Below are 121,896 nucleotides of genomic sequence, written 5' to 3'. Positions count from 1 at the left end.
ATATTTAAATCAACATGTCTAGTGATTCCAATGGAACCCAGTAAAGCTTAATTGTTCACCTCACCTTGTCCATCTATAAAACGAATTAAGCATAACCATTTCAGAAGGACAACAGCTTAATTAACAGGGTCACCATTTGAGATTATTTTAACCAGTGACAGAGTCTATCAAAATGTAACAAATTCTTTTACTGAGCGTTTTATAATCATTTTCAGGGTTATTAAATACAGTGAGCTTCCTCACATGATCCAGAAGACCCGATACAACTTTGTTTTAGCAAATAAAGATCCCCCACACCTCAAACCTGTACAACAACCCTACTGATCGAACAGCAGTGGAAGTATGCTCTCACTACTTTAAATAACTTCCAGCTCTAATCCATTCTTTTTAACACCTTCTCCAAATATCAGTAGAGTGCATAAATTTTATTTTTACAAGGGCCTCAAGTACCTGACTCCAGCAGCTGTGAATGTCAAAAAAGCTGGGGTTACTGCCATTGCTCGTGCTGAAAAAATCCATGCCAACTGCCTGAAGATTGACAATTGTTCTGTGAGACGTCTGTTGACATTTTGCTGAAGGAAAATACTGTTCCGGTATAAATTTCAGTCTCTTTACTGGTGGACAAGGGTCATTTTGAGAATTTCGTTGTCTTTTACCTCTAGGAATTGCAAATAAAGTTTGTACAGGTGAGTTACAAAGAGCATTTACAGTTCCTGACATTTGTATTCCCTTGTACTGCCTTAAATTTGAAGCTGAACTTTGAACAGGTGAGTTACAAAGAGCACTTACAGTTTCAGACATTTGTATTCCTTCGTATTGCCTTAAATTTGAAGCTCTCTGAAACCCAGGAAGTTTTGGAACAGCCTCACTATGCAACTGCTCATAGATCCTGTCAAATTCTTTGTCATACCGCGTACTGGACCTCACAGAATCACTTAAATGACGCTTCATTAACTTTTTCTCTTCAAGGTTCTTTGAACTTGAAAGAGGTCTTGTCAATGTCAAAGGCTTTTGGATTTCTTTGGGACACAAACTGTAGTAGAGCTCTTCAAAGGCATCTTCACATTTCTGGTGCATCTTTGAAGGACTCTGCTTCACAAACAATGAGGAAAATGAGTGTTTGCACTGGAAAGAAATTGGTCCTTCAGAAATTCTTTTTTCAGGATTTATGAGCAAAGTATTTGATGCTTTTGCAGGAGAACAGTTTGTGACAGGTGTAATAGTGTTACTACTGCCATAGGAACTCCAAGTAGATGAGCACAACTCTGAGGTATCACCATAAGGAAAGTAAATATTTCGAGTTTTACTCTCTTTCACCAGATGAAGCGCTGCTGATCCGGAACTGGCAGATGTTATAAAACAGTATTCTGAGGAACATTTGTAAGCCAATTTTTTACTTTCTTTGCATTTTGAATTCTTTAGTGAGACAGCAGTCTGTATCTCATCTTCAGCTAGAAAAGCCCCTCCCATTGTAGCTACATCAGGAGCACCAGTCACTTTAGAGACTTCATGGCCTTTTGCGGATACCAAATGACATCCGAAACTTGAGTCAGTGTAGTCCATTTTGATTTCATCTGTATCAATGTAAGAATAAGGTACCAGACCAGAAAAATTATCAGTGGAACACTTGCCATCCCGAAGTTCTTTGTTCTCATTTCCTAAAGTCTGATCCTGGATGTCTTCATTTCTACAGCCGCCTATGCCGAGTAGTGCTTGCCTCTGTTTAAGAGGTCTGAACCCTCTTATTTTGTCTACAGTGACATTGAGCTTTGGTCTTCTAGAACACCATCTTTTATGTCTTGAGTATCCAAACATGTATTTTAACAATCTTCTCCGAGACTCCCTTTTTATAAGCCTCGTGAGTATCCTTACCATCGCTGGATACAAGTCCGCAAGAGTTACATTGCTGAAGGAGCATTCATCATCTGCAAACTGGTAATCTCCTAAGGTACTATCACAGCAAGTTTTACTTAGTTCCGGAGAAAGTTGATGCCTGGGTATGGTTATTGTATCCAGTGAATTGGAAACATCAGAAAATGGTAACTGCAGAGGTCTGGATGAAGAACATTCATTGGACAACTCTCCTTTCTCTCTGTAAACAGCGGCTTGGTTGCCTATTCAAAAAACCAAATGAATCACAGAACAAAACCAGAAGAAGAAAAAAAATCCCAAACTTATTAGGGCACTCCCAGTAATGTATTACATGACTTAGAAACAATTACATGTGGTACAGATAGTTTTACTGTAATAGTGTATTCATTAAGCTTTTTTGCCAGGTTAAAAAATCTGTATATTATTATATGTATATATGTGTACATCTACATAGATGTATAAATGTGTATATATACATTTAAAAATGTACACTGTTATCATACAACCCATTAAGAAAAAATGAAAAATGGTTTTCCTAACCATGTTGAATTAACATACTATAGAAGAACAGAAATTATGTGTGCTGGAAAAAAGTATTTTAAAATGGCTTAATACACAGATATAAAATATTTTCACTGTAGGGGCAGACTGCATTGCTCTTTGATTTCTGACCAGGACAAACAGCCTTATCCTGCAGGTTTTGTTGCTCTGTTTCTTTATTAGCTGAAAGCTTTGTACTTGGCTAGTACCAATGCAGATTTGCTTGCCATAAAGCACAATGAAGGTAATTCTTTTTGTAGTTGTTAGACTTGAAATATTTATATCAAAATTCTATTTTAGGTTTGCATCAAGTCTTGAGAGTTTCTGAAGAAAGCAAACTTACTAGTGAAGTACCACTTTCAGTAGTACCAGTGAGCAGCAGACCCAAAGCTATTCATTACATTTCTTGAATTTAAAATAATTAAGCATAAATTTTTTGGTTCTGCTTGAGCTTAATGTTGCTGAATTTTTTAACTATGCATTTTCTTCCTGGGGCTATTTAAGAAAAGCTGGTTTTATGAATACATGGGGTTTTTTCCTGTGTTTCAAATACATTTTGCCATATGCAAAACCACATCATCAAGAATCCAGCATGTTGAACTTGTCTCTTGGATAAATAATGCCTCTGTCTTTTCAATAAATTAAGTATTTATTTCTAATGAATTTTAATAAAACCACATTTTGTAACTATCATAGTTGACCAACACCCAAAAGATTCAGCTGTACCAATCAGTTCTTGTGCTGGTGAAGCTAAATGAAGGCCTTCCAACAAACCTTGAGGTGCTATCTGAAAAACAAAGAAAAAAAAGATGACATAATCTAATAGCTTGAATTTTTTGCACATTAAAGGTAACATCAAAACCTTATTTGTGACTCCTACTCTCTTCTCACTATGCTAGGTCCTGTACAGAGTTATGGTCTTAATGGGCTTAGTAAATTTCAGACAAGGAGGAAAACGTCTAGTCTATGACTTCAGTAAGAATTCTTAGGAGTTACTAGTTTATGGAAAGCTATTTATCATCTTTGCAACATTTTACATATTTTACATTTTAACCCCTTTCCCAAATCTGAGAATTCAAACCTGAATCAGAATATCTGGATGATCAACATATCTCTGGCAACTCCAGCAGTAAACAGAAGCTGTACCATTTAACACGACCCTTTGCCCCCCCCATCCCTCTAACCCCCCAAACCAAAATAAAGCTAAAACTCCTTTTTTTCTCTACAAACCTCAAATTTACACTTTTCTGAAAATTTACTAAAGTGAAGACTGATTCACACATCAGGGTTCAAAGAACACAAAGTATAAAAGTAAAAAAGAAAATTAAAAAAATTGGGTAAAGTCTGCTCTGTTTCTTACAAATCATTGCTGTCACGAGATCTGAGATACTGTGTTTATTTACACAGACAGCAAGCAGGAGAGAAACAATGATGGAACAGTAGAGAAGTTGTATTAGAATTCACTGTGGTGCACAAGGAGTTCTTATTTTATTCTAATTAGCTAATAACTTGGAACAGAAGTATGTTACCGTCATCCACTTGGGAATTTTTCTAGCACAGTCCACTTGTACTATCATATCCACTTGAACTTTTGCTTTTTCTTGAATACTTCTGTCACCTACGTACAGATTCTTAGAGGGGAGGAAAAAGAATTTTAATTAAAACACATAGGATTTATTGACATTGGCAAACCCCAATGTTATTACTTAGATTTGTTTCAAACTAGTATTATTCCGATGAGGTTATCCAACCAGCATAAAATGTATATATTAAAAATAAGTTTATGTTAAAAAATATCCCAGGAAGGAACTGTATGTGAAGACATATAAAGGAGATAACTAGCTAGTTTACTGATGCACGGGAAAGCACACACTGCCTCAGAAGATCCACTGATAAAAACAAAACAAAACAAAAACAAAAAAAAAAGAAAAAAGGAAAAGGTCCTAGCGTTTGGTTACAAAGCACTAGTAATTACAGCTGCAAATCTTTATATGCATTATTAACATCCTATGAATTCATATACAAATTAAGGTCTACTCTGTAACACACCTCTGTGTAACATCTAAAAGCATTTGGTTACAAATGGCAAACATTCTTCACTAGCGGAACTCTTGCTTTGTGAAGCATTTTATGTTAGCCCTGACGTGTCAGAGATGTGACAACGCTTAGCACTATGCTAAACAAGTAAGCAAAGTAAATAAAATTTTTGGTAATTGTACTGGAGCAAGCAGACCACAAGATGAGAATGGCTGCATGCACAAAGTGTGTTCTCTTTTAACTGCTCTGGGCAGCCCTGATACCCATAGTCTGGTTTGGGAAACAACAGCAGAAGATTCTAGTCTGCTTTTGTTATAGTAGCCATTATTTCAGATTAAGTTGTGGGTTTTTTTAAACAAATCATGTTACTTGTTTATGCCAGACTCTCAGGTGAATGATCACATTTTTGTTTCGTGATTAATCCAACTTTTTTTTCCCCATACATATAATAGCCTTTTTTAGGGTTACCTGTTCTTTGCAATATGCTGTATGGCTTTCTGTTAGGACATAATATCACTTCATATTGGTCTTTATGACGTAACTTATTGAACATCTCATTTGCTATACTTACTAAAAATGTGAATTAAGATACAGACTACATAGTCTTCTGCTGACTGCGCCAACTCGTCAGGCATGTGTAAGCTACTGAAATAGTTCAACCATTTCTACTGAATTGTTTCATTACATTAGACACCAGAAATTTTTACCTGGAAGTGGACGTCTCCAAACTTTCCTCTTACTGAAACTTTACCAGCATCACTTGCTTCATCTACAATTTGAAGATGAATACTAAATACCAAAACATAAATGTTTTTAAACACACACTATATAATTTATTGACTAAACTGGTTTCATTTCAGAAAACTCTTTTCTACACTAAAACTTTTTATGCATACTACATTTCCATTTCAAGTCTAATTGTAAAACATGGTTTCTAGTTCATAAATTACTTGAGGGAAACAAAGAAGAGTAAAGATAACTTGTTAGTTAGCCTAAATCTTGAAGCAATGGTTACAATTTCAGAGTGTGAAATATTTTCAAAGCACTGCTCATTAAAGTATCATGTCCACTTATTTCCCACATTCCCAAATATCCCAACAAAGATAGTAAAGCCCTTCTATCACACTTCCTTTTCATAGTTTCTTATTGTCAAGACTGCCTTAGAAGTGCAAAGATGAGAAATAAGACAGACTTGAGAATATTTTTTAATGTAGCAAGTCCAAATCTTCCAACTCAAAATTTAGGTATTCATTGGTTATTTTTGTGAATGAAACACAACAAAACATTTTTTTTTGCTAGATGTAGCCAGACCTTCCAATTCATCATTAGCTAAAGCCTCAGTCTTTTACAATCGTGAAACACGTGACTGCATTGTAACCCCTGGTTTCTGAATTTCCCTGGCTGTTCTATCTTTGTCCCATGACTGCGTTCACTGCAGGGAGGGAAAGAGGAAAGGCGAATAACCCTGAAAAGGAATACAAATGAAAGAAAAAAAATATTGGTTATGATACCTACCACATCACTGCCTCTTCATGCTATTCTTAAATTACTAAAACCAGAATGAAAATCTTTTCCAGCTAATCCCTTTTTTGTTCCCTGTCAGTGCAATCATCACCTAGAGCTCTGTGGACAGCTGCTGCCATAGAGCTAGGATAACAAAACGCCACCTCTGTGGGAGATAACACTATTTTGCATCTTCTGGTGAAAGCGTGGAGCAATCAGAGGGTTGGCTTTGACAGATTACCTGATGCCAGTATAATTATTTTATCAGAACGGAAACCCATAACTGTCAGATTACCCAAATTTCCTCCCACATGATTAATGTAATACAAAGTTATGGTCATTTTACCCACAAGAAAACAGTTACTAAGCATTAATTAATAGTGGAGGAAGCACTAAGAATATTGATGTTTTGTTTTGGAAAAGTTTCAGCCTCCAATTTGTTGGAACAGTCAAAACTCTTGCCATACAGTCTTCTTTCTCCAGTAGATCAGGAACAAAACTAGCAGGATGCTCCCTAAATGGTCACAGACTAAACCGCTACAGAAATGGGAAGATCTTAAAATAAAGCTAACTCCAGCGTCCAGGAATGGTCGACTCAATCACACCAATTACAAATTAGAAAACAGCTCAGATCACAGAATGAATTGACCTGTACACAAGCTGAATACTCTTCTAAGTGTGAAACCTAATAAAAGTGCAATTTTAATATGTCTTCAGTAAATTGCCAATCATACCTCAAATCACTGGAACATTAGTTATTAGCAGAGGACCACGGCACAGCAGAGAATGGAAAAAAGTGAAGTATCTTCTCCAGGGAATCTTAGAGTGTTTTTACGGGCCAAAAGGGAAATTTGGGAACACCTCTGTTCCTCAAGTACAGAAGAGAAAGGAAAAACTAAACCCGCCACCTTTCCCTCTGAAAAATTTGACCTATAACACAGGAGTTGATTTCACTGGAGATGCACTCAATACACTATCATTACCTAAAAGATGTATCTGCCTTGGAGACAGCTATGCATATGAAGCATCTAGTTTATAGCAGAATATTTAAACACCAGTTAACCATATTTTTCTGCAATTGTGCTTTTAATCATTAAATGCTGATTACCACCTAGCCATAGTTGAATTTGTGCCAAATAGTAAGGTTTTATATGCACAAGAATCAAGAGACCATAATACAAATTTCAAATATTTAAAAAAACTGCCATTCAAAGATTGTAATTAATACAATCAAATAACTATTTGGCAATACAAGGTCAAAACCACCCAAAACTTTGCAGACAGACCACAAGGCTGATGCTGAAAGTATTTACAAACTCTAGTGAAGACTTAACTGTTGCAGCTGAATGCAATATCTGTTTACCAGACCATTACAAATTAATGTATATATTGTAATTATTAATAAAGCTTCTGTTGCCATTTACACCAAAGTCTTGATGTCACTGTTCCTTTGCCAACAAAAGGTAACTGAACGTATTCCACATTGACTTTCCAATTTATCAGGGATTCAGAACTAAGATTTTTAAAGAGGAACGTGGATATTGATTTCATAATACTACCAGCAGCTCAGTCTCTTGTTATTCCTATTCTCTACTTTCTGAAAAGGGTAAGTAACATGTATTAAAATTATTTTTACTGTATTAAAAAATTACAAAAAAGTTATTTGCAATCTTCTTCAAAAGTTAAAAAATACATAGCTACAAAGTAAATCAAAACCCCCACCTATGTCAGATGTATCCACACGAGAGTTCTCAGGAGATTCCTTAAAAGCAAATGAAAGCAGTTTTGAGACCTGTTAGTGTAAGCTATATTAACTCATCTGTAGAATTTTCTGCTTTCACTACTTGCTCAATTTTTTGGGGGTGATGGTGAAAGAAACCCAGCTGTATTCCCCAAACTATGTCCAGATGCCACCATCTTTACTAACAAATCTGTACATAAATTTGTCTTGATTCACATCTCAATGGGGAAAACGAATTTCCTTCTAGCCCATCTATATTTAGACAGATAATGCAAGGAGAAGGTATTATACAAGAGCAAAAACCAGCTGACATGAATTCTAATCACCAGATCTTTATCAGTATGTACTGACAGCAGGACTTTCTCTGTGTTCCAGTGTATACGGAAAGTTTCACTGAACACTTCAAACAATTCTTAATTACCTACCTCAATCCACAGATAATATTTCAAATATGGTTTTTGCTCTATTTCTAGAAGTCTTGACAGTTGAATAGAAAGCTCATTTATATGGATAAGGAGCCTTTTCTAAATGTTTACATCTAACATCATGTTCTTCAGAATTTCTTTTAAAAAAAGTCTAAATATATTTTGTCTGGTTCCATCATAAAATTAGCGTATCGTGGGTTAAAATGACACCAACAAAATGAAACAATTCTAACTACCATCTATGCAGAACAAATAATTGGGAGTGACCAGTGAGATTGCCCCTATCACTCTTCAAATGCTGAGTATTTTCTGCTTAAAAAGATAAGTCGAAAGAACTTATTCTAGATAACCAAAGATTTTACAAGTAATAATTAAAAAAGCTAGACACACATACTGCCTAACTAAAAAGGCCCTCAGTGGTTTAAAGCCTATATCCAACTGCTCTCTCTCCCTTTAAATAAACTTCGAAGAACAGAATTCAGCTGAAATCTATGGCCGACACAATTGCTATTATTTGTTACCCGAAATAACATAATGGGAGGGAGGATATGTAATTATATGAAACATACATAAACAAAATGAATGGGGACATAGTAAAAATTAAAAAAGCACTTGCATGATTCTACCATCACCAAGATGTATTAGACCACCACATAGAGAAGTCGAGAATTTGAATTCATCACCACCTCAAAGCACAGAACCCATCGGGGAGGTAACAATCTGGGGAAGTATACCAGATGATCACCATTAACCAGATGAAGATTTTAATTTTACATGTACATGCATCTGGCAAGTAAAGACACACCTTTCCTAAAATAATGCAACTACATGTAGGGCACTACATGAGGGGAAATACAACACAACTGTTTAGTAAGATGTAAAGTTTGGTGAATGGCAGTGACAGAACTGCAGCAAAACACTTTAAGCCCTCAATTTTTTTCAGAAGCACTTATTTAAGGAGAATAAAGTCCCTTGATTCAGCAATTAGCAGGTCTTTAAAATCTAACTTTATAGCTACGGTACAGGACAACCTGCTCACAATTAATGTAGGTTTTTACTATATAAATACATTTTCCCAAAGAGGCTTTATGAAGATATATGCAGTGTGGTGCCCATACCTGATGTACTGTTGAACGCTCTTGTTCAAAATCACTGCTCTGTTGCTTTGACATTTCTTACCATGCATGGGAAGAAAAAAAATGATTCAATTTCAACTTGACAGGTCACAGATCAATGCTTTACCTGAAGTCAATAATTCTTCATTTGTATATATACTTAGTTATTTTGCAAAATTTTTAACAGAAACATTTAACAAACGGAGAACGTACATAGGACTAATACAAAGAATAGACAAGTGACAGAACAACATTCTAGACATAAAGCAGGCTAATTCTCATGTCTGTCTATCATATTACAGATTTTCTTCTTAACCCATGAAGCATCACAGAAAATTTTCCCCTTTATCAGGTGGTATCACTTCTAGGAAAGGAAGACAACTGCAAACTTGTGCATTTTTCTTGGCACAGTAGAGCCCCAAACTTCTATTGCATGTTTTCAAAAATTTTTGGCAAAAGGGCCTTCCAAAACTGCTGTGCCTGTCTTGGTGCACAGACAGACACACCTACAATCTTTGTGGGTTGTTTTTACCTCCCATTTATTTCCTAAGAAGCAGAAGAAATCTAAAACATAAGAATTGTCTAATTTAGCAGAGATCTCCCCTTTTTACACTTCAATCTATATTTTGTACTTCATTAACGATCACAACTCAGATTTAAGTAAAACCCAAAAAGTATTAGACCCACACAGAAGTAGCTATCTGCAAACCTGACTTCCACATAAACTTATTTCACAATTAGCTTCTAAACCAGATACTGTTGCTATTAAAATTACTCACTGAAAAGTATTTTGATATTACTGAAAAAGTTACATCTCTAACCATTGCCTTATTAGATTTTAAAAAAGGTGTTTACAAGCTACAATGTCTCAAGTCTGTATACAGTGAATATGATTATGATGCATATAGAAGTTATTGCTTAAATCTATTGTTTATACTGCATAAACTACAGAAATTTAATCTTTCCCAAAATAGACCTGTATCTCCAAACATATGACTTTGCTGATACTAAAGGTGTAGTGGGATTTCTCACAATTGGATGCACGTGATAGACTTAAATAATAAAAATAATACAAGTACTTTAGCAGATATATTTACCCCACTCCAGACTGTCTGTTTAATGCAGAATTTGTTGTCCTTGCTTTCTTCTGCATTTCTTTTTCCAGATAAATTGATGTCAAACATCACAAGCACCTTCTTACTTTTGGTTAAATGGTGAGAAAACTTCTCATACCTAACTCAGGCACACAGGTATTATTCACTCCTGTAAACTCTTCTGGTTATTTAATAGTGTCAAGCATACATCTAAAGATTTCCAGTTTTCTTAAGGCTTAAAGCATATAACAAGGAACCTACAGATGCTATCTATTCCTTCTTCCATTTTAAAGCAGGAACCTAACTTTCCTCTGGAAGTCTAACCCATTCTTAAGAGCAACTCCATAACCTCTGAGAAACGTATTTCAGGACTTCCTTATGTTTACACTTGGAAAGCTTTGCTAAATTTTAACTTAGATGCCCTTGTGTTCTTTTTTGCTTTTCCTCTCCATTAAGTCCCATCACCAGTGGCTCTAGGAATTATTTTTCTTTTTCTGACTCACTCCAGCTAGTCAAGTTACCATATTACAAATACAAAACAAAGTACTCCACCGCGACTTTTAACATGGTTGAACACTGCGGAAAACCTGTTTTGTGTGCTTTACATATGAGGTACAATCTTCTATTGCAGTGTGCACTATTTCACGACAGAGTGATGCTCTTGGTTGGCTCAACCAGCCTTCAAAATTGCCTCTTCCTACATTTGATTATCCCTACATAAGTCTATTACTTTGCACTTCTCTGCATGAAATTACACAAAGTTTTCTTTGAGTTTTAGCCCCAGTTTGTCAGACCATCTTTCACAGCGGTCATTCCTACTTGGTATCATCTACGAGTTAATAAAGGTATCCCCTCTTCCACCATTTACTTAAAGAAAATACAAACTACTAATTTGCTCAGGACAAGTCCTGGAAAAAATCCCTCACGTTTCCCTTTAGTTTGGACACAGACCATTAACAACTATTCTAGTGAGTACATGAAAGAGTTTGACATAAAGCCAGGACATCTTCTATTCGTCAAGAGTATTTCGACAGGATAATTTATAGCACTTATTTTTTTAAACACTTTACCTGCATTCCTTCGACCTTCTCTATTACACTGCAATTAGAAATAGGTACAAAAAAAAAACTAAAGTCAGAAGAATCTTAGAATAGTAATGTTACTTTAACCAATGCCTTTATTTACCTTCGTATACACATCTCATAACTAGGCACTTCCAAAATAACTATTCAGTTTCCTTCAGGTTTCCTGTGGCCTGACCAGAAAAGCCAAATACTTGGTAAAACTTGTAGCCATGCTGATGCTACTAAAATCGCTACAAGAACATAAGCTGTAGCTACCTTAGCCCACCTAAGAGGCTAAGACAAAAGAATTGCTCTTACAGTCCTCAACGGATTTAGTCTGTAAAGTCGTGCAGCAATGCTCAGTAGATGACGCACAAGTTATTACCAGGAGTGGAAAGAAAAGGGAAATGCAGTCCCTTTTCTGCCTCCATTAAATCCACTCTTGTTCCAAGTCTGCAATTCACTCCTCATCCCCCTCAGTCTGCAGGGTTAGGAACAGCTTCTGTGTTAACTACTAAGGCACACTACACAGCTTAGCTTTTTAGGCAGATACTCAGAATGAAGCTGCAAGGTGCCTTTTGACAGTTACGTTAAGAAACACTGAGATTTTGGTAAAATTCACTGTTGAGTTCTTATGGGGGAGTTCAAGAAACAGAAAAATAAGCAATTGCGTGTTTAATGTAAATCCTCAGAATAAAAAGACACAAATCATACACCGATAACAGTAATGGTTTTAGCATGACAGACAATCAAGTGCTGAGACTGCAAAGATACTTTAATTACTCTAGCATTTTATCACAGAAAAAAAATCTGAGTAACAGTAAGATCTTTGGAATTGAAAAGCTGATCATCTGAAGCAAGACAAATTAATTCAATGCACAATAACTTCAGTGACAACATTCTGATGAGAGCCAAAAGTATGTGTCCCCATCAGAGAGCATTTTAAAAAAATAATTCTGGGTTTACCAGTGGTGCTAACTGTTGGTAAATATCTGACAGTCTTGACCAATCTATCCTAAAACCCTGTTTTAAAGCAGACATTGGACATTTACCTCACTGAGTAACACCTCTTGCAAATACTATATGGCACAGCAAGATCAGAAAGTTTTCCTATATATACGTATAAAAAAAAGAATATTTCTACATTTTGACTGTAAAGTAGGACTATACTGTTAAGATACCTCAAGTACTTTCTCCCTCCATTCTTTAACCTCCTTGGTTGACACATTCTCCCAATTTTTTGGTCCTAGAAATAAGAGGAGATATCAATATAAACACAGCTACACAGCTTTTCGTATAACACTATCAACACCAAGTTATCATTCCAACAAACATAAACATTTAGGAAGAACGTATTACATAGTAACAAAACATTATCAAATCTGAACAGCGTCCAATATAATTGCTGAAACAAAAGTTTATAGGAAAGTAACCCAAAAGAATATTGTAATTTCAAGTTAATTAAGAAGTCAGGTAAAAAACCAAACCAAAACAAAAATCACATGCTGAGTCTAACAACACTGAGCTAAAATCCAAGCAGTATTATAGCCCCAGATGCTACAAAGAGGGGGAAAAAGCAAATTATTTTACTTTTTAAATTTTATTTAATGCAGGCAGACAACATGGTATCTGAGGTTAGATAAAGCCATAATTAAGGCTTTAGAGGACGGAGATCCATATTCCTTATGCACTGAATAGAGGTTACTACACAAAAAGCATAACCAAGCCTTTACAAATCGAAGACTTTTACAGTGCTATATGCATGCTTCCTCCCTCTGTCAATGAACAATATAAAAAATGCAAGTTGTTAGTCTGTAAAAGCCTTTAAAAAGTAAATCATATTTGGTGCGATTACATTGGGCTTGACACTGTAAATTCACTTAATGTGAATGTCCACTAAATTCTACTATACAAGAGTTGATACAGCAATTTGTGTATCGTAATCCTCACTTCAGTGATAATAAAACCCTGTTGAACATTTAATTTCCCAGTAAAGCCACGAAGATACTAATATTTGGATGACTTATAAGAATAATAATCAAAATAGAGAAGACTGAGGGGGGGAAAAAAGGAATGGAGATACTAGCAGGAAGGTGATATGCATGAATGGATTGTGTAGTTTCACCCCCACTTATTCTGAAGGTAAATTTCTGTTATGTCAAGTGTGAACTGGGTGGGTAGCCTCTTCAACTTTTCATTGAATGTTCCCATGTGGTTAGTGTAAATCTGTACCACGTTGTGCCATGTCATCTTTTTCCAGCGTTTCATTATAACTGGCAATCCATTACAGAGTTGATAATGCTTACAGAGAGCTTCTTGTGAAGAAAGAAGAAAAAAAACCAAAAAAAACCCAACAACACTGCAGAAAAACAAACCAAACAAAAAAAAGCCCACTCTGTTTTTCTAAAATACATTGCTCGGTAGTTTAGTGGGACTTGTGACTTAGTATCTTGGTGGCTTTACTGGGAAATGAAATGTTCAACTGGGTTTTATTATCACTGAAGTGAGGATAACAGTTGTTATCTTCATCTTCGCTAATAACTCTTTCCTGTTGTCTAAAACAGAGCACGCAATGGACTAAAATGGCACATATAAATAAACTCGCCAGGTATTATATGCATGTATCAAAGTGTACAAATGAAATGCCATACCTAAGTGGCCAAAACGTAGTATCTGTTGCAATTAAGTGTCATAGCTGCCAACAGTTGCACACAGCACGTAAGTATTGAAGCTTTAAGAAGTTCTTACCATCAGGTGTATCATAAGTGAGAGTTTCCATGGAAACAAGTAAATCATCTTCAAAAGGGTGATTATACTAAACAAAAAGGACCATTAAAAATTAGAATAAATGATGAAAGCCATGTTTTTAACATGCATTTTAAATATTGGTTTTAGACGATTTTGTTTTGACCAAAACATGAATTATCAGTACGCTGTTTTATTGGCTGGAAGTCTGCAATCTGGGAATATTAATTCCTAGAGGAAATACACACATTTTAGGCATGTATGAGAGTCATTCAATTTCAAGGCACGAGCCAGTCACTGACAAAAATGGGGCTTCAGAGCCTCCAAACATCATGAAGTCCCTCGAGCTTCTTCTAAACTTCCTCTGTAGTAACTGGAAAGAGCCACTTAGCATAGACCTAAGCTCATGCCATGTAAAACCACCCATCTAACGCTAGATGGGAAAAACATTCTAGAGCCAGACTTAGCCTTATGCCAGCAACTAGACATTAGCACAAACATTTCGCTGAACAGTAACGCTGACATCCCTGAATAAATCCATACACATCTGGATGGGGGTGCATGCTTCCCACATTTTTAACACAAAACTGCTTTAAAGTAAGGAGGATTAGTGGAGGGAGCCCCTCACTTATTTCTGTGGTTTCATTGAAAGTACTTCCTCTAATGCTAGCTACTTTATGTTAAGGGCACTACAATGGCAACTTGGATTTATAATTAAGTCATTTATTCAATACTGGCAATCCCAGATCTAAGTTTTATGGACACATAAAAGAAGCTAACTCTTATAGCTTACTCATGCCAAGGCACAGGAGCACATGGCTCAGCACAAACTGCAAAGCTCCACGAGGCCCTGGGTGACAGCTGCTTCTGGTAGCCAGGAATAGTAAGAGCTTGTTAACACCACACGTAATTAACTAAGAAGAGAATTCCCTGTCAGTTAATGCAAATTAGTGTACAGAAAGAGAACAGAACCTGTCGGGACTGACAGCAGGAGAGAGGCGGTGAGGAGGAAGGGACGAGCAGAGCAGTACCGCTGCCAAAGGCGAGGCATGCAGAGGGCCGTGCGGCCTAGCGACCTTCCAGAGGTGGTCAGCGGGGCGCACAAAGGCGGCCAGACCACGCCATGCGCCACTTTGGCTAGAGAAAGCGTCAAGCTGGCCGCGCTCCTGAGGCAGCAGCACGGCGGCGGCCGGCAGCCCCCGCAGGCGACATGAGCTCCCCCGGCCCCCACCGCAGGACGGCGACGAGAGCCCCTGCCCAAGAACCGGGCCCTCACCCGCTCCAAGATGCTGTTGATGGAGGCCAGGAAGCGGGCATTGCTCTGCCGCAGATACCGGTCTACGTCGAAGTCCATGGCGCACGGAAGTCCCTCAGCCGCGTCGCGGAACTGACACATGCCTCCCACCCCCCTCCCCTGCCGTCTCCGCTCCGCTGCTCGAATTGGGCATTTACCATGTCAGTTCAGAAGCACAGCCTATCCAAATACTCAGTGGGAAGTTTTCTTATTTTGATTGGCTGTATCGTACTGCAAGCTCCCACCCTCCCTCAGTCAAACGGCATCCAGTCCTCCCATTGGGTACGGGGTCGGGGTTAGATGCGGCGCAAAGCCGCTACTTCACCTAGCAACAACGGCCCGCCGCGAGCTCCCATTGGCTGCGGGGGCAGGGCGGCGCAGCCCGGCAAGCCGCGGTCCTGAGGGGGCTGGCGGCTGCCGCGGTGCCGGTGTTGCTTCCCGGCCGCCCGCTCCTGGCGCAGGGCTGTGTCGGGCCGGGCGCTGAGCGGGACCGCTGCAGGAGCCAACGTGGCGGCCCAGCGGATAGCCGCTGTGAAGGGTGCCGGGCGCAGGGGAGCACCCCTTGGCCCGCAGGGTGCCGGCCTGGCGGCGGCAGAAATCTAATATTTAAAAAATAGTATGAGCCGCTTGAGGTAAAGTAGATGCCAGCTTCTGCTAGGGCTCCTTGGGGCTAGGGCTCCCTTCCTTGGGGCCACGGCTCTCTGGGGTACAACTCCCTGGGCCCACAGGCCCTGCCACGCCAGCCAGGCAGCAGAGTAGGCCACACAAAGCTCTATGGAGTGTAAGCTGCCTGTTGGGTTTAACAGGAATAGTCAGAGGAATAAGGGGTGGAGAATGTGATGTGAAATGGCTGCCATGAGTCATGCCCTGTCCAGTCTCTGGCCCTGCAGGCCTGGGGCCACTGAGGAGGAGGGCTGGAGCTGGCACCCCAAAGGCATTGCCTGCCCACCAGCACTGACATTTGGGGTGTCATCTCATTCAAATATTCTTCAAGCAACCATTCCTTAAAAGATTTTTCAAAAAATATCCCCTCAGCACGCCAAGTTCCCTGGTGTGCTCCCATTGCTCCCGTTACAATTGGCATCCTGACACTGTGAAGATGTAGATGCATTTTTCACAATAGCTTCTTGACTAAAGCCAATTTGTGTTTATTTACTTGCTGTTTGTTATTCAGTTGTAATAAATCTTACATTTTAAATGGCAGAACTAAAGAAAAAATACATTGTTTCATCTATTGCTAAGCATTCTTACTATTACATGGTTGTGAAGTTTCCCCAGCTGACAAGTTCTCCCTTAAGGCTTTACCACGTTTCTGGCAAGTCTTAACCCTTTTTCTAATTCTGTGTTAAGGCCTTACCCTTTTTCAGGGTACAATTTTTCTGCCACCACCACATGAACCCTTGTGTTCAGCAGTTAAATCATGTCTGTGGTGAGCAGGCCAGGCACAAGAGTGGGGAAGGGTTGATTACAGCCAGCAGGAAAAGGAAAGGTGTGGTAGTTCAAAGCTGATGAACTAGATCCCACTCCTATGTTTGTCACTGTCCTGCTGGGATGAATGCAAGACAAATCATCTAAAAATCACAGTCTCACTGATGATCACCTAAATGTGTCTTCTTTATTTCCTTGATATCCATCTGGGAGTGGATTTGCACGAGCTCTCAACACTTCCTCTTCCTGTTCACTTTGATGGTAGCTATGCTTTGAATATATAAAAGCTTATGTAAACGTCTTAAGATTTTTCTAAAATGTGTAAATAGCCTGAATAAATCATTCTGTGTATCTCAGACTGAGCTGACAAAATTGATGGGCATTCAGTAGTTTGAACCACATGTCTATCTTTCTTGTCCCATGGGTAAAAGAGGAATACTGCTACTACTTTTACTCCCCTGAATACTGGAAAAATAAATTCTGTGATACTTGCAACATGGTCAAGTATTGGGATAGGTCAGAATAGTAGTAGGAAGTTTATTAGTAGACAAGTAACTATATATATGTTCCGGGCAAGCTTTACATGATGTGTAGTAAATAAGACCTGAAGCCCCACGCTTAAAGAAGGATGAAAGAAGTACTGGGTAACTATTCCGTTCTTTCAACAAAGCGCTATTCCCATGGAAACAAATGCATCATAAAGTTGCTTGTGGGGGAAAAAAAAGCATCATGAAGTCTCTGTTTTTTTCACTCTAGGGTTTAGGGTCATCATGGCCTTCATTGTGGGGTTTTGTGATCTTCTTGCAGTGCTTTGATAATTAAAGACTGAAATACAGTGCACACGTAGGAGGAGATTAATTACTTTACTCTGAGATTTCCTAGTTTAGGAGTCACTCACTTTACAACTGTAATGTCTTCTAATTCCTTAGTATGTAATTTTGTACTAGAAATAACAGTAGCCCCAGACTTTATTTATATTTGATGTAATCAGTAACCTAGGAAAATAAGGGTATATTTCTGTTCAGTTTTATTGGTAGCAGATCAGCCTTTCAGCCAATCGATCCAGTAGTTACTTTTGGCTGTTCTGATTTCATGCTACCCTTCTTTAGAGTGACAGGAGCACTCAATTGCAAAGAATTTCTTTTACCACCCCTGTGAGAAAATGAGAGTGGCATTCAGCAGCTGAGTGTGAAAACTATTCTATAGAGGTAGTAAGTGGTCTATTTGATAAGGTGGAACCAAAAATTTCAAACTCCATGACCTTAGGAATCACTAAGTCAGCAAAGGTTTGCTGATGCTTTCGCCCAGAGGGTACATTTATGCAGACTGCAAAGCAAGGCAGTGCATCAAACTGTAGACAACCAAAAGAAAGGAAACAAGGAAGAGCTATAACATTAAAACCTTGATGTTAAGGTCATGTAGGAAACAGCAGCTATTACTTGTCTTATGTGACCAGGATGGCCTATCTTTTCCTAGCACTCCTCTGTACTTCTTTTTGTGCCTGCTGCTTGCCATCCTTTGCTTAATTATTGAGATTGTAAATTAACAGGGATTACCCGTTTGTCTTGTGTTTATGCGGCACCTAAGCGTAATGAAGACTTTGTCTCAAGTTCTGCTCGAATAAGGATACTTGACAAATCATTAAAGCTATTTCTGAAGTCAGGAATAAGCTGACTGCTGGGAGAAGTAGCTTGCAGTCCTCATTAGGGTGGGGGTGACTGGGGTGTAAAGGTATAATTGTGCTATGTGCCATGGGGAAGCATGGGTCCTGCAGTCAGTACCCAGCCAGACATCTGAGGCTTTGGTCTTAGATGGGTTCTCACTCTTGCTCTGCCACTGGGCAAGGGCACACTGATGTCAGCAGGAAATTTCCTGTGGTATGAAGACAGCCAGCATCTTTTTAATCTTATGATTAAGTGAACCATGAACCTTGTGCCATTTTTTTGCTATAAAAGAGAATATTGATAATTAATATGATGCAGAAACACAGACATTTCAAGAAGAAAACTTCTCTGGTGCCTGTGTAGTGCTAAAAGCTCATCCTCTGTTCTGTCCAAGCTCCACATCTTCTGCGATTCTATGGAGTAGGTCTGTGGAGAAATGTTTGACAGAAGAATTAACCTCAACTTCTTCTCTGATTAGTTTGGCTTATAGAAGAATAATATGTAGGACTGAGTTTTGTGTGCTGTTGCTTACCCTGTGGTATACTACCATATGTAATTATTTTATTCATGGTGTTTATTCATATTTGGAGAGGGCTGTGTCCTCTCTAGCTCATCAGTTAGCCCAGCCTCAGGCTGTATTTTATCCCTTTAATCTTTTTATCACTTTTTTTATAAATCAAAACATCTGTGTACTAAGTGATCATTTTTACTATTCTGCTCTAAACTCTCTCCAGTCAGTCAGTATGTTTGAGTATGTAGGCATCTGGAATAGTAAATCATTTTCTGAAAGCAACCTCTGAAGAGCCATATAAAAAGCGATTTACACATCTATTCTCTGTAAATGTTGATCTTCAGATACAGCCAAAACATCACATTGACTATTGAAATGACAAACTCGTCTCTCTTCAGTGTATTTCTTCTGGATTGCATGCTGCTCTCACTCTTTGTACAGGGGAGTATAAAAGCATAAAATAACTGCTCTTTTCCAGAAACCCTTGCACAGCTCAGCTTGTGTCAAGTCAGTGAATATCATTAGAGATTCAGAGGCTGAAAAAACACTGAGAAGTGTGGAGGGCCGAGTAGCGGTAGGCATGCAGAAGAGCTGGCTGCCTGTGGAAAAGGGAGCACGAGCATCCCAGAAAACCACAGTGAATTAGTTAGTCAGCAGAGGCCAGGTGCTGCAGCAGTTACTGTGTACCAGCACCTCTGCGAGGAGCCCTGCCTTACTTATGCTAGAGGTGGGACAGAAAGCAGTATTTCACTCTTCCTTACTCATAGCTCTATCCAAAGTCACAAATTGGTTTTTTCACATAAGGCAGTCCCCGCATGAGTGTCTGTTAAACAGGCAACTGTTTCCAAACCTTATCATAATTAAACACACCCAACCACTCCATAACTCTGCTTATATAAAACATAGAAGAAAACAAAACAAAAAAAACCCCAACCACAGTTGGCCATCAGGAAGCCATCAAAAATCTTGCCCATCAAGCCAAATACTCTGCTGAGCTCCCAAACACTGTGTTGGGCTGAGTAACGTTCTGCAGCTCCCTGCTTCTGAACGCTTTGCGCAGGACTGCTGGAAGGGAATCGGAGCAGGCTGTAAGGCTGCGCATGCTGGTTCTCTCAAGGCTGTTTACTGCCCTCAGCTGTTCAATAGCATATTTAATTTTGTGAGGGAGTAATTTAATCAGTTCCAGTCTAATCAGTCCTCTGCCAGAATGGGACTTTGTTATTTTCATTTCTTTCCTGGTGTACTGGGTCTGGCCAGGATGGAGCTACCTTTGTTCAGAGCAGCCCTGTGATGCTCTTTCAGGTTTGTGGCTAAACCAGTGCTGGTGAGGCATTAATTATGTGGCTATTGCTGAACAGTGTCTGCAAACATGAGGCTTCCTCTCTTTTCCCACTCTGCCACACACACAGACACACATGCACACGCGCACACACACCCACCCACCCCACCCCCATCATGAGTATGTTGGGGCTGTGCAAGAAGTTGGGAGGGGACACAGCAGGACAGCTGGCCCCAACTGACCAAAGGGATATTCCATGCCATATAATGTCATGCTCAACAGCAAAAAGTGGGGTAGAAGAAGAAGAAAGCAAGGAGAAAACTCAGTTTCTTTTCTTCCATGCTGGCCATTGCTCAGAGACCTCTGCTTGTGGGAGGCAGTGAGTCACTGCCTTTGCATCACTTGGTTTTCATCATGTCGTGTCGTGTTCGTCCGTCATGTGTCCTGCCCCCCCTTCCTCTCACCTACTCAACTTTCTTTATCTTGATTCATGAGTTTTCTTGCATTTGCTTTTCTTGTTCTCTTCCCTGTCCCACTGGGGTGCACGTGGGTCCTTAGCTGCTGGCAGGGCTCAACCCACAGCACGTGGTTATTTTTGAAGCCTTCTGATCACTGAAATGTGTCTGACTGTAGCTCATTTATAAAGGCAGGTCCCAAGTTCAATGACCGTGTCTGTAAGTAGAGGAATAAGCAATTACTAGGACAGCCGTTACCTTGAAGTGGTCAATCCTCTTTTCCATCACATGCGGAAATGGAGAAGTGAGAACAGAAGTTGCTTTTTCTCATTGAGGGCTTAGGGCATAAAGCTCAAGAACCAGACCTAGTAGTACTACCATTAAAGCAAAGAATGAGAATTTCCTTGAAGAGTGAGCGATTCCTGCTCCTTTCAGTACTCACCACTTCCCCCAGCTGTCAGCATCAGCTGAAACTGTCTGGATTGACTTTTGCTGCAAACCCTTTACTCTCTCTGGCATTTTATAGAAGTCGCTCCTACCTAGATTGGCAAGGAACTGAGTGTCACCACCGATGTGCTGAACGAATGCCACGACTCAACAGCCACATTGTGCCTCTTGCATAGATGTCAAACTGTTTCACAAGACAAAATAAGAATTACTAACCTTGCCTGATAGCTAGAAAAGCCAAGGCACAGAGCTAAGTGATTTGCCCAAGGTTACGCCCATGCTGTTGGCCGATCCGTGAATAGGCTGTAGGCACATCCTGAATTCTAGTCTAGCATCGCTCTGCTTGACAGTATTAACATCTGAATAATCGTAGCCTGTTCCCCTGGGTGCTTTCACACATGTCAGTATGGAAGGCTCAGTATGCTAGTCCTGAGGAGTGCATGACTGCCTGTTGTGTCCCTTTTGGTCTTCCTTGGGGGGAAAAGAAGCCAGCATTCTGTGTGACCCCATCCGTTCCTGCCAGCTTGCACAAAGGTATGATTGCAGTTGGATACATTGGGGATGATATCAAAGCGTATTCGTCTGTAGCAGAGGCCACTAAAAGATGTGCTGTAATCAGCACTGCTACCTAACCTCTGTCCTGCATGAGCAGATTAAATTGTTTTAAAATGTTTGAACACAGCACTCATTGTGATCAATGCCATTCTGTTGATCAGATCAGCAGGAGTGAAAAAGAAAACCACATTTACTCAACAACAAATATTGGCAGTGCTTCTGAAACAGGCCAAGGGCTTATTGAAAAGAATATTGATTGAGCCAAGAAAACATCAAGCAGTTATAAAAGTTTAATCATATTCTCATTCAAGCCTGCCTTCAGTGCCAGGAATTGAAATTCTCCCATCTCCTGAGGATGGAAGATACATTTCCATAACACTCTGTAACTTCCAACACTTTGCATCTGTACCGAATGGTGGAATTATTCATTGCAAATGGTTTAGCTGAGATACATAGCCCTTTCTACTGCGAGCATACAAATTATGCATAAACAAGCTGTGGGTTTTTTTGGACATTTCTCATTTGCAATTGTTTAACGAAGCAGGCTGGGCAAACCAGAGTTAGCCTACAAGGTATTTTTGAAGTGGTCAGAATAAATATTTGGTCTGCGTGATTCAACAACATATGCCTGGTCACTCAAACCATATGAAATTACCACGATTCCTCAGCTAGAAAAGATTAGTTTTAATAAAAGGATGATGTGTCTGTGTCCTTTTTAGAAAATTGCTCATAGACTTTTGTGGATGCCTGAGAGAACTACAGTATGCAGAGAGTGAAAGGCCATTTTCAGAATGGTGTATTTTGGCACGAGTGCTGTGGGGGTGTCCGGTTCTAGAAGCTGTATGTGTTTTAAGAGCACAGAAGTCAGTGCTTGCCAGGAGATAAAAGGAAATGTTTTTTTCTGGGCTGCAGTTGTGAAGATTCACACCTTTCTAAGCTAGATGCACTGCTGTGGAGAACAAAAAGAAACTAGAGCTATGCTTGAGCTATTTCCTCTCCTCTTTCAACCCTCTGCTGCTCTTACACCTGTGGCAAGCTTTATGGGAGTCAGGTGTTGCTGGGTCTCTGCAAAGGGAGATGGAGATGTAGCAGAGGCAGCAGTATCTCAGCTGGCTTCTACATAGCTGGGACTGTAGCATGAACAGGGGCGGTTGGGTTGCACAGGGCATGGACACCCCCTGTGCACACCCGGGAGACCTCACACACTCTGCTGTATTCTCCAGGCTTGTTGGATAGCAGGTACCTGGCTAAATCAGAGTTGTGTGGCATGAATTCCCTTGTGTCTTCCCCTGTTGCAAAGGTCATGGCTACAAACAGGATCAGTGGATGGCATCGCTTTACAGACGTGTCTTCTTGATTGTCTCAGACCTCAGACTTCCAATCACTGTGGACCACAAAGTGAGGATTTAAACCCATCTGCACTAGCCAGCTTCAGTTTTCTTTGGCTGGCTTATTAGTTCTGAGGTGCAAAGGACATTTGCATTGGTGTGTGGAGTTCTGTACTTCTGACCTTCCTCTTTCTTGCCCCCCTCCCTTCAGTTGCCTTCTTCTGTGGGATTTTTTTCAAGGAATTGGGAAGAAATTCAGTACATGAAGAAGGCTTTAAAATTAAGATAGGGTCTGTGTGAAATTGGCTGAAGGATTGGGTTGCAGAAAAAAAAAATATCAAAGGGGATGGATAAAGACTTGGTAGCAAGTGCACGGGTAGAAAATAAAAAAACCTGTGATGAATGAAGGTAGCTTGGGAGAAGGTTAACACAAATAGGAGCAGGGCCAAGAAGAACAGAGAAAGCCTTGAAAACTTCCTTGAACCACTAACACATGCACAGAGTGTGGATGCTTGGAGGCCCTTTTCTGAAGGCAGTGAGGAGGAACTACATCTCCATACTTGAAAAAAACCAAACCCCAGAAGATTTAGACCAATTCATTTCCTGATTTATCTGGGAAGAAAACAGGTCAAAGTGGCAAGTCCAGAGGACGGGGCTCTCTGCAGAGCCGTTGTGTCCTGGGGCACCTTGCCTACATCCGCTTGTCCAATCTGGCATCTAACGCTCATGGATTCATAGTAGAGTACGCCTAGCTCCAGCTGTACACCTTCCACACCAGCCAGGACAGCCTAATGACCCCTGTGCTTAAAAATGCCTGATCTGAGGGCACGCTCCCAGTCTACACTGTTATACCCTGGTCCTTCACGCATCCTCCAGCACCCCCAGCTACCTGTGCTTGTTGCCTGACTCTGAGCTGTATGTGTGTTCATCATGCTGCTTTGACAAGCTGAATCCTGTGCTTCTCATCACTTAACCCAATATTTACAACATCACGCGTCACCGTGCTCAGTTAAACTAAAAGATTCAGTTTGCTTTCTGGCACAATGCACCCAAATAGTTTAGAAAGAAAAAGAAAGTATTGCTTTGCATGTTTTTTCTGCCTTACTCTTATGATCCATGAGGTTAACATTTATTTGCTTAGACATTTACCGGTGTTTATAGAAGGTCTGGTAAGATGAACACAAGACCTATGCTGTGAGGTGGGGGGTGAGATCATCTCAACAAGGAGCTGGGAGCTGGGAGGGAGCAAAGGAGCTGCTAGTCAAGAGGTTGTAGTCTCTTGCTTGTATCTTTTAAAGGCAATACCATACACAACAGCATGTGGAAAAACAAAAGCTATCAGGAATCATTTACGGATATAGATTAGGATTACTTTTAGAGTGGAAATTAGAACTGGATTTATATAGCTCACTGTATCTGGTCACCATACTACTACAGAGGTTATAGTAAGATTGTCAACAAAACCTCCTTTAAGAAAAATCTGTGTTTGTTCAAGCTTCTCTCTCTCTGCACTCTTTTTGGTATCACAGAAACATGTGGAGATAGATCTGTAGCCAAATACTAATCCCATAAACCCCACAAACACTAACTAACACCATCTGTGGCAGTTTTTACTGCAAATTACTACAACATGTGAAATGCTTCTCTCAGTCTGATAAGCAGAGCCTTGTCATGGGAATAGTGTCACAAGTCCTCCTTGCACCATGACACTCATTTCCAGATGTCTTTGTTTTAGATATATGGGAAAAGATGCTTTATTTTATCTCTCCAGTAAACAGGACAGTTCATCTTCTCAGTGTGCCTCGAATGTCAATGCAAAGCAGAAATGAAAGAAATCAAAATAAGCAGCAGGGGTAGCATATCTGTGAGTAAACCATTTTCTCCAGCACAAAAGCTACTCCCCAGATGCCAGAAAGCCTTTTTTATCTGTCCTCTCCTGCTTGTTCTCAAGGTCTGACTCCCTCTCCCTTGAGCTTCCCCTTGAGCTTCCAGTAGTACTTTTGGCAAGTAGGAGAAAGTGGGAAGAATTGAGGGGGGGCGGGTGGGTGGGTGGATAAGGAAACCCACCTCAGCCACAAGCAGACGAAAACAGTGGGAGCAGGAAAAAAAGACATGGACAAACAGCCCATCATACTGCGTTCATATCTTATTTGCTTGCTTGTCACATAAAATATTCCCTCCTGGCAGCTGCGGGCTGTTTTGCCGCAGACATACTTTGCCATCACCACTTTCAGGAGATAGTGGGGATGGGGCTAGAAGGGTTTTGCTCTGAGGATTTCCCTTCCATCTGAAACAACAATACAGGTTTATTTGTTGAACTCTTTCCCCCTAACTTTTGTACCTGCAGAACAGTCATTTCTTATGTGTCCACCATCACTTTGGGCTGTCTTAAAGTCGCTGGGCAGCACTTTGCTGGGAATAGCTTCTTGCCTGTTGGGCACGTTTGGCTTCTCTTCAGAGACATGGCAGCGTTTAGTACTTTTCTAGGCAGGAGGCAGAGAAGGTGACAGCAGAATGCATCCTCTATCTGAGCAGGCACAAATGTGCTTTCAACAGTCAAACCCACCAGGAAGCACCAGGTTAAGATTTATAAATCCCTAGAAGCATTTGCTAACCCTGGCAGCCAGAATGCATCGTTTTGGAGTTTCCCATTTTGGGGAGCAGCACGACACCTTTATTTTCCTTGATTATTCCTATCAGCTTCGTTAGGTGCTAGGTCTGATGTGCTGACCTACCACTACAAGAGCTTCCTCTTTCTCCTGACTAAGGAAAGTCAGCTCCTACCCTGGGTGCTTGGGAACCTCACCAGCTTAGATACTTAGAAGAAAACTGACCGATAATTAAAAAGCTTCAAATTTTTGTGTGTTTTCCCTGTGCACTTTGAAGTTCTAGGAAAAAGCCTAAATTTTCTTGGAAAATTGAAAAAATATTCTGCTTGGAGGTAGTTCTTATCAGAAGTTACAGTTTGTGTTTTACGAGCTGTTTGATGTTCACTGTTTATGGAATGTTATTGGAAGTCATTACGTTACTTGGAAGATGACTAAATTATTATGATCTTACCAGAAGTTGATTGCTAGCTGACATTACCATTAGAGCTGAGCTGGTGAACAGGATATCAAAGGGAACACTGACCTAATTAAAAAATAAATGAGGGCAAGGGAATAAAGATCCTCTTTTGATATAAGCACCATTAGTGTAATAAAGGAACAATAAAAACCCAATAAAAACGTGCTTAATTGCAAATGTTCAACTTTTTCTTCTAAGTGTTAGAAGCTCTTTAAATGTGAGCTGTGTTTTAAATCTCAGGGGATTTGGAATCCTCCATGATAGAAGCAGTTTGTCAAATATTTGTAATTTAAATAAAAAGAAGAGAAAAAGTGCAAACTGTTCCCATATTGTCCAGGACCATTAGAGCGATGTGCCAGAGGTATGCTGCCAGTGTAAAAAAACACGTAATTTTTATTGCTTTGGGGACAGGGATGGAAGGAACATGTGAATGAATGCTAAGAATGAAAAGCTGTGCCTGAAGCCTGATGGGAGTTTAGTTTCTTTTGATACACTCAAAACTGTGTCAACCCTTTCCATGAATATTTCATTGATTTTTAAAAGGAAAATGATCATGGCTGTAATACATTACTCTTTTATTATTATTATTATTTTTAAGTGTTTTCAAAATACTTCATTCATTCCCTGCACCCTTCTGCATTAGTCTACAGAAATACTGTGCTGCAGAAAGGGTTAATAAGAGTCTGAATAAATCAAGAATTTGATATATTCTTTAGATGTTAAGAATGAATGAATTATGTTCTAGTTTTCAATCAGTGGAATCATTGACATGTATAGGACCACAACTGGTCTGTAAGTCCACATGTGTACTTTGAGTTTTCTAGGAAAGGTGGAGTTTAAAAGACCTGTAATTGCTATGCATATTCAAAAAGCCAGGAGACTAGATGTCTCATGGGACAGGATAGTGGAATACCAACCTTTTTCTCTTCAGATCGGTTGCTCAAACTCAGTTGTGAGAAACAGTGCTCAAGCACCGTTGCCATTCAGAGGGTGTTTAGCGATGTGAGGAAGAAATGGCTGCGTTTCCTAAAATAGTTTCCCACAGCATGCAGAATTCCGCATGCCAGCACAGCCGTTGGTACCTTGCTAACTTGGACAGCTAATGAAAATAGTCTAGAGAGGAACATCAAAAAGTACATTTGTTTTGCTGGGCTGTTGAACATCCTCTGTGAAGAAACAGAAGATGTCTTGTGTGGTTAATTCCCTTGGGATTTGAGAAATCAGGTGAACAGCAGTAACATCCCAGCACTATCCTTGGGGAGAAAAAACTGCTAGGGCAGAGGATCATTATTTCAAATTCCTTGTTTGTAAATTGCCAATCTGATTCTTTCTGAATGTTAGGCAAGCTCAGAAGGCAATTTTGGTTTGTACCGTTGTGCAAGAGATAGGCATATACGGGGCAGCGTGTATGAATGACCTCTGTGGGATCTTCCTTCGATAGTGCATCCATGGAGAAATTTTGCATTTCCATTAGGGCAGCAAGGAAAGCGAAATCTCAGACAGTCCCAGATGAAACGCTTTATACTATCTATGGTGAACCCTTGCTTTATTCTCCAGTGACATGACAACTTCTGACCTTAAGGTTAGGAAAGGAGGTCCTGTCAGCTGGTACGTTTAGGGAACCTTCTTCTTCTGCAGCCCAACTGGGACACAGAGCAGGAGACAAAGCTCTAACTTGGATCACCTTGGAAAGTGACATCCTATGCTTAGGTCTGCGCCGATTTTTGCCTTACAGCAGCCACGTCAGAGCAAGTTCATCCATCAAAGGTAACAACTGTCAAAACCAGTTGTTCTAAAAAGCTTTCCTGTATCACTGCTTCGTTTTTACTTCTGCCTCCTCTGCAGTAGAACTGCAAAAGGATTGAAGACGGCTTGCTACGCGGTTGTTGCTGCGCTTACTCTAATGGAATACTGGCTTTTGAGTTACTAAGCCATCAGACACTACTGGCTCCAGTTTGAATGTCTAGTTGCTTTTAGTAAGGCCTGAACTTCTTGTCTCATTTAAAGCTGCGCAGTTTACAAAACCCATAGGTTAACCCGTGTCCCATGCAGAATACTGGAGAGAGACTGGGAGGGTGGATAGTGGGGGGAGTCACAGAACACCCAAAGAGACCACAGGGAAAGAGAAGCAGGGGAAGGAACCTGAAGAGGGAGAGATCAGCCCCATGGTGTGACAAGGTCTGGCCCTAAGGGACATGCTCTAGAGGAAAGTCCAAATGTCCAAGTATAGAAAAGAGGAAAAGGAGATGAGACAAAGGCTATGCAGGGGCACGTCCATGTTGTGGCTGTTCTGTGCCTCAGATGATACTTGACAACTCAGCTGCTTCTGCGAGTGCTCAACAAAACCGTAAACTGGTTAGTAATGTAGAAACGCCAGTGATGCAGACAGTTTGGGTAAGGACCAGAAAAAAGTGCCTGTTCCAGCCTATCATTATGGTTATTATTTCAGACAGAGCTCTTGCAACCTAAAGTCAGCTACAGTTTGCCATGTTAAAGCTGTATACTTAAGCTGTTTGCCTCAGCTTTCCGATAAGGACAGGTCAAAAAGTACAATTTAAAACTACATACATTTCCGCTTTTTTAAAATATTCTACCGTATTTAGCAGAAGTTATAAAAATGGTGTTTAAAAATCCCTCCCTGATACCTTCAGCAATTTCTGTAATCCTGCAAGACTTCCAGAAATCTTTCCATACAGAAAATCTTTACCAAGTAAATGGACATATGTCCTTGCACACAGGGGACTCGAGCTTTGAATATTTAGTTGAATATTTAGCTGTAATGGTCTATATGGTACAGCTAATCCTACATAAGGGCAAAAATTAAATGCAGCTATGAGATCTATTCCACACCGTGGCAAGCTATCCTCCTACTTTGTCAGGGATGCACGACTGTAGCACAAGGTTTAATCATGCCTGTTGATGCTTAAGCAATTTCATATCTACAAGAAAAGGCAGTTTGCTTGTGGCTTTGAATTCCCAGATTCTCAAAAGAAAAAGTGCCTATTTATTTTCTAAGCACATTGAGCTACCAGAAAAGGAGATAATTTTAGAACAATTAAGAATTGTTTGAAAAAGGGGACTGTCAAACTGATTACCTTTAGCTATTTAGATGCAATAAAAAGAACATAAAATCATAAGGATTTCTTAACAGTAAAAGAGCTTATATTAGAAGAGAAATTAGCAATTGCCCTGTTGATTGGCAAAGCTGACCCAGCTGCACAGAGTGAGTTTGAAGCCTGTGATTCTTTCCAAGGTGAATACAGTGACAAAATGATGAGGCATTCTCAATACACATCTATCTTAATTAAAGCCTACCTCCCTGTGACGATGATACAGGCAGCCCAGCTTCTCCAGACACTCCCAGCTGGCATCAATCTTGTTGACAAAGACACTTCTTGAGAGCATGTGCTGTTGATGTTTTTTCTCTCCCATCCGGGGCTTTGAAGCAGAAGCATTCCTGTGGGCTTCAGGAGCCCTGAGGAACAGTGGCTCAGCACTGCCCATTAACCACTTAAGTGTTTGCTAAGGGGGTACCTAAGGTGACCTGACACCGGGCTTGCTTTTCCTAGCTAATGCTTGCAATTAGCATTCCAATAGTCAGGGCAATTTACCTTCACTTACCTCCACCTCGCTGAGCTGCAGCTTCAGGCTGTTTCAGAGCAAGACTTTGGGGTGTCACCCTTGACAAGTTTTCCATGTGCCACCTTATTCCACTGATATGCTTGATGAGCAGCTGACAAATTTAGGAGACCGATAGAAAACTGTGGCCATAATGCATTTATCTCAAGCAGTTGTGTGTCAAATTGTGCTTCAGTAGTTACAGGCAATTTATGTTAATCCACTTACAAAAATACTAGATAGAATCTCAGGAACAGTTCCAAACACATGTGGAGTTACTGTAGGTAAATATTTTTGGCAATGATGTGCCAAAGCATTTACATTAAACCAGCAGAGATACTTGCTTCTTAATTGCACAGGTTTCTGTTAAATGATTTTAAAGTGTGGAAAATGAGCGTGTCAGCTATGCCATTAAAATTTAGTCTGATGAAAAATGTCAAACAACTTCCTTATGTACATAATTTTTTAATACAACACTCCTCCTTAGTTGGCAATTCAGTTCATATAATTACAGTTACACAGAAAAATTAGATAAATTTGGAGAAATACTCTTTTTAAAATCCCTTTATTAAGGAAAAAAAAAAGAAGAATCTGTATGTAGATAGTAGTAATTTGACAAAGACCGTAACTTGACTAGTTTAAAAGCAGAATCCAAAACACAGCCGTTTCCTTACACCCAAGTTGCTTAGACTGGACCGTTTTGTTTTAAATCTTGTAAAGTCAGTTCTGAAGGACACCACCCCCACAGGATCTAAATACAAAAGTGTTAGATTAAGAAAAGTAACTTTTTGAAGTCTGGCTGTGAGAAAACTGATACTGACAATGACATCTTAATGTGTCAATGATGAATAAATACAAGAACTTAAAATCTGAACCACCAGCAATCTCATACATCATTCTCTCTTTTTTTTTTTTTAAAGAGTATATAAGAGATTCAAATGTCAGAACTATAATGTCAGAACTGTTTATAATGTCAAGTGATGCATGTTGCATACTCTTAGTATATTCCATTGATCAAACCAGAAGCTGGGATAATAATTGCAGATGATGGAGCACATTTCATGTGCAAATGGACGTAGATTTGAAGTGAATTTGCAAGAAAAACATTTTCATATTGAAATGTTAATAATTGTTCCGTTAAACCTGCACTGATCCATGCACACTTTATTTTGCATAATGCTGATGCTTCTAACAATAATAAATATTAGTGTGATGCCTGCAGGGCACTGTCAGCCAAGGAGGATTTATTCTCAGGATATAATGTAGTAATTTGATAAAACTTGTTGCAGACTTGAGAGAGAATCAATCCCAAGAGAACCAGAGAGAACTGTAATTTTCCCCTTGCAGACAGTTCACAGCAGTTCCGTTTCAGCTCATATAATTATCCTTGCTCTTTATAAACTAAGGTTGAGCTGGTTTTAGCCTGGTTTCCTAAGAAAATGAGGCATAAGTGCTTGTGCTATCTGCAGATGCCTTCCCTGCCCTCCTAACAGCTACCACCTTCAGAGACAATTGAAACGCAGTTTGAAAGAAGGTAGAAGTTTCAAAGAGACTAAAGTGCTAAAAAGCTTTCGCCCAGGTATCTGGGCAGGGCGAAGATACCTAAATTACTACTCTCTGACAGGGAAAGACAGAAGAATTCAGCTGTTAAACAGGCTGTTTGGCAGAAGCCAGCAGTTGCATCAGCAGAGATGAATTGTGATACTTCTTACCTTTTGCCTCACGCAGCTGTGGCAAAAAGCCCAGTGAAAATGAATTGGTTTGAAAAGGAGGGCATGTGAGTCAAAGGACACAAAACAGAGTGCTTACAAAATGATTTGGGTTTCGCTATTCTTTGAACTTCTAATTTTACCCTACAAAGATAACAAAATTTCATTCCGGTGCTTCTATATAAAAGGTTAATTTGAAAGAACAGCAGCTGAACCCTGCCAAAACCATCAAACCATCACGTTATTTTAATTTATGCATGTAATAAAGTCAAGAGCGGTAGACAGATTGTTAAAGAGGATGCACATCTCAGGAATATTAAGCTGGCTGAGGTGTTTCCCAGAGAACTTACTCCAATTTTGAGTACTGATTAGAGCAAATGTTAGGTTAATGGAAACCAGGCTTCATTCTTAATTGATCTGGATAGAACCCAGCCCTACCTAGAAGTTTATGTTCACACTTTAAATAGCAGGTCAAAGAGCCTGTGCTTAAAAGAAGACATTTATTAACTCCATGTTTTCTCTAAAGATTGCATTTTGTGATATTTCCATTATTTTATTGATTAGTCTGAACAGTGTTCATAGAGACCAAGGAAGTTATATGTAATGCATCAAAGTAGCTTTTCTGTTATATATAAGCAAAGGGTTGTGTTCTGTGGCTGCCACAGTTATTACTGAGGGAAAGAATACAGAAAAAAAAAAAAAAAAAAGAGATAGGGAGTCAAGAGTGAAAATTGTTACTCCTGGAGCAGGTTGCTCGATATTGCCCAGGCAGGCTTTGATGACATCGAGCTTTCTGAAAATATCAACTATTATCTTCCTTGAACTGATGCCACAGATGCCACATCTGTCGCTGGATCCTTCAGACGCTGTGCCTCCTGCCGTTCTGTATGACTTTGAGTACGTTGGAAAGGTCAAAATTCTTTGTAATCAATTCCATTAGGCCCTCATCTCCTTCCACGCCATTGATAAATTCTTCTAAAGTCAGTTCCCCTGAAAGGAAGCCAGATACTCCTTAGGAACCCAGAAACCCAGCACTCCCTCTCAAGCCAACGCGAGGCCAGCCGTGCCCGATGGACCCCCTCTGGAAGGTTTCTGTTCTCTGCTGACAGGCAGATGCAGGAAGAGTATTTGCTAATTTTTTTTCCCCACTTTGCATCAGATCCTGGAACTCAGAGTCACCTTTTTTCTGTTAAAATGGTTCAAACACAACTGTCACTGGTCTAAGGCAACTGTGAGTACTCAGTACCTGTGGCGACATAAATGTATGAAGAATGTATCAAGGCTGAATTTAGATGTATGGACCTCACTCAGCTAACTTAAATTTATCTTATAACTGGTTTTAACAGAGATTAGGGTGTGATTTGCTGAGGATTACTAGGCATACTCCCCGTGTTGACTACTTGGATTATTTAGGGCCATAATAAGATGGACAAAAAAGTCACTTGAGTGGTTTGATCAGATAAATTCTTCCAAGCAACTGAAATGGTCATTTAGAATGTGATTTTTTGGGCTCAGGTCAAAATCAGGTAATACCTTGGAAGTTGCAGGACGACTATAAAATCTCTTTTATTGAGGAGCAGGAATGCCTGCTAGTGTTCTTCTTTTCCTGCTCCCTTCCCTGTTAGCGAAGGTGAAGGCCAGTTCTAGTTGTGTGCCTGCTCGCATTGTGCACGGGGACGTACCCAGTTCTCCAGTTAGGAGTTATTCTAGTGATAACACAGGGGTGTACCCAATTCTTCAGTTAGGAGCTATTCCAGTGATACACGGGGGTGTACCCAATTCTCCAGTTAGGAGTTATTCCAGTGATACATGGGGGTGTACCCAATTCTCCAGTTAGGAGTTATTCCAGTGATACACGGGGGTGTACCTAATTCTTCGGTTAGGAGTTATTCCAGTGTTACTGCCTGTTTTTCCCTGAGAGGGGAAACAGAGTTTGGTTTAATACGAAGAGCCTGAGTCTTTCCTCTGGGAACGGTTTAAAGTTTCTTGTTCAAATCACAAGAATGAATAATTTCTCACTGAAATGAGAAATGACAAGAGGCCAGGCAAAGAGGAAAATAGCTGGATGAGTTGGGGCTCCAGCGTGCCGGGGAGCAGCAGTTCAAGTCATGTGCACTGCTGGTGAGTGCTTAGCTCGATGCTTTGGGCTGGTTTCAGATTTAAGCACTCCCCGGAGGTTTTTTTTGTTATTTGGATTTTGTTCATGGCAGCCTTGGAAACTTCATCTGATGTGAAAAAGGAAAATGACCATAATTTTAAAAATGTGAAACCCACTTTCTACCCCTGGGCAGTAAAGGCTGCTTCCTCTTCAGTCATATTGTTATCCCACACCTGGGTTCTGCACCCGGCGTGCCAGCGCCGATCCCCGCGCAGAGCCCACATTTCATTTTTTGCACGTCTGCGCCGAGATGGTGCTGGGTGGTAAATCCACCCACCAGCACACCTCTCTACCCCCAAGGCAGCGCTTGGTACACACTTGGAACACTTGTTTACAATTACCTTTAGTCACAATTCCTGCTGGTTCTTAGGAGGCTGTGCACTTTCTGTGGGGAGGGGGCTTTGGTAGTAGGGGGCTCTCTTTGCTCCAGGGGGGATGTTCTAGTGTGCTAATTGGCATAGTTCACACATACTTCCAGTAATTTTCTGTTTAGTCTCATTAACCATTTGGTTCTGCTTGAGCTTATCTTGTTGTGCCCCAGCTTGACATATTTATGGGTCTGTTCCTGCTCCCAAGGCCAATTTTTGTTAACTGTAAGGATTAACTAACATCCTCTATTTTTCAAGTTCTTTTTTTTTTTTTTTCCCTATACATACTTACTTCTTTTCCCCCTCTCCTTTTTTAAAAAAAGTAAATAATAAATAAATATATTCATATTTATATCACATAAAATAATACTAAAGTAATAAATATTAAAAATTGTATCAATATGGGTCCTCCCTGCACTGGTGAGCAGACTCATATCCACACTATTAAAGTGGAAAGACGTCCCTTGGCAGAAGGTCTGGCTCTTGGGCTTCAACGAGAGGAGCAAGACCCTCTCCAGGGGCTGGCGTGGAGTGCCCTGAGGATGTTTGTGCCTCCCCTCTCAACACCAGAGCCCCTACATAAACCATCCCAGGAGCAGAGACAGAACAAGCCACCTCTCTAAGCTCGTCTGCGTCCTCCTGCGTTGCCACTGGTGCGCTCACTGCCTCTGAGCTCCCATCCCAGGCACTGCCCTTACTGCCCATCTCCTTCTCTCTGTGTTGCCTTTGGCTGGATGAGGGCTCATCAGATGGACATGCGGCATCATTTTCCTCTTTATGCAGGTCAAGTGGTCTTGAATTCCTTCCTCTTGACCCCAGGTTATATATTTAAAAGTACCAATACCAGCATGCAGGCACACAAACACCGCACTGGGTCTCAGATTTCCTTGAGCTAATGAAAATAAATTGCAAAGTCATCAGGAGATTTGTTTTAAGAATCACTCCTTACAACCATGGGATTATTTCTTGTATTTTAATATGAGGAAGGACATTGCAACTTCCTTGTCTATTTGCCCATTTCTTTAATAGGAAGCTACAAGAAAGTAGCATAGTTGAAGGTAAACTTGGTAAAATTTTTCCCATGCCTCAGGTGGAGCCAGTCCTGCTGCCCTGCAGCTATTTAAAAAATAACTTAACTATGGAAAGCAGTTTGAAATGGGAGTATTATGAAGATAGTTTTGAATAATTCATGTTCTGGCATTTCATTCATAAAATGTAAGGCGCAAAAGTTACTTTTTTCAGCTGATGCCCTAGCTTCAGATAGAGTTATTACTTGCAGTAAACATATGGTCAAAGAGGGGGCCAAAGTACAAATAATTATAGAATTTGGGTTAGATTCTAGAATATGACTATTTGGAGGTTTTTGGTAACTTGCCTTCACCTAAAAGATGAGCCAAGCAGGTGGGGGGAAAATCCTCCATGAATTATTCACGTGCATCACAAGATCACTGTTTATACTCCGATGAAATGTCGCAAATAGCTTTTCAAAAAAATAACCTTAATGCACCACATCAGACCAGGAAAATCAACCAAAAATGCCCAGAATACTGGCTGGGATCTGGTTTTGTTCTGCAATGCTTTCCTAAAATTCCTAATTTGTCAATGATTGCAGTAATTGATGTAAAGTGTCATTGCCAGTGGAAGGAGGATCTTCATGATTAGAAGTACAAGGGAAGACATTTACATGAGACGAGTTTTCTATTAGAAAACACTCTCAAGCAGTGAATTAAAGTTTTAGTTTCCAAATGCAAGTCCCATTGGCTTAGTCTAGCTATCTTGAGAAAAAAAGGATAGCATGTGTCTTAGCATGTGTTAACAGTCAGCCTTCAAGGGACATCCAACATGCTGTCCGATCTTTAGAACATGCTAGAGCATATGGTGGCATGCATCTTGATTAGTTTTCTTATCCATTTTAGAGGAAGCCAACACAAATATACTAAACCTCCCCCCCATCAAACTTTCATTTTGCTGTGCAACCAGGGCACACAAATAGTGCGAGACCTCTCTGGTTTAGCCCCTACTGCATGTAATTCCCGTGTCAGCTTAATAGAGTCCGTTAATTTACACTTCACTGTAAAGCTGAAGTGATCTGAGTAAAGACGAACAGATTCCAGCTTTCACTTAATCTAAAAGTCACTTCTTCAGTGGCGTGTTCCACTCCCCTCTTGATCCCAGGCTTCCTTGGGGAGGTAACTCCCTGCCAATGCCAACAACCCCTCGATTCTTACCGTCATTGTTCACATCTATCTTCTGAAATACCATGTTGGTGAAGTCTTCAGCTGACAAGTTGCTGTGGCCATTAATAGCCTGGATAGCCTGAAGGCAGAAAACGCAGAAAGTTCTTTCAGACTTTTTTCCATCAAGTTGTGAAAAAAATACTCTGGCAACTGCAGTCATTGCCATGCAACTCTTTGGATCACCAACCCTTTCAAAAATCACTAAATAAAAAGCTGTTTCAAGTAAATCTTCACTAATGAAGATTGGAAATTTAATTAACATAACACAGCCTGAAGATTACAGACTAATTTACATATCTCTGAAGGTCTTCTGAAATCATGTGGCACCTCTGCTCTGCAATACACTTTAGATTCCACACCAGCATCTTTATCTGGCCCTAGAGAGTTTGGTGTCTTCGGAGAGTGCCCTATCGTCTGTGTGATTTAAATATAGTGTTGTTTTTCACAGCTGGAAGCACGTGCAGAGAAAGCCTAAATCGCTTTTCTATTAAGATATGTTTAACTTAAGTCAGACCAGCAGTCCTGGAAGCTGGCAGAATTTGCTTGTCCTCCAAAGAAATTAAGAAACCCAGAAGTCTCTCTTCTACTTTTTCTGTGGCAAAAGGACCCAATATTTGGAATAAAGGTATAAATGATTATTTTTGCAAAAGTATGTCCCCTTCACTGGGGCAGTCATTTTTGCATTATGGTGTTCATTTGGGTTAATAAAATAGGAGCCTGTGTGTTAATAGTCAGTGGTTCAGGTGCAACAAGCATGTGTTTATAGAGTGAGATTCAAATTCGATATCCCAATTGGTAAGTGACTGGGAAAATACTTGCATATATAATTATAAATATACATGCATGTGTTCTATAATGGGCATACTATAGAATTTGTTTTTCTACACCTGAATTGTCTTGACCTGAACTGTGTTGTGCAAGATAATACACCGTATATGCCAGCTGTTTCTTTCAGTATTCCTGATATGACAATAGAATTAATTACATTTAAATAAAATGTAAGTTAAACCTGTTCAGCACTGATGTGGAATTCTTGACCTTCGCTGTATTTATCTTACTTTGCACAAACAAGTTCCAAAAGGCAGCAAGAATTTTACAAAACTAGGTACACACACTTGTTTGTATTACCAATCCATTCTTCGGATACTTTTGGTGCTTTATATGCCTGACCCTGATGTGGTCTTCAGAAGAAAGTTGTGCCTCTGCCACAGTTACAATGGTTGTAAGTGCTGAGTAAAGCAGTGGTTCCTGAAGTGCTTGAATCCCTGACTACCACAGAATCACCATAAATAATAAAACAAAATAACTGGGCTGTTAAAAGGCATTGAGAGGGTGCATGGTTGTCTGGAAGGAATTTTGATGGTTGATAGTCATTTGTTGGTTCAAAGTATGCATAGCTGCAGGGCCAGGTGAAGTTTTAATAGGACTTCTGTGATTTAACTTAATGCCTCAGATATGGCATATCTTTTCGGACAAGCCCTTGTTTACTGATGCTTAGTATAAGCAGGGCCCCTAATGACTGTGAGCCTGTATTTTTGTTTTTGTTTAGAGCCTGCTGGTTTTAATCTAGCCTAGGTTAAATGGCACAGGCAGGTTTAAGTTAAAGTTCTCGTACTCCAAAAGAGAAGAAAACACACAGATCATTACACTGGTTTAAAAGCCAGATAAGTTGAAAAAGAAATCTTTATATGAAAAGGATTTTAATGCTGTTTTTGAGTAGATCCCGAGAAAAAACTCAGTTGCCTCACTACCTCTGGGTGAAAAATGATGGAGAGTATCTGCAAAAGAAAGATGTCATTAGTCTTAAATGAGGAGAAATCTGGGAGATGAAGCCTCTCCTTCTACCTTTAGAAAGCTGCTCTTTGGAAGGTGATGCATCAGCGTTATTTGTTCGACCCCATGGCTCCGTCTGGCTCCAGTTCCTTTTAATTTGGGCAGTGGCTCTTGAAAGTCTGAAACAGTGACTAGCCAGGCACCAGCAGTGATACAGAAGCCAGGAAAAGTATGTTCCTTGTTTATTATGACATTAAATCCCTATTTAGATTTTATTCTCCCTGCAGCAAAACCTTGATCTGTAACAAGTCCTGTACATTTAGGGAGAGTATTAAGTCATTCATATTTGCAAGGAGCCCTGTAATACCTTTTGGATTAAACCAGCAGGTTGAAAAATACAGAGATCATTTAAAAAAAAGAATTGCACTGCTTTGGTTTTATGGGTTTCAAATGGATCCATTTTCAGCAAAATTCTCTACAATATTTGTATTCACACGGCACTGCATGATTTAGTGGTAAAATTACATTTCCCCAGTTTTATTTTAAAATATGGGCGATGGCATTTGTACTAAACAAATCTAAAAGCCTTTCAAAAAATTAAAATACTGGATTATTTTGATGAGATCTGTATTGTTTCTTGCAGCAAGTTCTGTTTGAGAAGCCAGTTTTCCACAACAGACTGGCACAAACACTTGCAACCAGCTGTTTTATTCATTATACTGCTTCAGTTCCGCTCTGCCTTGTAGTATAGTTTATCACAATAATCTCTCTACCTTTTTTACAATTTTTCACTTTCAGTAAAGCATTGTATCTGTAGAACTATGGGTTAAAGCAAAATACTACTTAGATATTTTTATTTCAGTAAGTGAGAAACGAATGGCAGCAGTGTCACTAGCCAGAACAATTCTGGTTTTACAGCTGTAAAACATTAGGTAAAGTGCAGACAATCCGTTTACAACACATGATGAACCACAGGGGCAATGTACCGTGTCAAATACTCTTGCTATTGGTCATAACTTGCTTACCGTGAATATGCTTATTAGTTCTTTTTTGTCAATACATCCGTTTCCATCAGCATCATATAGCTTAAAATACCATTTCAATTTTTGGTCAATTTTCCCTCGTATGACCAAGTTTATTGCAGCTATGAACTCCAAGAAGTCTATAAATCCATCCTAAGAGAGAGAGAAAAATAAAGCACATTTTAACATTGGGTTGCTGTTTGTTCTGGCAATTTCACAGAAACAGGTCATCGAATTCTCAGTCATACACACTGATTTATAAAGCACTTTAACATAGAAACCTCCTGTGGTGTTTGAAAAGGATGCACTCAACTGGAAGTGCAATAGGAAGGGGTGTTAGCACAGACAGTTTTGTTCTGCCCTGAAAGCCGGGGGCAGCATGGGTGGGGGGCGAGTTGGCTCTGAGCAATTGTTATTGACCTTTTTTTGAGTAGAAGAGAAAGAGGTTTGTGCTAGACACGTGAAAAAGGGGAACCTGAGATATCTGGTTTGGTACTAATGCGATACCTACAGCAGGTTTGCTTAAATTCACATGGGTACTCAGAAGTGCAGATGGTTCTCAGTGCAACAGAGCTGTTCCAGGTGTTACCCATCCCAGAGATCATGTGCTAAGTGTTACACGTAGTAACCAATAACCTGGCATGGAGCCCAGGTGCTGTGGTTTATCCGTGTAAACCCCAGGTCTCTCTGACCAATACATTTCACATGGGATGTAAAGCCTTCAAGTCATAAACTCGTTTCTAAATAGTAAGGATTGGGGATAGTCCTAGGGAAAGAGCATTTCAGATCAATTTGATTTCATATTTTCTGCTTCCTTCTCTGAAGCTACTGATGGAAGCCTGTCAAGGACAAGCCTCAATGGTCAGGTTCCTCAGTTTCTGTGAAAATGTGGTGAGGATGGAAGAAACAGTTGCTGAATTTGGAGAGTGCTTGCTCCAACTGTTTCTCCTGTGCATGTAGAAAGAATTAACAACTGGTAAATTTAATCTTGTGATCTTTACATTGGCCATAATCCAATTGCATGGAAAACCTTGGAAGGGCTGTCATCAGTTTCAGATGGTCTGTGATTGAGAAGAGAAGGCTGGATAAGTACGTAGTAGGTTTAGCATGTTACTAATTTTTATTGTCGTATATCAACACATATCTTGCCAGCTGAGGTTTTGCAATCAGCAGGCATTAATCGGCCCTCAAGACTGTACTAGACTAAAGGAAAAGTCCCGTAAAGGCGCGGTGTGACTCAGTGCCACGCTTGTAGCGCTTGTTTGGATTTCTGTGCAAGGCTTTTTGGTCAGAGTAGCACCCAAGAGGTAAATCCAGTGCTTCAAACACACCAGATTCAATGTGCACGCAGAAATGGTGCATGCCTACCTGGTGCAGCCTCAGCACTGCTTCCCGGACCCGCTGCACACGTTCTGCTGTGGTTGCTGGGTTTGCTCTGATTGCAATCATAGCAAACACAGCAAAGGCAGACGCCCTTCAACCGCTGTTCGGGATTAGATGAAATTTGGCAGTAACTGCATAGTTTTCAAGAAAGATTAGGCCCAGTATTAAAAGCAGATGCTTTACCCAAAAATGACATATCATGTACCACAAACTTTATGCTTCTTTTTGGCACTCCAGCTTGAATTTCAATTTTGCGAGTATTATTCCAAGAAGAGTCTGAACGAGTATTTTGCTGGAGGGCAAGGTTTATTTTTCTGATTACATTTCCATCATCTCATTTGATAGATCTATTAAGAATGTGGTGAGATGCATTTCACATTGCTGCCTTTTTATTGCACTTCATACTACTTGCTGAAACTACAGATTAATTTTAGGCTTGCTGGATGTCCGTGACCAGATTAATTTTCTTCTTTTTCCCTTACTTTTCCCTTTGGATTTTGGAAAATAGTATTTTGCTTGCTTTCTTCCTATGTCTCAGTGTCACTGTGATTGCTCTGACAAAATATCAGAGGTTTAGACAATGTAATAATCACTTTAATATGTTTGGGTATGTAGTTCTGCTCTAGTGGATTGTTTGGCCCATCCTGAGCAGGAAGGGACTGAAGGCCAAGGTCAAAAACCTCCCCTCTGAAAAACACCTGAGATAAATTGTAGTTGCCAGGATAGCCCTGGCCACATTCTGTAGACATGCAAAGACCACTGGCAACGTGTTAACCTCAGCAGCCGGTGCACCAGGAGTAGCAATGCTGATAAAACAGACACATTTAGCTATACAGTGCGGAACCAGAAGTGTTGCACAAAAGCATTGATGAGAAATGTACTGGTTTTCCTTTCCACACCAAAAAACGTACATTGTAGGTAGAAAAGAAAATGCTTATGTGATGTAGAAGGCGATGGCGGTCTTGTTACTCATATACAGAGCTTTCCCAGACAAAGAAAAATACTGCGCTTTTTACAGTAGCATCCAAGACCCTCAGAATAGTACATTAAATAATTTAAGAAATCATAACAGCTACCTATGAAGATCGTCCTGTGGTTCTGTGAGTACAATAGATAATACAATAAATGTGTTATGATGTTATTAAAAGAATACTGCCGTGGTGATTTACCCACCTGCTGCTCTATAACCATCCACAATACCAGTATCTGGGTAGGTCCTCACGTGTCTCTGCACTCTGTAAAACTAAACTCCGTGCAGTGCACACAGTAAAGTCTCTGTGGCTCGTTGGGAAGCCAGTAATTCACAAGCAAAGGGCTAACATAAAAATAACAAATGATAATGAAATAAAATAAAAAAAAAAAACAAAAACAAAACAACCTAACCAAAACAACAACCTCAAACCATAATAAGCTGATTATTGGTAATGGAAGATACTAATAATTTACTTCAGGTGCTTTACTCTGTTGTTCCAAAGGGAAAATTTCTAATATTTTTAATAAATGGAATTAATGCTGGTGAAGTCTAATTATTTGGCAACTTAGGATACTAGCCAGATCTGAGTGACGGATGCATTTCGTGTGTGGAGGCTTATTTTCCATGGCTGTATGGTGCTGGCCCTCCCTTCCTTGGCTGCACCACATTACTGGGATACCGTGGGCATCTGCAGGGTGGGTGGGTGAAGTCCTGCTCCCTTCCCTGCCCGAATGGGCAGAGCCAGCTGGGGCAAGCTCACTGGGTACCCTCTGCATGTGGTGTGAAACAGGGGCCAGAAATCCCCTAATACAGTTCTAAGGAGCAGGCTGGAGAGACCCCCCCCAAAAAAACCCCCCAAAAAGCTCAAAACTTTGTTTACATGCCCCAAAGTTTTCTGAACTTTCTACTTAACCTAGTAGACTTAATTAAATAAAATATATATTATTCTTTTTAGTCTCTTAACGGCCTCACCAGATGAACTAGATGCTGAAGGATGCATTGTGGTTGTGTGCCTGTGCCTGTTGATGCTGTGGTTTATATAATGTGTTTTGCTTTCACTGATGAGTGATTTTTTTTTAAGCTGCCCTGTACAGTTTGATTCACAAAACAAAAACAAAAGGCAGCTCCAAAACTGGAATTTGCTGATGGTAATGATGATGCTGGATGATGCTGGTGTCCTGAGGGCATTGCCAGCCCTGCCCACCCCTGCCCACAGCCCAGGTCTCATTTCAGTTGTTTGTCACTGGCTCTCCTGAGGAGAAAGCAAATTATTTTTTTTAGGAGAAGTTTCTGCTTCAGAGTGTCAGCCGATGCCCAGTTGCTGGCGGCTGCTGGCTGTTCAGTGGGGATGGGGATGTGTCCCCTGTGGGGGCAAACTGGGCAGGGAGGGACCGTGGCGTTACACAACAGCCACCAGTACCCCCAGCGGGGAGCTGTGGGAGGGCATTACCCTTCGGTGCCAAGAATAGTCTTGCTAATCTTCAGAAGCCTTAAAAAACTCTCGCAGCTTCAAACTGTTTGAATACAGCTTAAAAATAATTGACTTGTCAGCACAGCTGATCTTAAATAGCACGGTAATTCAGATGCGGCCAGAAGGATTTGAACTTGGCGTTTTGGCTGCCCAGCTCTTCCCTGGGAGTGATTTCCCAGTAGTGCTGGTGCCATGCTACTGGGACAGCCACCCAGCTCCCAGCACGGCCATGCTGGTGGGGAGGGACAACCTCTGTCCCTGCAAAACCCTAGGGTGAGGGAGCTCATCGCCCTGGGGCACTGAAGGCTCCACCAAGAGTCTATAGACAATAAGCAGTGTCTTGTGTCCAAAATCTGCTCCTGAAAAAAACCTCTCAACTCAACCTGCCACCAGGAGAATAGCTCAGCAGGCTTTACCAGGATTAACAAGGGTGCAAATAGAGATGGTCGAGGTATTTCGAACCTAGGGCTTAGGACATTAAACCACCTTCCCTCCCCACCTGCTGTCTTCCAAAATACTACTACTTAAACCTCAGGAGGCAGGGAGGGGAAGCACAAGTCAAACAGCAGATTACAACAGCTCAGAGTAACCGTGACATTTATAGCTAATCCGATGTGCTTCCCTCTTTCTCTCTAGATCCCCTTTCAAATATAGTGCTGCTTTCTCTGCCCTCAGTGGCCTAAAGAAGGATTCATTTCACTCCGTTTCATCTTCCCACGTTCCCTTGCTTTCTTTTCTGCTTCTGAAGGCTCTCAGGTGTCCCTCAGAGGTTGCATACGCATTATTGAAATATGGAGCTACCAGGGTGACTCTGCTCCTTTGACATCCCTGCAGGCTATGGCCAGAGTCACCGCTTCCCTAAGGAAGCAGAGCCGGCATTTGCCGTGGCTGGGGGGGCCTCTTGGCCAGCAAAAGCGATTTGGTAAGAACGAGCAGGGAATTAGTAGCTGCAGATCGTTAAGTGGTTTTGTGAGAGTTGCACACCCACCGTTATATAAAGAGACCAGGCTGTACTGACCAGACCGTTAGACAAGGTTCTGCGTTGTCCACATGAGGAGGACCTGTGAGATTTGGGGATTTGGAAAATACCAGAACCTTTGCCTTAGAGGAGCTGGAAGTGCAGAGCCAGCTGTGTGTCCTGGCTCTCAGACTCATAGGCCACGCTGGTAAAACCTTAACCAAAATGTTAAGATGAAACCCAATTTTTATTTCTTTAAAATGGACAACTACCCCTCAACTCTCTGCCGTCACTTGTGATTTTCTTTCGGGATTACGGGGGAAGCAGGCGGGCGGGGGTGTCAGCAGGGCAGCGGCGGGGTCCGGTGCTCAGCCTGCAGCGGTGCCGGGGGCTGTGCCGAGGGGAAGCATGTGCGCAGGGACCCAGCCCTCTGCCACCATCGCCCGGATCGGGGGGCAGCTTTCCGCACCCCTCATTTTGAGCCTTTGCCTGTGCTTTTCAGAGCGTCTTTCCCAACTTAAAGCAGTAGGCAAGAGAGAGGAAACTAAAAATAAGCAGCCATGACCACATAACACATTTTCCGGCAAATTTCTTGCTGACAATTCAAGCATATTTTTCTTGTTTGAAAGCCCAAGAATGTAGCAGGACAAGCCTCCAGGAAAAGAAATTTGAAGACCTATATGTCTTCTAGTGGCAAAGATGCTCTATTTGGCAGATTGTCTCGGGTGCTCCTAGATAATATTTTTAGAAATTGATGTCTCAAGGGATCTATGCAAGAGGGCTCCTAAAAGTTAAACACATATAGCATCATTCTGTAAGCAACTCGGTATTATCAGATCAAGGACCTCAGGGAAGGGAAAAGTTAATACTCTCTACCTTCTTTACCTCGTAGGCATTTTTTATTTCTGTAAGAAATGGGACTTGGTAGATCATGTTTTGTCACCAGAAAGCGATTACCAATTTATTGTCACAACATGAGCTTGCGGCCAAGCTAGCTAAACCAGATCATTCAATTTCTGCTGTATTTTTTCTGCAATTATTATTTCCAAAGCGTGGTTCACCAACATCATTGTTAGCAACAAATGTGTGAATCACGATTGCATATTTCTGGATGTTTCAAAGCAACAATTACATGATAAAGGGAAAAAAGAAGAAAATACGAACCTGGAGTAGCTTCTAACTGCTGCACTTATAATTAATAAGGAAATACATAGAAAAAAAAGACATTTGAACTTTAAAAAACTAGTTAAAATTTCTTTAAGTAAGTGAGGCAGATTCTTGAACTGCTTCTCATTAAAATTACTTTCCCCTTTATCATAATATAACAAGTAGTATTTAAAAGTAATTATGATTAATTGTACAGAGTTAATCTTGGCTATTCACATAATGTGACGAAATTACAGCGTTAGCTGGTGATGGTGGTAATACGCTCCAAGTGCTTTTTAAGCTCAGTGAAAGCTGCAGAGTACATGCTAATTTGTTTACACCTAAATGAAAATTTCAAACAGCCCTACAGGTGTCGTTAGGAAAGTGTAGTTGCTTCAGTTTGATGTGCAATATCGGTCTCTGAGTAACTGCAGAGGAAACAAGCCTAAACCCTTTCTTTTGTTCTAAAAACAGCCAGGGAGTGTAGGAGCTCAGGCAGCACAACTCAAAGGGAGACTGTGCAGACAATGAAGATTGTTTTGAAATAAAATTAAACTTCATCATTTTTTCGTATTCCTCCCTTTCTGTACTGACACACGTTGAGTTTTGCTACATTTGCTTCTGCAGGACATTCAGTAAAAATGTATGTGCTACAAACTTAATCAGTGTTAAATTAAAAAAAAAACATGGAAAAAATGAAAAAAAACGTTAAGCCAAAGAATCACTTGATCAAACCTCTAAGTGCTTAACTTTTATCGTTGGGACTTTTCCCTGCTGGTTTCTCTGTATCCAATGCAGTGATTCATTTTCTTTAGGTCTCTTCTGCACCCTGGCACCGCAGCTTGCTGCAGGACCGGGCTGGGCTCTCCCAACCCCCGGCTTTGGGCTGCTGGGTCCCGGTGTGAAAGCGGGCTCCGGACAGCCCGCTGCCGAGGCACCTGCACCGTGCACAAATCCTGCCTTTGGGCCTGGCACGCTCTGCAGTGTGCTGGACCTGCTGCCCAAGCACGGCAGGTCTCCGTGACGCAGCAGCGAGTCTGGACAGGCGGTGACCGTGGGGGCGGCGGGGGCTCTGCAGTGAGGTGGGGGCAGCCCGCAGTGTGCACTGTCCCACCGCCCCACCGCATAGCTTCACCCGACCCCGCCGAGCATCCAGACTGCAACGCGAGGGAAATTCAGCGGGGTTACTGCTTAATAGCACTTGCCTACATGAATGTTTTGAAGTTTTGTTTATAAAGAGAAAATTTCTTGGGCATCCAGATTAACTTTTATGAAATGCAAAAAATACATCAGCCACTGACCTGTGCAATGCTGTGATAGAAATCTGAGACAGAACTCATTGTAACATCCCATTACAGATTCGGCCTTCCGCACTTGATGGTACTGTGCCACTGCTGGGGAATTATCTCTGGTGTAAAACTTCTAGATCATAACTCGTGCCATCAAATCCCATAGTCAAGGATTTGATGGTGCTGATGTTAAGCAAGTGATGATTTTACTGATAATGTTAATTTAGGCTTTTAGCTGGCAATGACACATTATTGCAGCATGTTAGTAATATTACAGCAGTAAGTCCTGTGCTGAACCACTGGAAAACAAAATTAAGATTGTGAAATTACACCAATAATTGTGGGAGGTCCTGACAAGTTAATAGATTCCCTTTTGGAATCAATCTATAAAATTGGATGTAAAAAAATTCTGGAAGCAGGTAAAAAGTAGAACAAAGACATTCTTTAAGAAAGTCTATAAATAAACAGAGTAGTATTTAATGGAACCAGGTAAAATATTAATAGAACATAGTTTCTATTCCATGGAATTTTTTATAAGGGTACAGTACCTTTCAAAATCACTTAAGCATGCTTAAGCATGATGTAACTACACTGCTTTGAACCCAGCAAGGCATTATTTAACCTCCTCTTTATTTACAGTAATCAGACTAGTTACTTTACATTTGAGATAGTTTTATGCAACATTACTCCAGATTAAGGAGAAACAAATGTTTAGGCTTTCTTGTTCTTGTTGCTTTTGTTGGATTGTGTCCAAAACTAATGGGAAGCAGATATGTACATGTACGTGTCAGCTCCAAAAAGCCCAAATATTTCAGGAAGTAAGAGCTGTAGGTCTGAGAGAATTCTTTCTGGCTAAGAGATATCTTGATTCTTCTTTTCTTCTAGCCCTTGTTTGGAAGCTGATTTATTTTTTGACACACAGGCTTTTATTGCTGACTCTACAATGTAATAGCTATGACTATCATGAAAAGAAAATCAGTTTTTCTGAGTTTACTGCCTTGGTTAAGCTGACTTGTTAGAGTAAGCTAAGAAAAGTGTACCTGCCCAGAGAGCCATTTCAGCCTGAAGACATCCCTAACATTGTGTGTACAGCTGAACTTGCATTTGCACAACTATTGGAATATTCAGGATACAAAAGAGGAAAATTGGTTAGGAGAGTTTGGGGAAATATTTCTGTAATTATCATCCTCTGTCACCCTGCTTTGGATAACTATTAACTATTGCACCCAATTCTGTTGCGTCAGCATTGGTAACGCCTGCAAACGTGTAAGGATGCACAGTCTAGGCAGCTCCTTGGGCAGCCTGGCAATTCCTACCACAGCAGCGATTCCTGCTCCTGAGGACACATTGGAACAAGGCAACCTGAGAAAGGAAGCCCAACTGAAGATCAAGTTTTCCAACAAAACGGAGTTAGCAAAGATACCTTGAGCCATTATAATTAATGCCACAAGATGTGAAACCCCTTAATATTTAGGTTCCAGGTAGTGTTTGAAGCGTTGCTGACTAGCAGTCATTTTATTTCATCTTTTAAGAGCCTCCACAAGAACATGGAAGGCAGCCATCACGCAGTGCTAGGTAATCGTTGCCTAGCTGGACCATGCTTGTCTTTGATTAAATAATGTCTCCAGTAGAATCTCTGGCAACTATTTGCCTCATATTGATGACAATAATAATCCTCTGTCTCTCACAGTTCTTAAGAAGGGGGAAAAACTGGAGGGAGGAAACAACTGAAAGACAAATGAAGAGTGAGTTCCATTAATCATCAAAATATTGCTGAAAAATAGCACATCTTTCTGTGAGCACCTGCATGCTTTTCTTGGAATATGAGGTGCAATCACTGCTTTCACAGAGAATTTCATGGCCAGATGATTTGCATTCCTTCTACTACAATACCTGAGAGGATAGACTTGGCTAATCCCATTCGTGTCCCTACAGCCAGAGAGGATAGCATCTATTTATAGCCAGGACACAGGTGATGAAGAGTCTGCCTGAAAATTGGAACTATAAAGACCCAGCAGGACAGTGGGGAAGGAGCTAGGATAAGGAAAAAAGGAAGAGTGGTCTGCCTCCTAACACTTGTCAGCACAGTGCAAAATGTGAGGAGTGAAGTGAAACTTATTCTTCAGGAGAAAAAAAAAATGTGGCTTGAGATATAGTTCACATTGCTACAAAGTCATTTCATCACACAACAAGGTTCTATTCAGTAACACATTTTTGCATTTATTTGCTGTTCTATGTTAAACAGCCTGTTTTAACTTCTTTAAATTTAAAAATGGATTCCTTTTAAAATCTTTTTATAGTTCTGAGCGGCGCAATGATGTCAGAGGATCCCCAGTTTATCACAGAACTACTTTAAATTTTAAATGAAAAAACACAAACTGGAAAGGTGAAGATTTACATTAGCTGGTAGCTCTTTATCTACAGACTTCTTCAAGTCTTTGCTGTGGAGTGTCCATTCTTCCGCATCTACCAAATTTATCTCTGCCTAAGAAATGTAGCAGAAAATGCTGTTCTGTGTTGAGGACTAGCCGGTGCTTTATGAAATGTTAACAGAAAATCCTTGAACTTGCATAATTTTCCTTCAATGCCACATACCTATTAATCTTCTTCATCCTTCACAGTATATCCTACCTTTTAAAATCCAATTTTCTTACAAAGCAACAGACCCTTATTCCTGGAGCTAGTTTCAATTAATGCCAAAATGAGCAATAAGAGAATGAGAACAGCAGCATCCCGCTTTTGGTGCATTGCTTCACGTGGTAAATGGCTCTGCAAATTTTGCCTTCACAGGCCATAAGAACACGATCAATCAATCAGTTCGTACAGTGTGAAATTTTTATTTTTAGTGGTGGCAAAACCTATCTGCAAGCCGGTGGAAGTGGATGATGATGGTCTGGGTTTCCAATATAAAGAAAGATTTTTTAGAATAAGTGTTAAATAGTAGCAGTGCCAACTGTGGAATGTTTCCTTAGTTCTGTTTAAGCGCAACTAACAATTCCAGTATATTATGGATACACCAGACATTATTTTTCTAGATATGCTCTCTCCTTTAACATCAGAGTAACCTAATTTTGAAGGATATAATCTCTCTGAAATAGGATACATATTATCACAAAAAACTTAAATATACATCAGTATACTTGGCAACTACTGAAGTATTTTAGTAAACATAACTGTTTCTAAAATTCATCAGTAGGCTGCACAAACTAGGACTGCATGACAGTTATGCATGGACTGAGATGCAGAAGGAATAAAAAAAGCAGGAGGAATTCAGCTTGCTTGTATGTGGTTGCAGCTTTTTCATTTTTGTATTGCAAACAGCTGAAGGGTGAAGAAGACCGAGATAATTTTTCCCTAAAATGACCTAATAAAGAGAAACTTTCAAGAAATGAACTCTGTTGCACTTGTATTTTAATAATCACAACATTCTTTTTTAAGATTTTCTTTGGAAAGCTGTGGCAAAAGATAAACCCACCACTTATTATACTGCCAGTGCCATTGTATAAATAATGCTTGTGATATTAATGTGTGAATCATGAGTAAAACGTTTGCCTAAACGCTACCTCCTGCACTCCTTGTGATAATCTCAAGGAAACTTAGCTCGGCAATTACAGTTCTGAACATTCAGCATCTTTATTTTTCACTGGAGCTAGGAGTGATGAGGAACAGCTTTCAAACTCCACTAGCAAATTGGTTGGTTGGTTTGTTTGTTTATTTAATTATTAGCAAACCATCCCACAGCAGTCAAGGAAGGGATGAAAAGTCTTGACATAGAATTCTCGTTTTTGAGAAACATGGAAGAATTAAAGATATCTGCATACTTGGCATAAGGTCATTTAATTATGAAATAGCTGGCGGTCTGGACAAGAGACACACCAGAGATGGTTAGCATGAGTGCTGGGCCCAGTGCTGGGCTCCCCAGTTCAAGGGAGACAGGGAACTGCTGGAGAAGGGTGGGCAGATGCTGTGAAGATGATGAGGAGATGGAGCATCTCCCTGATGGGGACAGGCTGAGGGAGCTGGGGCTGCTCAGCCTGGAGAGGAGAAGGCTGAGAGGGGACCTTTCCAGTGTCTACAGACACCTTAAGGGCGGGTGCCAAGAGGACGGGGCCGGGCTCCTTTCAGCGGTGCCCAGGGACAGGACACGGGGCGATGGGCACACACTGCAGCACAGGGGGTTCCTTCTGAATATGAGGAAGAACTTCTTTACCTTGAGGGTGATGGAGCCCCGGGACAGGCTGCCCAGGGAGGCTGTGGGGTCTCCTTCTCCGGAGATATTCAAACCCACCTGGGTGCGATCCCGTGCAACCTGCTCTGGGAGACCCTGCTCTAGCAGGGGTTGGACTGGGTGGTCTCCAGAGGTCCCTTGAACCTCAACCGGTCTGGGATTCTGTGATTTGGTATGTTCCTGAGAAGAAAGCTTTTAGGACATAGCCTGTGTCACTAATCCCCAGTAGAAGCGGGCAGTGACTGGGAACAGCGTTTACGCTTGGAGCAGGCGCAGACTGCTGAGCCGGAGGCGTGCATCCTGTGCAGTACGGTGCTCTGCTGCGCAGAGACATGCACAGGAGCTGAGTCCATGCAGCCATACAGCCACAGCAGCATCGCCTCTTTGGCACAGTAAGCTAGTGCAATGCTCCGAGCTTACATGATCTGCCTGCTGCCAAGACCAGAGGTAACCTCATTCGCTCCATGACACTGAATTATGCTGTGAAGTTGTGCCCCCTGCCCCCCTCATACATCTACTGACCATTTCCATGAGTGGGGGGCTGAACTATTCTATTATCTCCAACCTAAAGAAATCCAGGGAATTATAAGGTTTGGCTTGCAACTGAATTCCTGTTGGTATTTGTATGGATGACTTGAATGAAACAAGATTTGACTAGGCTTTCAGTCTATCACAAATTGTCAAAAAACCCTACCACACTGCCTTAATTCCCTTTTTACTGTTTCCAGTTTAGTGGCAAGTTGTTTTCTTTAACGTGGAAATACTAGGGAGAAGAAGATGTCTATAATCCTAAGTGGAAGGGTGTCTGTAACAGTCTTCAGCTGGAAGCAGCAAGGCAACAAGGAGATGAAATACAATTTCACAACTGTAATTACACCCTTGCCCCAAGACCCACTGGCATTTTACGAGATTAATATTCCACACTTTACCTCCTAGAGGTTTCAACCTGGGCATGCATGAAACAGAGGAGAAAGTCTACACACGTTTTAAGAGTGTTTTATCATCTTATTTGATGATAGAATACCTCCAAGCATGGATGACCCCAACTTAACTCAAGGAGCATTAGGCTGCTATAGTCAGAATTGCAGATTAATCTCAGGCCTAACACTTTAGCACAGCTTTCTGAGCAGATTCCTATTTGTGAGAAAACAGAAGTCTACATAAGAATAATATATTTTATGCTGAGAGTAGAAGATCTTTTTAAATGACTTAAGTTTTCCAGAATGAGTTTCTTCAGATTTAGATCAACTGTAAACCAGTCCCCCAACTACATGCTTTTCTGTATAAGCTTTAGCAATAGAAGTCATGACAATTTTAAGCTGTAAAAGCCCCAGTATTAAATCATAGTATTTTCTGGCCACAAAGAGTTAGACAAGTTAAAGAAACAGGTCATATTTCTATATAAGTCAGCTGGGGAAAGCATGGGAGAATGTTCACATTTGCTAGCTGTCTAGCTAAACAGCACTTCTATATAAAGGGTACTATTGAGAGAAAGGAAATAATTTCTGTCAGGACATTTTGTATACTTCACCACTCACTGGGATAATGGCCCCATTATTAGAAAACAACAACCAGACAAGAATACAACAGCAAAGGAAATAAAATGTTGATCTACAAACCTGAGAAGATGCTATAGTACTGAAGGAAACTGAACGCAAGGAACAACTCAAATGGCCAAATTATTCCTGTGTTATGCATGCAAGCGCTTGCATCCATTAAATTCTGTGGCGTGGAGATGAAATCACATGTTTAATGCTGCACAGTGCTTAGATGTTCTACATAATGTCATGGAAGGATAATGACCCCTTATTTGTACAGTGGCAGCTGCCATTTCAGAGCCCACAGTTTGATACTCCCAGCCAGCCAGCCACTGACCGCTCCTCACACAGCTGTACTTAACTAAAAGTGCTTTCTGTGACCAAAGCCTACATTACTGCCAAAAACCCCAGTGAGAAAAAAAGCTCTAGAAAGGGTATAAGACAAAAAGTGAGCGTGTGGAATAAGGAAATCCTATTGTTTTGCCTCATCAATACCATACAACCTTCCTTTCTCCTGCCCTGAGGGGCTGGTCTGTTGCCACTGTATGCCCACCGCAACCACATAAAAAGCGCCATAGCCCTGTACTTTAAAAGTGTTTGATTGATGCTTGTTATTTCTAAAAGTATATCTTAAAAATAGTGGTCGTTAGTCTTGGTAATAAAGAAAAAACCCCATAATTAAACTTAGGAAAACAGAGTGCTGCTAACAACGTTAAGGAAAGAAACAGAGGCTGCATGGTGACAGAAATGCAATCGTTATACTGAATAGAGATTAAAATACAACAAATCTTTAAAACTCTGTGAGAAGTTGTCGTGGGCTCAGGATACAAATCTTACATGTTAAATTGTACCTTTCCGTTTCTGTTCTGAATATACATCTCTGCTGGTCTCAAATATGCCGGATTTAGTTCCGTTTGCCTGACATCCTTCCCCAGCAAGGCTGATCCTCTCAATACCTGACATCCTTTGGAAGTGCTCAGAGCTGGTGAGCAGCATGGCTTTCTGACCTTTGCTGCCGTCTAGCTTGATTGCTAGCTGCTGCGTTGGTTAATACCCATTCCTCTACTTTGTTTTTCTGAGTTGTTTTTGCCTCGTTTTTCTTTCAGCTTGGAAGCTAATCTACAGGTTGGGATGTCCTTGCTGTAGTCACAGCTCAACTCCACATTCCATAGAGAGCTGAAATTTTCAGCAAACCTAGGTATGAAACAAATGGGAGAAAAGGATATCTATAAGGACTGGAAGAGCTGCTATGCTAAGACCCTCCAAGAGGCATTCAAGGATCACAATCTCTGTCAATGGCCATGCATCTGGAGAAGTCCTTAGCTGTGAAGTCTGGCAAATGCGTAGGTTTTCTCTACTTGAGTGGCCCAGCCCCATTTGGCAGGTGGTGGGGTGCTGGTGCTGGATGCACGTGGCCTTCTGTTGTGGAGGGACTGCTGTTCCAAGCTGCCCAGTTTGCTGTAACCAAGCAGGGCACCCCTCGTTGGTCTGCCCTCTGGGGCCTCGGGTATTATAAAATAGACGGGGGAGAAGACAGGAGGGAGAAAGGCTTCCTCTTGTATTGACTATAGAGCCATACCCTGCTGTCCCCCCAAGGATGTGTTCCGGAAAGGTGTGATGGTTCGCAATACTATGGGCGATGAAGCCTTTTTTCTGCAAGACTGGATTCCTGGTCATTACCCTGTTTTACCATCCTTTAGCCTTGATTGATCTTTGTTCACCTGAGGAAGATGAGGATGTAGACAATGATAAGGTGAAGTTCAGAAAGATGCAGCAAGGAGGTTCCTGTTGAAAGTGGGAGTTCAGTCACACAGATGAAGCAGCTGAGATCTTTCAGGATGGTGATCCTGAAAGCCATGCTGAAAGGAAAGCATGTTCTCCAGCTGACCATCCTGGTGCAGCTCCTCCTGCCTCTCTGTCCTCCACACTATACATACTGTCCCTCTGTGTTTACAACACATGCTTTAAGTCCCCCCCAGCATCTGCACACTGCTTCTTAAGGGAAAAGTTGCTTTGCTATCTGGCAGCTTGACCACTTCATACGTGACAGCGGTGACAGCCTGCAGAGCAGGGTGACGCAAGTCTGAAACACCAGATAGAGAAGCAACGGTTAGTAGAGGGTTCCCATTTTCTTTTAAGTGTGTTTAGCCACCGCCACAGCAACGGAAGGTGAGCAAATGCTCCTTCTGAAACCTGCTTTTGTTCCACTCTCCTCACTTTCGCGTTAATCCGAAGGCTGACGGTCTCACAGATCTGAAGGTTGCACAGTTCTGTGCTGACAAGCAGTGCCCTGGGACACTCCAGCGTTGCTGTGAGTGGAGGGCTCAGGGTGGCACGCTCCAGGACCTTACAGCACGAGGCAGTGCCCAAGGCAGACCTGGAAAACAGCCCGCACTTGCCTGCCAGCTGTTAGATCCCCTGATGCCTATTGCCCATTACCTCCACAACCACATGGTCTAAGGTCTTCTACACCTCCTGAAAGGTGCTATGCACAAGTACCAGATGGCCATGGCTTTGGCTTGGTCTGTACACCTAAGGAAAATATATATTGTCTGTCTGGGAGCCAGCTACATTATGCAGAGCTGATTGCCATCACAAGCAGTTCTTGCAGCAGCAGGGAGGGTAAATTAGAAATACAGGCTGGAGAAGCTGCTTGACCTTTTCATTGGGTAGTCTGTTTGGTCTTGTAACTCGGGCACTGTGTGTGCACTCCTCACCTGGGTTACCTTTTCCCCTCTGCTGCAGGTTCAATACAGTACTTTGTGCAAATCTGTTTCTCTCTGCTGCATTTCATCATTGGTTAAGTGCAGACCATATTTTCCCCTCTTCTAGCATTTTGGTAAAAAGTACTAACGTTGTATTTGAGCACACCAATATTTTCATATGCATATATACAAGTACAGGATAAGCAAAGGATGAAAGAATAACCACTGAACTGCAAATGACATCTCATTTTCAGAATTGTTTCTTGAGGTTTTCAAGTGCCGCTGGAAAGTACTAACAAGAGCGCTACTCAAAGCCCTCAAAGCCCAGTCCCACTTCTTCACCCCTCGTGCACCGTAACAACAACCCTGTTCACAGAAGCAGGCAAAGAAGAGGCTGCAACTCGCAAAGAAAACAATAGTATGAGATAAAACAAATAAAGGAAAGAAGGTTTACCTGGTTCAGATCAGAGATATCAAACACTCATTTAATGTGCATAAACATTGTTAACAAGGGCTGTGGATCCAGCCCTCGCAGACCCAGGAGTTTCTTGCAATTCATGCAGAAAGCTCCCCAGATGGGCTTTCTCTTATAAATTTGCTGTAATAACAGGGCATCTCTGGGGCAGGGCCATCACCTGGCAATGATTCTTTGGCGTGCATGTTATTATGCAGAAAACCTCTCTTTTTTCTATTCACATTTATATCTCTCAGGTTCAGATTCTTGCTCATGACCAGAACTCAGACAAATACTGCACTTTAAATCTTTCATCTCTTCCACTTGGACAATGACAGCTCTCGCATCTCTTCACATGACCTTCTGCAAACACTGTTCACAGGATCCCACTTAGGCGTAGGGAGCTTGGGAATTGCTCACATCTACTGATCCCTTTGCTCTCCCTCCCATTTTCTCCCCCTGAAAACCCACACACTTCCTCTATGCAAGCTATTTGCTTCCAGACAGCAAGTTTTTGGGAAATGTACCCATGGTGACGGAGTCACATGAGAGACACTGCTGCAGTGACTTCAAGATGAGGCCTTAGAAGTCAGATTTTAGTCAGATTTTGTACATTCTGGTAAAAAACTTACAAAAGAATGTTAAATTAAACTTGGAATGATTTTAAATTATTCCCTGTTTTCAGGATCCCATTAGTTTAATAGCAATAAGCAAGATACCTGTAAACGACAGCAAAAATGCCTGGGGAATAAGTGATCTGATTTATAGTTGAGTCTCATAGCATCCCTCACCCCTAGTAGGGGACTGGAACAATATATAATAGCTGATATTACACCTGACAGAAAAAGCAAGGCAGGTTTCATGGGGCAAAAAAAGGCTAATATTTACCGTTGCATAGTTTGACATGCTTAATAAACTCACAAAGCGTGTGCTAAGGCAGTAGAAATTCTATAGAGATCGCCTGTTCCAGAAGCTGATGGCAATGGAGAAATTCTAATTTTATAAATAAGAATAGAAAAATGCATAACAATGTGGAGCTGAAGGAATTAATCTAGCAAAGCCATTTCAAAGAGCACTGACACAATGGGTATAGAGCCTAGTTTATCTATAGGAATCCCAGTGATGCAATTCCAAGTTGTAGCAAACTGATGCTAAAAGATGAAGATAAAATTACAGCATCTATTGAGATCTACATTAAGCAAGAAGTTTTCTGGAGCCTGTACAATATTCTGGGGATTAAGAAAAAGCTACAAACGGGCAACAGTGGGACTGTGTATTTGCTCTGGACATGACAGTCCCGTAACAATGACGATTACTGGTTCAAGGACAAACTGTTGCTAAAATGCAAGAACATGGGGCACATAGAGAATGCACACTGCAGGTAAAGCAAAACTGTCTCCATAGGGAAACAGGAGAAAAAAACCCCAGATTAATTAGTCCTGCTGTGAAAATGGTATAAAATCTCATCAGTTTTAGAAGAGATGATGTAATTTAGATTTCTTTACAAGTGAAAAAAGGGAGTCTTTTGACAGAATTAAAAAATAGAGATTGCTCCTTTTAAAAAAAAAAAACCCGAACAAAAAAAACCCCAAACAAACCAAAACAAAAACAAACCGACTTCACAGCAGGGTGATCGGGAATTACCTTGATACGAAAAATGACAGAAAAGTAAAATAATAAACATGACATCCCCTTTCCCGTGGGCATTGTGAAAGCAGCAGTAACGTGGCTGTAGGCAGCGGATACTAAATCCCTGTGTTGTGAAACAAGGAGGTCACAGGCATCTTTCCACTCTGATAGATTCAGCTGAATGCTTAAGACAAGAAAAAGACAACTGCTGGTGCCTGAAGTGGCAAATGCCAACTTGTAAATGTATTTGCATAAAAAGCGCATCTGCAGATTTTTATCTAAATTGGTGTCATCTTTGCTAGCTAACTTTTTTGCCTTTTCCTCTTGATTTTTGAATCCACTCTGGCTCACTCCAGCCCCACTCCCTTTTTCCTTCCTTGGTAATTTCTACCTGCTGTTTGCTCTGAAAAATGCCATTTTTGCCTCCTGGGTTACTCAGCTCATGCTTCTGGACATTGCCCCATTGTTCTCTTCTTCCATCCCCTTTCTTCCCTGTGTTCCACTGCTGCCAGATGCCGGATCCTGCCAGTGCTGAGCTGTGGGGCAGGACCAGAGAAAGCACCACTGGGGCATTCCCACATCCTTTCCAGCCCAGGCAGAGCTGGGTGACGTATTTGCAGAGGGACTACCGAGGCTGCCCAAATGAGAGAGTCATCTGGACAAATTACGCAATTGTAGAAAGAGGAGCTTAACCTCTAGGCAGAGCTGCAACAGCCTATCCTGGTCAGAAAATTTACCTCATGAGGTCCTTATTTTTTTTGTATTTTTTTTCAAGGTCCCAAGCGTCACCATCTTCTCCCTACAGCCCACCCTACATTTTTCTAAATATTTGAAGCGTGTTCATCTGCTCAGTGCTGCTTTCCTATGCATGTCACAAGGAGGAGGACCAAACTAGCCTTTCCTTCTCCTGTATCTTTATCAGAATATACCCTGCTTTTAAGGATTGTTTCCCTCTCCTTCATTAACCAGAAGGCTTTTGCCCCGATAAGGCAAGTTTCTAGTAGGAACGACCTCTAATCTTTGCCTGAGAGGAGAGGATTTACCAAATTCTTGCTAAATCAGTCATGGGGATGAGGAAAAGAGAGGTTATCGCTACTTTCCATGGCATTTTAACCATGCATAGACAGCAAAATGTGTGGGAATATGCACACGATTGCTTAATTATTCTGTCATTGAAAACACTGATCAAGCACTGGCACAACTTTGTTAGTTCACTGTCACATTCCTTGCATGCCTGCTGCTGTATTTCTGCAAACAATGAACTCCTTGGGTTTGCGTGTGGATTTAAAACCAAAACAGAAGGGCAGTGACCATTTCAAAATCCATCTATAGAGGCCCATTATGTCTTGTTCATTCCTTTTTGTACTACTGCTTCATTATTCCTGACATGGAGATTATGAGTGTAGCAGAGTGATACGTGCCCTGGCGACAAGATAAGCAATTGCGCTTATCGCAGTTGTGCACAGTCTAGCCTAGGCTTTTTGTTTTTTGTTTTTTTTTTTAATTTTTTTTTTTTTTGGTCATTAAACCAACCATTTACAGACGCGATTTTGTGGGTGTTGTTAGCCACACATGCTACAGCGCACCGGTATCTGTGAATAACCAGCAGACCGTGCATAATGAAATAAGCCTTATCCTTCCCACAGAGCCATTTGTAGCGCGGTTGTTTTCATTTTAACGATTGTGGGAAGCGCTCTGAGATACTTTATGGTTTCTGTTTTGGGTTAAATACTTAACACAATGAGGCCCCGCTCTGGAAGGTGTTATTTTCATCAAGGTCTCTATTGCCAAAGAGATGTAGCCCCTGTCAGGAGAAGAAGTCAGGAATCCTTCCTTTTTGTAGCTATTGCACAACTCACTGATTCTCCTGCACTCGGGGCTGGCAAGCGCTGGGGCTGCTCCTTGCTTTGTGGGCATCGGGGAAGTGCAGTGGGGCTAACAACAGCTGCGTAAGGATGGAGAGGCAGCGTAAGGACTGTTAAAGTGTTATTTTTAAGTGGTCTTATTAGAAACGAAGTGAAGGAGTCCTCTCACCCAGGGAAAATCTGAGTGGCCACTGAAATAACCCTGGCTCCAACGGGGAGAAATAAAAAGGAAAGAAATCCCTAAACTTTTGCATGCTGGTAGTCTGGGGAGGAAGGGGGTTTAGATTTATTGAAAATAATTTAAGTTAATAAATTGTTACAAAAGTCCCCAGAGGTTTTGTGTTAAGGATAGCATCTCTGAATGAACCCCCACGCCAATGACATTTTGATGCCACAAGCTGTTTTCATGAAGGATTTCAGCTTAAACAAATTGGATTTTTCCAGTTAATAATGTTACATATAGATCCTTAAACAACTCTAAATCCTAGCTTCCTCTTTTTATCTGCCTACGCAGCGCAGCTATTTGGAAGAACTTTGGATATGAAAGCATCCTTCCCTTCCCCTCCCCGCCACCCCAGCAGTAAAATCCACTGAGTAAAGCATTTTGGAGAGGGGAAAGCCAAGCCAATAGAGAGAGGCAGCAGTAAACATTTAATTAAAAGGGGAGGCTGTCTTCTCTAATTAGGTACCGCTATTTTGGTTGGAGATGTTCTCCTTCTTGGCGCCTGAAGTCTTTCCCAAAGCCAGCAGACACTGAGCAATGTGCATCTCCTAGGGCTCTGGCGGGCCAGGCAGGGGTGTGTTGCAGTTGCTGAATTGCACGGCAATATTTACACCTGGTGATCCCTGTCCAGGTGCTTCTCTGGGCCAGCAGAGAGGCAGCCCCTGCGGAGGGCCACCGCGAGGGGCTGGATCTGGCAGGGACCATGGCCAGCCTCTTCTCCCTCTTCCTGCAGCTGAGCAAGTGACCGCGCTTATTCCCGCATGTTGGTTTTGTCCAAGTATCGGCCCCATTTCGGACGGAGAAGGAATCTCTCGCTAAGATGTTAGCTGCCTTTTCAACGCTTGTCCCTGCGCAGCTTGCATTTCAGTTCCGCCAGGGTTTCAATTAGTGCACCAAGAAGGGATGAAACGCTATTTCCTCCTTCCACTCTTTGAACATTTTTTTTCCAACCCTTTATACTTGTGCTGAAATTTGGGTGGATTTTTTTTTACTTTTCATTTTTATATTTCACTTACTTCTTCCCTCTTCTGGAAAGCTGATATCTAATTTACCTTATTCCTGGCTCTTCCTGGGTTTTGACTGTACTTTTTCTGCTGCATTTCTTGATTCTTTCCATTTGTCTTTTGGAAGCAACAGTCTTCAGATTTCTGATCTATACAATAAATCAAGTCTACCTTCCTTTTACTGCTCAGCTTTAAAAGTTGCTTTCTTTAAGAGGAGGGTAGGGAAGTGAAACAGCTATATTACTCTTTTACAAACTTTCCAAACAAGAATAAAAATTGTATTAATAAAATAAAAAAAAAAAATAGATTCATTGTAACTATAAAAAAAATGCAGCTCAATAGATTTGAACAGACTTTGCTTTGGAAATGGTGGGGAAACTAATTTCTAAAAAAGAGAGCGAGGATAAAAATATTCACACAATCTTCCAGTAGTGAAAGGCAGGAATATAAGGGGTTTAAGGCTCTTATCCAGGCCCACCTACAAAGAATCAAACGTGTTTAGTAGGTTTTGAAGAGCCCTTCTCTTAAACAACCTAAATGACATTGTAAGTGACTCAGTAAATCTGTTTTTCTCAGTTTAGGTAAAGCTGCTGGAAATTAATGAGGGGAAAAAAACAGTTCCCAGTTACCTACTGCTTCTTATGTGATATCACTAGGCCAAAGTCCTCTACTGTCCATGCTAACAGATACATTTCAGGATGAAAATAGAAGAAAATTTCTTACCTGATTCTTATCAAAGGTGTGAAACACCCGCTCAATATATGTGTTTGCCTGAGGGTTCATACCATGTAAACCCAGTATCGTCTTAAACTCGTAGAGACTAAGTTGCCCGGAGGGACAGTGGTCCATAAATTTCCTGTACCACTGGCTGTTTTCTGTTGCAGCAAAATCATCAGCTGATTCCCCTGCTCCCATCGCACCGTCCACCCTTGCTCTCTGGTGCTCCCGCGTTCCCTGGCTCACCTCCAGCAAGAAGTGAACCACAAACTGGGAGCTATGAAACTGTTGTAAACCTCTTAAAGATCCATGTGGATCTGGATTAGGTGAAAATAGAAACTCCATGGGATGGTGCTCGTGACCTATTTGAACGCAAGCAGGCTTGTCAATAGGTGGTGGATCCTTCCCCCTGGCCAGGGCAACCTTGTTGTGTTCCCAGGGCTCAACATGCCTCTGCCATGGCTCACTTGAAAACAAAACGTGGCATTTGTGCTCGTTTTGGGCAAGATCCTTGGTCAGGTTCGCAGCCCTGGGACTCTTCCTAAACTTACAGTGCCTCGCACTAAAAATGCACTGGCTAAGGTGACTTTGTGTGCGTCCCAAACTATGAAATGGTGTTGCTGTGCTTTGTTTGGAGGGCTTTGCATTCAGCACCTTGGGAAACGAGGAGAATCGTAAATCCTGCGAGATACTAATGGCGCATATGGTGACGCTGGTGTGCATTCTTCCAGCTGAAGGAAGATACATAAACAGACCAGACAGCATCATAACGTTAGCATTGAAAAAAAATGTTCTGATAAATGATTCCTCTCACAGGAAACATCAGGTTATTTAAATACAAAACCTGGTGAAATTCACACAGCAGAACTTGAAGAAAGCATATAAATCAGAAAATCAGGAAGGGGACTTTTTAACTGAAGGCAGACTCTTTGTGACTCTCCAATTAAAAGTGCAGACTCTGAATTTGACTTAACATCCCATCTAAACCAAGCATGTGATAAATACTTTTTGTCTAATCTTAAGGTAAAAAGAACTAGGAACATGTCCTTATGTATATAATTCTGAAACAGTAAGAGCGTGGGGAGGCACTAAGCAGTAATCATATTGCATTATTTGCATAATCCACTTAACACACGTGCTGTTCACACAGTCTTAGTGATGGGTTTTCAGATAATACAGTGGGAGAAATTTGAATATTTAAAGCCCGGCACTTTCAGTATCACAGAAACTGGAAGCTGGCAGAGGCACCTTCAGCAATTTCAGGTCGAGGGAGACACTCGCAGCACACCAAAGTGTGGTGTTTGCTTGGAATCTCACTTCCTAAATGCCAAATATGTGCTGCAAGAGATTAAATCCCAAATTCTTTTCCTCATCCAGTCATGTCAAAGACCTGGCAGTGATTTTAACCATCATGACAGTAGACAAAATCTTACCCTCTAACAGAAGAAAAATAACGTATAGACCTCAGGGAAAAAAAACAACAAACAACCCTCCCCCCCCCAACTAACTTTGCAATTTTCAACTTTGAAATATAATTGCACTGCAGAGGGCAGGACAGTCTGAACGATAATGATTTCTTGCATGTCTAAATGTTATGGCACTTCAGAACCTTGTATCATGTGTAGTTTCTTTCGAAACCAGTAAAAAGCATCTGCTTATTCTGTTAAGAAAGAGTTAAATAGTTTCTGCTGACCAAACCAGTTATTCCACTGAAGTGTAAGGGAGGGTGGTGTAGTGGGTTTCATCTGACTTGTGAAGAGCTGACTCATCTTGAAATAAGATCCTTTGGCTCTGCTAAGCATGGAAAGGAGTCCCAAGCTGGATTTCTGTATGGAGAGCAGAACCCAGAAGACGAATGCATTTTGACTGTACTACGTCATGTACAAGTCATGCTCTTGTTAGAGAAGTGCTGATACAGTCAGAATGATCAAGAACCGCATGAGGATACGTTGCTGAGGAAGCCGATGCCAAGCCCTAAAGCCCCCCAAAGCATTACTCTTGGCCAGCTGCTACGCCAACAGCTCCTTCTTCTTCTCCTGTAAGTAAGCTGGCTCCCTGAGCCAGCCTGAGGGCCCATAGAATGGCCTCACTGGAAACATAAGTTGCAACAGATAAATATGTGCATCCTATTAAAGTAAGCAGGCGTGGTGTGAATCCCAGAGGGGAAGCTTCTGAAGTCCTGCCCTGTGGCTTGAGAGGTCCCGGTCCGGTTTGCCGCAGGCTTTTCAGTGAGGCTCTCACGACAAGACTTCGAGGCAAGAGAAAAATAAAACTGAGCTACAGCTTACCTAGATGCTCTGTGTCGTGCCTGAATCTTGTAGTTATACTGTTTTATACTCTTGTCATTTCATTAAAAATTATGCTGTTGCTATTTCATCAAAAATAGATATCCCCCCCCCCCCCCCCCCCCCCTTATTAAAAAAAGTAAAACATTCAGGTAAAACATCCTGGTTCACTTGATCCATTTCTCTAAGCATTTAAGCCTTTCCAGACACTGCATGATACAAATAGATTGGACTATGAAAAAAACTTGCCAGCCTTTTATCCGGTAGTAGTTGCCATATTCTTCATATTCTTTCCAGCTGAAGAAGGGTACAGACTGTACAGCCCCACATATACGACTACCCTAAATGTGCCATTCCAGTTCTGCCTCATACATAACTGTCCCTGGGCCTATTGCTGCAACAGCTCAATTAAGAAAACATACAATAAAATCTGCGCCTCAGATTACAGTAGCTGATGAAGGGTTGTTACAACATCTTGCAGAACTGGAAATGAGTATCAGATCTTTAGCAGGAGCTCATTATTAAATAATGAAGTTATAAGCCTAGCATAAGCAGTTTTATAGCGGATTTTATGAAGCCCTGAAGGCCAAATCGCTGCTTAATTTCATTAAAATGGGGGGAAGGCTTCCAAACGGATGAAACATTGAAACATCTTTTCCTTTCTAACATGGAACATTAATTAAACAAGCTCTTCTGGGAACAGCAAAACAGAAAGCCTAAATTTGTACAGGCTTTGTCTTTTGTCCCCTGAATCTCTGGCCCCTGGTACCCCAGCTCCAGCCAGCATCCTCACGGGGCAGGAGGGAACCCATGCCTGGGTGTTCTGCCAGCTGCCAGCTGCTGCCCTGACAAGGAATAAAAAGCTGAATTCTGCATGAGCGGGGCTGCCACTCGGCGTGTGTCCCTGTGACCCAGCTGCCAATTTCTGTGAAAACTTTAGGAACCAATGAGATGAAATGCCTGCTTTTTGAAATTTCGTTGAAATATGACGATTGATTAAAAAGTCACGTGGAAACAGGAGAAGGGGGGCAGAGACTGATGGATAGGATCAAGTAACAGTCAAACTCTGATGTGGGAATAACCTGACAGGTTTAAGGAGTATGTCTTAATATTCATCAGATAACTTGAGCAAGCTTCTCCCTGGCTGCTAAGCTATTTGTACCGGGAGGGGGCTCCTGCAATTAGTAACTTGTAAAAAACCAAAAGACACCCTCTGAAAACGAAAAAAAAAAAAAAAAAAAGAAAACCAACAAAAAAAAAAAAAACCAACTAAACAACTCCCCACCTTTCTGGTTTGGAGCTTTTCCCATGTTTAGACAGGTTCCAGGTTCACCAAGGGCTTGTCTTCATACAGAGTGACTAGCTACATGTGCAAATTATTTTTCCCTCACAGAAAAGTACTTTATATAATCTAGCTATAGGAAAGTATTCTTCGCAGCTGTAACACGTTGGATTGCAATAGTTGAAGTATATAAAAAGCAAAGGGCAGCATCTATGTGCACATTCTCAATACTATAAGCAATATAAACAAGCGAAGAAAATGTGGGTTTGATTACAGACAGTATTACAAAGACTACAAATAGGAGAGAAAGCTGAATGGGGTAAGGTGGTAAAGAACAACTGCACCCTGAAAGTTTGTATCTAATTTATTTTGTACCCTCTGCCTGTACTGGATGCACCATTTACCGAGTGCAAGAGATATTTTCAAATATATAGTCCAAGCTCAGCAGCAGTGGTGAGTACTCCTCAGCATTTCTGTTGGCACAAAGTGATCTGAAGGGGACTTTCTTCTTCCCTCTCCACACCCTCAGCTATGTCATGACATTCAGTTTCCCCACACCCATGGTCAGTCCTGCACTGCTATGCTAGTGTCTTGGCAGAAGCCTGATTTTCTGGATGTATTTATTTCATGTTCCCCTTTTTTTTGAAAAGTAACTAAAAGCAGCTGCAGGCTCAACTTCCTGCAATGTCCTCAAGTCACTACCTGCTTTGAAAGTATTTGTCTAAAATAAATTTTGGAAATATTTCCAAATATTTTTCAAGAGCACTGAAATGTCAAGGGCTTTTTGCAGTACACGTTGAAGCTGACCTGAAAAGGCTCTTAAATGAGCTCAGACACTGTCCATGCCTGTTACCCAACAAAATTAGCACCAGTAGGGCTTCACCGGGGAACATAGTGCATCAATTTATTAATTGAAAAGAACACGGTAAGTTGACAATTTCTGCCAGCCATGTGCCATATTTATGGACTAGAGGTTTGCTCATCATCTGTAATTATCACATCTATTGAATTAGCTGATGCTACTTGGTCTAATTCCAGTATATTTAACCATCTAATTGATTGGGGGGGGGTGTGTGTGTGTGGAGAAAAGAGCATGCGATGAGCCTGGGTTTATAGGAAATCTTAACTGACAATTAGGTAAGAAAGAATTACATGATACCAAAAGCACAAGCAGAAGCAGGTGTGGGGCTGGAAATACACATAGCAAGAAAAAGGTGTAACAAAGATACCAACTCTGGGAATTCTTAGTCTACTGGGCACCATACAGGAGATTAAAAATTGGATGTAAAACCACAAAAGGTACCTTTTACTCTCAGCATTTTTCGAAACAAATATAATTCATTTCATAATAAAGAACAGAAAGGCCATTTCTGGAAATTGAAACTGTCTGGAGTAGTTCTGGCTACAATTTGGACCAGTTTTAACCCGCCACAGAAGTAATTCATGTAATGTAATAAGACATTTGTCATTACATCCCTGAATTCATTGAGATCAATGGTGTGAGTAGAGAACACTAATGGTGGTTTTTGTTTTCTTTTTTAAAATAAGTTTTTATACCATGATGAGCCCATCTGTTCTATTAGCTGGAAGCAGCCTTTGCTTGTGTAGTATTGACAGTTCAGCCTAAACCTTATTTCAGTCAAGGACAAACACTTTTGTAGGAATTACAAATGACTCTCTGCTTCTTTTGTAACATTTGATAGAAAGTGTTATTTTGTCCTAAGGGGAAAATAACAAGGCACAGTCTTCTTGGATGGGTCTCATGGCTAGAAGGAACCTGTACAAACACCCAGTTGGAGGAACATAAGACAGCAACGCAACTAGCAGCTGCTGGATGCCTTTGGGATGACCTAGGATGTTAGACATTAAAATTGGGATGATGGATCAAAACCGGACAGATGCATCTTTGGAAAGGGGAGATTGACTGATACCAAACTAAACCACAGAAGGTGCTTGGAATGGATCCAACAACAGAAGGAATCATGTTGTGTCTTAAAGCATTAGTATCTATGAATCCAGCCGAACACTTACTGCTTTAAAAATAGTTTTCCAAGCACACTTATATAAATAAAACTTCCAAATATTCACACACAGTGTAAATAATAATAAAAATCTGGGTTTCAAAGACAAGAAACCATTCAACATGTATTAGAATGATTGTATGCAGTCTTCAAAATGGCAAATGTACCGGGAACAGAGCATTCGGAATTGTTTGCCTGCCACTCATTTTTATTTGCCCATAGTTTTCTGTTGAATCACCTGTGAATAACTTCCATCACCTCTGAACATTCAGCACTGCCAGCCCTCTGAGACATGGCGCTGAAGGAATACAGCTGTAAGAAAACCGGGAAGGTAAGGATGAATTCTTACCTTATTCATGTCAAACGTGTGAAATACTTGTTCAACGTAGTTGTTAGCTTCTGGAGTAAGTCCATGTAGATCCAGGACATGTTTAAATTCATGCAGACAGAGTTGTCCAGATGGGCACTCCTTCATAAATTTTGTGTACCAGTGGTGAATTTCCATAGCATTTATGTCATCTGCTGAGCCGGCAGCACCCATAGCATCAAACATACCAAGTAACCTTTCTCAGTATTTATTCATACAAATTCTTCCTGCCCAAGAATGAACATTCAAACACCAACTCTGCCTTTGAGAGCCACTTTAAACCTCTTACAGATTGCTACCGATATAGACTAAGTAAATATAGCACCCTAGCAAGATTACTGGTGCCCAGTTTTAGTGCGCCGTGGTTTTATCAGCTGATTACCATCTTTATGCACAATCATGTCTGCAAAGCCTTAGTAGGGGCACAAGGACCGATTATGCCGATTCTCGTCTGGTGTCGGCGTCTGCAGTGCTAAAGCTGTGCAAACCGGATGAATATTGAATAAGCAACACACCGGGACTTTGAGAGTAGTTTCTAAGCATTTATTTTAATAATTCACAAGGTTTTAACTAAACCTTCAGTCCCATTTTAATACTTGGGCGCGTTTTGTGCAGCTGCCTTGTAACAGTGGACTTTTCATTTTTATCACTTCTATACAAACTGTGGTCCAGATCTTACCTTACGGGCCAAAACCGCAGCATGATTTGACTTGGATAACCTGAAAAAAAATTAAAGCAGCTATACACTAAGCACAAAAAACTTGCCAGTGTCTTTAGACAGCACTTTGACAAGCATCTAAGTCTTGCGTAAGCCGACGTCATCCCAAAACCTGCTCCCCTGCTGCCACTGCTCATTCCATCCCATGCTTTCCCTTCCCTTGGGCCAGCCAGAGTGTTTGTGGTTGCACTTGGGAGCAGCTGTAAGAACAGCTGCTCGAGCTAAAATGTCCTCTGGGCCAGGGTTCAGGCTGGTTCAGTCGCAGAAGCAGTATCAATAGCCATGAGAGACAAATTTGGTCTCAAAACCGCAAAGAAATGGGATGCTACTGTTGGGCTTGTCACGAAACCTGGTTTTTGGGTGACAGGAGGGATGCAGTGGTGCACCTCTTGGGTGTGCCCGGGGAGGACGGTGTACCCAAACCGGGGACAGCTGCCCCTGCAGCAGAAGGCTTTGGGCAGGCTCTGTGTCACAGCATACGGGTTCAGGTAGTCATCCAGTATTTTGACCTCTCTTTAATTCTTTGGACAAATAAAGAGCTGGGACGCACTAATCATGTAAGGTCAGAGTTGTGAAATATTTCTCAGAAGTAGGTACAAGCCTTTGCTGCAAAAGGTGGCAGGGACAGAGCAAGCTGGGCCGTCTGGAACAGGCTTTCGGTGCCTATTTATAACCACGTTACATAAACCAGAGCCTGCAGCCCGTCAGGGCAACGCTGCTGAGGAGGGAGGGAAGGGGGAGAAAGCATACCTGGGTGCCTGGAGGACTTCAACAGCAACGTGGACTGTAGCTATCATTAAAACATGATTTTTCTAATCTCTCGTCTTCCCTCGCACTGCTTTCAGCAGTCTCCCCGGAGCAATATGAGCTGTCTGCTAACATGCTGTCAGTGACAGGATCAGGGGCTTCGATACCGGGGAGCAGCAGGGATTACCTATGTAAAATACTGAATAAAGCAAGAATAAATCTGAAACATGTGAAGTGGTATTTGGAAGTACTCCACTTCAAAATATCACTAGCAGGCAAAGAATGCTGCATTTGTAAAGAACCAAGAACAGCAAGCAAAAGAAAGGTAGCTTGAAGTAGCAATCTTCAGTCTTTCATCATGCATCATCAAATCCAAATTTTCAATAGCTAGTAATTGGAAATGCCGACACAGAATTTTCAAAGTTCATACCTACCAAATTGCTTGTTCAATAAAAAAGAGGAAGTGTTTTAAAATTCAAATGTTACTCACACTTCCATTTTTTCCCAGAAATAACAGCAGTATTCAAGGGAAAAAAAAATCAAGGATGTCAACCATAGGTTTTGGAAGCCAGACAATTAGGGTTTTTTGCAAATACAGGAGCCTGCAATCATTTTTTGTACATTTTCATTTTCAAATGTCCTTCTGAAAAAAGGAACAGCATAAGTGTGAGTATCAAAGACCAAGCATCTCAGTCCTTGAAAATATGCATATTTCTTTCATACGGCATGGAAGGATCTCCTCCCTCTGTTGTGTTTGTCCTTATGGAAGACAAGGTTAAAACACCAGAGAAATCCACATTTTATTTAACTCTTCAAGATAATCATCAAGCTGTTCTAAACTATCTATTTGATGAATCTGAAAAAAAGCCCCTTAACTTTTACACTGCAGCATTTGACAAAATAAGGCTATGAAGAAGCACGACTTGCTTATCAGCAAAGGTCATAGTTAAAAACCAAGAGGGAACACCCAGAAGACTTGAAGAAGCAATAGCCCAAAATAAAATGGAAACGTGGAAGCTAGAATTAATTGCAAGCGGGAGAGCTAACTGCTTTTAAAGGAGTTCTTGTACAGGCCACGTTGCCGTTAAGATAGCTTTCCTGGGGGATTATAGCAATGGAGCACGCACAGAAGGGCTGTGCTCGCAACACTGTTCTTTTTAGCAATTTAATACTATCCTCACTTTCACTCTGAGGAAAAGGTACTTCTTTAGTTAAAGGACAAATTTCTCCGACTTGTCATATCTGAACATGCAGGTTAGCTGGGGATTATATCCCTGCGCGTGTGTGACCCTACAAAGCCCAGAGGTAGAACAAGGGAGAATGCAGAAGTAGTGGAGAACTTGTGTGGTAGGTCTGCAGGCAATGTGGCAGCAAGGGGGTGGGAAGCAGCTCAACGAGGAGAAGAAGCACATAGCGAACAGCCTGGCAGGACTTTGAGAACGTAAGGCACTTCAAGAAAGGATGAAAAAAAAAGCAGTATAATTCTGCCATAAAAGAAGTGTGAGGCCTGGAAAGAAGCAGCTGAGTTTACGCATTGAGAGTGAAACCCAGATTTTAATTCCAAAGACTTAAATCTGGTATCAACAGTTATACACAGAAACCTATTGCCTGAGTAGCGCCTGTATCAAACATAGAGCGTGTGCTTAGTATCCTCTGGATGTGATTGGGAAAAAACCAAACCCCAAACAACAACCAGGTCACCTGGAGCCTCCCAGCACTGCAGCAGATGGCACCTGCGCTTAGACCATCGTGTGTGATGGCAATGACTACAGGCTACTGACACAGGGTATGAAACAAAAGCCCCTGAGGCTCTAATAAACTGTGTCTAGGAAATGTCAAGCTTGCTGTGCGTGATGCTATGAATTATAGGGAGAAATGCGGTGAAACATTTGGAACATAAAAGTTACAGACAATGAGGACAATGATACCAGGGCAGAGAAATGTACAGCTGTTTTATGGAGGAGCTTCAAGGGACTAAACCCTGACCCCAGCTCTTTCCCCATAGCAGAGTTCTCACTGCATCTCTCTCAGCGTTATATATGAGCACCATCAGCCTCTGCAGTCCACGGGAATGAGATGCTTGGCCTTTAAGGATGCAGGAAGACAACACCATTTAGAATTTTTATCTGACCCCTTTGCTACGGTGACAGGCAATGATCTTAACTGCTGCCATAGAAATCGCAGGTCGCAGAACTGAAAAGTCTTGTTTTCCTTTAACCTCAGGAGAGCCTTTCTGGAGGTCTTTGAAATATTCCTGCAAAATAATTTGAGAAAGGATCACTCCGATTTCTTTAAAAAAGAAAGAAGAGTGTTTGTGTAATTGTACTGTGGAACTGATTGCCACAAGGTGGTATGGAGGCTAGAAGTAAGTGCGAGTTCCACAAGGAATTAGACAATTTCATGGAGGAAAATCCCATCAAACCCACTTATTAAACTTGTTACTTGATGGAGTGGCCATAGGCTGCTGGAAGCGGAGAGGGTGGTGGAGGGGTACCCGCTCGCTGGGCACATGCTCCTGGCTTTTGCCAGAGACAGGCGAGTGGACCACAGGTGCTTGTGATCTGACTAGTGAAGCCTGGCTATTTTTACATGCCAGGCATGACCCAAAGAGTGTTTAATTGGCTTATCTTTATCCAGCTGGTGGCCAGACAGACGGAATGAAGTGCAATCATTTTTGAAAAAATGATGCTGTTTCTAAGGTCCTGTCTTAGGTGGATGAGTGGGTCCAATGCAGGTAAACCCCATTTACTTGTAATTTGCGCATTGATCATAAAAGCGCTGATGTAAAGTGTTTTTTCTGTACAGCTTCTATTTGCATCTTTCCATCTTTTTTTTTTTTTTCACACAGGCTTAGTGCTTCCTTATTAGGACTCTTGGCTTTAGTTTGGCTGTAATCTTCTCAGTGTGCTTCTATGTAAAAATATGCAACTCTGAATACCCACTAATCAGTGGCTTATTATTGTGTTATGTCCTATAGCTGTTTTTTTTAAAGTGACGAACCAATACATACGCAGAAATCTGTCTTCTGCCATCATAATGAACACAGGGACAAAACTGATATAAGCTAATAAGAGAACAAAAATCAGAGTTGTGATACCCTACACGGAGGAGATGACTAGGTGGCAGTTAACCTGTAATTCTTCCTCTTCTGTTGTTTTTATTATTAATAATTAATTTGCTGTGGTTCTCATAAACTTTATTAGGTAGCTTTTAAAATTAGATTTGTGGGTGGTTTCTAAATTATTGGTAAAGTTACTTAAGTAATATTCTAATGCTTCTAAAGCCCTTTATAAAGTATTAAAGTGACATCATTGTCTTGCTGGGACTCTTACACAACCCAGACACTATTTTATCTTTAAGAAAAACTAAACAAAAGGCAACCATCCCCTTCCTCCCACCCTAACTGGAAAAAAGAGATAGGATAAATACAAGTTATTCCTCCTTCAGCAGCATAGTAAAGATCATAAAATTCACCAAAAGATACTAATGAGACAATTTAGCAATTCATACTTGTCAAGTGATTACACAAACTTAAATTGAAGAACATGCAGAACATGCTTAGCACCGCTAGCCTTGAAAAGAAATCTCAGTCAGTCATATTTTGGTTTGATAGCAGTAATCGCGTCTAATCTGTAAATCCCTGCTGGGGCAGAGCCTGGGATTACCTGCGCGGCGGGGTGGGTGCAGCGTGCACGGCACCGGGACTGGCAGCGCCCGGAGCAGCAGGGGCCGGCGGGGCAGCGGGGCTGGCTGGGCAGGGGGTGCAGGTCCGGGACCCCTGGCCAGCTGCTCCCCACGTTGCCCACACACCATCCCTGGGCGGCCGCCTGAGCCATCTGGATGCAGCTCCGCTTACCTCCGGTCATGCACCTAACTCTGGAAGCCCAGGACAGGCCATGCTTGTCTTCTTTTGTTCAATAACTAGAAATACTTGAAATTAAATGTAAGGTACCCTGGGAAGGCACTTCAGTAACTCTGCCATCCTCCCCCTCAGGCTGCTCAGTTTTCCTTGGACGCCTGTGTTTGCAGCTTGCAGCTTTGCTGCAGTTTGCTAGAGTGCTTTGCAGATGCAGAAGCGAGGGACAGAATTTTTCCTCTCTATTTATTTATTTATTTATTAATGGAATGAAATAGTCTTTCAAATCTAAAGAGACTGTTTTGTTTCCTGTCCTGACTAAAGGCAACCCTGCCCTGCACTCCCTTTAAAATATATTTATAATAACTACTGTACACGTTGCTCTGCATGTAGAAAACGACTAGTTAATAAACCATCGTGGTTAATTACCCATAACAGAAGATGTGCAAACAGTGGCCTGTAAGGTACATCCGTGGCTCATGTCTGGGCACAGCAATGGACTCAGTATGGACTCAGGTGATATGTATATATATAATATATATATAAAAGTATATATAAGAATATATATAAATAACTTTATAGTGTGTCCAAAACATTTTATCCAAACCCTTGATGGCTGCAATGCCTGTTTTTACATTATTGAGGTAAGACTGAAAAAAACTTGTGTTTTCTCCCTCCTATTCTTCTGTCAAAAGGACCCAAATAGTTGAGAGCAAGATCTGCGAATGGAATAGGACAAAGAAAACAAAAAGGAAAGTGATATCTTTTTATCCTACTATCGGCATTTGGTATTACATGCTGAGAGGCAATACACAAAAGTAAAACCAGCATGGAATTAAATTAAAAAAAAAAGATGTGGGAAAATCTTTTGACCTTTTGTAGTTCATATTCCTCCAGAGGATTTTCATCACCACTGTGCTATGCAGCACTGACTGTGCTGCAAAGTCGTCTCACACTGCCACGGCAACCGCAAAGATCATTCCTGACTGCTGTAGCTCTTGACAGATTTTAAGATATGAAAAAGTATCAGTAGGCACAACATTTATTCAAGTAGTGGTTTTTTTTCCCCCTGAGTACTGACAAAGAGTATTCCTCTGCGTTTCGGCCTGAAAAACTGACAAAAATACGTGCTGGAGACTTTACTCTCCACACAGAAACTGCACTCTGAGTAAGGCGGCACAGCCTTGGGACTTTTAGGAGAGGCATGTACGTGCTTAATCAGCACATGCAATTAAAATAAAGGCACGGGAAATCTGGTAGAGTTTAGAAAGTACAGATCACTGTTTGCAGACAGTTTTGCTGATGTATTACAGATTTCTTTTTTTCATTTTTAAAGTATTTTCATTGTCATGCAATAGGCCAGCACATCAGCATTCACTGTTAAGGGTAAACTGCTTGAACTCTAAGTGCTGAAAAATTGGATTCAGATTTGCCAGCAAAATTTGAAAAGAAACAAAGAAGCGATCGAAGTTCCAAAGCCATTTGAAGGTTTGATTTCATGAAAAGAAGCATTCCCTCTAGCTTAAGAAGTGGAGGTCACATATTCCGATTGTGAAAACAAGTAGGTTCCTCTCAGCCATTACACTTAGGTGGAAATTGAGATCTCAACCGATCTTCCAGTCTCATGAGATGGCATTTTAAGAAAGTCTCGGACCTGTTCCAGACTTCCCTTTTCTAGACAATACAATCTCCACTGAACTGGTAGAGGGTCCCAGGAAGATATGGGATGACAGAAAAAAATTCTCATTCCTTAAAAATCACACATTCAACGTGCAACAGCGAGCATGAAGCTTTTGCCAAATTCTTTTCCATAATGGGTACAAAAAGCGAAAAATATTCTTGAGTACTCCAGGTTCATTTACTTAATAAACCAGACCTCATCCTTGACAAGCACATCGCAGTGAAACATGTGAACTCTTCTTGACAGCAAGTGCAGTTTGCACAAGCCTGGAAAGCTGACCTTTAATAGAATAATATTGCTTCTCTCTCGGTGCCTAAAAACCACCGTGTTGATGAGATTTGCCTAATACACAAGATACACCTCATAGAGCAATTCCTCTAACTCTGAAGATTTACTCTAAGAACTACCCTGGCTTTACACTAATGAGTTTGAGACCAATTTCCCAGTCTGTTATCAAAGAAATTAGTCTACTCACAATGCCCCCAAAATTTCACAAAAAAAAAAACATTTCAGTGAACTAAATTCTTTCTGCATTTATCTTTTGATAGTCTTGATGGCCACCGTATTTTGCAACAATAGCTGAAAGCTAAAGCTCTGCTCAGGTTTTCTGAATTAGGCTTAACCTTTTTACCTACCTCACGTAATTTAAGGCGGTTCCCCAGAGTATTAAACGTACTTCAATTAATAAATTCAAAAATACAAATAAAAAAATTCTCTTTTCCTTGGAAAGCAGCATCCACAAAGAATAATTACACCTATCTAGTGGCACATCATCCTGGAACAGAGACGAATTTAATTAATATTTTTTTTTTACCTGGGTGTAGCATGATTCTGACTTCTTTAATTATTCAGGAGGAATCTCTGGTTGTTCTTACTTAGAAGTAAAAATAGTATTTACATTCTGGAGGTGAGCATTATGTGTGTGTGTAAAAGGAGTCAAGAGAAGTCTGTAAAGGAACAACAACTAACGAAAGCAAATAGAGAAAGGAGAGGACACCAGTGAAGTTCAGGAGGGTATGGAAGCCCTAGGTGAGCAAACTCTTTGCTGTCAGCTGGTGAATAACAGCATTTTCACAGCTGAGTTCTCCTCCTACGCCTTAAAGGTGACATTGGGGTATCTAAAAATAATAAAGGCCAGGACAACCGATAAACCTGCCCTGTGATACTGATATAGGTTTCAAATCCTTTGATCTAAAATGAAGCTCACCAGCAGAACCATAGCAGGCTGTTCAATTCTGTAGATCATTTCCAGAGAAAGTTTGAAAACCTGGAGTTTGTTCCTGTGACAGACGTCAGAGGATGTGAATGTGCACTTTGGACACCCAGCTGCTGGCATCTTCCAGTAACAGAAGCCCCCAGTAAACATGCATAGGTAATGAACATTCCTGAAGCTGCACAACAGCTTAGGACAAAATACAAAAAGGTACCTGAAAACAGATCGATGTGTCTCTTGGGTCCTTGATGGGGAAGCGATTGAACCTTTGCCTGAAAATACCTGCTTTGCCTTTCACCTTAAAGGCGTCTGGAAGCTCTTCCCTTTCTACATTGAATTAGCAATATGTAGAAGCTGGGGGAAAGCAGCTGTTTAGCAGGGCAGGGTGAGCTGCAGCTTCTCTGAACAGCCCTGTAGCCCCGTCCTCTGAGTGTGCCGTGCAGCTGCAAAGCTTTAGAAATAAGTGTGAGACACTTTTTCCACAGACAAAACATAGCAACTAAGCACATGTAACGTGTATAATCAGCCTGAATAGCTGTACGTACCAAGAGTGACTCCTAAAGCATACCAGTGTCTGTTGTAAACGACCATGGTGGGTTGACCGTGGCTGGCTGCTAGGTGCCCACCCGACCGCTCTCTTATTCTGCCTCCTCAGCAGGATGGGGGAGAAAATAAGATGAAAAAACTCAGGTTGAGATAGAGATGGGGAGATCACTTACCAATTACTGTCATGAGCAAAACACTTGACTTGGAGAAAATTACCTTCATTTAAATTAAATTAGAATTCAGTTAGTTCCCAATTAAAATAGAGTATCATGCTGAGAAAGACAGACAGGCAAATAAAGCCACCACATTCCCCACAGCCCCTCTTTTTTCCATGCTCAACTTCATCCTCTCATTCCTGACCCCCCTCCCTCCTCCCCCTGAGCAGCGAAGGGGATGGAGAATGGGGGCTGCCATCAGTCCACAGCAGCTCCTCCCTGCCTCTCCTTCCTCTGCATTCTTTTCCCCTTCTCAGGGTGGCCCCTTCCCACGGGCTGCAGTTCTTCAGGATAAACCTGCTCCAGCGTGGGCTCTCCATTGGACGCAGCTCCTTCAGGGCATGTCCAGCTGCTCCAGTGCGGTCTCCTCCAGGGGCTGCAGAGGAATCTCTGCTCAGACACCTGGAGAACATCCTCCTCTCCTCCTCCTGCTCTGACTTTGATGGCTGCAGGGCTGTGTCTCACACTCTTCCCCTCCTCACTGTGCAGTATTTTGTTCTTTCTTGCAGACACTTTTCCCAAGACACCATCATCTTGGCTGCGGGGCTCAGCTGTGCCCTGCGGCTGGGACTGGCTGTGTCCAGCACGGGGCAGCCCACCCGCCCGTGACAGAGGCTGCGCAGAGCCCCCAGCGCATCGACACCTGCACCCCCTGCACTGCTTCAAGCAAACTTCAGTGTGGCCGAGATGGAGACAAAAGCAGACACTGCCTGCACTGAAAAACGGGAGAGGGAAATCACTTCCCTTCCAAGCTCACTGGGAAAACTGCATCCATGCGCGCCTTGATACCAGTTCTGTAACGTCTTCATGTCTCTGTGTGTTGGTTGGTGTCACTGTGGTTTCCAATGAAATGGGAACGGTACCTGCATCTGTATGTCAGAAGCACTTAAGAAAGCAGGATATTTCCCCCTATTTAGAAAGCATCTTTTTATTGTTTTGTTTTGTTTGTTGGGTTGGTTTTTCTGTTTGTTTTTTTTTTTTTTTTTTTTTTTTAATTACACCTGTATGGACCTTTTCCAGTGGAAGATACTTTTATTCTAAGTGAATGTAATCAGGCAGCTGTAGGTTCCCATACTGTAAAAGCAGATGTTTACATCCTCCATGGGCATGCAGGTAACCTGCTGTCTTGATAGCTTACATCTGGCAAGAAACCACAGCAGAACTCCAAGAAGTTCAATGACAATCAAATCAAATACATGTCAGTGATGAAGATTTCTAAAGCACCAAGGCCAGGAAAGTCACCTCCTGGTCACTTGGGGCATTATTACAAAGGACCATGGCTGGAGGCGAAGCTCTCCCCCGGTACAGTGGAGGCAAATAAACTGTCTGTAACAAATGAAACTGTGCTTTTAAACACAGCAAGGCTTTAATTTCTTGTTGCTTGGTCAGAGCTTTTATGCAGAAAGATTAAAATCATACACAAGAAATGTGCTTACAAGACTTCAGTGCACACCATTCTGCTAGAAGAACTAGCAGAAAATTTACGTAGTGGGCAGTTTCCAATTTAGTACGCTTTTAAGTAGCAGAAAACTTCTCAGTTTTATGAAGATTAATTCTGTTTATTCAGCCAGCTGTATAAGATGATACTAAACCATCTGGCAGCCATAGTGTGTAATTTGGTGTTTAAAATTAAAGGACTGGACAGCAGGACAACCATTTATACTATCCAACGTGTCTTCACTCCGTGCCTGTGCTATCCGATGCCACCAATGTGTCATCCACATAGTGCCAGCAGCAGAACAGTGAGCTTGATTTTTTTTTTTTTTAATTTATTTTGATTTTACATCAGTGATGGAAAATGGCCATGTTTTGCAAACCACTTCCTTGTATTTCAGCTAGGAAGCTGAGCACAGAGAGGGATTTGTCTCAGAGCTGCAGCGAAACCATGCCGGGGTCAGCAGTGCCGACCTGACACCTGGCTTAGTCACTTGGCATCTGAGGGGTGAAGTCCCCTCCCGCTCCACTCGCTTTGTCCTTGGAAGGGATGCCCCAGGGCTGTCTGCTGCTGCGGGGATGTGACAGCTTCCATTGAGTGCCGTACAGTGTATTTACTTGTGTCACTGCGTGCGGTGGTTGTGAGTTCAGTAGAAGTAGGAAGAGAAAGGATGAAGGACGGTCGTCTTTCAGAGAAAGTATTCATGTTGCCTAGTCTGCATTGCCTAATAACTCTGCCTGAATTACTGAATGCCTGAAGATGGATGCAAATCCATCACGGATGCCATTTCAATAAACGAAGGGCAAGCCCAGTCACAGACAGAGGCCTAACTCACCTGGAAATTACTGCAGGCTCCTGCCAGACCCTACCTTACACATTCAACTACCGTGCCACTGCACTTAGAGAGTAAGGGAGGCTGGCTTCTGACAAGCTTAATTTTACCTGCAAAAAGTCTGAGTGTAAAGGCTGGCACTGGCGGCATTTCAGGTGCCGGTGCTCCTGGCCTTACGGCAGCCGTGCTTTCCCATAGGACGGTGTCGGCAGGCTGGGTCTAAGGCATTTCTCCCTATCAGCAAACAAGCCACCTTAGGGAACCGCTGGCAATTCTGGCAATTTTATTGGACAGCTGCTCTGTTTCAGGCCCATGATAACGATAAGGCTGCAGTATCACACTTATAAGACGCACGTGAAGAGAGCATTTAGTGCATGAACTGAGATCTGACAGTTCAGCCGCAGCGTGCTCCTGCTCATTTGCAAACTGCATCTGCCGCATCAAAGAATAAACAAACAAAACACAGCAGTTTTTCCTCTGTCAAAGTTATAAAAAGGTTTTGCAGTGATTTCAACACTTCCTCTAATTTAGGAATTATTTTTCTCCTCTCAGAAAATGACTTGGAGCAATTATATTAACATTCTTCATGATGTTGCTGGCCACAGCAACTACTCACTGGAACAGAAATGTCGTCATTTTGCCAACAAACGTCTTCATATCTCTTTTTCACTGCACAAGTTGATAATCTTTAAATAAGAAGCCTGGTTAAGTTTAGTCTGCTTAATCTTAGTTCCTGCCTATATTTTTTTCTTTCTTCTTTTAAGAAGACTCTGCTAAGATATGCTTTGTCCAGTGGCTGTTTAATGTAAGAGACTCCTGGCGAGCAGAAGCCTACTGTGGGACCAGATGCTCTTTATACCTGACCTAGAGTGTCTTGCTTTTAATGACCAGTGTTAAGAGGAGCATGGAATATGTCCCTAATTCTGTCATTTGCTCGGCACATCACTCCATTTTGTTTCAGGAGATAAATGGCCTGAAAACATCTAAAACTCTTTTTGCTTCAGTCTTCAGAACCTGACATAACACGTTGCTTTTTACCACAGAGCAGACAGTCTCAGAAGGCAAATCTGCAAGTGACTCGGTTTGGTGTTTTACTCCCTATGTGAAACACATAGTGCACGACGAGGCAAATTAAAAATGCAGTAAAAAATTAAAGAGTTGCAAAAAGAGTTTCAATAGCACTGCTACCACAATGCAACTAATTTAAATTCTAAAAGCAGCATTTCAAAGTTATACTCCCAACTCCCCATTCCTCCTCCAAGTCTGGTAGAAATACATTTGCCAAAAACTTACGTATTCAACTTATGCTGTTTCCTGACCACTGAGTTCAGCACTAAACCAAAGATTTCCTCCCTCATCCAAGGTCAAACTACTCGCAGCTTCACTTTTAATTCAATTCACTGTCCAGAGGAAGGAACAGTCTTTCACTCCCTGAAAAACAGCCCTGAGCACCCGCAGAGAGTGGGGCTATTCCTGGCTTCAGAGGGAGACATAAGAGGTAGTAAGAGAGGGAAAATCCTTATTTCACCCTGCTAAATCCACTGCTGCACTTGGTGATGTGACAGGAAAAGAGCCAAATACCTGCCACCTTCATCCTGCTGAAGTGCTGAAACCAGGATCAGAGTTATATAAATGTTGTACAATGGGAATTCAACTTGCCAAGGGAGGAATCTCCCCGTTCCCTTCCTTATTAAAATCACGGCTCATGCAGCTCAATAGCATTGCCCCAACGTGAACAAAAATCACGCAGAACCCAAGTCCTCCAGGTAGTAACTCTCACCCAAGCACAGTCTGACAAGAGCACGCTCCAGGAGATCTACGTGCACCTGAAACTCTCTGCTTAGGGTAAAAATGTCAGGGTACAAATCCTAGACCGGTGAAAACTCGATCAGATGTTTATCATGTTCTGGGTACTTTGCGCAGTGCTCAAACTTTTATATTTCTGCATAAGGCTCTGAAGCACAGACTTAAATTGGGTTCTGACCTGCCTGCCCACAGGATGAGCACAGCAGGACTGCTCAGATGTTCACCGTAGAAAAGCTTACCTTAAACGAGAGGGTGGCATTTCCACTGTCCTCCTCCACGCGCACAGGGAAGATCCCACGAATGCTGTCACTGCATCGGCTTCCCACCTAACAGTGCAGACTCCTTCAGCATGCTAAATAAGCAGAGAACAGAGTCAACTCAAAGCAAGCCAGAGGTACCACGCTGCCATGGGGAGTGTCAAACTAAAACCTGGAATCGGGGAGACCACACCATCCTTATTTTTGAGTCAAGGTGTGGAAGCGGGTGAAACCTCCACTGGACAGAAGGTGCTGGCTCCAGGGCTGCAGACTGGGAGCTCCAGTTTTCTCCAGCCCAGCTACACAACCCTAAAGTGCACTTGGTCCTGAAAGCAGGGAGTAAGGCGCTGTCGTGGTTTAACCCCGGCCGGTAACTGAGCCCCATGCAGCTCACTGCCCCTCACCCAGGGGGATGGGGAGGGGAGTCGGAAAGGAATGGGAAACTCGTGGGTTGAGATAAGAACAATTTGTAAGTAAAGTAAAAGCCGTCCATGTGAGCAAAGCAAACCAAGGGATTCATTCGCTGCTCCCCAAGGGCAGGCAGGGGCTCAGCCATCCCCGGGACAGCTGGGCTCCAGCACACGTTGCAGTTACTTGGGAAGACAAACACCGTAACGCTGAACGTCCCCTGCTTCCTCCTTCTTCCCCCAGCTTATATACTCAGCGTGACGCCATACGCTATGGAACATCCCTCTGGCTAGTTCAGGTCAGCTGTCCTGGCTGTGTCCTCTCCCAATTTCTTGTGCTCCCCCCAGCTCTCTCGCTGGCAGGGCCCAAGAAACTGAAGAGTCCTTGACTTGGTGTAAACATCACCCAGCAACAGCCAAAACCATCAGTGTGTTATCAGCGTCGTTCTCACCCCAAATCCAAACCACAGCACAGCACCAGATACTAGGGAGAAAATTAACTCTGTCCCAGCTGAAACCAGGACAGGGGCACCTGCGCCAGCCTCTTTGGTCAGGGAGCAGAAGAAGCGCATTTAGAGTCGTAAGAGCCAAGTGGAAGGAAAGGGCTGGCAGAAGGGCTTGCATGTGGTGCTAATGAGGTGCTTTGCAGTGCCTGGGTGGCATCTGCTTTGCATATGGGGCTGGTGACCCAGACTAGGCACCACCGAACCACTGCTGAAACTGGGGGTGCTCACAGCTGCAGCTCCCATCACGTGGTGAGGGGCCATGGGACACTGCCTGGGGCTTTGGATGGCCCCTCTTCAGTCTTCCTTCCCCACCTGCCTGCAGCACCGGTGAGTAAGAGAGCATCAGGGTGGCAGAGCTTTGGGGTTTCCACATGAGCTGTGGCTTTCCTTAGCCCACGGAGATGTCCCACTGCCTTAGTTGCTCTTTTTCTGCTGTTTCAGCCTGGTGCTGAGGGTGGAAGGTCCATCCAAGGCACAGCAGAGTGATGTCCAACCCAAAAGGAGAAAGAACTCTTTCCCATAAAATCTGATGGGGGATGTCAAGTTGAGCTGGTTTTGGGTGTTCCTCATCTGTCACCATCCCGATACTTTCCTTGCCCTTTCTCACTGGTCAGGGTATCTCAAACAAGCTCTTGAGCATGCCAGAGCTTTGCAGAGCCTTGCAGGTCAAGTAGGTCTGAGCCTTTCCAAATTGTGACAGTACTAATGCCTCTCAGGAAGAGTTTGGAAGAAGTGGAGTGAAAGCAGCTCAGGTATTAAACATCTGCTTTTGCTTTGGGAACAAGAGTATATGTTTCCTGGAAAAGCATGGTCTCCCTGACATCCGGAGTGCGATACGCACAAGTGTAAGCCAGGGAAATACTGCTAAACGTAAGTGTTTTGCCAGCTAGAGCTCAATAATACCAGACAGGGATGAACAGAAGGCAGCCTTCAACCTATTCTTTCATCCAACAGAAGGCAGGTACTTTTGTACTAGGAAGACAAGTCAATTAGAGTTGTAAATTTTACTAAAGAGCAAATAAGTGGTTGGTGGAGTGAAACCTTAGAACTTTATTAGCTTACACGTGCAAAACCAAACAAGTAAAAGGTGAATATGCACTTTTGTGAAGAAATAAAGAAGGTGGGAAATAAACTAAATCCCTTAAGAAACAGCTAGTGTTAGGTGTTTAGGATTTTTTTAAAAACTGTTGGATATTTTGTATGAATAAATGATCTTGTATTTTAGTACTGACAAGCCAATATTCTGACTGTTACCCTCTCCACAAACATTAAATTACTTTGGGAACTCTGCTAATAATAAAGCTTTATTCAGTGGGTTTCCTTTCACTGCATTTTAAGAGAAGTGCATGAGAAAATTCAAAGCAACAATTCCCAGTTTTGATACATACTGTTAAGTGCAGAAATGGATACTGCACACAGCAACAGTCCAAGATACCACATAAATATAAACGATCGAGGTACCACAGAAAACATATTTGTCCAGACACTGCCTTATTCTGCTGTAGCATTATTTTAATGCCTACATTAGTGTTCCTGAAGTACCTTTTCCATTTATCTTACTGCTGCACGGCAGCACTCTACATGTCTTTAAACTCATTCATCCAACAGAGCCAGGACAGTTGTCTGAATGCTACATTGCATTTAACCAGCCTGACAGGACTAGGGTCAGGCATCCAACAGCTCCAGCCTAGGGAGTCTTATTATAGCAAATTTATGAGAGCAGATGTTGCTCCAAGCCTTGCAACAGTGTTCTGTTTGGCACGCTGGAGATGAGCAGCTACAATGGTACATATATTTTCTCACAGCTGCATAAAGTAGTAATTATATTGGTCTAACTACATGCTAAAAATGTACAGCTGAAGCTAAGCTAGCATGATTAAGGGATCTGAGACCTTGGGCAAGTCCTTGACTGTGATACACTGGGTGAACAGCCGCCTCCTAGAGGAATTTGGAGAATTTAGGAACTTAGAGCAGTTTAGGGAATAGGTGTTTTATCGTTGCTTTTAAAGTCTTTCTGAAAATAATTGAGGCTGTGTTTTCATCAAGAATGTCAGATTTGTTGTATTAACCCTATATTTATCGAATAAAGTACCAGGAAATGAGGAAGAACAAAAATAAACATGAATTCTATAGCTATAATTTACATCTAGAGACATTTATTTACGGAAAAATGTTGCATTAAAATTAATTCCTCAAAAATGACTGGAATTATGATTTAAATCTTTAAAAGAATAAAGGAGAATTTCAGTGGGTATGGAAGGCAAAATTTCATACATAAGACTCAAAGTCACTCTCAAATCTAGGAAGAGGTTGCTAGCAAAGAACATTTTCTGTTACTTTTAGTAAAGGCAAGGCTGCTGGTCTGCTGCTGCAGTGTTATATGACACAGTTGACTCTGGGATGAGGAGGTGGGAGGCTGTCTCAGGAGGATGCTCCTGGTCATGTCATCCTCAGATAATACTCACACTCTGATACATATATTTTGTAAATTAAATATCATACTGAACACGGTCCCAATCTCCCAGTGTACCTGTTGATTGAAAACAGCCTCCAGTCTGAAACATTTCTTGAAACCAGGACGTTTTTAGCAGTCGCTTCACTGTATAAAATCAATGAAATAGTTTTAATGGCTATGCAGTCACCAAAAATAAAGCGTAAATACATGACACCAGACATCATTCTCCAGGGAAGGTCTCGTCACTGAAACCTGAGCAGGTCATTAGCCCCAGTATTTAACTCACTCTTTTATATAGAATGGTCTATGTTATGCTTTGCATTATGCTTTGTATCATTGGCTGCAGCTATTCCAGATGGCATGGTTACTCTTCTCACCTGTCTGGTTTAGAGGCAGCAAGCTACTTCCCTTTTCCTCCCCATCAAATACACGTTTACACATCATCACTTTCTCACTGCTCTCAAGTAAGCCTACAGACTTGGCCTTGAACATCAGTCAAATGATTTGAAAATGGTATCTTTAAACAACTTCTTAACACGTCTACCCTTAGTAAGGATGCACCTGCTTACTGGTTAAAATACCGTAGCAATCATTGTTTTCAAAGAGCGTACACGGAAGAATCATACTGCTCTGTGTTGAGTGGAAGCAGAACAAAAGGCTCCTCAGGGTGGCTTTTCTTCCAGGTAAATAATCTGTAATAGAGAGATGGCATTCAGATTAGTTAGCTGCAGTTCCACATGACATACTAGCAAAATAAGGTTTTAGTCCTGTTATACATAAATAGTTTAGTTTAAAACTATTCAAAAGCAATAAAATCTCATAAATGCAAATTAAAGCTCAGAGCAATTTTTTTCCTTGTCTTCCATAAAGCCTGTTCTTAACTTTCCTCCTGATAAAGTCAGTCCTCAATCTTGAAGCAAAGTTTATAAATGTCACAATAAAGTCAGCTTTTCTATGTGCTGCTCTACCTAACTTTGATCAAAGCACGGGTATAGCTAACAAGAGTCAGATGCTATTGTTCCATCAGGTGCAGCACATCCTACTTTACCTTTGCTTTCGTTTTCATCAGAATTATGTCCACCGATGTTAATGGGTTCAAACTGGCAGAGACGAGCTATAAATATTTCCCTGCTGGTTGTTTCCCATGTCAAACCAACACATTTTCAGACGCCAGCTCATCATTATTATGAAACAGATTATGAAACTGGATTCATCTTGAACCACGAATTTTTCTCACTTTTGCTCTTTCCATTCTCTCCCCCGTCTCCTGGGGGCTGGAGGTGGGTGGGAGTGTGAGCGAGCGGCTGGTGGGTGCTCAGCTGCTGGACACAATATAGAACAAACAAAAGTGTGTGGACACAAAGCGTTTTGCTACAGTTGGTGAAGAAGCTTAAGCTTTCCGCAGGCTCTTTGATTGATTTAATTATCTTAAATGTGTCTGTATCCTGACTGTTACTAAAGAACGTAGTAAGCAGATACGCAGACCTTTAAGAGAAGTGGTTGAGCTGATGCTAGTGGGAGAACACTGTTAGGAACGGCTGTTGAAAAGCTGAGTGAAAGAGCTTAAACCAAACAGCCCAAGGCAGCAGCAGGTCAGCCTCTCACCTCATTCTGCCCTGCTACATGCCAGGTCCCAAAGGAAGAAGTAGAAGCCAGACTGGTTTGGCCGGGAAGGCACTCAGCTGGGTGCAGGCTGGCTGTCGGAGACAGAAACCGAATCCGCTGTTGGACCAGAGGAGTAGATCTGTAAAAGCCTTCAATTCCCGTCAATTATATATAGCCCACACCCGCTTCAACAGCCCTGTTTACTGCCTGCTGAAAAGCCAGCGCGTAATTTCCCACTTGCTCTTGGATATTAGGTTTATTATACCAAGCCTTACCTTAGAGTATATACTTTAAGAACTGTTATATATTTCGAAAGAGCAGGGATTTGTAGCAGAGCTAGTAGCAGGCCTTTGTTATAGAGGTGATAGAGTTACCGTCTGAGAATAGTAGAGGCTTTTTCCCAGGGTAATTGGCATTGATTATCTTCCATCTGTGCGCACTGTCAGTTATCGGTACAGATGCCCTGGAACGATGGTTTTATGAAGTGTCCGTTCATGTACAGTACTGCAACTTTCTTTGCAGTAAGAGCAAGTTTATTACCACCTACAATCAAATCAGAGCAGCCAAAAAAGTTAATCACAGGTCTAGATGTCTGGTATAGAAGTCATAGAAAGTCAAGAATTATTAAGCTCACAAAAGGAGACAGGCAAGCTTCTAGCTTAAAGGGGACACCCCCCCCCCCCCCCCCCCCCCCCCAAGAATTAGAGCTGTAACAAAAGAGAGAGCTCCTGAAGTGCAGGGTGCTGTTAATGGACAGCAGGAGGAACATCACTGAGTGCTCTTGTTCATGTGGTTTGGCCACAGTGGGTTCTCAGGTTGGTTTAGACCAACCTTAGCTGTGCCATTTCCCTGAAGTGTGCTGCTGTAGCTAATGACACGGCCCAACAGATGATGAAAGACACGTGGAAAAGGAAGCAATGTCATGGTTTCCAGGGAAAGAAAGGGTCAAGAGAGATGTAACTTACTCCAGTCTTTAGCATCACATTCCTACAAATAGAAACTGGTACTGAAACTATTATTGTCACCATTCAGGCATGATGAGAAGCATTAAAAATAATGAACTACCTATCTGAGAACATAAAAATGAGGTAAAGCATGGTATAAGGTATGATTATTGGACATTGCAGCTATCCCTGAAATGGGGATAATACCTGTTCTGCAAACTATCCATCAAACCTATCCTACATTATTCCATCTGACAGATCAAATGGCTGATCTTCAGTGCATGTCAAATCACCAGATATCCAGCACCTTAAGATGACCCAGGCTAGTTTTGACAAAGTGCCTGAGCCCAGTACTAATGAAAATTACTACCTTCTTTTATGCTGCCAAAATGCCAAGTTGGCATGGCTTGAAACAGAAAAATGCACAAAAGCCTGCGTGCAGATAGCTAAGCAAAGAGAGTGGGGTTAAGATGAACAAAAGCAGGTTGAAAACTGCCAGTGTGAGGGTAACAGAAGCTGCTAAGGGAGGGCAAGGCACAAAATCTTATGCTAATTTTCTAGCACAGAACAGCATAATCGAACAGCAATCAAAGGTACATGAGGTAATTATCAGCCGACCTAATTGCTCACCAACAATCTGAGACTAGATTGTCAGCTGTGATCATGCAGCTGTGGCTTAGGCAAGTCATAGTCTAAGACATATGTATATACATTCCAAGCAAATTGAGACAGTGTCATAAGGGCTAAAAGAAGCTCATAAAGGATCAGAAAAGAGAAGCATCATAGCAGGTGACATACCTGGGGAGAATTGTGCAGCAATTTTGAAATGTTATTGTTTCAAGAATAACCATTCGTAGGGAGTTTATAGCTATCCACCATTTATAGGACAACCAGAATAGTATCTAAGCAGTAATTAAAGACAGATTAGGATCAAATGATACAGGAATGCTACAGAATGGGTAGAACTCGTATCATGGTGAATTCTTGATCAATACAATAAAACTTTCAGTGTAACACAGAAAAGTGTCCTCACTAGATGCAATGGCTTAGCAGCATTAAGTGCAGTGCATGGGCTCAACTTCTCTTTGCACACGAGCAGCACAGCCCCTCTGCTACAGGGAGGAAACCTAGCAGGCAATGCCAGCTGCATATCCTGACTTGGTGAGACCTGTAAACTCAGGCCAGATGATAGTAACTTATATTCCAGTTCTACCACACATGCCACCTCTTTAAAATGACTTTAGTTGCACATAGACAGGTATTTATTTGCAGGAAACCCACGGAACACAGCGTAGCTGAAAGTGACACAACTGTGGTTCCTCTTGAGCAAAAGGACCACAACCTGAGCAGCTTCCAGCCCGGGATGGACATATTCCAAGGTCTGGTAGTAAATGACACACACCTTTAGCGCCTCGCTTAGTGCCAGACACTGTATCCCTTATGAGAAAGAGTTGTGTGCTATAAGCACTCAAAATTTTACTGACAATTAGTTTAGTGGATGGAAATGATTTTGCTTTCAATCAGCTCCGGAATACTCTGCTCTTTGACTGCTAATTCCTAATGCGAGCCTGCTATCCATCCACACTGCTACCCAAGAAACTGCTCCTTAATTTGAAAGTCCCTCTCTTTCTCCATCAAAGGTGTCATAAATTAGTGTGGATTTCTTCAATTAAAAATGTTGTTAGGAACTTTTTTTATACCCTTTGTACTGTTAAAAGCCCATTCTGTGCTGCAGTGAAGCGCTACAACAAATTCATGAAAACAACCTGCTCATACCTTCCGAGCTCTGCCTGATTTATCTTCTGCTTACGGTGTACCCTCTTGGTTCTGAGGTGTCCAATTCAGACTGTCTTCAGAAAATTATGTTTCCTGTATTTCTTTATAATTTTGCAAATTAGCCTCTGGCTATCACATTTCCATTTCTGAAAGTTAATATGTAATAGATATCTTCACTTCCTATATATACTGTATCAGTGTGGTTTCTTTCTTTCTTTTTCTTTCTTTCTTTCTTTCTTTCTTTCTTTCTTTCTTTCTTTCTGTGGTTGGTTGTGGGTTTTTTTTCCCTCCCAGAGAGGGAGACAGGGAGAGAGAGGGAAAGATAAACCTGCTATGTAGAGTGTTTGATATTATCCTAGCTTGCTTATATTTGCGTAACTAATTGAAAGGAAGTATTAATTGAACTTCTCTAACAGGTTTGTAGGCTGACTTTCACTGCATCACCAACATTATGTTTTCAAGAACAAGTCAGCACTTTAAGACAGATGATCCACAAGTAATTAAGGCAAATTAACCCAGAGATTTAGAGTGCTCAGTCACCAGGTTAAGAGTATTACTGGCTCTAAGACACTGAAAGCCCATCCATGCTAGAGCTCATCCATGCTACCTTTCCTGCCACAGCACGGTCTTTTATGCTGCTTTTCCTGCTGTGCACGGTCTCTCATCATGGTTTACAAGAAACTTGGCAAATTCACATTTATCTACAACTGCTTTCAATCCTCAATAATAGTACAATATTGTAAGACACCAGTTTTAGAAATGATTTTTAAGCAGCAGGATATTTAGGATCACCCCTGTGTTCAATTTTGATACAATTTGTTCTCATACAACAGCTTTGGTGCTTTAAAGAAATTCCTTACACAGATAAAATTCACATCAATTGTAACAACATCCATGGTTCACAAAACAGGTGTTTTCCTTTAGATTGGGAAGGGGCACCTGCAAAATTATATACGAATCTATACAAAACAGCTAGTCTGGGGGTATTTTTAGCTTAACATGTATGCCGAATGCCCTCACAGTCTGAAATCGTTCCCTGGGACAACTCCTTTTGTGCTACACTGCAGAATATGTTTCTTTTTTTAAAAAAAAGGTCCTGAGTTTGTTGTGGGATGTTCCAGATGGCACTTACACCCTGTACCCAAGGTGCATGGAGGTGATGCTGCACCGACCTTTCTGGGCTGCGTACTGTAGCTCTGCCGCAGCGGAGCAGGATGGCGGGCAGGAGAGCTGCCTCATGCCTGCTTGGCAGCACAAAGAGTCATCTGCCTAGAAAGATATAATTAAATTGTCTTACAAACCACTGCCATCACTGTCACGAGAACATTGTTAAATAGCATTTCTGGGGAACGTGCCCCCATGCTACAGCATCCCGGTTCATGTTCTGGTTTTAGGGTCAAATTTTCAAGAAAGTAGCCTCTAAAGCATCAATTTCTTGTGCAACATCCCACGTGCTGTTTTTGTAGAAAAATGTGGGTAAAACTGGATGCTTTTACTTTTCTCTGATTGGCGGTCATAGAAAAAACCCCAGGTTTTCAATTAACAACTTATGGGCTGACAACCCTTTATCTTGTTGATAGCACTTAGCTTAATGACAGGTTAATCTTTGGAAGACAGAGATCTGACACACCTCTTTTTCAGGAAATCAGAAAACAAATAAAATGCTAATCATTGCACATGTGGCCACATAATTCCTCACTACTGCTTGCTGCAGATATGACCAGGAATTATTTTATCAGGTTAAACCAATATTTCATGTAATCTTCACCTGGAGTAAACAACAGGGAAAAGCAAATAAACCAGGATGCAAACAACCAACATGCTCGTACTCGACAAATTTGCAGTGAAAGGAGGAAAAATGGGCTACGAGGGGATAAATTTTTTCCTGGCCTTTTTGTGCGATCGATGTATATCCTGAAGCATGAAGACTGACAGCGCCAATAAGTTTTTATCCCAGCCTGTTTAACTACAAGCATTACTCATGCCGTGCCTTATAATTTAGATTCTTATTAACATACAGCTTTATTTACTGCTCTCTGACATTCTGTTTCTTCTAGCACAACACAGAAATGTTGGGCAAGTTGAATTATAGGAGCTGTAACACCACAATGTTATCTTCCCAATTGTATATACATTAACATTCTGATCCCTTTCCTTTGGGAATGAAATCTGTAGTGCTAGAGGCCTGGTCTCTGTCCTAGGCAAAGCATTTATTTAACTTCCCCCTCTTCCCTGAATCTCTGAGGATGTATGGGGGGGAGGGGTGTGTGTGGAATTTTCAGGCGTCTGAAATAAAAGTGGTTCTGTCTTTTTGATTCTTGAGGGAATGTGAGAACAATCTAATGCAAAAAAACTTACTTTTTTGTTCTGAATAAAAAATTGTAGCAAAGTACTGTGAGCTAACTGTCTGAAAAATGGCTTGGGAGCTATTCTAATGAAGAAAAAATTAAATAAACAAACCTTCACAGGAGCAATGTAATTAGTTCTCTTGTCAAAGGCTTGACCTGCAATATCACGGTGTAAGAGGCTATTGCCAAATCCAAGAAGCATTAATCCTGAGTTGATCCAATCACCGTAATAAAATTACCAGCAGAGAAGATGAGCTTCATCATCATTCATGAGCTAAAAGATGAGTGGAAATATTTGTGGTTCAGCATACAAACATCCTTTTCCAAAGCGCTGGCTAACTACACTGTATATACCAAGCGCCTGCTCCTGAACCTGGTATTTCACACAGCCAATCTCAAGGGCAATAAAAAACCCCATCGCCTTGCTCTGAACTGCTGCTCTGGTTTCAAAACGAAGATGATGAAACATGTAGTCAGGGTCTATAATTACAAGGAAACTTTTCGGCGAGAAGCCAAGTATGGTAAAAATTAATCAGCATATTTACGATTTTAAAAACACCACGCAGGGCAAAGATCTTAGGAGAGAAACTTCTTAATAGATACACCGACTTCTGTATGCCTGGGAGAAAAATATTAAAGGTTGCCTGAATCACCACCATCATAAAAAATCACCAGCAACAGCTTACCATATAGTGGTGTTTCGGCGTGCGGTAAATGGGAATCAAACAAATGGAGATTGGATGAAAATAGGTGTGTAACAACAGCAGAGGGGTACGTACTTACCTGGAGGTTGTTCCAGGGAAGCTACTACCCATCGTAACGCTAAACAATGCTATCCTTTCTGCATTAAACCCCATGCAAACCAGCTTAACCTTGAATGTGTTCATTTTCCCTGTACAGCTGTACAAATGTCTCTTAAGGTGCTCGCAAGTTTCTGTAACTGCCTTGCACCTGAGGCTGCTCATTGCGTGATCTCCTTTTTTGAGCCTTCCTTGTTATTTAACCAAACAGATTTTTTTTTTTAACCGTATCCCCTCTTTCGCGTGGCTCTGGCTGTCAAATGGCAAAGGGAAACCTTGTGTGTTGATAACACTGTGGACTCTGCACACAAATGCAGAATTCCTGGGAAAAAATATTTGATTCCTTACTTACTTTAAAAGTGCCTCAGAACCTGAAAATAAGGTTTCTCATGTTGTCGGAAAAGAAATAATAATATCCTACTAATACTACTACTACTAAGTAATAATAATAGTAGCAATAGTAGTAGTAATAACGATATAATATTAATAATAATAACAACAACAATAATAATAATAACATTTACAAAATCATTTACTACATGCCCCAAGAGCTTTCAAAGGCTAGATCTTTGGGGGCAAAAACCCTTCTAAAAATACCGAGAACGATGCCTCCCTCAAGAAACTTGCTCTGCGATGTGTCTAAAGCAGCCGGATTCAGAACTCAGTGTCCCCTCACAGCAGCCTCTGCTACACAGCAAACCTCTCCTGGAGGTCTGCCTTGCCCTAACTCATGGTATTTACATCTGCAGAGCTTTAGTGAGGAGCAGGTTGCTACCAGGGTGGCCCAGCAGCTGGTCACTAGGGAGCCCACGGGCAACTGCCTAAAAACCCAACTCAGAGGGCAGCGGAGGAGGCTGCTGGGGGGACACGGGTGCGATTCCCACCTGCACACACACTCCCACCGGATTGGTGCCTTCGTCATCACGCAGAAGGAACAGGGCTATTTTACTCCAAATCATCCGGCAAATCACTTTTGATGCAGTTTTTGATGCACTTTTTGCACAGTCTTTTAATTGGGGATGCTCCCGGTAGTTCAGAAGGGAGGGTATGTTTGCCATCAAGGTGATCTAGTTTTCCTTGAGGAGGGAAGTGTCTGGCCTAAGGACAGCACCTTTCAGAGCCTGGTTTTTGCATGTGGCCTTTTTTTCCTGCAGGTGCCTGGGCACAGCAATGACAGAACTGATCCCTCAGGGAAAATCAGCTTTGGTGCACTCTTTTGTGAGCACTCGCTTGTTCCTCAGAGAAAGGAAGAGGCCAGCTATGCTGAAACTGCTCCTGCTGCTTCGGCTGGTCCATTTAAAAGTCGTCTGTGTTTGATTTTACAGTCTAACTCATGAATAAGTGTAAAGTTTGACCTTTTCTTCTTCCTTGCTAATGCTAAATGGGTTTCCAATCAGGTAGACTGTCTCTGTAAGACAAAACGTGACTTTTTTCTGGGGGCAAGCTTCTGTGTTGTGTGATGTAAAGCCAAAAGCTGACTGTGCACAAGGGGTATTTTTATTCTTATTCGAGCAGTGTTTTGTAGGTGTTTGTCACAAAGCATGAAACCAGACAATGAAATGCATTTGTTCCTGGGGCTCTGCTGCCTGCAGAACCAAGAGCTGTTTGTGGCCTTAATGAAAAAGCCCTCTAGGGAAAAGGTGCATGAAATTTAGGCAATTATATATGCCTGTCATTAAATGGTAAAGGCTGGCTGAATGACTGTTCGAAAGGTTAGCCAATGACATTTGAAGTTAACGCTCAGATTCTGTGTGCCCCCTGATGTGGCGGCACAAAGAAAGAACTACAGAAATCAGCTGCACCCCCCTTTCAGAATGACTTCTAACTACCCTTACCAGCCTGTGGAGCAAAAAGGTCACTTCACCTACAGACGCCTGCTCTTTCTGAGATGATGTCTCCTGGGCACGTTCAGGTGACATCATATCAGCTCCCCCCACCCCTGCACAGGGCAACACATGGACTACGCACGTATCATCCCTACCAGCTGTTGGCAACTCAAGGTAGCATCAACAGGCATTGCCGAACCCCCGAGCTCTGTGTTTTCTGTGTTTCAGAAACTCAAGAAATGAGAATAGGATATGAGCCTTCATTTTCTGCTTCTCAAAGGTCTTGAGGTTGGGTGTTGACTCTCCAGAAGAATGCAAGATGACTAGAAATCAAATTTATTAGAAAATAAATTAATTATAAAAATAGGAATAGTTGTATGTTTTAATATGGGCAGTTTGCATGATAAATTATCATAGACAACACTAGCTCAACATTTAAGTTATGTGATTCTTTAAGAGCTGTTCTGTATACATTTTCAACACATATAAAACACGTTAGGTGTAGAAATTAATTACACAAAATTCTTTGCACAAGGAATGTAGGCTTTTTAAGAGCAGTCAGCATAAAATTACGTTTGGACCTCCTTGGTGGAATACATGGACCTATCAATTTCTTAACTGTGAGGCCGAAATACACCAGATAAGTCGGTGACCTGGTGGAGCCCAAGGGCCCATCTCAGCACCTATTCTGTTCCCAGAAGTGCTAGAAGAAAATGCTGAAGGAGAACAGGAACAGGGCAAGCCATATGTGATACTTCTGCAACAGCTTTCAGCTACGTTCAGCTGAATTTTTTTACATGAAATTTTCCTACATTTTCTATAAATACCTGAATTATGTTTATGCATGAAAAAGAATATAAATTTTCAAAAATATGAGAGCATTTATACTTCCTTCCCAGAAAATGTGTTAGTATCATTTAAACAATGTGTAACAATGACTATTCTTTCTTTCTTTTTTTTTAAGAATAAAGATTTGTACTGCACTTTGTAAAGCATATGTTATGCACCCCTTTTCTGCATTGTGCTATCACTACATTTTAGGAAATCATTTATTATTCTTTGATAGGTGACTTAAGTTCAAGAAGCAGCTGAAAAGAGCTTAACCCCTCTTCACCTGAAAATCCTCAAAAGATTCTGTAGTTTGAGTGAAAATTTTGAAAAAATGGACTCTAGTGACAGCAATGATGCTTTTCTTGAAAAGGCTGCAGTATGAAGAGGTGCTATAAAGCTGCCACAATAAAATGTGTACATTTTTCAAAATTCCATAGGATTCATGCACAACTGAAGTGTTATTCCATATTCATTTGGACAGTGGAAAGAACATTTATCTTACCTGCAGAGTCCTCTGAAGGTGTTACCACCAAGATAAAGGCAAATTCAGAGGATGTAGTTATATTTAGATTTTTCAGAAGCATTTGGCAAGGGATTTCAATCAAAGAAACAGAAGGTGCAGTAGAATATGGGACAAAAAAGCTGTCTGAAGAACAAAAAGGAAAAGCTGCATAGCTGAAAGCTTTTCAGTTTGGCAGAGACGGCTCCGATGCCTGCAGTCCTTCTGCCCTCTGGAGGGGCAGCTCTAGGAGCTGCTTAGAGATTGCCCACAGGTGACACCCTAACGGTTCAGAGAAATGAGAGATGTTATAAGAAACAAATAGCCAGTAAGGCAGTAACACAATGTATCAAATTAATTCCAAAGTAAATTTTTAGCATTTCTGCGATAGCTGGTGCATGGTTATGGCAATGTATTTGGAAGAAAAGGGACACCTGGCCTATCAAAAGGCGCTTTTGCTTTAGCAGCTTGATGTGATGAAGTTTTATCTGCTCAGCAAGGCTGCATGGTTGTGTGAGAAAGACACCTGGAAGGAAGAAAACAGGATCTCTGGCAGTTAAGCAGGCAGAAAACCAGGAGCTGAGCTGGGAACTGATGACCGCAAGCATGTCAACAATTTTAATAATGGGACTAACCGCTTGTATGCTTTTAACCAATTAGTATCTGTATAGCAGCATGTGAACAGTGTATGTAACCAATAGAATTAAGTTGTGACATGTGTATGAATATTAGTTTATGTATAAGTTTGCAGAAATTTAAGTAAAGTGGCTTCAGGATCATATTGATATGTCATTGAGACTGTGATTTTGCTCCTGCACATGGTGACTCTCCAAACCTTCATTTACCCCATTTATGACCCATAAATGAATTCATATTGTCTATATGTTCTAAACTTGTAACTGTACTAAATCGTTGTCTCATATTTCTTTTGGGAAAACTAAATTTAGCATAAACGCACAGGATTAAGAACTGCAAGCACTGGGCTAAATAGAACATAGGGATTATGCCTTCAGGCAATTCAATACCAAGATAAAGAAGATAAACAAGCATAACCAATGCTGGAACAGACAAGCTTCAGAAAATAAAGAGAATCCGATGAAGAAAAGAATAATCCAGTTGGTTGACATGCTGAGAAGAAACATTGCCAGAAGAACTTTTAAGGCAACACTGCTGAGAAAAGAAGAGGTGTGCATTTGGCAGACTAAAGGAGAAATGCTGAATCACAAAGACCTTGACTTGTAACTTAGTTTAGTGGTAATTTCTGGTAAATTTATCAACCATGTAGAGAGGCATGGTTTGTTCTAGAAAAGAAAGAAATATGAAAAGAAAATTTGGTGTTTGATATTAAGGAACTTGTCTGTAAATCTGTACAGAGGAAAGGAAAATGGATCAAAAATACTAGATGAGCTGAAGGGAAAAAAAAAAAAAGAATATTACCAACCCTGTAAAGAACATCATAAGAGATGGGGGCAATGCACTTTCCTGCAGTTGAAGTGATTTCAGTTTTACTGTTAGAAACAGATTTCAAAAAATCCACATAAATACTGACCATCCTCGTGTGATCATACTTCTGCCTGGCAGCTTTTGCAAGACTTGAGATGTGTCCAAGCATCTGATTGTCATGTAAACTGTCGTCAGAAGTCCTTAATAAACCAAACAGATATTGCCCAGAGCACAGTGGTGAAACCCCAGACAAAACTAACTTTCCCAAAGTGTAGTGACTTGAACAGAAAATCCATTGAAGCAGCAGATAAACAGATGTCACCAGGGAGATACAAAGCGCGTCGGCTGTCAAGCTGAGGACAGGCAAAAAGGGAGAATTTGGAAGATCAGGATCAGCTAAAGGCGCAGTTAACAGTGAGGCAGGAAGGGGACTCTGTGATGTAGAAGCAAAGCCTGGTCTTCTGCAGTGATACATAATGGACCAAATGGAGTTGGGAAAGAAAATGAGTGTGAGAAGACACCAAACTGTACCCTGCAGAACACCTGCGAGTGGTGAGGGAGCCGTGCTGGGGTGGTGCATTGTTTAATTCCCACTTCATCAAACAGCTGGAAAGAAAGCCAACATTTTTGAAACCCTGTGCAAAATCCATCTTCATCAACTATTGCATGTGTCCAAGGAGATAACGCCCCACAGAGCCCTGGCAACAGAATAGCGCTCTTGAAAAGAGACTGCTTACCGCTCTGGAAATGCTGGGGTGGAAGAGGTCTCACTTCCAGAAGAAAACTCCAACAGATGGCCCGGCATCCCAGAGCACACCAGGGTGCCAGAGACCCTTGCTAGGGGAGGCGTAGCCCCGTAGAGCTGCAGAGCTCCCACGGCAGGAGGCCAAATGCTGCAGTGCGCTGCGGCGGCTGGGGCAGGGGGGGCATGGCAGCAGACCGCAAGTGAGCATCTCAGCGGGCACCCACAACTGGTTTTGTGAGTTACAGGAATCAGCTTAATATGCATCTGCCGCGGGACAAAGACAAATAAAACAGGAAACAATTTCCCATCCTTCTCTCACTATGCAGCAAAGGGTAGAAATTACAAGGTGGGAGGCACTACGTCTTCATCTCTGATTATTAATAATAACTCTATCAAGCCCCCTCTTGGAAAATGGTAGAATAATCTGATAAAGAGCATGATGTGACAGGAAGATAGAATGAGGTAATCTGAAAATGAACATGCTAAGTAATTTTTAGCACTATGTTACTATTGCAAATTTAGTTGATAAAGAAAATCTTAATTGTTAATATAGCAATTAGATATTAAATATACTTAGGGAAAGTCTTGTGATTTCTTTTTCCCTCAAGACAAGGCAGAACTGGAAATCAGGATGAAAAGATCAGTATTACGTATCATGAAGTGATAACTTGGCCAAACAGTAATTTTCTGTTCCTTAAATATGGCAGAAATGAGCAGATGTCCTTGTTCGCACCATCAGAAATTTGTTTCTGAGAACAAGCTTTTTGTCATCTGAGGAAGCGCTATACCACACAGTTTTGTGATGCAAATTCCTGCAAACAGCAGCTGTTTGTTTACCCCCTGTCCCTTGATCTAATGGAACAATTCTTAATGCGGGATTTCTCCTTGGAAACCAAATGCTGGGCTTAGGCTCAAGATCCTGAAAGACTTACTTGCATTTGCACTCCTGACCACTGTTTCCATGGACTAAGGAAGGTAATTCCTTAAGAGCATTTAGCAAATAAACTTGCCCGTAAACTACTTGATATAACCTATTCCTAACAACCTACAATTCCAAAACTTATTATTACTTCAAAGCAAACACTGGTTTCTGTATTCCAGGAATAGGAGGAAGAAGGTCTCCATCTTTCAAACTGATCACTCTGTTTCATTCCCATCAAACTGAGCGTTTAGCAAAAATGTGTAATTATTTCAGCTGTGACTAGCTTCTACGTTCATTTGGATAAGAGGGTACAGCAGCTGATTACAGAATCCTAATGCTTATGGCAAAAACTCTGAGTTGAGACAGACTTGAAAAAACATTCATACCTTAAACATAGCATGATCAATTTCATGCTTTTACAATCAGAATATTTTATTTCAAGAATAGACAAATTTAGAGATTTTTGTTAGTTTTGGTTTGTTGGGTTTTTTGGGTTTTTTTTAAATGATTTTTCATAAAGTGGGTTCCAACAAACAAACTTGAGGCGCTGGTAAACCCATAGCTGCTGCAGAACAATGTGGTCCACGGTGCCTTTAGCCACACTGCTGCTTTATCTGCTTTTCCCAGTGAACTTCCCAGGGAGGGAAGAGGGTCCCAAAAACCAATACCCCCCACCCCCCCACCATGTTTAGTTCTCAAATCCAGACTGAGTTCAGCAGAACTTTTCAAAGGCAAACCACAGACGACTCAAAAGCTGGATAATCCTCAGGTAACAGCTTACCTGGGAGCGCAGATTTTCCAGTTGCTTTTGATGTCTCTCAATTGACTCTTTAACGTGATTCTTTTTGTCGTTTGACAAATGCAGCATTTTCTTCAAAGTGCTCAGAGGAACAGAGGGTAAGCGCCCCGGTCTATTGCACCTACAGAACAGGACCAATCAATACCTGAGAAAGCAGCAGCAAGAGAGGAATATTATGTGCTATCATTATCTTGCATTGCCTGGCAAGAAGTTATCTTTAATGATTTAAAGTACGGTACTGTTCTCATATGGGTTTGTTCTCCGGAGTGAGTATAAGAAAGGCTTTGTTTTATACAATAGATCCTTCTCTGAACGCGCTCTGTATTGTTCCTGTTAACATCAAATGACAAAGTAGGCATTTTTAATTTTAGCTGTTGGCTCTAGGGAGCACACGCTGCTCAGAGAGAGGCGCTGGATGTACGCTAGTATTGCTTACTAGATATGCAAAAAAGGCCAGTTATTAATTGCACTGAAGGCAGGTAAAAGCCACTTTCTTGTAAAGATTATGCTAAAAGCATGCAGCCAGAACAGAGCACTCGTGTGAAGAGCCTGGCTGAGCATCACAGGCACAGCAGCTTTTCCTTGTCGCTTCATTTCTTTCAGCAGAGCAACCAGAAGCAAGGTTTCATTTGACATTTCTTTTACAAAGTTAGTTTTCGGAGTAGAACTGCCCCTGGCATGTAGGTTCCCAACATGGTTTGGTATCCTCTGCCTAACCAAAACCTCCCCAACTCTCTACAGATGTGAAATCAGGGTGTGTCACCTCTGCTACGCACGCAGAATGATTTTTTTTGTTAAAATCCCGTTGCTCCATGGCTCTCAGCCACACAGCCATTTGCTCTCTCCAGGATGAGACCCTGGGAACTGAAACCACGAACATGATAGAGAGAGTAGGGTGAGTGTAAAACTAAGTCCATGATTAGTCTGGGTCTGATGGGAACATACCGCCAACACCTGATGTATGTTTACAGAGGTGGAACAAACCCATGCACTATATACTTTCTACACTAGAGGAATATGTTTGAACTTTCCACGTAAGGCACGCACTTGGGGGCGACCCACAGAAAGCAAACCAAAGCACGCACCAAATTATGGTAAATGTGGGACCTGACATCTAACCCTGTGCCACATTTTTTTGTTCCTTCTGGATACTAGGCTTAATTGTGTTCCTCATGCCCAGTCATTTCTCAGACCTTGTATTAATTTAATGTATTAAGAGACATTTAAGCCAGTGACTGTCGTTAAAAAGAAAAGCAAACCTTCAAAGTAGCCCATCGTGGAGGAGGCTGCTTTTCATATTCCCTGAACTGCCTCCAAATCCCAGACCGGGTAACGTTCAGGGCAGATGCAGTGCCATGACAGCCCATCCACCGCAGGAATGACTGAAACCTGCTGTCAGCCTTCTCATTAAAAAGTCAGGAGCTGGGACCGTAAATCCTATGAGGAGGGAAAATATGGGACCGTAGAAATGACATGGCATATAAAAAACTAGCTGAAGTAGTTCCAAAATGTTTCCAAGACTAATGTCGCTAACTGGAATTGCATTACTAAGGAAGACAACATATATCAATCCATGGCTGGTCTCGTGTAGCCCCGTAGCTCAGTAAACACCGTATTGCCAGTGCTAGCAGCAGTGTAGCTAGCATCAATAGCTGGCTAGCATGTACCGTGCTGAGTTTGCAAGGCCTCAGGGCAACAGCTTGTCAAACGCAGTTTTGACATCTCTCAAGCTGCCTGCAACTTCCCAGCTTAGCTATGACAGAGAGTTTTCTAATGACCAGGTGGTTTTGCCCGATTCATTTTATTTTTGCTTATCTTTGTATGGTATAACCATAGCTGTATACAGATATTCTCTGTAGAATGGTATGATAGAGGAAGCTTTGAAAAGTGGGGACACAGGGCATGGTCTAGAGAAGTGCAGGTGTGGGGTTGTAAGAGATGGGGCATAGGGTGATGCTGGAGGCCCAGCACCATAAACAGCTCACTGTCAGTTGAAGAAATGCAGACTCAGAGCTGAGCAAATCCGCATTTAGAGGTACAGAGAGACAAAGAACCATCATCCAACTTGCATGAAATGCACCATAAGTAGCAAATCTGGTTGTACTGTGAACTAATCAGTAGAGAGCAAGCAAGGGGTACGGCGTGTTAGCAAACACGTAAGTACTGCTTCAGGAGGCTCCTGAGATGAGGAGGAAGAAATCAATGATACCATATTCCTCATGGCTGAGGATCTGGGCTGCATGATCCCCTCTTTTGGAAACCTTCAATGGTAGGACCCCAAGGGGCGCTGGAAGACTGAGTGGATCAGGAAAAGGAACAGATGCTAGGAAGTATGTGTATAAGAGTTTGTGTTATTGTGCTTTTTCTGTAAAGTGGGGGTTTTTTTTGTCTGTCCTGTAAGGACTTCATCTAGGGCAATAAGTATTATTTAATTAGACTGTTAAGATTTTAATTGGACATAAAATAAATTCTTGGCTTTACATACAACATGTTTTTCTTTTTTTCGCCCTTAATAAAAATTTAAGGGTAATGATATGTAGATACAATTCTGCTTACAGAGGCCATTTCATGTCAGGATTTTACATAACGAATGTGTGTCATTCAAAACAATCGTCATTCCCTTCCTTTACTCATTCAAGTTTAAAAACAAACAGAAGTTGAAAAAAACCCAAACAACAAACCCAAAACAACAACAACAACAACAAAAACCAAACCAGAAAGACTCAACAATGGAAATTTTCTTTCCTAGCACAGTTTCTTTAAATTCATCTAGCAGTAGTCTGAATATTTAACAGTCTTTTGGTTTCTACTTGGTCAAAACCGAGTTAATTTGTTCTTGTATAGACACTGTTGTGTGATTTAAGCAGTAATAACGTGGGCAGAATATTTTCTAACTGTCACTTCCTATGTGACAGAAATCAATATATTTCTAATTATCAGTCCAACAGCTTAAAGATACTTAAGAAACAACTAACCAGTAAAACTGCTGTCAAAATGTCCTATTGTGGGTAAGGCAAATAATTGTACTAAACTCACATTGCTGGCTGTCATTTCCACCCCACTGAATTCCAACACCTTCAGTAAGCAGTTGCGGGAATACAGAAAGGATTGTGCTATTTTTGTGGAAGAAACGGCTGTAGGTGGCATCAGCTCTGGTTACCTTTGTGTTCCGCTGCTTTTGCTCCAGAAGGTGATCGGTTACATTTGAATCGCGATGCCCTGGGGAAGTCAGAGAGTTATTAAATGTTTAGACTTTTTATTTATTTATTTGAGACATGTCTTTCCAAAGCTGAAAATGAGTCTCTTGCATGCTGCTTTGAAGTTGAGCAGCATGAGGTTCAGAGGATCTAAGGCAAATTTTGGTGAGCCCTGTTCATTCAATGTTGATCAAGAGTTTTTCTGTGTTGTGGTGGAGACCTGCCTGCACTACTCCAGGCTGAGCATGAAGTGCTATTGCTCATGCAAGTGAAACTGCTGTAATGTAATACAGTTTTGCTGTAATGATTTGCAGTTTTCAGTGTATGAAAATATATGTATCTAATGGGTAAAGAAAATAATTTGATATTTTTGACTCTACACCGAAGCAGAGGAACATATCTAAAGAGAGAAAAATGTAGAATTTCATACACCATCTGTGTCTTCTTTTTAACTCTAAAGGCACTTTAAATGTCATGTTCTTCACTCTTACTGCTATTACAGTAGTCTCCTTCATGAAAACAGACAACTTAATCAAGAAAATGCCGTATTTCAGAGACACTGAGGGGAAAAATCCCTCCTATTACAGGAGCTTTTCCATGAAGACACGTCTTATTAAACTTTTGACTTGGAACATCTGTCTCCTCAGTTCTTCAGAATGACTTGTGCTGCACTTGTTTAACTGTGCTATGATAAAGCGAGACATGGGATTGGTGTCCTATTAGAATGTCAGAAGATCAAGCTGGCCATCTGTAAAATAAGCATTACCATGGGATGGCTGGATGCCGTAGAGAAAAAAAAATACTGAAAATTAAACCTGAATTAAACTGGTAAGACCTCTCTTCACATTGTATTGCTGGTATGAAGAGCACAACAAAATCAAACCCAACTTCAATAAGCCCTCCAGCTTCAGGCTTGGGTTTTCCCAGCTGTAAAGCTTAAAGTGCCCAGCCTTGCATGCCTCTGGTACACAGGGAACGAAGAGTGAGCCACTGTAATGGGAGCACACTTCTGTACGATAAAACCTGTAAAAAGAGTTTAGGAAGTTCATTAAAAATGGTGGTTAACCTGCAGACTTAGATTTAAATTTTTGCATCTATTCTTTTCTTGAAGTAATGAGACCTGGTATGCTACTGTGCCCCAGACCACTGCGGTCTCTCTTGGGTGTCTTTGGAAGCCACTGAACAAAAACTGACAAAACGAAACCAGCAAAACATCCCATAAAAATATTGATATGTTCTTTATGTAAAGATGAAAATGAAGCAAGAGAGCATTAAGAAGTAAAACATACGTAGAAAAAAGCAAATGAGAGTGCAGCAGTATATTCTCAAGGTGCTGGAAGGAGCTGAAGCAAGGTTTTATTTTCATGACTTTTGGGTACTATCTTGCGAAATCCTAACTCTGTTTCACTTTATATAGTTCCAATTATGTTGGCTCACCACATCGAGCAACTGGCCTCATTCGTAATGGATTGTCTCTGAGGCTTTCACAGACCATTTGTCACCTACAAACTAAACATGTTCAAGAATCAAGCTACCCGCTGTGGGCTTAAAAAATAAAGAAATAAAAATACAGCTGGTTATCCTGTGCCAGAGCAACACGTTTGACTAGTTTGAAGAGTTTCCAGTTGAAGAATGTCCACAGGGAAGGAAATTTTATCTATATCAAGAAGCACACGTGGGCAAGAAGGCAGCTGGAGGAGGTTGTTGCCCTGAAAACAGGGCTTTCTTCCAGCGGCTGCAAAAGGACTGTCTCTTCAATTAACTACCTGCCCGATGCAAGGGTTGCAGCGAGATTGATTACCTCATTTCTGCTAACTCCTCTGAAAAGCCTTAAATGCACAGGGAGCACCTCTTCACCACTGAACTCCGCCGGGTAAGTTGCAGACTCCCGCATAGCTGTAATTTGGAGCTGTGCTCTAAGTGCGTGGTGTGTAAATGGAGATGGAGATGTGTGGTTAGCAGAGCACTCTGCAAAAAAGGGGTGTTATTTACCTATCAACGCCTTTTTGACATCTCACCTGTCCAACAGAAGCAGCTGTCCTCAAAGAATTTTCAAAATGAAAGCCATTCCCACCTGCCAAAAAACCCGAAATACAGCTGTAGCAAAAGAAGAGGCTCTAGTATTTATTTGTAAAAAAACCAAAAAAAATGCTCCCTAAAAAGACTGCGGTGTCATGGGAGCTTTCAAACTACAGTTTAACTAAATCATTTTTCCTGAAGCTCAATATATTCCAATCTCCTACTATGAAAAACAGTGACAGGCCATGCAGGGTTTCTGAACGCAGATGCATTTAAGTTTCAAAAAGTCTTTACTGAAGCATTCAAAATACAATTTTAGGGAGTGCTCATCAATTTAATAGGTATGTCTATATGAAATCAAGTAATAATGAAGTCCTTAAATTATATAGATTTTTTGTATACTTAATTTTAGAGCTTAAATTCTACAGATTGTACCTCCAAAATATTAATAAACCTACCTGCTGGCATTTAGGTTTGAAACATAAAGTGTTGAGAATCTCAGTGCCACAGGAAAGCAGGGAAGATGACTTGGCCTTCCTTCGTCCAAGCTCTGAGCAACATTCCAATGGAAGTATAAATCAGAATAAATTCAGAATAAAAGAAACCAGAATCCAAAGAAACCCACATAGAGCAACCAAAAAATCAAAAGCACATTTTGAACAAGTAAGAGAAAGACCTCTTTGGGTTGCTCTGTTGTTGTTTGTTTTTCAAAACTTTCTCAAAACATCTTCTGTCACATATGAACTTCTTTAAAAAATTTTAAAAAAAAAACAACAAGAAAAAATCCCACCAATTTTCACATGCCCACATCTATTTCCATGAGATTCCTAGTTCATTTTTCACATTAGCCATGAAGTTTTACCACTCAAGATTTTTTGTTTGCAATATATACTAAAAGGAAACAAAGTCAGAGTGTTATAAGTGTGTGAAATTAAGCCTATAGCATCTTATACATCTGGCAACTGTTGGCACGATTTGCATTTCTGTATATTCTGGATTCTTCCGTCATAATACCTTTGTCATATCTCTGGTACAACAGACCCCACATTTATAACAGGGAGCTCAGCGGAAGGTTGCTTACTTTTGGTAGCGCAAACCCCGAACTAACCAGGCTTTTCTCCAGCCCCTTTTTCTCTATGCCAAAGCTGGTCATTCCAGTTCTAGCTCCCCGTAAAGATGCTCACACAAAACTCTAATCCAGAGGATGTTACAGAGATTACTGCTGTAAACATGGGATTGATAACAGTCTTTTTTCTTGGTATGTTGCTATCAGGAACGTATAGTAAGTATGGTTTATGTGGCAAGTAAGACTAATTATGAAAAAAACCCCAAATGATCTTTCCTTCCCTTTCTGTTCCAAGTCAAGTATGAAAGTTCTCGGTACTGTGCGCTTGGGAATTTCATAGCCCATCTCATCCCAGTCGGTGCTAGGTGACCACTGCATACATCATACGGGGAGCATGCCGTGGCTCCCATATTTCTTTTATCATAAACAAAGGTAAGGGCTGCAGGGGGGAGGGAGCGGGGAGGGAAGAGCCATTGCGGAAACATGCAAGTCATGGAGAAGAACTGCAAGAACCTCAAGTGAAACTAACAGGCAACAGGTAGACAGAAATACTAAAGGAGGTACCTGTTTGTGCAAGGAGTTAAGCCGGGATGCTCCGCAGGATGTCTTGGATACTGAAGCTGTGAAGGAGTTCAAAGGCAATTGGACAAATTCATGAGAGCAAGCTGCTTCAGAGGCCACCCAACGCAAACATGCTGCCTCTGGTCAAGAGCAACCTAAGCCATAAATCACGAGAAGCTGGGAGAACGGTCTGGAAAACCTGCCCTGTCCTTGCTCTCTGCCCCAACCATTCCCTCTTGGCCACTGCTCCAGCCAGCATCTCCACAGGAGTCAACTGCTCCCAGGACAAATGGAGAAACATGCAAGCCACCTCATGCCAGGAGCATTTACAAGAGGAATGTGTTGCCCTTCTTGTGCTGAATACATGGTAAATCGGAGCCTCATGAACAGGAGGGCACAGAAAACTGGCCAGCATTGCAGTATGCAGTAGGAACAGTAAATGAGCAAATGCACCACAGGCAGAAGCCACAAACCATGGTCTGAAGGTGCAGATACTGCAGTCACATTATGTCCTCCTGGGGCCACGAATAACAACAACATGGGCAAAGACCACAGCATTTTTTTGAAGAGATGACAGGACACAGGGAAGTAAGCCACAATGTGTGAAAGGAGAAACAACGTGGAGCTGGCTATAATGGAGCTAAACCAGTTGTGTGTAATGGCTGTACTGTCAAAAAAAACCTTACTTGAGAGCTGCCCAAAGCGCTGTCCTGGTCCCTGGTGAACAAAGCTGAGGACCAAACGCCCAGCTACCTGGATGTCATGACCCAAGCAGTCCTTGACAGTTTGCGTTCAGCGCAAGCAGTGCACAATTGCCAAGTGCCATAATGGGGTGAAGAGAGGCAGGAGGGGTGAAGGACAGGACACCCTGTGTGACTGTTTCCTCTGGCATTGCTCCTTGTGACTGCAGAACTGGGAGTTTATTGCCCCGATCCAGTCCTTCTCCTAAGACATCCTCAGGTGCTGCCTCTCACATCTGACCAGGCTAGCTGTGGGCTTCAGTGCATCTTCAGAAGCAGGGACTTTTGCTTGATTTTAAGACCCAAAATGCTTAATTTAAGACCCAAATTGTCTTTGAGGTGACCCATGTGAGTCAGCAGCTATCTCTAGTCTCAATATCTATTACTAGTTTTCTAAATGCCGTGAGCAACGAGCAAACAAGCCATAGTACTGCACCCACAGGTATTGGTGGCCCATAGGACGAGCAGCGCCTTGTTCTCTTCCGCTCCCCGTTACTGTCCCCGATAGCACAGTGTGTGCCCAGTCCAGGCATCCAGTCCAGAGCTGTGGAGAAGTCACCAGAGGATGGTCCTTACTTGCTACACTTGGACATGAGCTTCACAGTGGTCCTGCAGACCTGGGCTCACCTCCCGAGTGGTTCATTTAGGTCTGTCTGCTGGTAAATTAAATACCACAGCAAAAAGAAAGGCCGATGGAATGAGAAAGAGAAGGAAAGCTGCATAAAATGCGATCAGAAATCAAACCTATGCCTCCCTTCATACAGGAGATGAACTGCCTGCCTCAGTTCACACTCAGATGACTCCCCGGTTTCAAAAATAAGTGACGAATCGAGCAGGTACCTCACTAGCTTTTATGATTCATACACTGGAACACTGGAAGTATTTTATTCCTTCCACCCTTCCTCCCCAGCTAGTGCTGAGTCCCAGGCAATAACAGTTGCATTTTTTTTTCCTTTTTTTTTTTTCTTCCTTTCTTTCCAGAGTCAAACTAACAGATGGATCTGGCCAAGAGAAGGGTAGTTAGCCAGAGATATAGACCGGGGCTGCGTTTAGTGGGTGGAATCAGAAATGTGGAGACTTAAGCCTATCAATATATTCCCAGAGACCTGTGTAATAATAGCAATCGAGAGCTTTTATAGCTACACAAATCTGTCAAACACCACTTCAATGCTATTTCAGGAGGGGATTGGGCAAAAAGCTTTTTACAGAGAGTTAGGCGAGTTCTTTCACACCTGATCTATTTGATACTGCTTTTAAGTCCTGCAGCAGCCACCTCCATGCCCAAGGTAGGAAAGGCAGTGCTGCCAGGCTGCCCTAAGCCAACGTGCAAAAGGCAGCGGCTCTCCCGAGGCTGCCCAAGGCCCCCCCAAAGCACACTTTTGATGGCGGTGTGGGATGGGGAAACCAGTCTTGGCAAGAAGTAGAGCTGGGTGATGCAAGCGGCTCAAACTATGCAAAATATCTCTGAAATAGAACAAAGTTCCTTTTTCAAAGTGACGAATTCGGGTTTATACTGAAAAAAAATCACTACCTTCAAACCAGAACCGAATTATTCCAGCCACCGGCATAGAACTGAGAACTTAAAGACCCTAAACAAAACAGAGTAGTATGTTTTATTTATAAGAAAGCCATACTAAGATTGTTTATTACTTTCACTCCTGAGCTGTTATGAGAAAGCTCAGGTTTTATTCACACTGCATATATTTGTAATACACACTTGCATTAAGAAAATCTGCAGAAACCAGATTACAGTTTTTAAAACATTGCTTTAACTTAGACACACCAAGGGTCTCACCTAATTTGCATGCATATATAGGCACATTATATTTAAATTTTACATCTTTTTGTATTTGCCTTTCCTTTTTTATTTCCTTGCTGGCGGAACAGAAATCCCTCAAGTTCGCTACGAAAGGTGGGGAAAGGGGGGTCCTTCCTCTCATCCTGGTCTTCACCTTTCTCTCCCTCTCAGTGCGGGTGCAGAGGGGCTGCTGCTGAGGATGACTCAGCTCCAGCATTACTCAGCAGCCAGCTGCCCATTTAGCTTGGGGCTTGCTTATCCCAGCCCTTCTGCTTCTGAAATTAAACACTGCTGAGGTCAAAAATAAACTGCCTGACCAGCCAGTGACCTTGCTTAGATTCCAGTTTAGCTTTTGAATTGCTAATATCCATCTACACAACGTGTGCCTCTTAAGAGGTGTCAGGGCATTTACTGATCTTTGTTCCTACATATATTCCCAGACAAAGTGGCAGCTGCACAGCAAGTGTCTCAGTTACCTGGTTACCATTTATGCGCAGTGTGCAAAAAATCTCCAGAAATTGCCACTGGTACCATTTTTGACCTGTGCCCTCTCCCTCTCCTCCCCTTCTACTTTACCAAGTATATTTAATGGATTAGCAATGACATATCCTGAAAGAAAAAAAGCCATGAAAAATGAGAACCGAAGAAACCCTGCTCGTCTGGGCCAGGCGGTTAAGACTGGCTTTTTGCTGTGTCCTTCCAGCATTTGACCAGACTATATTGCATGGCTGCCACCAAGGGGTTTAATTCCCAGTAGAATACTGCTTGCCACGACTTACCCTTACTACTTCTAAAGGCAACCCACCGCACCTACTGCACCAGCTCCAAACCCGAGCAAAACCAGCTGAAACGCAAAGCACTTGGAGCAGTGAATAAGGCAAGAACCTGGAAACGTTGCAAATGAGAGAAAGGTTCCGAGTCTGGAAGAGTAACAGAGACCTCTGCACTTCGGTTGCCCTAAGGCAAAAAATTCCAACTTGAAATAACGTAATCAAGAGCAAGAACTTTGTAGGCAGGATGGCTTGGAAAAAAGCAAGACCAAGTTAGTTCTTTCTTAGCTCTCCCACAATAGAGTTCATCCTGGCATAAAATTTTAGATATCCCAAATGCTGGTAAATGTCTTGGTACCATCCAAAAATTGCCGTTTCCTGGAAAAGCATACAGAATCTTGTAAGCCAGGATTTATTTAAAAAAAAACCAAGAAGAATGCTTACTGAGATTGTGGCTTCTTTTTGGGTCTCAACTTTTCATGCTTTCTAATCACACAGTTGTTATAAATGAAATACCCACCCTGATTTCTGTTCTACACATTTATTCCAAATATTTGATAGCACTTCTTTGACTTTCTTAATTTTCTAGATAGTGAAAAATGAACAGACTGTTACTTTTCTTTTTTAAATCCTTAACATCCTTTCAGTTTAATGGACATTGCCAAGCTGTCTTTGGGAAGAATTTGATCATTGACATTGAACGGCCATAAACATGAAAGACAAAATAATAGCAAAAATGAAGAAAAAAGATTTACAAACTCATTCTTTCTGGTAACAAAATGAGTGGGGGACTTCAAAATACTGGCAGCTGATATAGTGAATCTGAGCCACCAAAAGAATTTCCTACTGCAATCCTGAAGATGAAACGCCAAAGCACTTTGCTTAAACAGAAGGTAAGTAGGGTTTTTAACAGATAACTGAGGTAGCTTTAGATTTCAGATGATCTTCCAGAGAACACAAAGCCGCAGTGTGCAGAGGAGGAGATAAAAGGCTTCAGTGTACCTACAGAATACTGCTGGATACCGGTGTGCTCCGCAGGTATTCCCACCGATGTCCTAGAGCTACTCCACAGATGATCCATCCAAGGAAGGCAATCCAGGTTCTCTATCTCCTTCCCACTTCCCGAAAGAATACACTAAGCAGATAAAAGTGTTCTGAAGAGTAGGGATTATGTACCAAACTCTTTTAATACAAAATTGCTAAGAGACAAATACGTGCTGCCCCCAGACACTAGCACAGGAAAGCACCAGCTGGACTCTAACAGCAGGGTATTTCTCTCAAAAAACCATGGATTTATAGACTCTCAACAGCCTTGGGTGTCGCACACTTGCTGTCCTGAGTGGCCCAGCTGCACGCAGGGGCTCCAGAACACCTGCTCTGACATAGGTTTGATTTTATCTCCTTGGAACAAAGGAAATTTTTGCTCCAACATTTCTAACAAAGGGAACCAGCATTTTCGATATTGCTTTCACTGATGCATTGCAACTATTCCACAGCATTGTATTTTTTTTTTCTGTCCCTTAAATGGAGGAACCATTCTTTTCATATTTTGCGATCTTGCCTTTGTTGCTCTTCAGACTCCTGACATATTCTTTCTGCATTTTCCTGAGCATACAGTAATACAGCTTGAGCAGGAGATTTTGTCAGGGGAAGGAAGAGGAAAATGAACCTAATTTTGCATCAGATAGAAGAGAACAAATTACATCCTCCTGAAAAGAGAGGACGGTCTGGATCTCACGCTGCTTGCAAAGCTATCCCTTATTCTGAAAACTGACTTGGTGCTTCTACTTCACGTTTTGCATGCTGGAAACTGAGTCTGAGTAAGTTTAAAAGGCTGGTAAGCCTTTCTTCCCACTGCTCGGTAGAGGAGATGGAGCTGTAAGCGACAGCAGAATACCCTGATGCTGGCCTCTTGAAGGAATTCACTTTCCACAGAGGCAAAATAAAAAGCAAAAACAGTCCTGTGAGATGAGAAAAATGAAGAAACAAGACTAATAGCTTTGACAAATAAAAATTAAATAAGCAGTGGAATATAGTTAGACATGTCAGACTCCTCACAAATACTAGAAAGTGTGAATACTGTCAAAACAATGATTTATAAAGTAATTTAAGTTTAATGGTTAGCAATGGTTTACCTACCTGCATCTGTTGCTGGTTCTCCTCTTCCATGGTTCTATTAATTCAGCAAAGTTCTATACATTTCCAGAGAGAAGCCCTTGCTGTTATCACCCCCTGGAGAAACTACAGAGAGAATTTGAGTCTGTGCATGCAAAGAGACAGAAGACTGTGGAAAGAAGTAAATGGGAGTAAAAAAACCCCAATTTTTTTTACCTCCCACAATGCAGCTGATTTAAACATAAGGAAATATAGAAAATGCAGTACATGTACACTTAGGGAAGTATGATCAGCCCAATTACTTAAAACCTTGTCTTGGAGGAGTGATAGAATTTGATCACAAAGCTACTAAGTGCTTCCTTCTTGGTAACAGTAAATATGTAATTAACAACAAACTGTTCTGTTGATCTTCTCTATCGTTTAATGCTACCAGTGGGATAAATTTCTAAACCCTTTCATTTGGCTTGTTCTTAACACAGTTTGGGACCGTGCTACATTACAAATAAACCAGGTAGTTTTCCAAAAGCAGGCCATTGTTGGTTTTCCATGGGAATACCCTGGGTCCTATAAAGCAGGTGTTGCTGTAGTGTATTGGAAATGAAAGGCAACATTTCAGAATTTGTATAAGAGGTTACGTACGCTACAGTGCCTCGCCGAGCTCATGCAAGGGAGGTTTGCCCAGCGCTGTAATTGGCACTTGCTTCTGTTACAGCTTGTTCGCCCAGACAGCCCGTGTGGAGTAGTCACTTAAAGCGTAGCTGAGAGTATTATAAACCACATCTTTACAGGAAATAAGAACATGCATTTGATAATTGCCATGACAACTTGGCCACGTTTGATTTAAAAATCGTGAGTTTCCTATCTGTGAGATGATGAGTGCTTTTCTACTTCTGGGCATTCATGGCAACAAGGAGCCCTTGCTGAGCTGCATGGGTTGGCCACTGTGGGTGGTACAGGGGGTGGGGGAGGCAGGGGCATCACCACCCAGGAAAGCTCACCCTCACATGTTGTAGGCACAACCCTAACAAACATTTGATTCAGAGGTTTATTGGTATGTTCACCCAGTTGTGTTGCAGGGCGGCTCACAATAAGCCCATTTTGAGCGAGGAAATGCAGTTCATGTGCAGACCTAGAAGCGCAGGAAGAGTAGCGAATAACGCAACCTCATGAGAAAACACTCCTTCAACAAACCCAGAATATTCCTCAGGAGCATGGTGACTGCTGGATCTTTTTGACAAAAGCAGGATGGGAAGAGCAGAGGGATGGGAGGGCAGACTTGAAGGTGTACAAATGAAAAGATGGCTCCTTCCCAGGAACAGGACTTCATCGCTTCCAATGACTGAGGTGTGATTGGGTTTGCTTTAAAATAATTGCTTTACGGTTCTGTCTTCTAGGAAACTTGAAATTCAATTGTTTGCTCTAATTTTGCAGTAATAACATGTTTGCAGTTAGTACACTTTGCATTTGGTGGAGAGGGTTGGTGGGGGTTTTTTTTGTTTGTTTTAAAGGGATGAGGAAAGTGATGGGGAAAGAAAGAAGGACATAAACATTCGTTCACAGGAAGAAGAATTTCCTCCTTTTCAAGCAGTTTTTCACTGCTGCTGTTAAATTGCCACAGATTAATCAGTTGATCAAATTATCAAGTTTGCAGATGTGTTTGGCTTTTTTTAACTGAAGGTATAGAGAACTGTATGTATTAACAAAGTACTATATTTAATAAATTTTCATTCTGCTGTTTACTCTTTACCCTGAACCACTCTTTTTTACTCCTTTTGCACTTACCAGTCCCAAGTGCAATGACTACAGCCTTGCTTGCTAAGCAAGGTTCTTCTTTAAAATCAGGTGTCTGTAAATGATGATCGCCCATCACTAGTGATGCTGCTTTTAAAAATCATTAAGGTCTGCAAGTAGAGAGGAGGTTTATGAACAAAGTGTAAAGCTACACAATAAAATACGGTTGATTTTTCTTGGGAAATAGGCTTAGCCAGCCTTTGCAAGCCACAAACACGCACTAAACAGAAATGCAAGCATGCACACAACACAGCAAAGTAGTGCCAACCTTCAGCTGCATTTTTGCCGTCTAACGCCATTCACCGTAGCCTTTTTTAATGATGATTGAGATGAAGGGATAAATGCTATGAAGGAGTACGGCAAATTGTTACAACCTTTTCTTCAAAGCGTGGATTTTACACACCCCTCAAGACAGTTACAAGCCTATACAATGTTTCTTAATACATTAAGGGCTGCATAATGGATTACTACACTTTTGATTAATTTACCTTCTGACAAAGCAATAACACATGGCTCTACAATGCACAGCATCCTCTAGCTATAATATTAAATTATTTTCTCAAAAAATGATCTGCCACTCAGAGCCAATGTAAAATCCACATGTTTCTTCTCATCTTCGCAGTACTGTTTTCAAAAGAATGGCTTACCTGGTTTGGAATTACATGGTACTATAACGCAAACGGATCTTAATGTCAGCATCCAAACTATCTAGCACGTGCACCTAACAAATATCATAAACAAATACAAAAGCCACAGGCTGCTCTTTGATTCATACAAATGGATTTACTAACTCAACCTGACAACTCAGCTGATTAGACAAATAAAGTCTCTTGGATAACGCCAGCGTTGATAACATTTTCCAAATGGGACAGCTATATTTCAAGCTGAAAGTGAATATACAATTGCAGGTTGTTAGAGAACATGGGAAAACAGCTAACAAGAAAAAGCAGGTATTTTATAAAAGACTGGCTCTTTTCTTGCCCTTGTTTATACTCACGGTTTCTAGCTGACGCACACCTTAGCCAAGAGACACGTCAATGTGTAAGGTCAACTGCTGAGGAAGACACAAGCTGCTGAGCTCTGCTGGGCGTATTAACCTGGAGGTGGCAACACAGGCTAGCAAAGAGAGGCATTTATGCCACAAATGGATCCTCCTTCCTCCATCCCTCTGGGAGGACCGGGCACTGACAAAGGACCAAGGCTGGGGAGACTCTCTGCAGCAGCCCCACCGTGCATCCAGGGACAGGAGAGTGCGTGGGCAGGGGCGGCGGAATGGCAGGAAAGGAGAAAGTCACGGTTGTCAGCAACTCTGATGAAAAATAAAATGCAAAGAAAATGGTTGGGAACTGCTGGTTTATATCATGAACTGTGGAAAGATGTCACCAGCCCCCATCAAAGAAGCTCTCGGCACTAAAAGGAGACAAGCCAAAATCTACAATGTTTCTGACACCTGCTTGAAATATTTAGCTGCAACCAAAGAGAACCAGAAAGCACTCAAACTGCTCAAGGGAGAATACTAAGATGAAAGAAGATATCATTAAGATAATTTTGCATACAAGATATCAGTACAAGACAGCTCTTCCTCTAAAAAGAAAGAGCAATTTTGTGATCTTTAAAATTAATTTAGATACTCTCATTGCTTTTACAGAAAGATTTCCAGAGAAAATTGGAATGGGAAAGGGTTCTTAGAATTAAGAACGATTTGAGATCCTGGGACAACGCTCAAATGATGCTGTAACATTTGAAGAGTGAATTAGTCTCATTACAAGGCTCCCTATTTTTCACTAGCACTGAATTTTTAAGAGCAACTTAAAAAAATTATCTGAAATGTCCGTTTATGTAGTAGTATTCTGTTATTTAGAAAGCTTTCATTGACACTATAAAGTGTAAGCTATTAATGAACACCAAAACTTATAATTGTGAGTGGACTTGATACAGTTCTAAAATTGCAAAAAATTAATGGGATGACTTCATGAATTCCTGGTTGCTCCAAAGGGTCTGTTTCAAACTGGGAAATAGAAAAACAAGAAAAATGTGCTAAATTAGAGATGATTTTTTTTCCAAAGCCCCAAATTTTAAAATTAAGCCTAAATCTATTTTGTGTTCTTTTGAAGAGTAGAAGACAGCCATCCAAGAGCTGACGACTGCATATTAGTAACAGAGACCAGTTGTTTTCCCTAACTAACAGATTGAGCACAGAACTTGAAGTTGCTTTTAATGTGCGATTTCAAAATGATGCAAAATGCCAACTCATACAAAATGGATGAATATGTGCAGTGCTGGGAACCCAGTTATCCTTGCCAGCGTAACCGCAACGGTCCATCTCGGCCAAGGGAAAATGTAAACAGATGTTACAGCTCCACCTACTGAACTAAGGAGAAAGGATCGGAAGGGGTATAATTAGTCACCATAACGAACCACAGCAACTGAAGATCTATGAAAACCCCAAAACAAAAAAATTTTTTTAATTGTTTTGGACAAAGTCATCTGGTGAAGGTCAGGTAGTTTCAGATGCAGTAAGCCATGTTACAGAAGTGGGAGGCAAACAACTCACCCTGTTGGAAGCAGCAGCCCATTTTTGAAACTCGTGTGAGTTGTAACGGGTTCGTGTCTGCACTTGCTCACAGTCATTGACCAGCATGAAAGTCGAGCTTCGTATGCACAGCCCTCACTTCAGAAGGATGCTGCCACTCCGGTGGTATGGATGATGCTCTGTCTGTTCAAGGACCATGAAGTGAACATTTTGCAGCCCTTTAGTGCCGTTTTTTGGTGTACAACAAAAATGAAAGAAAAGGTTGGTCGATATGAACCTCAGTTCAAACTGGAGGAATATCTGGGAGGTTACAAAAAAAATTAAAATCAATCTTGTAAAGAAATATAACCATGTAGCTACAGTTTTAGCAAATAGGCTCTACTCTAACCTAATGGCAGTAAGTATGAGTAAAATGTGCTGTTTAATGAATGCTCATCTCACATATCTGCCTTGAGGGCTCAAAGAGTGGCTCAGAGCCAGAAATTGTGGTTATTGCAGAAACCTTTAAGACAACAGATCAGCCAAGTATTTCCTACACTGGGACTGTGTTGATGGGGAGAAATAACTGAAAGATGCTGAAGCGCAACTTCTTAGTCTATAACTAGTGCTTAATGCTTACCAAGGAAAGCAAAAGGATCATGGCAACATAGCAGAATAGGAAGAGCATGGACAGCATAAAGCTTTCATGCCACTCGAAAGATTCTTACAATGAGCTGGAACAGTGCTCTCTGAGGCTGGAAGGCAGCAGATCTAAATATTGCACCTGAAGCAGTGGAGTGTTCAACAACATGACAGCTGTAACAGGCAAATGATGAGGCATTTAGTCCAGAGGATTACCAGGGTACAAACACCCACAGGGCACTGGCAACAGCATAACACAAAACACGCATAACCTGGACCATCAAAACATAATATATAATAATAATATTAATAATAATAATAATGAGCTTAAACCAAACAAGAAATGACACTGATAATAACTGGAACTTGAACATATGCCTAATGTTTGCATGCTGTAATTAGACCACCTAAGTGCGCGAGAGAGGGTAGCTAAAATGAAAACATTTGAATCAGTTGAGCAGGGAATGTGGAGTCAGGCTCCTTGAAAGGTAGACTCAGATGTACGCGTCTTGGTCCTGCACAGAGTGTGTTTTGCTTGCCACTTCTCTGTGCAAAAGAATTTTCTTGACAAGCACAGCCTGCAGTGCAGGCTTGGGTCCCAAGCCAGCGGGAGAGGCAGGCGTGGGAGGAAGGCGGCTGATAAGGAGCCAGTCCCAAAATAGCCAACAGTGGATGAAGGTGGCAGTTCCCATCAACACGGAGAGACGAGGCTTACAAATTGGAGATTCATAGCATAAACAAGCCCGTTTCATCTTCGATTTTTACAGGCTCAGTGAGTGAAGAAAAGGAGATATAAAAGCAAGGAAACCAAACGCCTGCGTTAGGGCTGTTGGATAGTGATAACGACAGCATTCAGTGTGAGCCCTTCCGAGTGGACACGTTTTGTGGAGGAGCTGAAGGACGTGGAGAGGAAGGAGGTTTTAGCTGACATGAACAAACATGACTCTGTGACATTTCCACTACGGGAAAAGTTACAAAAACAATTCATGAATTAAAGGCAACAGCAGTGAGAATCTATAAGATCGATCTTTCTTTGCCTTACAGCTGCCTTCCCCACCTAAATAAAAAGATTTTGAAAAAACACTCAGTGGTGTAGGAAACGAAAAGGAGCAGGTAAACACCAACTGAAGCAGGCTCTGATCTCACGGGTGAGAGAGGCAATATATGGAGCTGGTTAGATTTCATTTCATTCTAGTATCGCTTTCTCAGTTTATAAAAAATGTAGGAATGTGGCAGCACATTATGAGATGTGAAGAGATTCTAATGTCGCAGGAAAAATGAGGAAGAGCAAATATGATACATTAACAAAGAGATCTGGCAACCAGTACTTAAAATAGAACAAATCACAGAAAAGTTCATTAAATATGACAGAGAACCAAGATAATGGACTTAATATTTAAAAGTGATAGAACAATGAAGGGACGTGCAAATGAAATGAATATAATGCTAGAGATAGATGAGACTCTGGAAAAGATGGAAAAGTGAATGTTGTCATTAAACCACTTGCTTAGAACAAAAGAAAAGTCTGTATTTTCAGAAGAAATTATTTATTTTGGTCCCTCAGAAGTTATTCCAGTGTTTAGCTGGCATCTGAAGCGAGGGTGGCACTGGGCAGCACTGTGGCCCAGGGCTCCCCAGCCTGAACACTGGAGAATAACAAGTGACTTTCAGAGACCATTTCACTTGCTTTTTGCTGGAGAAACCGAGGCTTAGGCTCCTGCCATCCTTTGTGATGGAGTGCTTTCCAGTTCCAAACAGGGAACCTGCAGGGACTCGTTTCTTGACACTACTTAACAGGCAGCCACCTGGAGACTTCCAGCAATGGAAAGCAACTCTGCAGGGCAGAAGCTAAAGATTTCACTATGTTAATACCACACAACTCTTCAACATTCACTTTCTGCAAGCCGGCACTCTTTAGCATATCTCTTCATTCCTCTTAACTTTGTGCTCAGCATTTTACAAGATGTCACCCATGCTTTGATATCTCTCCCCCCACCAAGTGTACCTTCCAAGTTTTATGTGTGCTGCTTTCTGCTGGGCTCAGCAGTTGACTTTAGGTGTCTATTTCAGCTTAAACATTTACAAAATCCACACAAATACCTGGATAGGTAAAAAATTTGCCCAAAGAGCTGTAGCAACTGAACAAACCGTTTAGAGCTCAGATTGGAAAACTTTGCCTGGTAGGTACAGTTACTTTATTACTGTTGAGCAGTTATCACAAATGAACTGTTTTTATAGTTCGAAAAATAAGTAGGAGAAATGCCAACAGTGCTGGGAAAAAAAAATATATCGTGAACCCAAACATTTTAATAGAGATATCTAAAGCAAGTGAATTCCTGGAAAGAGCCCTTAGTCAGGCTCAGTGGGATGTAACAATAAAGGCACAGAGCGAGAATTACTTGTGACAGGGTAAGACAGCCACTGGGCAAGCCTGAGACAAACAAACAAACAAAAAGCACCACAAAAGGAAAGCCACAAGTTTGTGATGCAGATTCAGCAGTTTGAGCTGAAGTAGCTGATTCTGTGATTAAAATTCTGTTTTCAGGGTAGGAAAGGTTGTGATGCAAAACACACGGCAGACCCTTGGCCCTTTCCTATTTACATTGCTGGGCTCGTCGCCTTGCTGAGTTTATAGAGCAGCTACTACAAGGACTTTTATAAAAAGTGCACTTGTGTGAAAATAGGTGTGAATCATTTATGACATCCAGCTGTGTGTATATGACAGGTACAATCTGCACCTCAGCCTGCAGCAAACAAGCAGATTACAAGCAACGGGCAGGGAAAGAGCACTCCGCTGGCCCAACACTATTAACTTGAGCAGACAGAAATAAGGTCAAGGTGAAGCACTTCTGAGAAATCAGCCTTCGGACTCCACGGCTATGAAGGATACAAGAAAACGTGCACCTAAACAGCAGTGAGCTTAAACCTGATGAAAACGACAGCCGGGATCAAAATAAAAATCAAGTCTTGTCACACTAGGAGCGTCAGCCAGGGAACAGCATGCCCAAACGTGTAATCCGTCAGCACCAGCAGCTTAAGGGGACTGAAGCGAGTCTTCACAAGGACTTGCTTAAAGCCCTCACAGTAGCTGTGGCACCTGCGCTGTGTGCCGCAGCCACGGGCTGTCCAGCAAGGTGCGCCCAGGGAACTTCTTTTCCGTGCCAGACCTGGATCCGTCTGACATGGGCTGAATGCCCCAAAAAGCCAGGACCACTCTGTGCCCATCACCTGGGTTCTGAAATCCCAACATCTTTAGTCAGATGAGCTGCATTTCACACACTGGGCTTTAGCAGCGCCCTTGCTCCTGTACCACATCCAAATCCACTCAGCAGCATTTTATATACATTTATATACATTATCGCCTACGCTGGAGCCGGATAGGGTTGATGACCAATCTTTCCGTAAAGAACCTGTGTTAACAACTTAGCTGCTAAATAGCAGATTGCTTCAGCTTGTAGGCAGGGTCAGAGCCTCGCCATGCTGATATCAGAGAGAGCTGGTGCAGGTCCCAACAGGAATGGGAATCCTTCCACTAATTAGGGATGGAAATATTTACTTCAGGAGCAATTCTGTGTAAATGACGTGTTAAAAGGTTAAGGTTCCCTTATAAAAGACCTGCATAAATGACCTATAATCTTATATTTCAATTTTTATACACTTTGGTGACACTCAGGAAAAAAAAGAAACCCACAAAAAGTACCTCTTAAGGTGATTTTATTTTGTACTGTGTTTGCTGCCTTAGGTTGCAGTGACTGCCAAATTTTTTTTTGTCACAGATGGTTACACTTAAGCAGACTCGCCTGCCAATGAGATTTGAACTTTGCTTAAATTATAAGTCACCCCACCATCTAAGTCAATTTCCCACCATGACAAAAAGGTTATTTAAGCTTTCAAGTGCATTGGTTTGAAAATTAAAATATCTATGACTGTAATGATAATGCGAATCTGCTCACCACAGTTTAGAGAGAAAAAAAAAAAGAGGAAAAAAAAGAAAAAGGAAAAGGCACGTGTGGTTTGCCTCTGCCTTCTCAGCTTGAAGAAATGTTCCTCTGTGGGTTAAAACAGAATAATAGCTACATAGTCTTCCAGTGACTGTCATCTTGGAAGGCTGAAATATTTGACATGCAAATAAGTTTATTTGGAGATCACAAAGTGAAAGCTCTATTATATGGGGAATATTAGGCACATAATAAGCAAAGAACACACAACCATCCCAGAGTTATTAAAGTGTCCTGGATGCCCTCTGTATGCTTTGTGGGAAATTAGAGGATTATGTGAATATTCTTTGGAGTAAGTTTGTCAGATCCCTTCAAGGAAGCTTCAGTTTGAGCATTTTTTCACTAGACTTGAACCTAAGAGAACTAAACACTCACTATTCTTGGCTAGAGTATATTTGTAGTGGAATTTTGTAATGTTACAATTAATTACCAAAAAAAGATTTGCAATGGAATATTGGGGCTGTGCAGAACAAATATTTCCCAGTCGGTGGGATTTAATGACACACAGGGGTAGTCCCAAGGCAAGGCTGTCCTGCAGTTACATCATGGACCAAGACATTAGGAACAATTCTCTGTTTCTGTGAATCTAAGGTATCTAAGACATTCCTTCTAAAAATTCAAAATCAGGATTCATTGTCATATTTGACAACCTCCCTAGCTAAATGTCAAGAAAAAGAAAAAAAAAAAAAACCCACCAAAAAACCATCAAAACAAACCACCAACAACCTAGCAACTTTGAACTTTCTTCTAAAAGCATCACTGGGTGATGCATATGGTAGTGTGTTAATGATGCTTTAGAAATTATAACTGAAACTACAGTTCTTATGGGTCTATTCTGAAGACACAAAAAGAATGCTGAGTCAAAACCCAAAATAAATGTAAAGATTATTCACTAAATAAAGCATCCCCTATTTCCAGTGGGGCTTCCTTCTTTTTAAAAGCCAAACTTGCCTTTTCCTTTCCCCCTAGGCAGTTCTTATCAAAAGTTCCTGGCTAACACAGGCAACAAATTCATTATTTTTTTTTAATTTTTTAAACTTTTTCTATACTGTTCATCCAACCTCACTGAAAAATGACTGAGTATTGCCACAATGCTATCCCATTCCGTTTCCACAACCAAGCCTCGTCACTGCCTTTCCATATCTTTTTTTTTTTAAATAGCACAATCATTTCCATGCTATTTTGCATCTCCAAAGGTGTTATTAGCTTGCCATAATAACAGACCCTTCTCCTGCTGCTAAAGAAATTATCCCAGTAGCCCAAAGAAGCTGTGTCACCTGCCCAGCAGCCCAGCATTCAAAGTGTTTCTGTATATAGCTGGGATCTCCATTGTCCTCACGTTTTAAGTAATAAAATTAAATTTGCTTGAAAAATGAATATTTTTCTATAACACACACAAAGAGGGCTATTATTTTCTGAGGTCTACTTCACTTCAGACAAAACTATGGAAGCAAAGATCGTAGCTTTAGATCCCGGTCCTACTAAGAACTACCACCAATGGTGCAAACACATGTTCACTGGACCTGCTGCAGGAGGTAGAGCTGAGGGGGGGTGCAAGCTCTGATCTCCTTTTCCAAATCTCACCTCTTTTAGATGCCTAGACCATCATGACTACTATGATAGTGCCCTATGCCGAGTTAGGCCAAGACAATGAGAGGAAGAACTGAGGGAAATGATGGAGAGCTTCAAAGTGTTTGTGAAATCAGAGCTGGAAAGGGGAGAGGGCAAACAACAATAAACCAAGCATCTCTGTCATGTGTAAGGCACAAGCTAAACCCAAAGGTTCTTACATCACCTGTTAGTCTCTGTAAAGAGACTAATAAAAGCCTGCCCCCAAAGGCAGGTGAAGGACCAAAAAAAAAAAACAAACCAACCCCAAAAAAACCCACCAACCAAACCCCAACAACAAAACTACATAGAATCTACATGGATTCTTCTCAAAATACAGTAGGTCCGACTGATTTCTGTTGTAGTAGCCCATGTCACTTGGCACGGCTTGTGCTTGAAGTAGTTTAACAATGTTAAACCTGGCTAAAGAGAAATTTAATCAACTGGACTCTGCAAAAAGCCATGACTACGTGGCATCCCAAATGATACTCTGGTGTTACTGCACATCAGCATGGCTGCACATAAATGATATTTTAAGGTCATTATAAAACTATCATAATTCAAATGGTAGCTTCGTGTACTTACTGTTTGCACCATAGAAGGCACCGACCCATTGGATCTGTTCAGCCTCAGTATTTCGAAAAGAGTATCTCAGAGTGAGTGGCACCTCCACAACACGTAGAAACATCGTAACCTGTGATAGATTCTGTGCTACTTGGCCATCACAAAGGCATTAGAACAACTGTCTAAAATAATAATAAGTATAAACCCTGCACTATTTTTTTCAAGAATAGGAAAGAAATGTTCTTATCCTTGGACTTTTGATTTCTTGGAGAAATCATAAATGAAAGAGTTATCCTCAAGATAATTAGTCTCACAAAAGAAAGGATGAGAACAGTGCCAACTGTAATGAGATTTTGTTAGGGAAATTAAAACCATAGAAGAATCTGCTAACAGTTAGATTTCATTTTCTTTCCACGACCTGGGATCAATAGTTCTGAGATGTGTTGGGACTACTATTTCTGCAAAGATCTTTTCAAGGACTACATCTGAAAAAGGCAGCAAAAGCAATGATCACCCAGGTAGCAACCTATGGAAGTCAGCTATACAGCAGTAGTGGAATGCCCTACTTTGTTATTGTAAGCTTGCAGCCTGAAGATCTGAGTTTAGATCCATTCTCTACCACACTTTCTTGGAACGACTGTCAGAAAGAAATCCAGTGCATGACTAAAGATCAGCTGATGGCACTGTATTTCTCACAGGGTGGCTCTCTTGGAAGGT

General features: G+C 41.5%; 2 protein-coding genes across 3 annotated transcripts; both read right to left on the bottom strand.

The window, feature by feature from the left end:
• Positions 1–680: 680 nt before the first annotated feature.
• On the bottom strand, positions 681–15,539 carry HJURP (Holliday junction recognition protein). Its single transcript, XM_027807177.2, is given in 11 exon segments — positions 681–884; positions 886–2,114; positions 3,139–3,199; positions 3,942–4,043; positions 5,157–5,218; positions 7,675–7,714; positions 9,237–9,292; positions 11,398–11,425; positions 12,573–12,637; positions 14,140–14,206; positions 15,413–15,539. Coding segments are annotated over 11 exon segments (1,893 nt in total). The 5' UTR covers positions 15,533–15,539; the 3' UTR covers positions 681–821.
• Positions 15,540–31,976: 16,437 nt separating this feature from the next.
• GUCA1C (guanylate cyclase activator 1C) lies at positions 31,977–66,906 on the bottom strand. Of its 2 annotated transcripts, none has more exons than XM_027807214.2 (4): positions 66,569–66,906; positions 39,052–39,201; positions 36,245–36,332; positions 31,977–32,480 (listed from the first exon to the last, which is right to left on the bottom strand). In XM_027807214.2, the coding sequence occupies exons 1-4, from the start codon at positions 66,770–66,772 to the stop codon at positions 32,350–32,352; spliced, it is 573 nt and encodes a 190-aa protein (XP_027663015.1). In that variant the 5' UTR covers positions 66,773–66,906; the 3' UTR covers positions 31,977–32,349. The 2 variants fall into 2 exon arrangements, with proteins under 2 accessions (XP_027663015.1, XP_005440580.1); XM_005440523.3 differs by lacking the exon at positions 66,569–66,906 and adding an exon at positions 60,638–60,905.
• Positions 66,907–121,896: the final 54,990 nt, after the last annotated feature.

This window comes from Falco cherrug, chromosome 2, assembly GCF_023634085.1.
Source record: "Falco cherrug isolate bFalChe1 chromosome 2, bFalChe1.pri, whole genome shotgun sequence".
In the NCBI taxonomy this organism is placed as follows: Eukaryota; Metazoa; Chordata; class Aves; order Falconiformes; family Falconidae; genus Falco; species Falco cherrug.
This window is presented reverse-complemented; position numbering and strand designations above follow the sequence as displayed.

Excerpts from the sequence above, each read along its gene's own strand:
- GUCA1C (XM_027807214.2), bottom strand. The coding sequence starts at position 66,772 with ATGTTTGATGCTATGGGTGCTGCCGGCTCAGCAGATGACATAAATGCT. Across the intron at positions 36,333-39,051 it reads AACTAATAAGCATATTCACG|GCTATCCAGGCTATTAATGG; the intron begins GTAAGCAAGTTA and ends TTCTGCCTTCAG. Across the intron at positions 32,481-36,244 it reads GATAGATGTGAACAATGACG|GGGAACTGACTTTAGAAGAA; the intron begins GTAAGAATCGAG and ends GCTTCCTTTCAG.